The sequence below is a fragment of the Myxine glutinosa genome, chromosome 4, assembly GCF_964187855.1.
Source record: "Myxine glutinosa chromosome 4, kmMyxGlut1.1, whole genome shotgun sequence".
NCBI lineage: Eukaryota > Metazoa > Chordata > Myxini > Myxiniformes > Myxinidae > Myxine > Myxine glutinosa.
Window position 1 is genome coordinate 32,345,076 of NC_136264.1, and position 105,006 is coordinate 32,450,081.

Genomic DNA, 105,006 nt, shown 5'->3' on the forward strand with positions numbered 1-105,006 from the left:
TTCAGCGATCGACCGGGATTCGAACCCAGGATCCTTGGATCCTAAGCCGGCACCCTAGCCGCTAGCCCAACACCAGGGACTATGGGAAACGGGAAATGGGAAATTCAAAAATGTGAAAATTACATAGAAACGAAAAATCTTCTTCTTCAAAAATGGGAAAATTACACAGAAACGAAAAATCTTCTTCTCCTGTATCTTGGTTACAAATAATTCAGTGACAAAAATATGGAAATTTAAAAACCTTACACGAATACATTTGTGAGGCCTCCGAGGCCCAATGGCTGCATAGGTGTAGGATTTTTGACAGTTGTGGACATATACATTCGAAATAAAAGGATCAGTGAATCATATTTTTTGAGCAAATACTCCTCCATGAGCCTCAACATTTTAGAGAAAAACAAGTTGAAAAACCAAGCCTCCGAGGCCCAATGACTGCGTTTATGTAGGATTTTTGACACATACGGCTGGGTTTCTGTGGCCTTGAAGCACATCCTTCAGCCTTCACTTGTGGTCGTAGAACGTACAACTTGTAAGACTCCACAGCATCTGCTCAATTCGTTTGAAGTCTGGGCAATGGCACTTCTGCTCATCATCACCGGCCTGGCAATGCATGGCACTCCGTATGTAGAGAATGGCTGCCAGTACTGGCTTCCTAATGTTATGCAGATTTGTCTTGATCAAGTTCTCCTGAGGAAACACAAGCTCTGTGTCGGCATTGCTAATTGGTAGGCTCATGATGCGGATGGCAAAGGACGAATCGCACACACGCTTTGTGAATTGGAGTGGCATCATGACCGCCATTTAGCTTCAGTTGGTCACATTGCAGCAATTAGCCAATGAGCTATCCGGATATTAGGGTAGAGATCTGTGTTCGCCGTTCGTAAGTCGATAAAAAGAAGTGGTCCACAAAATAGAGATGAAGAAGAAAAGAACCGCCTTTGGAGGCCATTTTTCCCCGCAGAGCAGGGGTTGGCCTTTTTCAGGCACCATGGTCCCCTTTTTGAAGCAATGTTTTATAGTCGGATGCCCTTCCTGCCGCCAACACTGTTAGTCGCCTCTTGCGACACACAGGGAATTACCAGTGAACTGGTCCTCAATTTGCCGACCTCGGAAGGATGACAGGCTGAGTCAACCCTCCTGGTGTTAATTCAGCGATCGACCGGGATTCAAACCCCGGATCCTAGGACCCCAAGCCGGCACCCTAACAGCTAAGCCAACACCAGGGAAAAGGAAGGGAAAGAAGTTTGTAAGAAAATGTAGTAATCAAAGTACAAGGGGAAAATCACTTACGTATGTAGGAGAGATAATTGATGGGACGGGGTCCATAACTGCAATATGCTTGTGTACGTAAAATATAGATAACGATAACGTCACTCGGTGGAGAGCATACGTTTTGTTTTTTTTGAACAGTTTACGTTTTGTATCCACTGGGAGGCCGGATCTGGATTCAGATCTGAACCAAAATCGAATCGACTTGTTCTTGACACTCAACCAATTCATCCACCTAGTTTTGTCATAACTCTTTCACAACTTTTTGAGATACTGTATCGTTCTATACATCGTTTTGGTCCTATCTCTAAATGGTGCCGAATCACTTTAGAAATTTAAAAAAATTCCTTGATCCGGATCCAGATTCGAATCTTCCCCAAAATGGAAATCCATTTTCCTTTCTGACACACCCAACCTGTCCACCAAGCAACCTTTTTGAGGTATCCTGTTCACAAACAGACAAACTCAAACAAACAAGGGTGAAAACATAACCTCTGACCACCTTCGTTGGCGAAGTTATCTATCTATAATTCCACTAATCTGTGTGTGTGTGTGTGTGTGTGTGTGTGTGTGTGTGTGTGTGTGTGTGTGTGTGTGTGTGTGTGTGTGTGTGTGTGTGTGTGTGTGTATGCGACCGCTGTTTCTCGACAACTACCGGTCCGATATACTTTAAACTTGCCAGGTATATTGCTGGGGACCCGAGGATGTGCCTTTTCAAGGTTTCATATTAATCGGACAATTACTTACCGAGCTATGGCGATTTCTTTACCAAACACTGCAAGCCGTTCGCTTTGGACCAAACCATTGCATGTAAATAGAGGGGGGGGTTCTGTGGTCGTTGCGAATGGACCAAACCATTCATGTAAATAGAGGGGGGGGGGGGGTTCTGTGGTCGTTACTGCCACGTGGTTTCAAGGTTTTTTTTTTTGTTGTTGTTGTTTGCACGCATGTTTTTTTGCACCCACGTACGGGCACGCCCTAGGATGTTTACACACACACACCCCTACACAAATTTTTTTTTTTTTTTTTTTTTTGGCAAGGAACGGGCACCCACGTACGGGCACGTCCTAGCTTATATATAGTACGGGCATGCCCTAGTCTAAATAATTCACAGAACACGTTATCCCGCTTCGTGTTCCAGTACGGTATGTTCTTCAATTTTAATAAAACTGACCAAGTTGCCCGTGCCCACACAGGATTCTAAACGTGATATGCATTAAGGAGACAAAAATGCAAATGGCGTCTTCTATCATTGAACCAGCAAGCTGCGAGCAACAATTCACATTTTTTGCCACATCTGATGCAATGCAAATGATCTAATGGTGGTGAGGTGCTCCATTTGAAACTGTTCAAGTCTGTAGTTTTTTGATGCCTAGGTACCGTAATAAAAATGTGTATTCGTGTCGGAGCCAGTGACCAATTACAAATTAGTGGTAGGATGGAGAATAATGATTTTAAAAGATCGTTCCAAAAAAAAATCTGGAAGTTCAGCAAAAACAAATTCGGAAAAATTTGAAGCAGTCTTATGCATCACCCTTATCACCCTATACACAGTAATACAAGACGACGTTGAGTCAGTTTAGGAAACGGAGGCTTTATTGATCACCATATAATGCAGTGTCAATCGGCATGGTACCTGCCATTTCGGCGGCCTCTTCTTCATGAGGAAGAACCCGATACTGTACCCGATACTGTACCCTCACATGCCACGCCCTCTTTTTTTTTTCTTTTTTTTTTTTGTATACAAAGTCGAGGCTCGTGTAAGAGCTAACGCATTAAACACAAAAAAAGACAAACAGACACATAAAACATAAAATGAAGGGAGCGGGAGACAAGAGGGGCAGAGAGAGGGAAACATACAACCACAACAGTAGAGAGCAGGGACATCGGGAGATCTATGGAAGGGAGAGGGCTGGAGGTTGTTGGCGGGGGGGGGGGGGGGGGGGCGAGTGGTACACGGAATATAACAAATGGACATTGCTAGGAGCTAGGAATTTCCAGAATGAAGTCGGAGATTCAAAGAGGTGGATTTGGGATGTATTAACGGGGGTAGAATATTGGCTCATTGGCCAATGATACCATATATTGGCTCATTGGCTCATGCTAATGTTGCGGATATGGGATTTGGCCTCCATCCATATCCATTCCATATTCCACAATTCGGAATGTATACAGCACGATATTCCAATATTCCATTCCATATCCATTCCACATTTGGCATATCCATATCCCGATCCATATCCAAGGCATGGCCTTGTGCGAACACGGCGGCCATTCCACTCGGTCAAGCAACATCTAAGTCGTGTCCGTAACACTATATATCGATATATAGCATGGTTTTTGGAAGTGTTATGAATGTGATTTGTGTTCTACAGTGTTTAAGTTTACAATTAAATTTAAATAAAGGTTTAAAGAGGTTTAAAAGCGTACAAATAAATTAATTCCGGCTTTTACCATGGTTTTCTCCAGGATCTATAGCATCATCCTATCTAACACGTTACATTAGTTCCTCATGCCTGTTGTATGTGTCCATGGTGATGTCCTTAAAACGGTGTGTTTTCTGTTTGGAATTATTTTCAATTTTCTTTGATTGCCAGGCAGGCAGACAGAGTAAAAATATTGTTATGACTTTTGGGGTAGAGTGATATATGGATCAGGTAGATCTGTGTCGGTATCATGCTCCGACTGTCGTGAAGAAGAAGAACCATTTCGATGTACATAAGTAGAAGACCTGTTTAACCCGGATGTCAGATTAAGCTCGTATATTTGTGGTCATACAAGGATGGCCTTGTGTTAACTAGAGTAGGGATTATGTTAATTCCCCGGTCCGTGAGACCTTGTGATTTATCCTTTGTCCCGTATGGCAACGCACTAGACACGTAGAGCAGGAAAGGCCCATTAGCACCACACATGTTAATTAAATTCCCCCCACAATAAAACTCACCGGAAGTGCAGGCAGGAATCGCCCACGCATTGCACCAACATGGCTATAAAACATTGCACAGGCAGGCCGAAAGCCACAACCAGAAGGACACGCTATTGGGCAGGAGTCGACCAATGAAAGGCCAGAGTAAGGAAGGACTTGCAATTGGCCAGGGGCGGAGCAAGGAGCGACCCGCTGATTGGTAGAAGGAAGCGACGGACTGATTGGCCACCGACCGATGGCATGAGGAGGAGAGCGTGAAGCGCTCAGCCAATGGTGAAGGACTAACGTGGGAAGAACATTCTAGAGGTTGAGAGGCGACGGACTGATTGGAAGGGAGGATCGATGATGTCAGACCACGGGTGATAAAAGAACTCCCTGGCCGACATTTTCTCTCTCCCTCGTGCGACGCTCTTCCCTCCTCCTCTTGCTACCTTCCTGACACTGTCCTCTGCCCTCGGCTCGTGTACCTCGTTCCAGACCTCGCGAGAAACGATACCAGGACAGCGGGCTCCAGGCAGCGATTGGAGACGCCACCAGGAGACGTGCCGAGTTTTGCAGACGGAGAGCGGCAGTTTTGCCAGGCAGAAACGACGCGTGGACGAGCTCTACTTGCTGCTGGAGCATGACGAGGCCGAGGTGGGTGAGACGCCGGCGAGGCCTCGCAGCGAGTGGAACCGAGTGGACTGCGGCCTTCTCCCCGTGTGGGAACGGGGGGCCTGAACGATTTTCGGACAAGGTTCAAGCCGCTCACAGCTAAGTGCACGATAATCCCACACCATTATTTTTTCTAGTTTATTTCGTCCTGTGTCTGTGTGCAAGTCTAGTGTGTGGGATCCCAAATTAGGTTTTAATTTTATCGTCGCGTTTCTCTTGTCCCGGAATTCCGTTAGAATAAATCTTTTCATTGTTTTCTTTTTACATTTTAACCCGTTCCTGTTTGAGTTACTTTTGGAAGGGTGAAGACATCATCAAGGCCGTCCAGGTAAGTTGGTACTCTTCTTCCTCCTCGCGTATTGGCCACCATCAATTGGAGTTGAACGCCTTCATTAACGCTCGTTTCCATCCGTGGCTTACTATCGGTCTTAACTGAGAGCAGTCACGGGACAATATTAAGTCACTTCTCTCTGTGCATTTGTGATCAGAACAAACTCATAGACAAAGTACCGTGAAACGGTAAATTTGTTTTCCGATTCATGTTTCCATTCATATTCAAAATATAACATTCAATTGAAATTAAGTTGTTCCTCAATCATAAACTGACATTTGTAGACTGAGAGAGACGGACAGACACAAACCAGTTGCTTTTCACTTCGCGTGCGTGGGTTCATCACACTATTTTGGCTACATTTGCAATCTGGAGAGGATCAATACCATAGTCCCTGAGAAGGTCTGCTCCATCGTTATCAAACAGGAAAAACAAACTCGTACCCCAACGATGTTTACTGGTGTGTGCGGAGAGGTCAGGTACTTGTGCGTCTGCGGAGATCAGGCAGTTGTGATATAATTTCATCCTCAAGTCTTGTTGCTGCACATTTTCATCACCTGTACCTCGTGTCCTCAATCAGTTATTGTGCAACTGGACCAGATATGCCAACCTCAACATTGGTCTGTCTTCCTCACACCAAGATTCATCAATATGTGCAATCAGCTTGCAAGTACAACCAGCTCTCTTGACTTTAGTTTTTCCTTTACAAGAGTGAGGCTCATGAAAGAGCTAGGTGTAGCAGACAGTGCGGTAGTGGGGCAAAAATTTGGCACAACTACCAAGGGGATAAATGAACAGGAAAGGGAGAGAGGGAAGAGGGTTGGGGATAGACACTGGAATCAGGAAGTAAAAGAGTTTGGTTGAAAGGGCTCATTGGGAGAGGGAGAGGGGTGCAATAAAGATCATGTGTCAACATGGAGGCTGACGTGAGGTGGCAGAGCAATGTCTACTTGAAGGCCTGGAGGAAAGATTGGGAAAGAATGGCCTCTGAAAGGTGGTTCCATAGATGGGAGAAGTGAGGAAGAAAGGAGTTGACGTGTGCAGTTAGCCTGGATTTTAATTTCCACAAGAATTCCGCTGTAACTTTTCCTAGATTTTCAGTGTTCAAACTAGTGTACAAACACGGCCCTTTTGTAAGTGAAGCCACGGGACTATGATCCGTGAATTGTTACTGTTTTTCAGGTGTTGCTCTCAATACCATTTTTCATCGGGTCTTCTCCACTCTACAGATTTATTTTTTTTAAATCAGGCCTTGTCCACTCCATGGTTGGAAGGATGGCCTAGAGGTATGCACACTTGCTTCTAAGCTTTCTAACCTGAGTTTGAATCCCGAGCCAACTATATACTGTCATCCTGGTGTTACGCAGGCCGTCCCTTGGATGGACGCTAAACGAACATGTCTGCCAGAATTCGTTGGTGGATGCTAAAGACCCTACATTGTCCTTTGTGAAGAGTTGGCAAACCTATCCAGCACCATGGCCAAATTCCAAATTCCTGCCCCAACTATTGCTGGGAAGGCAATGGCAAACACCCTAGTATAACCCAGCGAGCTCAGTAAGTCGCTCGGCACTGACGCTTTGTAACACAATATGGTACATCAGACCCAGATGAATGTTGTGCGAACTTTTTATATTATACAGAAATGTAAATCTGTCCCTCATCATTTCATAATCGATGTTTTTATTGTTAAAGTAATCACATTGAAGTGTAACTGTTTGTTGGGCTAATTGGTGTTTTTGCATTCCTCTTCATTTCCCTTGACTTCCTTTCCTGGTCCATCTTCTGTGGAAACAAAATTGTGCAATTAGAAAAATGTTATTAATTCAATACAAGTCAGGAGACGACGATGGTTCACGAGCGAGCGGTATTCAATGACAAAGGACGGACTATAACCGAAACGGGCCCGGACTGGGGGGGTCGGGGGCCCACGTGGCAGGTGTCTGCCCCCGACATACGGTGTACATACCTATATACAAAGGGCCCCAATGCACTGCGTGCGCAGGCCTTTAAGAGCCAAACGAAGGTTACTGACCTTGAAATGAGATAGAAAATAATGTATAATCAGTTATGAGGTTAGTTAGCTGCACAATACCGAAAATGCGGTTCAATTCCGACAACTTTGAAAATTTGACCTTTGTGACCTTTAAAGGTCGAATATTCTGAAATTTGTTGGAAAACTTGTATTTCATGATGTATGTGATAATATAGGATCATGTACGACATTTCGCCCGATCAGGAAGCGAACAATGTAATAAAACCATCAAAAATCGACTTTTCTAAATTTCGTGACCTTGTGACCTTGACCTTGGGGCGAAAATGAAAAATCGAGCTCCGTGGGGCTAGACACATGACATTGGCCTAACCAAATACCGAAACCCCTGTCAGATTCCACCAAACCCCTCGGAGAAGATGTAGCTTGAACTCGATTACCCCCTAAAAAGACATCTTTTTTTGGGCGTCGCTCCGCCCACAATGGGTGCAATACGCCCACTCTAGGCAGGACACAACTAGATCATGATATCAACCTCCCACCCAAGTTTCATCAAGATCGGATGATATAATCGGGTAGTTATGCTGCGGACAGACAGACACAGACACACAGACACACAGACAGACACACACCCATGACGAATATAGTGGTCACTCTGTTTGATAACTCGTGAACCAATATGTAAGTGTATATATACTGTATACACACACACACACACACACACACACACACACACACACACACACACACACACACACACACACACACACACACACACACACACACACACACACACGCTATAAACCTCATATTTCATTACAGATGGCTTTACAAACTTAGATTTAAGTGAAGCAGCACATGGCAAACAACAACCAAAGAACCTGCAGGGGAAATGATCATGGAGGTCTTGTTTGTTGGAAGAGTCCATCTCCCCAAATCCATCTGTTGTCATTACAAGTGTGTACACACAGACACGGACACAATTCTTCTCAAGATCATTCTGCTGAACTGCATCTACATGAGTGTTCAGTGTGGTAACCTCGACACCCTGAGACACAGCGGCAACCTGTTTCATTCAAGGTTGGTTCTCTGTTATGGAAATATTCACAAAAACAACAACAACAACATGCATTTTAAAAGGCCATTTTCCCTGCTAGAGCGGGGGTTAGCCTTGCGGTCCCCATGACAATCTTCTCCATTTTGCCCTATTTTCTGCATCTCTCCTTGTTAACCCCCTTGCCCGCATTTCTTCTTCCACCATCTTCAGCCAAGTCTTTCTCGGTCTTCCCCGTCTTCTACTTCCTTCTACATTCATTTCCATCACTCTTCTCAACCAGTCACTTTCATCCTTCCTCAACACATGACCAAACCATCTCAACCTGTTCCTCTTCACAGCATCAATCACAGGCTCTATTCCCATCATCTTTCGCAATTCATCATTTGTCTTCCTCTCTCTCAACGATACTCCGCACATCCGTCGAACCATTCGCATTTCCACCCTTTCCATCCTTCGTTGCTGCTCGACGTTCATTACCCATGTCTCGCTCCCATAAATCATAACACTTCTCACACATGCAGCATACACCTTTCCCTTCAGCTTCAACGACACTCCCCTCATCATCAGCACACCACTCAATTCCCGAAACTTCTTCCATGCACATCTCACTCGAGCAACCGTTGCCGAGTCTGATCCACCTTCTCCATTCAGCATGTCTCCGAGGTAGCAAAATGTTTTCACACCTTCCAGTTTCACGCTGTCTCCAAGATCCAACTCAACATTTCCTCCATCTGCAGCTCCCTCTGTGCACACCTTACATTTGAATGTAGCTGCCACACTGGTTAATGACCCTCTCAGACCACTACATTTTTGATGAACCCACTCAGCACACATTGTACACTGAATGGAGTTCACTCCGACACCCTTCCTACACACAGCACAGGGCCACTTCCCAGTTCTTTCCACCTCACCACATGCTTTACCACTTGCCATCACCTTCATCTTTCCGATATTCACCTTCAGACCTTTTGTCTCCATACATTCCTTCCACGTGTTCATCTTTTCCTTCAGTCCATCCATACTTTCCGCAATCAACACCAGATCATCTGCATACAACAACTCACACGGTAAACCCTCCTTTACGTTCTGAGCCAGCACCTCCATCACAGCTACAAATAGTAGTGGACTTAGTACCAACCCCTGATGCACTCCCACCTTCATCCCAAACTCACCACTGTTCCCGTCCTTCGTCCTTACAGCTGTGCGCGCTCTTTTGTACATTGCCATCACTACTCTGATCAACCATTCCTCCACTCCTAACTTCCTCAATGCCCATGTCAATACTTTGCGTGGAACCCGATCGAATGCTTTCTCCAGATCAACAAACCCAAGAAACAACCTCCTCCTCTTCTCCATGTCCTTCTCCTGCAACTGCCTCACAATGAAAAGCGCGTCTGTCGTTCCTCTTCCTGGCATGAATCCAAACTGCATTTCGTCGATCTTCACTTTCTTCCTTATCCTCCTCTCCAACACCCTTTCCAATACCTTCATTCCATGCTCCAATAACTTTATCGCTCGGTACAAGCCACACTCCAGAGGGTCACCTTTCCCCTTGTATAGAGGGACGAGGGTACTCAGTTCCCAATCCACTGGAATGTGGCCTTCTTTCACCACCAGATTACAGATCTCTGTCATTCTCTTCACACCCCAACTTCCTGCTGCCTTCAACATATCTCCCACAACTCCCGTCAGCCCTCCCGCTTTTCTACCCTTCATTGCTTTTATCGCTTCCTCAACTTCCTTCTCAGTTATCTTCTCTGCCGGTCCTAAAACTGGGTTACTCTCTATGTTGCCATCCCATTCATTCTCTGTATTCAACAGCATTTCCATATATCTTTTCCATCTTCCTTTAATTCCATCTGGGTCGACAACGATTTGTCCCACTTCATCCTTCAAGCAACTCACCCCCATCACATCACACCTCTCTTTCGCTATCTGCTTTGCAATCCTGAATACTGCTTTCTGACCCTCTTCCGAATCCAAGCGTTCTCCGAACATTTTCCTACATGCCTCCTGCGCCTTTGCTACCTCTTTCTTTGCAGCCTTCCTGGCTGCCTTATAACTTTCATGCTCTGCTGTTTCTGCTCCCGTACCCTTCGCCTTCTGCCACTCCTTGAACTTCTTCCTCTTCTCGTCAATCCTCTTTCCAACTTCATCATCCCACCACCACGTTTCCGAGTGCCTCGGTGGTCCTTTTGTCCATCCACATACCTCACCAACGGCTCCCAACAGACTAGCTTTCATTGACATCCAACCACTTTCAAGCTCAACCACAGCATCCTCGACCCTACTCAGCCTCTCTTTTAATGCCTCCCTTACTAGTCAGGCAGATAGGTGTAACAATTGTGGGTTTATACGTACAAGCATGAAATTTGGCACAGTCATAGATAATAGTCTAATGAATAATTCCAGATATGGACCCACCGCGAAAACGTCCTATGGTAGCCGTGGCGGCCATTTTACAAAATGGCCGCTTTTAGTCTAGTGGCTAGATAGGGGTCTCGTGCACCCCCCCGAAATATACTTCTCATTGGTGTCTATAGATAGGAAAAAATGTGTAGAAAATGATTTGCTATGTTAAATAGTTGAAAAAATGTCCCACGTATCATTTTTATGCAAATTAGTGCAAATTAGCAAATTAAGTAAAGTGCAAATTAGCAAATTAAATAAAGTTTTTATTTATTTATTGCAACTTGTTATCGTATCTTATCTTTTTTTTCAGTTGGTGTTTCGAACAGCGAAATGTCTAAGAGTTATCAGCTAGTGGATCCACTGCAACCTGGACAATCAAAGGCGCAGGTACAGACGGATTGGAACAAGTGCGTTTTGTGCCAAAAAATCACACGAGAAAGTTTGCAATGCCCAGCAGAATCAAAACGGCACGATGTTGGAGTTGGTTATTCTACCATTGCCTTCAACATCAGACGTTTCAATGAACTTCACGAATTACCGATGCCACTAGAATTAGGACGCCTTGATGACGGGAATGGCATTGAAGCTACGTTTCTGGAGAACAATGCCAAGTGGCACAAATCTTGCCATACAAAATTCAATAATATAAAACTACAACGAGCAGAAAAAAGGAAATGCACACAGGGTTGCGACCCTGATGCTACTCCATCCAAGAAATACACTCGTCAAGTCGCTCATCATGAAGTGGCAGCATCGGATGTCTGTTTTTTATGCGAAGATGTGTCAACTTCCGAACCACTCCGTGAGGCATCAACTTTTCGTCTAGACTCACGCGTACGAAGATGTGCCTTAGACCTGCAGGACGAGAGGCTACTTGCAAAATTGAGTGCTGGGGACATGGTCGCAAAAGATGCAAAATATCATCCAAGGTGTCTTGTTTCACTTTACAACAAAACTAAATCATTACAAGATAAACAGAAGATGGACACAACTGATAAAGTCAACCATGGGATTGCACTAGCCGAGTTGCTGTCATTTATCGATGAAACAAGAATAGATGAAGAGCATGCCCCTGTCTTTAAACTTGCAGATCTCGTCAAACTTTATTCTAATCGTCTAGAACAACTTGGAGTGGAGCAGCTTGTCAGACAACATAGCACAGAGTTAAAAAATCGTATCCTGGCCCAAATCCCAGACCTTACGGCTCATAAGGAAGGGCGTGATATACTACTTGCATTTGATAAAGATGTAGGACCTGCCCTCCGTAAAGTCTGCAAAGAAGACTACGATGACGAAGCCATATGTCTTGCAAGGGCAGCGGAGATACTACGTAGAGAAATGTTCCAAACTGCAGCTACATTCACAGGTTCATTTGATGAGGACTGCCAAGTAAAATCAGTACCTCAGTCACTGTTGACTTTGGTGTCCATGATCCTCGACGGCCCCAACATCAAGTCTCAATCAGGTGATGGTGTAACCCAAGCAACCCTCAGCACAGCTCAGTTGTTGCAGTACAATAGCTCCATCCGTCGCAGAGTGGGAAGTACTACTGTGCGTCACAACAAAGACAGAGAAACCCCATTGCCCATCTACGTGGGACTCACAGTCCATGCAAGAACTCGGAAACGTGACCTCATGGAGATGCTGTTTGATCTCGGACTGTCCATCTCCTATGACCGAGTGATGGCAATCTCCACATCCATGGGAAACAGAGTGTGTGAGCAGTATCACCGAGATGAGGTAGTGTGTCCACCCAATCTACGCGAGGGCTTATTCACAACGGCAGCGGTTGATAATATCGACCACAATCCGAGCTCCACAACGTCGACAGATTCCTTTCACGGTACTGGGATATCACTTTTCCAGCACCCCAGTCTGCAAAATAATGGGACGGACCGCAGGGAACACAGCATCCTCGAACAGCCATCTATTACCACTACACTGTCAGAGCTCCCAGAGTCCTACACCTGTGTTCGTCCGCTGGTGTTACCTCGGAAGGATCCTCCACTCCCAAAGGCTGATGGTCCATTGAAGAGTGATGGGCAGGAGATCACCCAGGCATTGCACCAAGAGTATGGGTGAGTACTTGTAACATTCTAACATAATACCATGCCATAAGAACGTGATGCAATAACATTATTGTTATACCATGAGTAAATGTTTGCTTGTTTTCTGACAATTCTAATGTACTTTGCTTAATTTACAGATGGCTGGATACTGTGAAACAGAGGTATCAAGAAATCCCACAAAGTGACAGTAACTTATCATGGGCAACCTACCATGCCAGTAAGGAGTCAGGACAAGATAATCTGCCGGCGATCACAGCACTACTTCCCCTCTTTCCGGACAACTCCAAGTCTGTTGGTATGATACGGCACTCCATGGACGTGATTTAAAAAGCTGTGATGGAAGTCAACCAAGGACAGAAACCAGTGATCACTGTGGATCAACCACTCTACACCATCTCCAAGCAGATACAGTGGACTTGGCCATCAATGTACGGGGAAGATCATTTCGTCATCATCTTGGGAGGGCTGCATATAGAGATGGCTGGACTAAAAGTGATCGGAGACTGGCTGGAAGATGCTGGATGGGTGGAAGCCCTGGTTCAGGCCAAAGTTGCTTCTCCTGGAACTGCAGATTCATTTCTGCATGCATCTCATGTTACAAGAACCAGACATGCGCATCAAGTGACAGCAAGCAGCTTATATATCCTACTGACAAAATCTTACGCCCATTACACAGAGTCTCTGGAGTCTGAAAGCCATCCTGAATCCTTTGATGACTGGTGTGGTCAACGAATTCGAGATGTGCCACAGTTCCAATTCTGGCACATCACTCTTCAACTGGAAGTCCTCCTCTTAACGTTTGTCAAGTCACTGAGGACAGCAAACTTCCCCCTGTACATGGACAGCCTCACACAGCTTGCACCATGATTTTTCAGCATGGACCACACCAACTATGCACGATGGGTGCCTGTCCACATTCGAGACATTATGAGTCTTAGCAAGTCACACCCAGATATTGCTACTGAATTCACCAATGGCAAATTCACAGTTCACAAGACAAAACGCGTTTTCTCATCTATGGCCATTGACCAGGCTCATGAGCAAAATAATGCTGCTGTGAAGAGTGACGGTGGTGCTGTTGGACTCACTCAAAATCCAAATGCTCTTAGAAGATGGATGGTGGCTGGGCCGGAACTGGTTAGAATGACTACCGAGTTTGAAGCATCCATGGAGGGAAGGAAAATAAGGATTAATCAAGACACACGCCACCATGAGCAAACATATTGTTACTGATCGCGGTTTAGATGTTACTTTGCCGAGCGAAGGCTCCGCGACCGAACAGTTGTTCCCCGACTCACCCGATTCACCCAGAACTTTGGCCGTATCGCACCGCAGCTGCCCAATCTGGAAAACTCTAAAACGACGAAATGCAAAGAGGAAAAGGAATAAAACGAGAAGACGGACAGAAGAGTAATTGGATTTATTGTACACACAAGCAAAAAGAGAGCAGTCACGTTTATTTACAACACATAAGACGCAGGTGACACAGTGCAAATACTAGCTTATACAGACTTAATTAACCCAGGGACAGAACAAACAAAACAAACTCACGTACACAAGAAGGGTGGAAAGGCAGGAGGTGGATGGCTGGAGGGAGAGGAAGGTCCAAGGGGGTCCTGCAGCACGATCGGCGCGTTTAGCAGCCGCCGTTCCGTCACGGCCTTGCTCAAAACCGCCGTCCAGGCCCCAAGTGGCTGTTGGGTGTTGTTGCTGCTGTGGCCTCCGCTGCTTTCCCAGGACTTGTCTGACTCGTCTGGTCCAAACCCTCAACTCTTTCTTGGTCCACTCACTCCTCACCACCGACTCCTCACCGCAACCAACGCAACCAACTGACCACCACCACCGACTCCTCACCGCAACCAACGCAACCAACTAACCACCAACTGACCACACAACGCTTCTTGCGCGCGCGCCTTTATAGCGCCTCCAGCGATCAAGCCGCCGGCCTTCAGGACACGCCCATCGGTGTGCTCACCTCGGCCCTGGTTGGTCATGCGACCCTCTGGCTCCGCCCTTGATGACGACGGGCGGGCACGCCCCTCTTCCCCGACCCGAGCACTTGTTCAATGGTGGTTTTGGAGGGGAGGTAATTGGCAATCGAGGCTCGGCAATGACGAAAGGGGATGTGAAAGGAAACGGAGATTTTGGGGATGGGAATGAAAGGGGATCTATTCTCTTTCACTGGTGCAATGGAGTACTTCAATTAATGGGAGACACAGCCTTACTCTAAAACACAGAATAAGATATAACTATCGAACAGGGGTATTCTATTATTGGCTGACGTGTATGCTTGTGGACTAATTATGGGATGCCCTTTCACCTTTACACAGCTCCGGAGGCAGGGGGCGCAGAATAAACAATAATAATAATAATAAAGCACACAATCAAAAAAAATATACAGTCCTCATATCCGCAACAATATAGTTCACAGGTAATCTTTACTCAACATGTCAAACGTCTGGTTGAAGTAATAGAGGAAATGGGAAACCCCTTCCTAGAAGAGAGTACAGACTTGCTGCGGCTGGACACGAGAGACATTGCTGACCCAACTGTTGTTTCTACTGTTCAACAGGCTGAGGAGATAGGTAAGCAACAGTACAAGACCTTCGTAGCAGACCGTCTACTGGAGCGAACCGTACCTCTTACTGAGCCAATAAAGAAGAATAAACTCCCATTGTTTAGTCGATCGTCTCCAAGAGAGAAATCCAAGACAAGTTTGCAAGTAACTTCGCTAAAGAGTGACTGCTCTTTATTCTCAAGACTCTACATTGCGTCTCAAACACGAGATGGTGATCTTGCAGAATTTTTCCGCCATGAAAACCAAGCATGTCCCCCGTCTTTATCTCAGCTTGGGAAGTTACGACTGGGAACCAAATCAGATCTATTGGTGTGTCTAGAGAGTTGCGCAGAGGTCAGAGGTGATGCTCCAAAACCAGATACTGACGTCACTATCCTTGACGGGGCAGTGTTGGTGAACGTTCTGAAACCAGTTGCTGCCAAAACCTTTGATGATTATGCGCTGAAAGTATTCTTGCCACACATACAAGGTCACTTGCAAAGAGCCTGTCGTGTGGATATAGTCTGGGACCAGTACCGTGACAACAGCCTGAAATCTCAAGCCAGGGACAAACGTGGGAAAGGCATTCGAAGGAGAGTTGACGGATCCACTGTTATTCCAGGAAATTGGCAGCAGTTCCTGAGAATTGATGCAAACAAAACAGAACTGTTTGCCTTCTTGACAAAACACATCACACATCTTGTATCAGATAAGCAGATAGTCACCACGGATGGTTCAGATGTGACGTGCATTCCCGCACGCGACACCAGTCATCTTGCCCCATGTGACCATGAGGAGGCTGATACACGAATGATGATACATCTCGCGGATGCAGTCCGTGATGGATTTCAGAAAATTCTTCTGCGTACGGTGGATACAGATATAGTGGTATTGGCTGTGGCAGCAACAACCAAGCTCAAAATCCAGGAGCTTTGGGTGGCCTTTGGGACAGGCCAGCACTTCAGGTATATTCCAGCACATGAAATTGCAGCATTCCTCAGACCAGATAAGTCACAGGCCCTCCCGATGTTCCATGCATACACAGGGTGTGACACAGTCTCGTCATTTAATACACGGGGCAAGAATACAGCCTGGGATACCTGGAAAGTATTTGACGAATTGACGCCAGCATTAGTTCATCTCTCCACGGGGACAGCAGACATCTCTGATGACGTTGTGGCAGTGCTCGAGCGGTTCACCATTCTTCTCTACGATCGCACCAGCAATCTCGTCAACATAGACGAAGCTCGACAGGCACTCTTCACGAAGAAAGGACGAGCCATGCAAGCTATTCCCCCTACCAGAGGAGCCCTGGTACAACAAATCAAGAGGGCTGTGTACACTGGTGGCCACTGCTGGGGAAACATGCTCAAGGTTGTTATGGATCTGCCTTCACCTAGGGATTGGGGATGGATCGATCCCCACAACTGGAAACCCCTGTGGTCCATGCTTCCTGAAGCCAGCATTTCATCAAGGGAGCCGATTTGTTGTAAATGCAAAAAGGGTTGCAAGGGACGATGCAAGTGCAAACAAGCTAGTTTGAAATGTACCGCTTTGTGCCAGTGTGGTGGAGAAAATTGTGACGTATAAACAAGATCAAACTGGAACTATCTAGTAATATAAGTTACCGTTACAGTGCTTGGTGGGTTAATTGACATTGCTGGCAACACGAATGCAAATTGTGGTCATTTGGAGAATACAATTATGGCATATATGTGTATCTAGAGTCATTTCATTAGAACATAAAGAAGCATTTGTGTCGTCCGGTAAAAAATAATCGCGGTCAAAACGGCCATTTTGTAAAATGGCCGCCATGGCTACCATAGGACGTTTTCGCGGTGGATCCATATCTGGAATTATTCATTAGATTATTATCTATGACTGTGCCAAATTTCATGCTTGTACGTCTAAACCCACAATTCTTATGATGGATACACCTATCTGCCTGACTATACTGTCACCTCTTTCAACCTCCACACCTTCATTCTCGGTTGGTACTTCACCCACCGAGCTCTCCTCGCACCTTTCACCCTTACGTCGCAGACAACCAAGTGGTGCTGTGAAACAGCCTCCTCCCCCGGGATCACCTTTGTGTCCCGGAGGTGCCCCCTATCTCGCCTACGCACCATCAGGTAGTCAACGGTTGTCGTCGACCCACCTGACGTGTATGTAACAAGCTTATTATCCTCTTTCTGGAACTGAGTATTACAAATCAACAAATCAGCTCCATCAGCAAACTCCAAAATCCTTTCACCTTCTCCATTCCTCACACCATATCCGTAACCCCCATGAACTCCGTCAAAACCATCCATACTCCTTCCCACATGTCCATTTAGGTCTCCTCCTACCACAACAACTTCCTCATCTTTCACGTTTTCCATCAGCTTCTCTATCGCACACCATAACTTGTCCTTCTCTTCATCGCTTCGACCAACCTGCGGAGCATATCCCGAGATGACGTTCACCAAGAGCTTTCCAATCATCATTTTCACCATCATCAACCTATCACTCACTCTAGTCACACTCACCACACTGTCTACAAACTCCTCAGAAAACAGGACACCAACACCATTCACGCCCTCCAGGCACCCTTGCCACACAAACTTGTATTTCTGTCCCTGCCTACCCTTCACCATTCTCACACCACTTCCCTTCCATCTCGTCTCTTGCACACAACATATGTCCACTCTTCTTCTGACCAATACTTCCACCACTTCTCCTGATCTCCTTGTCATTGTCCCTACATTCCATGTCCCAAACCTCAGAAACCGATCTCCACTTCGGGCTGTACCCTGCCCACATGTAGTTGTAATTGTCATGGTTCTCTTTTTGAGGCAATGTTTTTATGGCCGGATGCCCTTCCTGACGCCAACCCTCTTAGTCGCCTCTTACGACACGCAGGGATACGGCGTACCTATTCTTATCCAGGGTACACACTGGGGGAAATATTCATAACTGGTTGTAATTACCCTGATGCTCCACGACCACCACCACCAGGACCACCAAGACCACCATGAGGAGGAAATTTCCATAGGTATCAAACTTGTGTCCGAAATTGGGTGTTTATCTTTGAATGTCCATCGAAGGATGCAATTCATGTACCGTACATCTTCCTTTGAAGCACATGTAAGCTTGCTATTCCATCTTCTTGCACTCCCTTGTTTCATATTGTTACGGATCTCTCCGTCAGCCTTCTCCCCTTAAGAATGGGGAGGGGGGGTCAATCCCCTTGTCCACGACTGACCGACGTGAGTCCTGGGGGTCCCAACGCTCCTCCCGGTCGGGAGCAGCCAGGGTATTTGGTCTACAAAAAGTCCCAAGGACCTGAGTGCCACTCCTGCCCGCGAGCTAGGGAGGGACTCCCGCTCGAACCCCGGTTTTAGATGTTATAATTGCCGAGCGGTGTTAGCAACCCGACGTTCGAGCCATTAGCAGAGACTAACCCGATCCTGAACGTTGGCCAAATCGTGCCACAGGTATTCAATTGGGAAAAGACAAAGACGAACGATGTGAAGAAGAAGAAGACAAAAGGTTGGAAATACAAATATAATTTATTACTACTATTATGTACAATCAAAAGAAACCAAGGAAGGAGGAAGGATAATAAAATAAAGGCAGAAACAGAGACGGACCAGAAGGACACAGTGCAACGCTAGCTTACCGATGGCAGTCTTACTTACAACCCCAGGACAGAACAAACAAAACAAACTCACGTACACAAGAGGATGGAATGGCAGGAATGGTTTGGAGGGATGAGCAGGTGGAATCACAGGGCACAGCGAGCAGGTCCACTCCGGGCGGGACGCGAGGAGCCGGCACCTCCAAGTATTTGGCTGTACACCGCGCACCGGCAGGTTGGTTCACAGCAGCGCGTCAGGGCTCCGTGCGGTAGGTTGAAACGGGGCTGGTTGAAGTGGCTCTCTGCAGAATTATCGCTTGTGCAGAACTCAGCTGGGTCACGCATCTCCCTCAAAAGGCTTGCGCGCGCGCTTTTATAACGCCTCGGGCGATCAAGCCACCGGCCTCCAGGACACGCCCATCGGTGAGCTCACCTCGGCCTTGATTGGTCGCGAGGGCTCACCGATCCCGCCCCTAGAGGAGGCGTTGGCAAGGCCACGCCTTGTTCCCGGCGCTGGGCCGACTCCTCCCACCTTCTGCTCCGAGATGACCTCGTGGCTAATGGAGTCTTGCGGCGATGGAAAACCACTCGCACCGCTGGGATGAAAACGAAAGGGGACCTAGCTTATTTGACTTCGGTGCAATGCAGTGTCAATTCATGGAAGACGAGGCCTTAATCTAATACACATAATAAGGAGATAACTACTGAACAAGGAGTTCTATGATTGGCTACGTGATTGTATATGGAATAACTACGGGCACAACCTTTGACCTTTATACACCAAATGGAGGAAGGAGGGTGATATTTACAACACACAAAAAAAACACAATTCTCAAATCCATAACACTGCACCCTCCTCCTCTTAGGCACGTCCCGGGCCTATTAACTTTTACCTTGAGTGTGGCACGTAGGTGTAGTTCCCTCTACATTTAACCTGACCCTGAGTGCGACAATTTTAAAACACAAATAAGTATGTCCCGCTGCTGCATTGCACCCTGCCTAACAGATTTACGCCCACAGCTAACCGAATTGCGGAATTGTTTTCAAACTAAACACTTACGGTGGGGGCGCATTATTTACAATGACGCTACTTGTATTTACATAACGCAACCCAGGACCTGCGATTGTTCTTTTGGGGGGGGGGGCGGGGGGGGGGGGGGGGAGACAACCTGTGCTGCATCGACGCACCAAAGCACCATAAAGCACCAATCAGTGCACAGTCACCACAGTTCATAATAAACAGTAAACCCAACAGTGGGTCTTGCTCTTCGGCTCCCTCTGCTGGCTAATGCTCTTTTTTTTTTCTTTCTTTTTTTGTATACAAGATCGAGGCTCGTGAAAGAGCGAACATTAATCACACAGAAAGACAAACAGACACACAAAACAAATAACATCGGGAGCGGTAGACAAGATGGGGAGAGAGGGGGAAGGACACAAACACAACATTTGAGAGCAGGGACCGAGAGACATGGAGACATCGAAAGAACTGTGGGAGGGAGAGGGCTTTGGGGGGAAGGCATGGGAAGGGGGGGGGGGTGGGAGAGGTATAAAACATATGGACACTGCCAAGACTTCCAGGAAAGAAGTTGGAATTTCAAACAAGGTGGATCTGGGGTGAATTAGTGGGGGTAGAAAAGATCAAGGTTTTGGATGGGGGAAGATAAGAGATGGTGGTGAACAGCTGTTTTGAAGACCTGGAGGGAGGAGTGTGATTGAAGTGAGTGTGGGAGTTTGTTCCAGAGGCGGGAGAAAAGAGGAATGAAAGAGTGAAGGTGAGCAGAGAGCCGAGATTTCGGCAGTTTAACCATCAGAGGGTGGCTGGCAGATCTTGTGCGACCTGTAGGAATATTTGGGGGACAGAGCACAGAGAGAGCTGGGGGAGCAAGGCCGGAGAGGAGTCGGTAGAAGACAGAAAGACCACCTACCTGCCTGCGGTGAGTGAGTGAAAGGCCCTCAGAGATAGCTTCATCGCGGGAGATTCCAATGATTCTGAAAGCTTTGGATTCAACAGCGTGAAGCCGAGCCAGGTGTGAGGCAGGAGCACCAGCCCATAGGGGAGAACAGTATTCCATTGAGCTGCGGATGAAAGCCTTGTATGTGGTGAGGAGCTCAGGTGTGCCTAGGAAGGACTTCGCACGACGGAGGATGCCCAGTCGGCGACTGGCTTTGGAGGCTAGCTTGGAAATGTGGTTTTCCCAAGAAAGATCATGGCAGATGGTGAGACCCAAAAGCTTGAGCGACAGAACTTCTTGGAGAGGATTGTTGAGAAAGTAGATGGGAGGGTTGTCCAGTCGATCTTTTCGGAGAGACATAGTAAGAGTGTGAGATTTGTCAGGATTGAAAGACATGTTCCACATGTTTGACCAGTCTGTGATTTTGTCCAGGTCTTCAGAGAGTGAGGAGGCTGCAGACTGCCGATCTGAGGGAAGAGGAATGGAGCGGCAGAGAGTGGAGTCATCAGCAAAGAGATACAGAGGATTTTCCAGAGAGTCGGAGAGATCATTGATAAAGACCAGAAAAAGCACAGGGCCCAGCACACTGCCTTGGGGAACTCCAGCCTGAACGGGAAGGGGAGATGAGAGAAATCCATTCAGGGCCACACGTTGACTACGACCAGAGAGGAAGTCCGCAAGCCATGCATGGAGATTTCCATGGATACCATAGGAGGAGAGTTTGGTGAGCAGAGCTGGGTGCCAGACCGTATCGAAGGCACGTGATATGTCAAGGGAGACAGCTCTGATTTCCTGTTTGGCATTGAGGACCTCCATCCATTGTTGAGACAGCAGAAGCAGCATGTCCAGAGTAGAGTGACCTGGTCTGAAACCAAATTGATTATCAGAGATCAAGCCATTGGAGAAGAGGAAAGATTTCATATCCGAAGCAATGATGGATTCCATGACTTTGCTGATAATTGGGAGCAGGCTGATTGGTCTGTAGTTGCAAGGATCTGTTTTTGCACCTTTTTTGTGTAAAGCGGTAATGTTTGCTGATTTCCAGGATGCTGGCAGATGACCTTGAGCAAAAGATAGGGTGAAAAGAACAGAGAGAGGGTGAGATAGAGTGGCAGAGCAGGATTTTAGGACCCGTGGGCTGATGCCATCTGCTCTTCCAGATGTTGTCAACTTGCTCTTCTTACTGGCGGCCTATTTGGACTAATAAAAGTGCACAACCATGTCCATTGTTCTTTTTATTTATGGCCCACAGGGCCGACTAAGTGTGGTTCACCTGTATGGCATAGGTGCCATGTTACCAAGGTCCGCCAGCAAGATCTCGGGCCATCATGGCCGGTTCCAGCAGAGGGGCCATGCCCCAACCCGTGGGGTCCATAAGTGGTGCTCAGCCACAGACATGTGGTCCATACGTGGTGCATCGATGCAGACAGCTGGTTGCGGGAGTTTCGGGCACACAATGGCGGACTCCCGCACGCTCACCTCGGCGCCCAGTGGCGCACAGTCCTCAGGTGGGAGACAAGGGGGGGGGGGGAAGACAGGTGAGCGAGGGGTAAGGTCACAAGGGTACACATCAACATGGCAATGCAAGACGAGGTGCGTACGGAGAGCGAAGTGAGAAAGCTCATCCCTACCGTACGTCACCCCCCCCCCCCCCCCCCGTTACCTACTCTACCCTTGCCCTTACCCCATATGTACAAAAATCTACACATTTATAAATTCGTCACTACTGTCACATCTTCCCCATATTTCCCCTAATACCAAATTCGTCCCCACAATCCCTCTAATTCAAAATTTGCCATCACCAACTCATCATCAATCCTCATAAGGAGGGAGAGATGGAATACAAAGCACAATGTCACGCCCACGTCATGATGCATCTCACAATCCAAACATCTGCACAACAAAATAATAAAAACATGGCATGGTGTGAAGTTCTGTCACCCCAGGTGAGTGGATGTAGATGGTGCGAGGAGATTCCTAATCCTAACTATCTTCTAAATGACATTAACTCACTTACACTACCCGGGGTCTTTCCCTGCCAATCCATTGGCCAACTTACTCTATGCGGTTTTAAGAACCAAATTCCCATTGACCAAACTGTGGTGCTTCATCAATTTTGGGTCTCACTCCCCCGGTTCAACTCCCTGTGCCCTTGCACAATTTCCGGGCTGTCTCGTGTAGCTCTCCCAGCAGGTCTACCCACCTGCACACCTCCACCACTGCAGTTGCCTCCGAGCTTACCTGCTCCTTAACCTAACCTATCTAACTGGGGAAGGCCCTCCTTGGCGCTTACCCCACTCGGTGCCCTCTCTGGCACTGGGTGACCCGGGTCCGTCCTCCGGATCCTCGGGCCCCATCCACAACAACTCTACCGGCTCCCAGAGCCCACCTGCGGCCTCACCTGGCCGACATCCTAACAGTGGCGGAGTGCTCAACCAACTACACACACTAACAGGCTACACGCCCAGCCATTTCCACAACACTAATGCACCCATCCAAGCACCATTCTTCCACCACGCACCACAGATGCCAATATCCAACCACAATTTACCTGTACCCTCTACCTAACACTTAAACTACCCTCCCCGGGTATTCGTGATAGGGGTCCACTCTTCCCCCATCCACCTTCGCACCATCCACTCCACTCCACAGTTTTCACCATACTCACTCCACGACCATCCATTCCATACTCCATCTATTCCACACCATTTATTCCATACAAACATTCTCCATTCACCTGTAGTTGCACACCTGTGCAATCACTCCTACTGGTGTTTCCTGCACCCTCCTTCCTCCCTGGACCATTTGGTCAACACAATACACATCACCATCACTCACTCATACACTGCTCCACACACCTGTTCAGTTGCACACCTGTGCAATCACAATTATTCCTCAGTCACTTTTCACAATACACTTCCGATTCTCAAACACACAGCATCATCTGTTCTACCTGGTTTCCCTGCTAAAACTCGCGCTTCCCCGTCGCCCCTTACATTATTGCGCTTCCTCGTCATTATCATCCAACTACCCTCTCTATGTCCCCGACTACCTGTCCAAAGTTGCTACCTAACCTTACCGTTACCTATGGTCATTTCTAGGTCCCTATACATTATATCCTAACCCTCCCGGGCTAGTTTTCACTGCCAAACCCCATAAACTATAGCTCCTTTGCCCCCTTGTGTGGGATGGCAGAGTTGCCATCCCCCCACATCGGGCATCTCCCACTATCACTATCAATTTTGTCATCAAATTTCAATCACAAATTCCCTATCCCAATTTCGGGTCCAAAACACTATCATCATCACAGTCTACTCACTGGAGCCTCTCGGTGCGCCAATTCATCTCCAAAGCTCGGCTTCGCAAAGCCGCGCAATGAATGTGGGTTGTTCGGTGCCGGCGGTTGGATCCGTCCGGCATTCGGTGCAGGGAAGGAGGTTTACTCGGGCCGAGATCCCAAGGTCCACCTCGGCGCGGAACCTTCCGGTCTCCCGCCTGATGACCAGATCTCGCCCTGCCGGAACGCCGCAACCAAAAGGGGTCGCCGTCCCAACCCTTCGTACCGGGCCGCCCATTCCGCCTAGCGGAGAACGGACGCGGCCGTTCAGCACGCGGCCCAGCGTGGATCGCGTACGGCGGTTCTTTCGAAACCGCCGTGGTTACGATCCCCGCTGGTCCCCGCGGCACACGAAGCCCGACACGAACCGAGGGCTCGCTTCAGCTACAAGTCGAACTAACCGCTATCCCGTTTAGCGTCGATGCTCCACTTGCATGCTCACACCCCGCGTTCTGTTCCTTGCTCACACATCCAGCTGTCTCCATGCTCCTCATCATTGCACCTTCTCTTACACCCCCAGGTGTAAACACACTCATTCCGCTCACAGACTTTGTCACACACCTGACCACCGCACACCTTAGCACACACTCGTCGTTCACACACCTCACCAACACACCTCTTCGCGCCCCCTTCTCGGTCACATCCCCGGTGACAACCACGGGTGTGCACTCACTTGCACACCCAATCACGTGCTTTACTACTACCTCGAGTGTGCATTCCCACACGCCCTCGACCATTCCAGGTGTGCATCCTTCCATTCCAGGTGTACATTCTCTTTCACCTGCCACAACCAACTCACGCTCCGTGTCACTCTCACTACTCTCACCACCACACTCGGTCGCGCATTCACCCTTACTCTTGACAGCGCACTCTGTACTCACGCACTCCTCTGTTACACACCTCTTTCGTGCACACTCTCCCGTTACGTCCTCCGTAACACTCACCACAGGTGTGCACTCCTTCGTTACATCCCCTGTAACACTCCCCATCACGCGCTTCCATGTGCCCCCCCGCACCTGCGCTACGACCAACTCACTCTCGACAGCACACTCACTCCTCGGCGCGCCTTTTTCCTCACACACCCCATAGTCGGACATCCTCGCACACCTCCTCCTTCACACTCTGTACCTGTCGCACACCTTACCAGCGGCCTCTCACGAACACCCGGGTCTACATCAACACCCAAGCCGACTGAATCTCCCCTCACACCATATACATTTCCGAGTATATCGCCACTCACCTTGACACCTCTTCTTCGCTCCTCCTTCGCCACCTGCAAACTCTTTATTTGGTCAGTAAGCACATCATCACGATTTGAGCACCGACCTTGTACATATTTCATCACCTCCTTCCTTATCTCCCTCTGAGTTTCCCTCCGTCTCTTCTTAATTTCACTCACCCCCTCTTCCACATCCTCTAACTTTTGCTGCACCTCTTTTATTTCCCGGTGCATCTCCTGAATTTCGTCCTCTAAGGCCACCTTGACCGTCTCTATGTGCGCCCTCACCTCCCGGTCCTTCATCTCCATCGCTTCCATTACCTCGTCCAACTTCTTTGTCAGCCCCTCATGTACCATCCGACATTCCCTCTTCGTCGCTATTAATTCATTTTTGATTTCATTTTGTGTCGCTTTCAACCCTCCTAGTACCGCAGTGTTCTTTTCCACCTGCTCCACTAGTTCCTTTTGTCCCACAGTCAGCTGCTCTACTCCCCGTGTCAGGTCTTCTATGCCCTCCTGTAACCTAGCCGTACTACTTCTCACCTCTTTCTCCATACGCTTCTCACCTCGCTTTACCTCCTCGCGTACCCCCGAGACATCATCGCTTACACCTCGTCTTATCTCCTCCCCCATCTCCCCCATTTCTCCCATCTCTCTGGTAGATGTCGCCCTCATCTGTTCCAATTCATTACTTTGAGCATCCAATTTAGTTTCTAACCCGATTTTCACCTCCTCTATCTGGTTCCCCATCTGTTTGATTTCCCGGGCGGATTGCTCCCCTATTTCTCGCAATTTGTCTTCCATCCTGTCTTCTAGCCCCGTTAACCCATTCTTCACCCCTTTTATCCCGTTGTCTAACCCCTCAAATTTATTGTCCAACCCCTTAAACTTATTGTCTAACCCCTTAAAATTATTGTCTAACCCCTCCAATTTATTGTCTAACCCCTCCAATTTATTGTCTAACCCCTCCAATTTATTGTCTAAACCCTCAAATTTATTGTCTAAACCCTCAAATTTAGCTTCTAGCCCCCCGATTTGGTTCCCCATATTATTTTCCATTCATTCCATTTAGCCTCCCAGCCCCCTGTTCTCTTCCATGAGGGCCCGCATTTGCAGCATGAATAGGCCCCAGTCCATTGGCGGCGCTGCTACGGTCACGGGCGCGGCGAAATTTGGTGCCGCTGTAACCACGTGCGCGAGGGCGCCATTTTGCGTCCCCCCCAACCACGTGCGCGAGAGCGCCATCTTGTGCACCTGATACCCCTTCAACCACCTCCTCATTGTTCTCCTCCTCCATTTCTCCCACATACATTTCCCCGAGGTCCTGGGTCGACTCTACACCCTCTAATTCCCCCACCGGCATCCCGTCGCCTTGACCATCCATGGCACGATTTTAAAATTTAAGATGTTAAAATTAAATGAAATTTTGGCCGCTCGAAATTTGAGCGCGCTATTTGCGCTTCAGGTCCGAATCCGACACTCCTGACACCAATTGTACGGATCTCTCCGTCGGCCTTCTCCCCTTAAGAAGGGGGGGTCAATCCCCTTGTCCGCGACTGACCGACGTGAGTCCTGGTGGTCCCAACGCTCCTCCCGGTCGGGAGCAGCCAGGGTATTTGGTCTACAAAAAGTCCCAAGGACCTGAGTGCCACTCCTGACCGCGAGCAAGGGAGGGACTCCCGCTCGAACCCCGGTTTTAGATGTTATAATGGCCGAGCGGTGTTAGCAACCCGACGTTCGAGCCATTAGTAGAGACTAACCCGATCCTGAACGTTGGCCAAATCGTGCCACAGGTATTCAATTGGGAAAAGACAATGACGAAGGATGTGAAGAAGAAGAAGACAAAAGGTTGGAAATACAAATATAATTTATTACTACTATTATGTACAATCAAAAGAAACCAAGGAAGGAGGAAGGATAATAAAATAAAGGCAGAAAGAGGGACGGACCAGAAGGACACAGTGCAACGCTAGCTTACCTATGGCAGTCTTACAACCCCAGGACAGAACAAACAAAACAAACTCACGTACACAAGAGGATGGAATGGCAGGAATGGTTTGGAGGGATGAGCAGGTGGAATCACAGGGCACAGCGAGCAGGTCCACTCCGGGCGGGACGCGAGGAGCCGGCAGCTCCAAGTATTTGGCTGTACACTGCGCACCGGCAGGTTGGTTCACAGCAGCGCGTCAGGGCTCTGTGCGGTAGGTTGAAACGGGGCTGGTTGAAGCAGCTCTCTGCAGAATTATCGCTTGTGCAGAACTCAGCTGGGTCACGCATCTCCCTCAAAAGGCTTGCGCGCGCGCTTTTATAACGCCTCGGGCGATCAAGCCGCCGGCCTCCAGGACACGCCCATCGGTGAGCTCGCCTCGGCCTTGATTGGTCGCGAGGGCTCACCGATCCCGCCCCTAGAGGAGGCGTTGGCAAGGCCACGCCTTGTTCCCGGCGCTGGGCCGACTCCTCCCACCTTCTGCTCCGAGATGACCTCGTGGCTAATGGAGTCTTGCGGCGATGGAAAACCACTCGCACCGCTGGGATGAAAACGAAAGGGGACCTAGCTTATTTGACTTCGGTGCAATGCAGTGTCAATTAATGGAAGACGAGGCCTTAATCTAATACACATAATAAGGAGATAACTACTGAACAAGGAGTTCTATGATTGGCTACGTGATTGTATATGGAATAACTACAGGCACGACCTTTGACCTTTATACACCAAATGGAGGAAGGAGGGTGATATTTACAACACACAAAAAAAACACAATTCTCAAATCCATAACAATATTCATGATTTCTAAGTATTCTTTAGAAAGAGCAAACTTCAGAGTGCTTCTTATGTTTCTATCATCCTGAATCAAACGGAACCATCCCTGTTTATTAACAACCTTGAACCCGAAAGTGAGTTAACCAAACTGCGGAAGATGTACGATAGACTCTTTGCTTGTATCAACTGAGGTTTCAGTTTTGAAACATAAACATGGGGAACCTTGATATCCTTGTACATGAAAGTCAGTGCCCTATGGACCTTGCACAATGAATGTTCGCCTGGTCTGCCTGGAGTTCCAGATCGCCTGGCATTGTTTGCCACAACTGATTTATCCCAGACTGCAAGATATCCATGTTTCCAGCAACTTCGGCCTGTTTAACCTCCATATAAAACACACCGACTGTACATTTTGTGTCAAATTCTGTTCTCTGAGCTTCAGGCTTCAAAACACTACAGCCGTGCACATAAAACACAACCCTTCTGTATTCTTGTACTCCCGAGTATCTGTTTGAGATGAATGACAACATAACATCCTAGTTGAGGCCTTGGAGAGTGACAAGCTATGATGGTGACCACCTCTGTGTGTCGGAAACGCTCTATAAAATTTGGGTTTAATGCCGTCGTCTGGCTTCTAAAGTCTGTGCCTTCCTTTCAGTCTGTGCCTTCCTTTCAGTCTGTTTGCTGATCAAATTCTCACAGCACATTTTTGATGACTTTTTTTTTTTTTTTTTTTGCTCCCCCAGCTCTCTCTCTGTGCTCTGTCCCCCAGATATTCCTACAGGTCGCACAAGATCTGCCAGCAAACCCTCTTATGGTTAAACTGCCAAAATCAAGACTCTCTGCTCACCTTCACTCCTTCATTCCTCTTTTCTCCCGCCTCTGGAACAAACTCCCTCACTCTCTTCAATCCCACTCCTCCCTCCAGGTCTTTAAAACATCTGTTCACCACCATCTCTTATCTTCCCCCGTCCAAAACCTTGATCTTTTCTACCCCCGCTAATTCACCCCAGATCCACTTTTTTGAAATACCGACTTCTTTCATGGAAGTCCTAGCAGTGCCCATGTGTTTTTTTGTTTTTTTACTCTCTCACCCCCTCCCCCACCCCCTCCCCTTCCCATGCCTCCTCCCCACAAGCCCTCTCCCTCCCACAGATCTCCCGATGTCCCCGCTCTCCATCTTGTCTCCCGCTCCCTTTATTATATGTTTTGTGTGTCATTTTGTCTTTTTGCCTTGATCTTGTATCCAAAAAAAACAAAAACATGTTCTCTAAAAATTCTCAGACAAAGCGAATGCTGTATGACACCTGCAAGAAAGACCAGACAGCAATGGGGGGAAAAAAGGAAGAGGAAATCAATTACGTACACAAAACTCCGCAACGGTTTGAACAAGCCCTCCTTACCCCGACCCCATCGTCTGTTTCCAAAAGACCTCTTTTGCTTTGATTCATGGATAACTCTCAAAACAGCAACCATAACTCGTTTCCCGTGGTAAGAGGCATATTCAATGTTAAATTGAAATAAATCCATTCTTTATCTTCACTACCAACACGGGCCTTCACAGGGCCAATTATTCCATTGTAATTTGGACTTGAGGGAAAGTAGGTCTGTGCCAACTTTTATGAACTTGTCTTTTTATCCTCAAAAAAAAGGTCCAACTAAGGAAGTATTTTTAAACAACTGTCAAGTCCAGGAGGAAATGGACACTTTGGCAAAGTCACATGATCACTGTGACTGTGCCCTGCCTTTTGTACGGAGAATTAGAGATTTATGTTTGTTTCCAGACCATTCCACCATATTGCACCTGGCAACTGTCCTCACTGGATGCATTATGTTCCATCCCTCATTGCTTGCTTCCCACTCACCTGAAGCGCTTCCCTCCGTAGGAACTCGAGGCGCGCGAGCCTTTCTACAAGCCAGTAAGGCACATCGGGAATGGCCACGTGAATTACGTACTTGAGTAGCAGAGCAAAGTGCTGGGGAAGGGAAGGGATGGTGTCGACCGAGTTACATGAAACACTATTATCCAATATGGTTATTCCAAAATATTTTGCTGATATAAAAACAAGAAGACGTCATGCAGAGCACGACACTTGCAAAATCGCCCCCCCCCCCCCCACCTCCCCAAGAAACAAAATTCCCATTGATACAGCAAATTGTCCATTTCATCAAGATTAAAATTGACAATCTTGATCACAGCTCGGGTCAATAGGAAGAAAAGTGACGATTTTTCAGATGAAAATGATGATTTTGGAAGGTTGAGCTTTGACCTTTTGACCTCAAAAATAGTATGTTTCCCAATTTAGTGACTCGATATGCAAATGCTGTTCAATTTTCAACTCAATTGGTTGAAAATTGATGGCTTCTTAGATGAAAATTGATGATTTTTAACATTTGACCTTGAGTTGACCTTTTGACCTCAAAAATAGTTCATTTCCCAATTTAGTGACAATATACAAATGCTATTCAATTTTCAAGTCAATCGGATTTAAAATGGCGATTTTAGAAATTTGACCTCCAGATGACCTTTGACCTCAAAATCGATAGACTTCTCAATTGGGACGACCTATACAACTTGGTAACGTTTCGTGACGATCGGTTTAGAATTGTGACCTGTAGGCCGGTGACAAACAGACAAACAAGAAGACGTCATGCGGAGCACGATACTTGCAAAATCCTCACCCCTCCCCCCCCCCCCCCCAAAAGTTTTCCAGTGATACAGCAAATTGTCCATTTCATGAAGATTAAAATTTACAATCTTGATCAAAGCTCGGGTCAACAGGATGAAAAGGGACGATTTTTCAGATGAAAAATGATGATTTTGGAAGGTTGACCTTTGACCTTTTGACCCCAAAAATAGTTAGTTCCCCTATTTAGTGACTCAATGTGCAAATGCTGTTCAATTTTCAAGTCAATCGGATGAAAATTGAGGATATTAAAAATTTGACCTATGTTGACCTTTTGGCCTATGTTGACCTCAAAAATAGATGATGGTTGAATTCAGTGACCACATATATAAATCCTCTTAGAAGTTCAAGTCAATCAAATTAAAATTGGTGATTTTAAAAATTTGGCCTATGTTGACCTTTTGGCCCATGTTGACCTCAAGTATACTTGGTGGTTGAATTCGGTGACCAGATATGCAAGTCCTCTTCAAATTTAAGTCAATTGGATGAAAATTGAGGATTTTAGAAATTTGGCCTATGTTGTCCTTTTGGCCTATGTTGACCTTTTGGCCTATGTTCACCTAAAATATAATTTGTGGTTGAATTCAGTGACCAGATATGCAAGTCCTCTTCAAATTTCAAGTCAATTGGATGAAAATTGAGGATTTTAGAAATTTGGCCTATGTTGACCATTTGGCCAATGTTGACCTCAAAAATACTTGGAATTCAGTGACCAGATATGCAAGTCCTCTTCAAATTTCAAGTCAATCGGATGAAAATTGAGGATTTTAGAAATTTAGCAAAGTTGGTGACCTTTGGCCTATGTTAACCTTTTGACCTATTGCCCCCAAAAACAATAGGCTTCTTGCTTTTGACCAACTCTACCGTTTGGTGAAGTTTCGTGAAGATCGGTTGAAAATTGTGACCTGTAGGCTGGTGACAAACAGACAAACAAGAAGACGTCATGCGTAGCACGATACTTGCAAAAGCCGCCCCCCCCTCCCCCCCCCCCCCCAAAAAAGTTTTCCATTGATACAGCAAATTGGCCATTTCATGAAGATTAAAATTTACCATCTTGATCAAAGCTCGGGTCAACAGGATGAAAAGTGACGATTTTTCAGATGAAAAATGATGATTTTAGAAGTTTGACCTTGAGTTGACCTTTGACCTTTTGACCTCATAAATAGTTGGTTTCCCAATTCAGTGTGGCAATACACAAATGCTGTTCTATTTTCAAGTCAATCGGATGAAAATTGATGGGTTTTCAGATGAAAATTGATGATTTTGGAACTTTGACCTTCAGTTGACCTTTGACCTTTTGACCTCAAAAATAGTTGGTTTCCTAATTCAGTGAGGCAATATGCAAATGCTGTTCAATTTTCAAGTCAATCGGATGAGGATTGACGGTTTTTCAGATGAAAAGTGATGATTTTGGAAGTTTGACCTTGAATTGACCTTTGACCTATTGACCTCAAAAATAGTATGTTTCCCAATTTAGTGACTCGATATGCAAATGCTGTTCAATTTTCAAGTCAATTGGTTGAGATTTGATGGCTTTTTAGATGAAAATTGATGACTTTTAAAATTTGACCTTTGACCTTTTGACCTCAAAAATAGTTAATTTCCCAATTTATTGACTCGATATACAAATGTTATTCAATTTTCAAGTCAATCGGATTTAAAATGGCGATTTTAGGAATTTGACCTCCAGATGACCTTTGACCTCAAAATCAATAGGTTTCTCAATTGGGATGACCTAGACAACTTGGTGAAGTTTCGTGATGATCGGTTTAGAATTGTGACCTGTAGGCCGGTGACAAACAGACAAACAAACAGACAGACAGACAGACAGACATAACCACAAACACAACCGACCAATTTAAATATACTTGATAAATCTTCGATTTTGCAAGTAATAAACAAACAGACAGAACCACAAACACAACCGACCAATATACTTGAAAAATCTTCATCCTGGTGTCACCTTCGATTTTGCAAGTAATAATGCCAAAGTTATTGATTTGGAGTTGACTGCTGATGCCTGTCATGCTCACCTCCAAAAACACGACAAGGAGCAAGGTGACATGTCGAGACTGCTCTGGAAAGAGGCGAGTCAGCTGACCACCCTGGCCAATCAGCGCACAGTTTACGATGATAGCGACAACTCCCATTGCTTCCATGACATCCTGTGAAAATACACATATTGTATTCCATGTCAGCATTTTAAAGGAATCACAAATAGAAACATATCAAAAGACGTTCCTGAGCATACATTGCCAATTGCCATTGATAATGTCCAGCATAGCACTTTGATTAAACAAGCATGAAGCAAGCAATAACATTGGGGTTCCAGCACTATTGAAGCAAATAAAAAGGTTTCTTGAAATGAAAATGCTGCAATATTGACAAATACGGGTCCTGAACCTAAAGCTAATGATCAAGATTACTCTGGATTATCAAATGCATTTAACAATGTAATAATCATTGCATACTCTGGTTAATAAGGCATCAATCATCAAATAATCATGTGGGCCGAGGAGAAGTGTTTGGCTCTAAAAATGAATCACATTAAGGATGGCTCAAAAAAGGTCATCAACCATAGGATTTTACACCAAGTCATCTTCTGAACCAAAACCAAAACGTCAAAAGGTGCCGTTGGATCTAATTTGGCAAATAACCTGCTGGTATCTCTCAAAGATTTTAAATGCAGTACAAGCTTCAATATTATCGTCGAGTTACCTGCCACGGGCCAATGCCACGTGCATACTCAGCAAAGGGACGCTGGAGAGCGGCACACAGCTTGATGGTGTCAGCACGAGCCTCCAACAGGTTGTTTAATAGTGCGAGAAAGGCAGCAGGTGGAAATATACAGGCGAAGAATGCAACATGTCCAAACTGCAGCATCATGTCCAGATGATCCTGCAGAATATCCTGTTCATTTACCAGGGGGTAGAAAATGGAGCATTCATTTGGTCACCTACGTATGTTGCATTGGTATTTTGCATGTGAAAGGTAAAAACAGATCACCAACAAGAAAGAGCAATGAGAGATTGCAGACCCCCACCAGGATGTGTTTTCAGTGGTTTTTAAGGCATTTGTGTTAAAAACAAATATGGCGACTGAACCACGTGACTGATGATGACGTCATCATTTTTTTCTCCACCAATTTATCCCTAGATGATGCTCAAGAAATTTCATCTTGATCGGATGTAGTTTTGTACTTGTCCAATTATGATGTCATAATGGAGGCACATATGACATCATCATTAACATATTTTATTCCCCATGGAGAGTTCTTTACAATGAGCCATGTCTCAATTTTTTCTAGGCGGCTCTTTCCGAGATAGAGGTGCAAAGTTTTTCGGTTTTTCCAAGATGGCGGCCGAACCACGTGATCTATGACGTCATTTTTTCCTACACCAATTTATCCCAAGATGATGCTCAAGAAATTTCATCTTGATCGGATGAAGTTTTGTACTTGTCGAATTATGACGTCATAATGGAGGCACCTATGACATCATCATTAACATATTTTATTCCCCATGGAGAGTTCTTTTCAATGAGCAATGTCTCCATTTTTTCTGTGCAGCTCTTTCCGAGATATAGAGGTGCATAGTTTTTCGGTTTTTCCAAGATGGCGCCCATACCACTTGACCTATGACGTCATAATTATCATTAAAAAAATTATATAGGTGGAGTTGCACCTGTGGTGGAAATTTCCTGTCAATCGGACCAATGGTTGCCGATAAAATCATATTTATTCTGTGCGGACAAACAAACAGACATACGGACCCAAATGCAATACGCTCTCCTCCAGCGAAGGTAATAAGGGACTTTTCAATGACGTACGAACACATGTGAAGCCTTTCGCGCATGCGCTGTGTGCATTTGCAGCGACTCACTTCCGCTGGTTGGAGCACTTTTAACCTGCCGTTGCTTGTGCGAAATCTGTCAAATAGTCCTTTAGACATACTTTTTAGCATTTAAAGGAAAGAGTGGCAATTTCAAAATGGTTAAATCAGTTGCTCTGTTCCTGGATTCAAAATCGGACGCACGAAAATTTACGAAATACAAGAAATATCCGCACGTGATCATTGTGAGTCGAGTTCCTACCATTTCCTGTTAATACAAGCAAGCGACAAACACACACTCACAAATGCCAAGATGGCAGCGAGAGGGAGGTGGCCCACCTCGCCGCCTCCCTCACGCCTGCGTAAGTAAGGGCCGAGGGCGACGTCAAATACAACGGTTTTGAGAGCAGCTGAGGCCAAGCCGAAAGCAGATTTGATGGGAACGAGGACTGTGCACGAGGTGCCTGTTATCATACCGTTTGACATGCTTTTGCGACACAGCTTGGAGGGAATTGTCGACCCCATCATGCTGAGAACGAAGGCCCGAGCTTTACACAGCTCCTTGTTATAGAATTCCATCCGGGGAGGAGGACAGTGAGAGAGGCTGAGTTTCATACACCAAGTGGGTTCAAGGACTGTGCCGAGTACAGCAACTTTGATGGGAGCGAGAATCGAGCTGAGGGCAGCGGTTTTGGTGGGGCCGAGGGTTGCACAAGTGGTGCCGATCGACATGCGTTTGGGACGCAACCTGGCATTATGGCTTGTTGGGGTTCTCTGACTCCATACCGTCAAGGAAGGATGAGATCGAGAGGGAGGGGACCGAGACTGAAGAACGGTGGGACCGCATGAGAGGATAACGGCTAGTTGTGGTAGGACGCCATGTCCGGGTGGGCAAGGGTGTCTTTAGATGGGATCGGGAATATCCGGGTATTCCCCCAGAGGTCATACGTAAGGTCATGCGGATCTACATTGTCGCCTTTTTGGGGACGGAGCCGGAAATGGAGCACGGATAAGGAGACGGCTTGGTCCATTCGTCGTGGTTCCTTACTGGGGTGAAGATGGATACTTCGGGACCAGGGAAAGCTCCGTTCAGTCTTAGAGATGCGTTTAGAGAGACTCACGAGTGGAGGCGGCGGCAGCACGTACACACACACACACACACACACACACACACACACACACACACACACACACACACCGTAATTCTACATACACATTACACATTCATGGATAGTTGTGATTGTACATGCACATGAATCGTGATTATACACATACTCGGGGAAAAAGGCCGTCATGATGGGTGCACAAAACTCAACGCAACACAGAGGATAATACAGTGAATACAAAGTTATGATTATGTCTGATGAATTGTTTGCAATTTATAATACAGTCCAAGAAATCAGACTTTTCCTGGGGATTATTAGCGGTAGGGGGAAAAATTTGTCAACAAATTTGTCAAAGCATTGCATGTTGGTATGAGAGCGTTGTAACTTTACTATGCACAACAGGAGGGTATGGTGATCAACAAGAGGGTAAGGCACACACACACACACACACACACACACACACACACACACACACGTTTGCTGCATTTAGCAATAGATGCAAAAATATAGTATAATTCATTATTCCTTTTGTGGCCCTGGAACCAAGGAAAATAAACATTTGTAACAGCCCTTCCAGCTCCCACTCACCCCTCCTCCCCCAGAATTTGATTATTAGTAAATGTGGTAATTTTAAAAGTTGATTTACTCTGTGCATTCGCAAGCCCTAGATATGTCCTTCCAATCGCTGTAAAGAAGCACCCAAATCAGATCTAGTCTCCCTCAGGAAAGTCTGCCTGAGTCATCTGACTCTCACGTAAATAATAACAGGCACAATTTTTTTGTCTTTTCACATCGCGAAGATGTCCTTTGTCGAAAAGTTGGTAACCATTCCTTTCTGGGTAATGACGCAAAATACCGTCTTTGCAATGACAGGCATCCATTAAATAAACCACTGTAGCGACCCATGGGTCCCCCAAGCGAGACCTGCATCAGAATCTCCTTGCTCCAGCCGGTGACGTCACCGGCGGGGAACCACGGCGCCAGAGTGGCTGGTCACGTGACCACCAAAGCGTGCCGCGCGTGCGGGTATAATCAGCTACACCTGTTGATCACGTGACCACCGAAGCACGCCTCGCCTGAGAGGCGTGGGTTTCGGTTTCGGGTTGTGCTTTATAATGCAGCCCGATAAACGAGAGTTTACAGTGTTCCCGAGTTGGTTTTACGAATAAATATCTTCTCGGACGAGTTTGTGCCTTGCCATCCTTTTGTCCGTATTCTGCTGGAGCCCAGACTCCTTCACCACCACACTTAGGCTGGTATTGGCTGACTGGTACCGTGGGTATCAGTGTACATGCTAACACATTGCTTTGCTCGCAGTACACAGTTCTGTATCTTTCACAGACTGCAACTAGGAGCCTTTTTTTTTTTTTTTTTTTTTGTATACTGAATCGAGGCTCGTGAAAGAGCTAACATTTATTTCACAAACAAATCAACCAGTCAAACAAAATATACAAAAAGAGGGAGCGGAAGACAAGATGGGGAGAGAAGGGGAAGCGCACAAACACAACATTTGAGAGCAGGGAGAAGTGTGGGAGGGAGAGGGCTTGGGGGCAGGAGGCGTGGGAAGGGGGGGGGGGGGGAGTGGGAGAAGTATAAAACACAAGGGGACCGAAATTAGCGGGGGTAGAAAAGATCAAGGTTTTGGATGGGGGAGGATAAGAGATGGTGGTGAACAGATGTCTTAAAGACCTGGAGGGTGGAGTGGAATTGAAGAGAGTGAGGGAGTTTGTTCCAGAGGCGGGAGAAAAGAGGAATGAAGGAGTGAAGGTGAGCAGAAAGTCTTGATTTTGGCAGTTTAACCATAAGAGGGTTGCAGGCAGATCTTGTGTGACCTGTAGGAATATTTGGGGGACAGAGCCCAGAGAGGGCTGGGGGGGCAAGGCCAGAGAGGAGTCGGTAGAAGGCGGAAAGACCACCAACCTGCCTGCGGTGAGTGAGTGAAAGGCCCTTGGAGTTAGCTTCATCGCGGGAGATTCCAATGATTCTGAACGCTTTGGTTTCAACAGCGTGAAGATGGGCTAGGTGTGAGGCAGGAGCACCAGACCAGAGGGGAGAGCAGTATTCCATAGAGCTGCGGATGAAAGCCTTGTATGTGGTGAGGAGCTCAGGTGTGCCAAGGAAGGACTTCGCACGACGGAGGATGCCCAGTCGGTGACTGGCTTTGGAGGCCAGATTTGAAATGTGGTTTTCCCAGGAAAGATCATGGCAGATAGTGAGACCCAAAAGCTTGAGTGACAGAACTTCTTGGAGAGGATTATTCAGAAAGTGGATGGGAGGGTTTTCCAGTCGGTCTTTTCGGAGAGACGTCGTAAGAGTGTGAGATTTATCAGGATTGAAAGACATGTTCCATTTGTTTGCCCAGTCTGTGATTTTGTCCAGGTCTGCAGAGAGTGAGGAGGCTGCAGACTGCCGATCTGAGGGATGAGGAATGGAGCGACAGAGAGTAGAGTCGTCAGCAAAGAGATAGAGAGGATTTTCAAGAGAGTCAGAGAGATCATTGATGAAGACCAGAAAAAGCAGTAATGAAGCAAAAAGCTTGAAGCAAAATGAAGATGAAGAAGACAAAAAGCAAAAAACAAAAAGCTAATGAAGATGAAGACCAAAAGCAAAAAGAAGACCTTCTCAACTGTAATAACAATAATAATAGTTACATTGATTTTAAGGCCATCAGGCCAAAGGGGTTTGATTCAAAATTCTGGTGAAAATACCTCGTATTTCTTCATGCAGCCTTCTACCTCTGCTTGGAAAAAGAAAGCACCTTCAAGCTTAGATTTCCACCACTGGTCATCTTCTTCATCAGCGATGTCTCCGTCACCACTATCAGCCATGTTCCGGAGGCCAATCTCCAGTTTATCTCCTTTATTCCAGGAAATAACATCAACGTTACTGTTTTGCCTCTTCAATTCTTTTTCAGAATGTTCAGACGAGATACTTTTAAAGCGATGAGAAAGTTCCTCTTGGTTAAAACCTTCATGAAATTTTTCTGTGTTATTTGTTTCTTCTTCATGTGCCGTACATTTCCGATCTTCTTCGAAGATTCCTTCAGTCAATCCACTTGTTTGAGCTGTTTCACTGTCGTCCTCAAGGGTGGACAATTCTTTTCCAGGTTCTGCAATTGTTTTTGTGGTTTCAGTTGCAGTATCTTGACCCTGCTCTTCCTTTTCCAAATCTTCTTCTTCAATGCATTTATCGACCATGGTTTCGACATCGTTCTCTGCATTGTTATCCACGTGATCATCTGCACCACTGGAGGGGTTAAAATAAAAGAGACAGTTAAAAACAAATTAATTAATAAAAACAGCACAGCAGCCTTGAGATATGCTTCCTTGAGAATTACAGAAAATGGCAGACAAGTGAGACAACCACTGAATTGAAAATATATAGAACGCTCATACTCCGTGAAAAGTGTAGCCGCCGTGTCGCCATCTTGGTTAGCACGACTCGACCGACTCGCTTCGCGGATCTCGTTTGTTTTGAACGTGTCCCAGATTTTAAAAGCCAGAATTTAAAACTTAAAACTCCCAGAATTTAAATTTAAAATTTTAAAATTTATTAATTAAAATTTAAAATTTAAAATTTAAATAATTTAAATTTAATATTTAAACCAAAAAAAAAAATTAAAATAAATTTAATTTATAATATAATAAATTTAAAATTAATTAAAATAAAATTAATTTAACATTTAAAACTCCTAGAATTTAAAGGATTTTAAAAGATACAAAAGGTGATACATCAAATGGTCAGGTGGAGTGGTGGACTCACTCCTATGGAGGAGGGGTCCAATTGTATGACCATGCATTGTGGCCCTTCGGGGTCAGGATGCATGCGTTTTGAATGACCATGTGCTTCAGCCTTTGGGTTGAGGTGCATGTGTATGCTAATGGGGCAGCCTTGATGGACGGTGTGCCTTGGCCGTGGGTCAAGGTGCACGTCCAAGGCTGTTAAATGTTTTATTTTTTTACCTTTTTTTATTATAAAAAAGGCAGGCCTTAATGCTGGCCTTAAAAGCATTACCATCGCCCAGCATCGAGTGCCAACCAAGATGGCGCCCGGTAGCTACATCTCCACCTGTGTGGTGTGAATGGCAATGGTCATTCTATATATTTTCAGTTCAGTGGAGACAACCATAAGGTCGGTCCGGGAGGAGACATTTTAACTTTGAATGAAACTTTAAGGGCCGAATGAATGGTTTATAATTGGAAGTTTCCATGGGACGGTGAATATGGATGCATTAGGAATGCTTGAATAAGCCCAAGAGGGAGCAGAAGAGGATAGGAATATTGTAGTTCACCAACGTGCATTGAGAATATCCGAGGAAAGATGCAATCCTCCAGAGAAGTAATGATAATATCAAACGTGTCTGGCTTTACAGACTGTCGAAGTAATCATTTCATTGGCTATCCCACCTCGTGTAACACGACCTGGATCTACCTACGATGAGGAGCAATGTGCTGAATCCCCTCCAATAATTATCTGTGGTGCCGCAATTCTATGCAGGTGCATCATTCCAATTGGATGTTGCAGATATGGGCGTGGTTTCACAGGCTAATCAGCTGTTCAGACGCGCACAATTAAATGTCTTTTTATGTCCCTTCATAAATAGCTATTTAGATGGACGTTTACCTGTGCACGTATAAATATGTTTTTGTCAGCGTTTAAGGGTTAGGTGTGTGTCAGCAATACGCTCACTAAACGCCATTCGTAAATTTAGCCTTAAGTCTCAGCAGTTCATGTTCCTCGTCACCAATGACCTTTGCATTAATGCAAATGACAATTCAAGATGTAAGCGCAACATTTCTTTTGATTTATTGCGGCGTAGCCCATCGGGCAGAGCCGTCTGGAACAGTGTTTGTCCATCTGTATGTATATATGTACGTCCCCTCAAACGTATACCAATCAGAGCTGAGAATCTGGTCACATGACAGGGTGCTGTGATTACGTCTGATGTCATTACGGCGGTGCTGCGGCTGACTCTCCACACACCGCCATGTTGATTTATATGTCGTTCATGCTGAATTTATAGTCGAACCTGTCATATATCACAATCGCCATGCTCTACCTTCACGTTTTTCATTCTGTGTAAAACACAAACAAACCGATTGTTAAAATGACCATGAAATATCGAAAACATCGGTGTTACGTCTCTTCTAACAATACGGTAAGGTACGTATAGGCCTGAGGCGTTAAGCTTCTCCTTCGGACCGCTTCAGGCAAATTAAGCCCAGGTTTCTTAATACAGTCGTATATCGTTTCAGTAGTATCGTTTTCTTCTTAATAATAATAATAATATTGCAAATATGACCATAACACTTTAATCCCAATGTCGTGAATGGAAGGTTAATGGATTGAAGCGGTGTATGGTTCATGATCAATGATGAGTGATGTTCGGCACTAATCTATCTATAATTCCATTAATCTCTGTGTGTATGTGTGTATGTGTGTATGTGTGTATGTGTGTATGTGTGTATGTTTGTCTGTGACCGCTGTTTCTCGACAACTACCGGTCCGATATACTTGAAACTTGCCAGGTATATTGCTGGGGACCCGAGGATGTGCCTTTTCAAGGTTTGAAATTAATCGGACAAGTAGTTACCGAGCTATGGCGATTTAGCCGTTCGCCGTTCGCTTTGGCGTTGCGAATGGACCAAACCATTTCATGTAAATAGAGGGGGGGGGGGGGGGGTTCTGTGGTCGTTGCGAATGGACCAAACCATTTCATGTAAATAGAGGGGGGGGATTGTCACTGTACTCGCAAGCCGTTCGCCGTTCGCTTTGGCGTTGCGAATGAACCAAAACATTTCATGAACCAAACCATTTCATGTAAATAGAGGGGGGGGGGGATTGTCACCGTACTCGCACCCACGTACCCACGTACCCACGTACGGGCATTGCACCCACGTACGGGCATGCCCTAGTATTAATAACCGAGGAAGTAAGGAATTAGCCTCGGCTTTTAAAGTAATATCATTTTCGAAATAATGATAACGTAATGTTAATGTTATAGTAAATCTAATCATAACACTAATCCCTTCGTAATGACTGCAAACTTACTGGAAGTTAAAATATATCATATTCTACATATTAAAGAGGCGGCAGTTTTGTGTCCATCACGTCTCTGATGTCATTACGACGGCTGACTCCACCGACCGACATTTGAATCTACTAGTAGGCCTACACCCGCTCACTGCGGGAGGGGCAGGAAGGGTCATTCCTCTTTGGGGTATATAGATTACAGTCGATCTATGGTCGGGTCTCAAGAACATTGGGTGTGTGTTCATTTACCAAGTTTATTGTGGAGAGATCGCCAAGTGGTTTAACCATTCGAGCAAGCACTCCATTGAAAACCGTTAAGGAACAGCTGGCTTGGCAAGCGCTAGCTAGCTGCTTGGTAAATGAGCACACCAAACCTTGTGGGGTACATAGATTGCAGTAGATCTTCGCTCAGTTCTTTAAGTAAAACTTACCTCATGGATGTCTGGATTCCTCCAAATTTCTTTGTTTAATGTTATAAGCAGCATTAGCGTGTAGCGGTTGCCGCTGAGCATACACAATCGCCTTACACCTGCCGAAGACGCAACCAGGGAGCGATCACTGTACCGGGCTCGCCCAGGCCGCCCGGGCATGTCCAGGCTCGCCTTTCCTGGGCATGTCCAGACTCGCCTTTCCCGGGCTCGCCCAGGCCGCCCGGGCATGCCCAGTCTCGCCTTTCCCGGGCAAACGCTCCGGCATGACGTGTTTGATTGCATATATATTGTTACGGAACCCAACGTCGGCCTCTGTTCCCCTTACCGAGGGGGGATTAATCCCCTCGTCTCTGACTGACCGATGGGGTCCCTGACGCTGCCCAGCTACCTCCGGAAAGGCAGGTGCACAGCCCCGTTCGTACCGCGGACAGATTTTAATTGCCGAGCGGTTTTAGCAACCGCGGCACGAACTATTAACAGAAACTAGACCCGATCCTTGAACGTTGGCCAAATCGTGCCACAGGTTTTCAATGGGGAAAAGACAAAGACAAAGGATGTGAAGAAGAGAAGGCAGAGTAAGGAGGAACAAATATAATTTATTACTAACTAATTATGTACAAGTCAAAAGTAACCAAGGAGAAGGAAGGATACTAAAATAAAGATAGAAAGAGGGACGGACCAGAAGGACACAGTGCAATTTTTAGCTTAACTACTGCAGTCTTACTTAAACCCAGGGACGAGACAAAAGACAGACTACAAGCACACTTACACGGGGGATGATGACAGGAATGGCAGGAGGTGGATGGCTGGAGGGAGAGGAAGGTTCAGCTGGACGCTGGCTGGGGCTTGATCCCGCACGGGATGTCGGCTTGGACCTCGACGGCCACCGATGCCACCGCAAACTGGTTCCCGCGTAGCAGCGAGTCGAAGCTGCGTGGTGGAGTCAAAGCTGCTTGGTGGAGTCAACGCTGCCTGGTGGAGTCAAAGCTGCGTGGTACTGCTCGTGGGGCTCTGTCACTTCCTTCCTCTGGACTCATCTGCCGCATCTCTCTCTCCCTCTCCCTCAAAGGCTTCCGCGCGCGCTTTTATAGCGCGCCTCCAGATCAACCCGCGCCACACCCGAGCTGGTCTCTCACCGGTCCTGATTGGCGGGTCGGGGCTCGCTGGCTCCACCTTGTGACGACGATCGGCGGCCAACGCCCTGGATTCGGCGCTCCTCCCCCTTCTTCTCCGATCTGACCACGTGTTCAATGGTGGTGTTTTGCAGCGAAAACCACAAAGCAGCAGCGGCGAATGCAGAAAACCGCCCAATGCAGTTGGCAATTGATGACAAAAGGGGATTGCGTTTGGAAGTGGAGGCTTTGGGGAATTTGAAAAGGGATTCTACCTTGTTCCAATTTGGTGCAATGCAGTGTCAACTAGTGGGAAGACAGAACCTTAACCTAATACACATAATAAGGAGATAACTACTGAACAAAGGAAATCTATGATTTGCTACGTGATTGTATATGGAATAACTACTGGAACGACCTTTGACCTTTATACACAACAAATGGAGGAAGGAGTGTGATATTTTACAACAATTTCATTACACTTACAACGATAATAAAAAACTACAACACCATTCTCAAATCCACAACAATATATTGCTACCCGATAAACGGGCTTTTGAGAGTACCCGAGTTTTTTTTGATCAATAAAGAAGCTCGGACGAATTCCCGTCTTTTGTCGCGTCAATCCTTTCGACTCGCGTAGGAGCACAGCTCCTCACTGGTGACCCCTGACATGGACACGGCAGTTACCCTTAAACTGCCTACCTTCTGGGAGGCTCACGCGGCGGTTTGGTTCGCCCAGGCGGACTCCCAGTTTGCCCTGCAAGGCATTACCGCAGACGACACCCGCTTCCACCATGTGGTAGCGGCACTCGACTCCGCCACCGCGGCCCGCGCCCTGAGCCTCCTCCAGCACCCGCCAGCCGCTGACAAATATGGCGCGATCAAGACGCTCCTCCTCGACGCATTCGCCCTCTCACCGGCAGGACGCGCACGACGCCTGCTCGACCTGCCCGAGCTCGGCGACACGCGCCCGTCCGAGCGGATGGACTACATGCTCTCGCTGCTCGGTGAGCACTCCCCCGATTTTCTTTTCCGGGAGCTGTTCCTCCGTCAGCTGCCTAGCCAGGTACGCTTTGCCCTGGCAGGCACGCAGATCACGGATCCCCGCGCCCTCGCCAGGGAAGCCGACAAGATCTCCTCGGCAGGCCAGCACATCGGGGCGGCTACCTGGAGCCCGCCGCCGTCCGAGGCGACGCCCGTGGCGCCCGAGCGCCGGGTGCGGTTGGAGGCCGAACTGCCAGTGCGACTGGCGGCCACCACACCGTGCCGCCCGCTTCCAACACGACGGCCGGGGCCTCCACCTGACCAGGCGTGGTGTTATTACCACGCTAGGTTCGGACAAAAGGCTCGGACATGCCGACCCCTGTGCACTTTCGGCGAGTCGGGAAACGGCCGGGCTGGCGTTCATTACCAGCCATGAGCGCCGGCCACTCGGGCAACTTGCTTTTCATCAAAGACAAAGCGTCCGGGCGGCGTTTTCTTTGTGACACCGGTGCCCAACTGAGCGTCATACCCGCCTCCGAGCAGGACAGGCAGACCGCCGTTTGCGGCCCCTCCTTGGTCGCTGCCAACGGATCGGCCATCCACACCTTCGGCCCGCACAACGTCACCCTCTGCTTCGGCAGCCAGCGCTTTAATTGGACCTTTGTGACGGCAAGCGTGCCCATGGCTTTGCTAGGCGCCGACTTCCTCTGCGCGCACGGGCTGCTGGTCGACGTAAAACGGCGTCGCCTCGTCAACGCCGAGACTTTCAGCTCCCTGGCATGCACAATGAGCAGCTCCGCGCCGACCGAACTATCATGCGCCCTCCCGGCGGCGAACGAGTTCGCTCGCCTGCTGGCAGAGTTCCCGGCCCTCACGCGGCCGACGTTTTCGGCCGTCGCAGTGAGACATGGTATCGAGCACCACATACCAACTACGGGCCTGCCGGTCTACACCAGAGCCCGCCGCCTCGACCCGGCCAAGCTCTCCGTGGCAAAGGCCAAGTTCGACACGTTGGAGCACCTCGGCATCATGCGGCGCTCCGATAGCGCGTGGGCCTCGCCGCTGCACATCGTGCCGAAGCCGGGGGGCGGCTGGCGCCCATGTGGCGACTACCGCCGCCTCAACGACGTTACCACCCCCGACAGGTATCCGGTCCCGCATATCCAGGACTTTTCCGCCCGTTTGGCGGGGCGGGTCATTTTCTCGAAAATTGACTTAATACGGGGATACCACCAGGTACCTGTCAGGCCGGCCGACGTCCCAAAAACGGCCATCATCACACCGTTCGGCCTGTTCGAATTCCTGAGGATGCCGTTTGGCCTCAAGAACGCGGCCCAGGCGTTCCAGCGCTTGATGGACGACGTGCTGCGCGACCTGCCGTTCCTCTTCGTCTACCTGGACGACATCCTCGTCGCCAACACGTCCCGGGCCGAGCACCTCCTCCACCTCCGAACACTGTTCGGACGCCTCAGCGAGCATGGCTTAATCGTCAACCCGGCCAAATGCCACTTCGGCACGGCGGCCGTTGACTTTTTGGGCCACCACATCACCAGGAACGGGGCCGTGCCGCTGCCAACCAAGGTCGAGGCCATCACTGAGTTCCCGCGTCCCCGCTCCATCAAGGCCCTGCAGGAGTTCCTCGGCATGGTGAATTTTTACCACCGTTTCGTGCCCCGCGCTGCTCAGCTCATGCGGCCCCTTTACGAAGCCCTCCGGGGCAAGCCAGCCAAGCATGACGTCGTCTGGTCTGCAGACATGGACGCGGCATTCACAGGCACAAAGCTGGCCCTCGCCGACGCAACACTGCTTGCTCACCCGGTGCTCGACGCTCCCATCGCCCTCACTACGGACGCCTCCGACTATGCGGTGGGCACCGTACATGAACAATGGGTGAACGGGGTTTGGCAGCCACTCGCTTTATTTAGCCGGCAACTACGGCCGAACGAGCTAAAATATAGCACATTTGACCGCGAGCTCCTCGGTCTATACCTGGCCGTTCGCCATTTCCGCCACCTCCTGGAGGGCCGCCCGTTCACGGCTTTCGTCGACCACAAGCCGTTGGTTTACGCAATGGCCAAAGTCACCGAGCCGTGGTCGGCCCGCCAGCAGCGCCACCTCTCCGCCGTGTCGGAGTTTACCACGGACATCCGGCACGTCGCCGGAAAAGACAACGCCGTGGCCGACTGTCTTTCTCGGGCCAGCGCGAACGCGGTCCACCTCGGCGTGGACTTCGCGCTTATGGCGGCCGACCAGACCGCCGACACCACGGTGCAAGCCCTCCGGGCGGCGGACACGGGCCTCCGCCTGGCCGACGTCCCCTTCGCGGGCACTGTCCTGCTCTGCGACGTCTCCCAAGGCCAGCCTCGCCCCGTCGTGCCCGTTACCTGGCAGCGCCGCGTTTTTGCCTCCCTCCACGGCCTTTCTCACCCGGGCCGGAAAGCTTCCCAGAAGCTGGTGTCGGCGCGTTTCGTCTGGCACAGACTTCGACGGGACGTCCGCGATTGGGCCAACGCCTGCACGGCCTGCCAGCGGGCCAAGGTCCACCGCCACACCCAGGCCCCGCTGGCACCTTTCACCGTGCCCGAACGGCGTTTCGACCACGTCAACGTGGACCTGGTGGGCCCCCTTCCCCCATCACGAGGTTTCACACACCTGCTCACCATGGTGGGCAGGACCACCAGGTGGCCGGATGCCGTTCCCCTCGTTTCCACCACCACCGCCGACATGGCGCAGGCTTTCATCACCACCTGGGTCGCCCGTTTCGGCGCACCGGGGGACATCTCTTCGGACCGCGGTCCGCAGTTCACCTCCGAGCTTTGGGGCGCGGTCGCCCGCAACCTGGGGGTCAAGCTCCACCGTACCACGGCCTACCACCCCCAAGCCAATGGGTTGTGCGAGCGTTTTCACCGCTCCATGAAGGCCGCGCTCATGGCCGGCCTTCAGGACGGCGGTTGGGCCGACCGGCTGCCGTGGGTCCTTTTGGGCCTCCGCATGGCCCCCAAGGAGGACCTCCAGGCGTCCACCGCCGAGCTCGTCTACGGCCAGCCGCTACGCGTCCCGGGCGAGTTCGTGCCCGACGCTACCAGTCCCTGATCCGCGGCTCGCCAGCGCTCGGACCTCCAGGAGGCCGCCCGACGGTTTGCCCCCGTGCCAACGTCCCGCCACGGTGGCCCCCAGTCCTACGTCCCCCCAGCGCTTTGCACAGCGGAGTATGTTTTTGTGCGTCATGACGCACACCGTGGTCCACTCCGGCTGCCGTACGACGGGCCTTTCTGGGTCTTGCGATGGGACGACAAGTCTTTCGTCGTCGACGTCGGCGGCAGGTCGGACCGGATTTCGATGGACCGCCTCAAGCCGGTGCACTTGGACGTCGACCAACCACCACGGTTGGCCCTTCCTCCGCAGCGAGGCCCCCCCGTCCACGAATCCCCCCGCTCGACCACCCACCACCACACCAGACCCCCCCACTCCCCCCCCCCCCCACGACCCTCGAGGGGTAGCTTCGGCCGGGTCATCAGGACCCCCCTTAAATTGACCCTGCCGGCGCAAGTCGATTCTGGGGGGGCGCGTGTAGCGGTTGCCGCTGAGCATACACAATCGCCTTACACCTGCCGAAGACGCAACTAGGGAGCGATCACTGTACCAGGCTCGCCCAGGCCGCCCGGGCATGCCCAGACTCGCCTTTCCCAGGCATGCCCAGACTCGCCTTTCCCGAGCTCGCCCAGGCCGCCCGGGCATGTCCAGACTCGCCTTTCCCAGGCTCGCCCAGGCCGCCCGGGCACGCCCAGTCTCGCCTTTCCCGGGCAAACGCTCCGGCATGACGTGTTTGATTGCATATATATATTGCTACCCGATAAACGGGCTTTTGAGAGTACCCGAGTTTTGGTTTGATCAATAAAGAAGCTCGGACGAATTCCCGTCTTTTGTTGCGTCAATCCTTTCGACTCGCTTAGGAGCACAGCTCCTCAAGCGACTGTTTTTTTTTTTTTGTTTGTTTGTTTGTTTTTTTTGTATACTGAATCGAGGCTCGTGAAAGAGCTCACATTTATTTCACAAACAAATCAACCAGACAAACAAAATATATAAAAAGAGGGAGCGGAAGACAAGATGGGGAGAGAAGGGGAAGCACACAAACATAACCTTTGAGAGCAGGGAGATGTGTGGGAGGGAGAGGGCTTGGGGGGGGGGGGAGGAGGCGTGGGAAGGGGAGGAGGCGTGGGAATGGGGGGTGGGGGGGGGGTGGGGGGTGGGAGAAGTATAAAACACAAGGACACCAAGGACTTCCAGGACAGAAGTTGGTATTTCAAAAAAGTGGATTTTGGGTGAAATTAGCGGGGGTAGAAAAGATCAAGGTTTTGGACGGGGGAAGATAAGAGATGGTGGTGAACAGCTGTTTTAAAGACCTGGAGGGTGGAGTGGGATTGAAGAGAGTGAGGGAGTTTGTTCCAGAGGCGGGGGAAAAGGGGAATGAAAGAGTGAAGGTGAGCAGAGAGTCTTGATTTTGGCAGTTTAACCATAAAAGGGTTGCTGGCAGATTGCAGGTTGCCGGCAGTTTAAAAAGCTAATAAAATGTGTTTGTAGTTTATAATATTTCACAAGCCCGGCTATGTCGCTGTGAGACTTTTGGTCTTGTTTAATGGGAAGTAGAAGATAAATGCATGGATTTATTTCCAGGTGGGACATGTTCCAAGCTAGCAGAATAGCCTAGAGGTGCGCACACTCACCTTCGAGCTGTCTACCATGGGTTTGAATCTCATGTCGTTGTTTCGCCGGTAGGGTGGTTCAAGAATGTGTGCACCGTCCCTCAGGTAGACGTTAAACTGGGCGTCTCATCTACTAGCATTAGTTAGTCGATAGTAAAGATCCCACACTGTCCTTCGCGAAGAGTTGGTGAGATATCGCAGCACCCTCAACAAATGCCAAATTCCTGCACGCGCAGTCTATTGACTCGGATTTCATGCCACAGGTGACTGCGTTAACAACAGCGCTATGTTGCTGTTCCTCAGCTTACATACAACACCTGGTATTTTGTGGAGATATGCCATTGAAGTATTGCAATTCATTGCTGAGGGAAACTTTACCTTCCTTCCCACATGTTACCCATGGAACTCAGCCAGGGAGCACCAAGGAGCTGCAGGATGAAAAGGGCAACCCGTCTGCCTCCGGCACTGCACCACAGCAGCAGGTAGTTGTCCTGGGCGAATGGAAGGAAATGTTGATTGGTGTGTTTAGACAGTAGTGGGGAAGTTAAAGGTTTAGTGCTGTATTTACGTTTAATGTATTATGTTTACATTTGAACTTGGTGGCACTCATGTCTATCATTGTGTAGCCTTTAATGTTTAGTACCAAGCACTTTTTATTACCAATTTACTTTAAATATATTTTGTAAATGCTCAATTTTGTTTTTCTGTACTACCTAAGGTTTATGGAGGAGGTGATTCATATTTTACATACAGGACAAGGACATTTGAGACATTGGTACACTTGAACATGAATCACAAAGACATTGTTAGACAGCAGACAACACCACGCAGAACTACTTGTTTCATGGAAATACTTTTGAAACGAGTTCGACAATATTGTTGATGGAAATAAAAGGTAACAAATGGTCAGTTTAGAACTTTAGATGGTGGATCTACAATGATTAAATGTTTGAAGAGTTCAGGTTGAGCAATGTATTCAAGTTATTTTCTGGGATCTAAAGTGCGAATAATGAAATGCCATTTCTCCGGATGTCTACAAAATGCTGCACACAATAGAACGGCGACCAAGTGGTGGACAGAGATGGCGCAGGAAGTGAGATCGGAGGAAGTTCATGAGCAGACGAAGCCTGAACAGGAAGTGCGGAAGAAGCATGGCCTTCAGCTTTCGAGCCACTTCGTTGATGAGGGAGAAGGCCGCAATTTGCTGATAGAGGAAAAGGGTGGTGATGGAAACAGAGGATTTGTGATAGAAAAAAAGAAAAAAAAAAAAAGGGATATATATATATATATATTTCTATATAATAGTATATATACCCGGCATTGCCTGGTAACGCCAGTTCCTTCCTCCCATCCCCAACCCCTTCCCTTCCCTAATCACATCCCTTCCCCTGCCTCCGCCCTCCCTACCCCCCCCCCCACCCCCACTCCATCCAGACACCCACCCCAACTCTTCCCCTCCCTCCTCCCATCCCACCTCATTGCCTCCCTCCTCCCACATCCTCACTTCCCTTCATTCAGACTCCCACACCTTCCCCTCCCTCACCTACCCCACCCCCTGCATCCTCCCACCTCATCCCCATCCCTCCCGACTTCCACCCACCCCGTCCCTCTTCCCACCTTCTCCTACCCCACCCTACTCCTTCCTCCCACCCCACCCTTTACCCCTCTCCTTCACCCCCTTCCCCTCCCTCCTTCCACCCCTTCCTCTGCCTCCTCCCACCCCAAACCCATCTCTGTTAAAAAACAGGCAGAAGAGCAGAAGATTGATCCCATGGAAGGTGTTAAAATTACAATGGACTTCTTTTTAGCCAATAATATATCTAATTTGGCAATTGTAGATGATGAAGGGTCGAATGACCAATTTCATGAAGCTTCATTGATTAGATTAGATTCTCACAATCTCCTTATTAAGTGCAAGTGGCACAAACCTCTTTGAGTCGTTGCAAGTCTCCCAGGTAGAAAGCAATGTAGAACAAACTGGAATACGAATTCACAAACTGGAACTGTGGGGTCGTGGAGATTGCGGCAAAAGGATTTTGGACACATTTCATATTATTAAAATAAGAAGTCAAGTGGTATGCTTACATATACATTTTAACAATACAATATCTTCTGTTTATTTCTACAATTGACCAAATTGTGATGAAGATTTATCCAAAGTTTAACCTCCTGAATAAGGGAGAAGGCCGCAATGAGATCGGAGTATTGTACCAAATAGGTACTGTACAAAATGACAAAGTTGAGGTCATGAACCTCAGCCAAAAGGTCAAAGTACATAGTCTAACAGAGCTTGTCAAACTAGTGGCGTCATTTACTTTGGCTCGAAGGCTCAATGTTACGGATTCGTCACTTCCGTTGTTGTGGTTTTCATCCACTGTAAACATTTTTGATTCCATGTACTATTATTGTTGTCGTTTAAGGGAGATAGAGGTTACTATTTTCAAAAGGTAAAAAAGTTAATGTTTTAAATGAAACCGGAACCAGACGACGATGAAGAGGAAGAGGAGGAGAAGAAGGCGGAGCAAGTGAGTCGGGGAAGAAGCCTAGCTGCTTCGAGGTCTAAAGCAAACGTTGACGAACGGAGGTCACTAGCGAACTTCGGGTTTCCCGGAAAGGGATTCTTGCGACAGAGTTGTTATCGCTGTGACAGATCAACCTGCGTGTCAGGTTTTGGCGGTTGATTCCGAGGAGAATCATCGTCATGCCGTTATGCCTCGAGAATGGGCCGTCGGCCATCTAGACTCACGCACTTTGCGCATCGCGCAAGGTTTTTCGCTTCGCTTCAACCATTTTCACCGCATCCAGACGTTTATCTGGTGTGTGTGTGTGTGTCACGTGGATTTTGAAGGTAAATCTGCGGTTCGCCGGTTTGGAGCCGTGAAACGTCCATATCCGAGGGTGTGATTTCCCAGTCGCCTGGAGGGCGCCTTTGGATTTCCCCGTCGCCTGGAGGGCACCTTTGGATTTCCCCGTCGCCTTGAGGGCACCTTTGCGCAGCTTTGGCCGCGTGACTGTGACTGTCATCCGAACGGGATTCTGGTCTCGATTGGACATCGTTCTGACGATCGCTGGAGCGGATCGACTTGGGCTTGATGCCGGAATAGAGACATTGGGGAATGTTCTTCTTTTCGCTCACTTGGAGCACAGTGAGTTATATTGTACGAACTTGATGGTACCATCATAGGAAACATATATTGGTTGTACAATTGATTACTATTGTTGTTGTACTGTTATTCTTGTGTGATCTTAATACAATATTTGTTTGTTGGTAACAATTGGTGTGGCTTCACCATTGATCTTTGACATACAGAATAACACATTTTTCTGCCGTGACTCCTCTCGGGGCTCGGAGGTACACCGTGACCAGGGGTTTGGGGAGGAGCGAGGAGCACGTACCAAATAGGTACTGTACAAAATGACAAAGTTGAGGTCATGAACCTCAGCCCAAAGGTCAAAGTACATAGTCTCACAGAGCTTGTCAAACTAGTGGCGTCATTTACTTTGGCTCGAAGGCTCAAACACATGGTCAAACAAATACATGCATCCAAACCCAAAGGGCCAAATTGTATGGTCATACAATAACTTTGAGGTCTGCGAGACATCTTAAGACAGCATCTTTTCGTAAGAAAAATTGTAACAAAGCTAGAACCGTGCACCTTGTCCCTATGGCCAAATAGACCGTGGACGAATGCTCTACAAAAGCTTATTTTACGTGTTTCTTTCACTACCTCAAAGGCACTACGCAATACATAGCCAATAATGTTATCCAATATATAAAGCTCTTTCCCAATTTATAAAGCTCTTTCTAACCATTGACTCACTGACTAATATTAATGTTTGGTACCTTCTGGGTGTCGAAGAAAGCTGAAATTTGGTATAAAAAATATATATATACAGTCACGTGAAAAAGTAAGTACACCCCATGTAAAGTTTTGACTTTTTCAACATATTTCAACATACAGCCATTTGATCTTCATTTCAACAATATTGATAAAGGTGATATAATATAACAAATATCATGAAACATTTACATTTTGTAGTCCATTGTATAATTTAAATAAACATAAATGCAAATTTCGCATGTGGAAAAAGTAAGTACACCCCTACATTTATCACTACTTCAAATACCTAAAATTAGAATCAGGTGCACTAGCTCAGGTGAAAATTATTAGAATATCGTTAGAGAGGATCTCAGAGGAACCTGTCTTATTTAAACCTCAGACATTTAGTTTGGTTTGCTCTTTGTTGTTGAAGTGTGTGGCATCACCATGCCTAAATCAAAAGAGCTTTCTGAGGCCTTCAGAAAGAAGGTTATAGATACCTACGAGTCTGGGAAGGGATTTTAAAAGATCTCCAAATAATTTGAAATCAATCATTCGACTGTCCGGAAAATCATCTACAAGTGGAGAAAATTCCAAACAACTGCCAAATTGTTCAGGCCAGGCCGCCCCAGCAAGTTCAGCCTGAGAGCAGACCGCAAGATGCTGAAAGAAGTCTCTAAGAACCCCAGAATGTCATCACAGGACCTGCAGGTAGCGCTTGCCACTGTTGATGTCAAAGTGCACGAGTCTACCATTAGAAAGAGGCTGCACAAATTTGATCTACATAGGAGGTGTGCCAGGAGGAAACCTTTGCTGTCCAGAAAGAACATCAGGGCAAGACTAAAGTTTGCCAATGAACACCTCGGCAAAGACCAGCACTTCTGGAACAATGTGCTCTGGACAGATGAGTCAAAGGTTGAGCTATTTGGCCACAGTACCAGAAGACATGTTTGGCGAAAACCAAAGACAGCATTTGACCACAAGAACCTGATACCAACTGTAAAGCATGGTGGTGGAAATATTATGGTTTGGGGCAGCTTTGCTGCATCAGGGCCTGGGCAGCTCACTATCATATAATCCACTATGAATTCTTCATTGTACCAGAGGGTGCTTGAGGATAATGTGAGGCCATCTGTCGGAAAGTTGAAGCTCAACCGAAGGTGGACCTTGCGACATGACAATGACCCTAAACATACCAGTAAATCCACCAAGGAATGGCTGAAATGAAAGAAATGGAGGGTTCTGGAATGGCCAAGTCAAAGCCCGGATCTGAATCCCATCGAGATGTTGTGGGGGGATTTGAAACGAGCTGTGCATGCAAGAAACCCCTCAAACATCGCACAGCTGAAAGAATTCTGCATGGAGGAGTGGGCAAAAATTTCTCCCAGTCGATGTCAGAGACTGGTAGACAGTTATAAGAAACGCCTACTTGAGGTTGTTTCTGCCAAACGGGGCAATACCACCTATTAGAGCCAAGTGTGTACTTACTTTTTCCACATGCGAAATTTGCAGTTATGTTTATTTAAATTTTACAATGGTCTACAAAATGTAAATGTTTCATGATATTTGTTATATTATATCACCTTTATCTATCAATATTGTTGAAATGAAGATCAAATAGCTGTATGTTGAAATATGTTGAAAAAGTCAAAACTTTACATGGGGTGTACTAAGTACTTACTTTTTCACGTGACTGTATATACATATAAATATATACACTACATGACCAAAAGTATGCGGATACCCCTTCTAATTAGTGGATTCAGGTGTTTCAGCCACACCCATTGCTGACAGGTACATATAATGAAGCACACATCCATGCAATCTCCATAGACAAACATTGGCAGTAGAATGGGCTGTATTGAAGAACTCAGTGACTTTCAACATGTCACCGTCATAGGATCCCACCTTTCCAACAAGTCAGTTCATGAAATTTCTGCCCTGCTAGAGCTGCCCCGGTCAACTAAGTGCTGTTATTGTGAAGTGGAAACGTCTCGGAGCAACAACAGCTCAGCCGCAGTGTGGTAGGCCACACAAGCTCACAGAACGTGACCGCTGAGTGCTGAAGCGCGTAAAAATCATCTGACCTCGGTTGCAACACTGACTACCATGTTCCAAACTGCCTTTGGAAGCAACGTCAGCACAACAACTGTTCGTCGGGAGCTTCATGAAATGGGTTTCCATGGCCGAGCAGCCACATACAAGCCCAATATTACAATGCCAAGCGTCAGTTGGAGTGATGTAAAGCTCGCTGCCATTGGACTCTGGAACAGTGGAAACGCGTTCTCTGGAGTAATGAATCACGCTTCACCATCTGGCAGTCCGACGGACTAATCTGGGTTTGGCAGATGCCAGGAGAACTCTACCTGCCAGAATGCATAGTGCCAACTGTAAAGTCTAGTGGAGGAGCTATAATGGTCTGGGGCTGTTTTTCATGGTCTGGCCCTTTAGTTCCAGTGAAGGGAAATCTTAACGCTACAGTGTACAATGACATTTTAGAGGATTGTGTGCTTCCAACTTTCTGGCAACAGTTTGGGGAAGGCCCTTTCCTGTTTCAGCATGACAATGCCCCCGTGCACAAAGTGAGGTCCATATAGAAATGGTTTGTCGAGATCGGTATGGACAAACTTGACTGGCCTGCACAGAGCCCTGACCTCAACCCCATCGAACACATTTGGGATGAATTGGAACAACGACTGCAAGCCAGGCCTAATCGCCCAACATCAGTGCCCGACCTCACCAATGCTCTTTTGGCTGAATGGAAGCAAAATCCCCACAGCAATGTTCCAACATCTAGTCGAAAATCTTCCCAGAAGAGTGGAGGCTGTTATAGCAGTAAAGGTGGGGACCAACTCCATATTAATGCCCATGATTTTGGAATGAGATGTGTGATGTTCAGGTGTCCACATACTTTTGGTCATGTCGTGTGTGTGTATATATATATATATATATATATATATATATATATATATATATATATATATATATATATATATATATATATATATATATATATATTACACAATGTGGTTCTCATATTAAAATATTTTTATTACCTCCGATTTGTTTGCTTTACCGCTTATTTGCGCTCTCAGTTTGAATGAACTCCCGTATTCGACCCCAAAGATCCATCCTCACCAACCCAAATTGGCCAATAAGATTGCATGGCCAGATTATGCTGATACGTCACGTGACTCATGTCCCATGTGTATCGCACAACAAATTTCAAAATTTTCTTCAATGGTCGAGATTAACCCTGATCAATAATTCAAGATTTCTATTTTGCTATTGTGTTGCGTACAACTAATCTGCTATAAATGGACGAGGTGTGTGTGTGTGTGTGTGTGTGTGTGTGTGTGTGTGTGTGTGTGTGTGTGTGTGTGTGTGTGTGTGTACGTACGTACGTACGTATGTGCGAGGCATGTTTTTTTTGTGGCGTTGTACTGGAGCTTTCTGATATGGAATGTAATACACAAAAATGATGATCGTTATGATCTCCTGCGTTGATTAGGATAATTAACGACAAGGAATCCGGAAGAATTCCTTTGTTTTAAACACACGCAATGTTAATGTGTAGAGAGCAGCTTCATTGGTCCTTCCACGGCATGGAATTCTAATTACAAAATAAATAACCAAAACAATGATAACATTGTGACAAAGCATATATGAATTAATACCAATAATATTAACACCAATAATAATAGCAGTATCATTTGGCAATGACATAACGAACGTATAATCCCACTAACGCCAACCCCGCCCTGGCCCAAGCACATCTGTGTTTGGTGAAAGGTAACTTAATTAAACCGATGTTTGGTACTACAGAACTTTAATATACAGGAAACTTAATTCATAGGTATGACCACAGAATGTGATCTGAGGGTCTCTCACAGGTTGTTCCACCTGAGCACACTTCCAGTCGCTCTACATGTTTGGCAGTTTCCTTCCATCCATACATTGTATTTGTCCCAAGGAGTAAGACTATGAGGTTTTTTTTCTGTTTGGTTTTTTTTTCCCGCACGGCATCACTCTGGAACAGTTTACCTGCATCCTACTTCCCCTCTATCCCAACCTACCTCAAAAAAAGAGGCATGTCAATAGATTCTTCCTTTCTGTCTAATATCGACACTTTCCTTTGTGTAAAAACCACCGCGAGTGGCCTTAAAGGCTTTGTGGTGGGTGATATCTCATTAAACTAGATGGTATTCATCGAATACTTACCCTGCGCAGTCAAATTGGTGCGAGCAAACTCTTCTGTTTTTGAAGTTATTTTTTTCTTTGATCCAATATGGCTGCCAGACCACGTGAGCGATGACATCATAAGTTTATATTCTCTAATATAATTGCTGTGTAGATCAAGCTCAATAAATTTCAAACTGATCAGACTAAGCGTTGTCCCTGTCCAATTATAATGTCATAATTAAGGCTCCAATGATGTCATGGTTTTTTTTGTCCAATCAAGTATACCGTGAAAAAAAAATTCGACAGGTTTTACATAATTTATTAGTTGTTCAGTTTTTCGATGATTTCCAAAAATATGCAACTTTTGACAAAAATATCAAGAATATTTGACATTCTAATCTATTTATACATCTTTTGATGCAAAATTTGTATAATGCCTCAGAGGTAGTTAACCAAATTTAGAGAAAAAGGAGTTGTCCATCTCACGGCCTTCGATGATTTCAAAAAAATATGCAACTTTTGACAAAAATAACAAGAATATTTGACATTCTAATCTATTTATACATCTTTTGATGCAAAATTTGTATAATGCCTCAGAGGTAGTTAACCAAATTTAGAGAAAAAGGAGTTGTCCATCTCACGGCCTTCGATGATTTCAAAAAAATATGCAACTTTTGACAAAAATATCAAGAATATTTGACATTCTAATCTATTTATACATCTTTTGATGCAAAATTTGTATAATGCCTCAGAGGTAGTTAACCAAATTTAGAGAAAAAGGAGTTGTCCATCTCACGGCCTTCGATGATTTCAAAAAAATATGCAACTTTTGACAAAAATAACAAGAATATTTGACATTCTAATCTGTTTATACATCTTTTGATGCAAAATTTATATAATGCCTCAGAGGTAGTTAACAAAATTTAGAGAAAAAGGAGTTGTCCATCTCACGGCCTTGGATGGTTTCAAAACAATATGCAACTTTTGACAAAAATAAGAATATTTGTCATTCTAATCTGCTTACACATCTTTTGATGCAAAATTTGTATAATGCCTCAGAGGTAGTTAACAAATTTAGAGAAAAAGGAGTTGTCCATCTCACGGCCTAGGATGATTTCAAAAAAATATGCAACTTTTGACAAAAATAACAAGAATATTTGACATTGTAATCTATTTACACATCTTTTGATGCAAAATTTCTGTAGTGCCTCAGAAGTAGTTAACAAATTTAGAGAAAAAGGAGTTGTCCATCTCATGGCCTAGGATGATTTCAAAAAAATATGCAACTTTTGACAAAAATAACAAGAATATTTGACATTGTAATCTATTTATACATATTTTGATGCAAAATTTCTGTAGTGCCTCAGAAGTAGTTAACAAATTTAGAGAAAAAGGAGTTGTCCATCTCATGGCCTAGGATGATTTCAAAAAAATATGCAACTTTTGACAAAAATAACAAGAATATTTGACATTCTAATCCATTTATACATTTTTTGATGCAAAATTTGTATAATGCCTCAGAGGTAGTTAACAAAATTTAGAGAAAAAGGAGTTGTCCATCTCACGGCCTAGGATGATTTCCAAAAAAAATGTAACTTTTCACAAAAATTACAAGAATATTTGACATTGCAATCTATTTATACATCTTTTGATGCAAAATTTGTATAATGCCTCAGAGGTAGTTAACCCAATTTAGAGAAAAAGGAGTTGTCCATCTCACGGCCTAAAAGTACACAGTCCAACAAAGCTTGTCCAACTAGCACACACAAGTACTCCAGCCCGAAGGCTGAAGTACATGGTCAACCGAGCACATGCATCCTTACCCAAAGGGTCAGAATGCATGGTCATGGCCAATAACTGGGGTCCACCAGCCATCAACTTGTAACAGCGCTTTTGATTTTTAGTAAAAAAATAAGGTAAAAAAAAAAATCGAACATTATTACTAAATTAGAGAGATGCACCTTGACCCCATGGGCTAAGTATATAGTCGAACAAAGCTCGCCCAACTTGCACACACGTACTTTAGCCCAACGACTGAAGCACATGATCAACCAACCAGGTAAGTCGAGATTATTTATAATTTCAGGTTCACTCCAAACATCACCCAAAAAACTTACAAGCACAAGTTTCACGATGAGATGCTTTTCATATGCACTCTCCAGGCGGTAATTCTCTGGAAGACAAATCGGATTGTTATTGAACCAGTACATCCCTGCACGCATCTCCTGTACTGTGTCATGGTGCTTCCTTTGAACACATTTCCAGGCACAACAATCACAACAGCAAGTGTTATTCCATCTGTTTTTAGACGTTTGTAGATACATTACCTGTCATCGATGAACACGTGACTGGGTCAACCAAGCTTTCCATTTAAAAAACTAGAACAGCACTCTACATCTGCCAGACTGAACAGTTTATGTTTTGTATCCCACTGACAGGCCGGATCTGGATTCGGACCTGAACCTAAATCGAATCGGCTTGTTCTTGTCACGTACCCAACTCGTCCACATAGTTTTTTCATAACTCTTCCGTACCTTTTTGAGATACCATGCTATATATTGTTTTCAGCCCTATCGCTCAATGTTGAGGAATCGCTTGCAAAATTCTAATATTCCAATCAAGATTCGGATCTTCACCGAAATCTATTTAATTTCTCCTTGTCGCATACCCAACCTGTCCACCACATTTCGTCCGAATCCGTCCACAACTTTTTGACATATCCTGCTCAAAGACAAACAGACACACAGAAAGTAGTGAAAACATAACCTCCATCCACTTTCGGCGATGGAGGTAACAACTAGATATATTAGAAAATGAGCCATTATTGTGAACTTTTCAACAACCTTATCAAATATGTCCCTCATTTGTCCTCCACGGTGGATGAAATGAACAGGACATTGATCGAGAAATGCCAACTGCTGTGGGAAGCAAGGAGAAGTTGATATTTTGGGCGTAAATCTTTTTTTTTTGACATCCACCACAGAAGGTGATGCTGTCACCCCTATCTGTCTGTCTGTCTGTCTGTCTGTTTGTGAGCAGGATATCTCAGAAAGTTAAGGACGGATTCAGATGAAACTTGGTGGACAGGTTGTGTGTGTGACAAAACAAATTGAATGGATTTTGGTTAATATCTGGATGTGGATCCAAAAAAATTTAAAGACATTCTTCACTATTGAGAGATCAGACCAAAAACTATAAATAGCACAGTATCTCAAAAAGTTATGGAAGGATTCAGGTGAAACTTGGTGGACAGGTTGGGTGTGCAAAAGGATGAATTGATTCGATTTTGAAGATCCGGATCCAGATATGAGAGTTTTTTGTTTTTTTCTCGCAGTGATTCTTCAACATTGAGAGATAGCCCCAAAAACGATATATAGCATGGTATTTCAGAGTTATGGACGAGTTACGACAAAACTTGGTGGATGAGTTGGGTCGGTGACAAGAACAAGCCGATTAGATTTTGGTTCAGGCCTGGATTCAGATCTGGCCTATCAGTGGGATACAAAACATAAACTGTTCAGCCTGGGCTGGAGGGTTTACTCCCAAAATGTCAGCTTTTGGTTTTCCTTGCTCCCCGTGGCTGTCAGCATACCTCAATCAATGTCTTGTTGATTTCATCCATTGGTCTACCTGTCCACTAATGCAGATTGGCACTCGTCTTCACTCGCAAGATTAGTTCTTCATTCCCCTTCTCAGTGCCTGACATTGGGAGGAATTTCTATTGTTATCCAAAAACATTCGAATGCAACAGTTTCTATAAATAAATAAATAATATTTAGCATCATAGGTCCCGCTAGAAAACTAAGGACTTTTATGGGATATTAGGGATCTGGAACTATTGCTATGATTTACGCCAGCGACAACGTCTCTCTACTTTAACTGCCTTTGAAATTAGAAGTTAACACAATATTAAAATTATTGCTTTTGAATGAAACAGAATGCATGATATTCATGACAACGATGTGAATGTTACTGTTTGCAAAAGGGATGCTGTAGTGCACAGTACCAAGGTCGTTGAGCCAGTAGGCAACCTTCCTGTAGGCCTCTCCCAGGAGGCCTACCACCAGAGCAAGAAGTACTTTGGGCATAAAACAAAGAGGACCAGGACCTCCGAATGTATGTACGTATTCCTAGGGATCACATATGGATAATGAGAAACAACCTGCAAACCACTTGATACCCCTAAAATGTTTCCGAACAAAATCAAAATGACACACAAAATAACCAAATGTGGAATTGGCAAGATTCCAATGTAGACATCTCTGCATAATATTAAAACTTCACACATCACACTATTGAACAAGAAAAAGAGCAATCAGAGATTGCAAACCCTCACCAGGATGTATTTTCAGTGGTTTTTAAGGCTTTTGTGTTAAAACAAGTATGGCGGCCTAACAACGTGACCGATGACGTCATAATTATTTTTTTTCTCCACCAGTTTATGCCGACATGGCGTTCAAGAAATTTCATCTTGATTGGATGAAGTTTTGTACTTGTCGAATTATGACATCATAATGGAGGCACCTATGACATCATCATTAACATATTTTATTCCCCATGGAGAGTTCTTTACAATGAGCCATGTCTCATTTTTTTCTATTCAGCACTTTCGGAGATACAGAGGTGCAAAGTTTTTCGATTTTTCAAGATGGCGGCCAAACCACGTTACCTATGACGTCATAATTATCATTTAAAAATTCTACAGGTGGAGTTGCACCGATGGTGAAAATTTCCTGTCAATCGGACCAACGGTTGCAGAGAAAATTATATTTATTCTGTGCGGACAAACAGACAAACAAACAAATGAAAAATCGGTCAGAGACCGAGGACTTGCCGGAATGTTCTTTTTTTTTATCGGCCATGTTGGACAAATATGGCGGCCGAACCACATGACCGATGGCATCATCATTATTTGCTTTCTAAACTAATTTATTCCAAGATTATGCTCAAGAAATTTAATCTTGATCGGATGAAGTTTTGTACTTGTCGAATTATGACGTCATAATGGAGGCACCTACGACATCATCATTAAGATATTTTATTCCCCATGGAGAGTTCTTTACAATGAGCCATGTCTCAATTTTTTCTATTCAGCACTTTCAGAGATATAGAGGTGCAAAGTTTTTCGGTTTTTCCAAGATGGCGGCCAAACCACGTGACCAATGACGTCATCATTATTTGTTTTCTAAACTAATTTATTCCTAGGTTATGCTCAATAAATTTCATCTTGATCGGGTGAAGTTTTGTACTTGTCGAATTATGACGTCATAATGGAGGCACCTATGACATCATCATTAACATATTTTATTCCCCATGGAGAGTTCTTTACAATGAGCCATGTATCAATTTTTTCTATTCAACACTTTCGGAGATATAGAGGTGCAAAGTTTTTCGGTTTTTCCAAGATGGCGGCCGTACCACGTGACCGATGACATCATCATTATATTTTTCCTCCACCAGTTTATGCCGACATCGCACTCAAAAAATTGCATCTTCATTGGATGAAGTTTTGTACTTGTCAAATTATCGAATTATGACGTCATAATGGAGGCCTTGGGCCGAGAGAGTTAAAAAAATTGGGTACAGTCTATTCCAGGGCAAGACAAATATGTGTGTAATGTTTGGCGATTATACGTGCAATGGTGTAGACGTAGTACTACGAACAGACAGACAGATTAAAAATCGGTGAGAAACAGAGAACTTGCCGGAATGTTCTTTTTTTATCGGCCATGTTGGACAAATATGGCGGCCGAACCACGTGACCGATGACGTCATCATTATTTGTTTTCTAAACTAATTTATTCCTAGATTATGCTCAACAAATTTCATCTTGATCGATGAAGTTTTGTACATGTTGAATGATGACGTCATAATGGAGGCACCTATGACATCATCATTAACATATTTTATTCCCCATGGAGAGTTCTTTACAATGAGCCATGTCTCAATTTTTTCTTTTCAGCACTTTCGGAGATATAGAGGTTCAAAGTTTTTCTGTTTTTCCAAGATGGCGGCCGAACCACGTGACCGATGACGTCATAATTATTTTTTTTCTCCACCAGTTTATGCCGACATGGCGTTCAAAAAATTGCATCTTGATTGGATGAAGTTTTGTATTTGTCGAATTATGACATCATAATGGAGGCACCTACGACATCATCATTAACATATTTTATTCCCCATGGAGAGTTCTTTACAATGAGCCATGTCTCATTTTTTTCTATTCAGTACTTTCGGAGAGAAAGAGGTGCAAAATTTTTCGGTTTTTCAAAGATGGCGGCCGAACCACGTGACCGATGACGTCATAAATTGGGCACAGTCTATTCCAGGGCAAGACAAATATGTGTGTTAAGTTTGGCGATTCTACGTGCAACGGTGTAGACGTAGTGCTTCGCACAGACAGACAGACACACAGTCAAACCAACCGATCAACATACTTGTCGGAATCTTTTCCGGCAAGTAACAAACAGTCAGACAAACGGACTCAAATGCAATGCCCTCTCCTCTGGCGAGGGTAATTAACACCACGTGGGTTGACTCAACATGTCATCCTTTCGAGGTTGGCAGAATGAGTACCAGCTTACTGGTAACAGTGGCATTGCATCAACGGCACAGCTGCGCTTCCAGAAATTATGCAAACAGCAGCCACAGGCTGCATATTGATGCAACAACAACAACCACCACCTGGGTGGTGCTACACAATACACATTTACTTAGAGAATTGGCGTCTTCTCCCGAACCACCGTGACCACGATCTTTTTAAACACCTAAAACCTTTGCAGACACACCTCAAGTACAAGCACTAAATTTCAACTCATCCCATATAGCGGTTTAGGAGTGCATACAATTCAAGCAAACACATCAGCTGAATTATTTGTAGTATGATGAGTGTGATTAGACATGCTTCTTAAACTTGGATCATCCATCTTTGCTGGGGCTGCACCACGTTAAATTTGGCCTTAACACGGCCTTTCACAAAGGGATCTGCTTCGGCGTTTGTGACGTCACATTCGATTGTAGCGAGGGGCCAAAAAACATGGCAATCTCAAATTATAAACGAACACACCCCATATGTCTTATGACCTGGAGAAACAGTTTGGATCCTAGAAGGGCCTTTGAACAACCAACTCTATTTTACAACGAATAACAATGCACTGGCTGAGGCAGAATAGAGAAGCTTCATTACTAAGTATTTGTGGCAAGGGAAATTTTGTGTTGGAGTCATCTAAATGAAATGGCCTGACCTGCAACTGGAAGCAGGCAAACATGGCAAGTAGAGAAGTGAGCGTTGCCAGCACACAGGCTGGCAAGCTCACCAGGTAGCGGAGGAGACGGCGTCGCCACGGTGGGTAATAGATTTCCACACGTCCTGTAACTGGGCTCATGCGCTTCTTACCCTGCAGGTGACAAACGCTGGTTATTGCTTCTTTATCTAAATTGTTTAAAGATTCTTCGTGACAGGTTTTCTGAAAATGAATGCTACAACTAGAACGGCACTCAGTAGAGAGCATACCTCCGCCTGGTTGGCCATATCACTCAATGGTGAAGAATCACTTAATACTACTAGTTGGATCCGAAACTTCACCAAAATTGAATCAATTCTTACTTGTCACACACACAACCTGTCCAACAAGTTTCGTCCGAATCCGTTTACAACTTTTTGAGATATCCCGCTATGTATCGTTTTTGCCCCTATCTCCCAATAGTGAAGAATCACTTAAAAAATCAAATAATTCTCATATCCGAATCCATATTCAGATCTTCACCAGAATCGAATCGAATTGTCCTTGTCTGACACCCAACCTGTCCACCAAGTTTCGTGCAAATCCGTCCACAACTTTTTGAGATATCCTGCTATGTATCGTTTATGACGCTATCTCCCAATGGTGAAGAATCACTTTTTAAAAATCTCGTAGCCGAATCCGGATCTTCACCAAAATCTAATCATTTCGTCCTTGTCACGTACGCTACATCTCTGCTAAATTTCGTCCAAATCCGTCCACAACTTTTTGAGATATTTTGTTCATAAACGGTCAGACAGACAGGGGTGAAAACATAACCTCCATCCATCTTTGTTGGCGGAGGTAATGATCACTATATATATATATGAGGAAGGCAAACAGATGGGTGTACGTATAAGACCTGGTGCATATTTAGAGGTGCTCTAAGGTTCAGAGTAGTGACCTTGAACTGTGGTCTTGGATCTTTCAACTCATCTGGCGGGGCATCCAGCGTTCCCCAGCGGTAGGACATCTCTGCTCCATGGCGTTTCCAACCCTCCAGAAAAAGCGTGGCCCAGATGACGTTGAACAGTGAAAATGCTACACAACCAATGTCCTGGCTCGTCTAAGTAAGGATGACACCAAAGGTGATTCAGCAGGATTGGAAAAGTCATATTGGAAAAGATATCGACAATAATGAAAATGATTTTTAATGTGCTTAGTCTTGAAAACATGATGTGTTTTGTAATAAACGTGTAATGCATTATTTTATTGGATTGCTTGTGCTTGAAAACCTATGTTTGGATACTTTATTTGCGCCTCTGTCATGTCAGAATGCAAAGATATGTAGAAAATAGAGAATGGCGGCCATCTTGGACGCCATCTTGAATTCCCACTTTAGCACAAGGAGGATTTTCGGGGACTTTTGATATGTTAGTTATCATACTTTTATGCATCTTTCCTGAAAGTTTCAGCTTGTTACCAATTTTTTCAGGGTTAAATCTATTACTCTTGGCCTATATACTCAGCCCCTCCCAAAATGGAGTGTGTGTTACAGAAATCCATTTTAGGTATTTGTGAAGCACCAATCGGACAGTTTATAGTCAGGTCAGGAATTGAACCCAGACTAGAGAAGAGAAAGAAAGGTAAGTGTGTTTTCTCTACACTTTAGCACCATGATTTGCAGAGGAGTAACAGTTTTGCAGTATTCGGACATGTTATATAAGGTGGTGTATAAGTCTGCATCAAAGGCACTGAACTTCCGGAATTTTTTTTTTCCTGGCCTTTGAATTCATTCTTTTATTCCAATTTAATTATATACTTAAAAACAGCGTGGGGGAAGGTGCTGTATGAAAACAGCGTGGGGAAACATACAGACGGGGGATCAAACTTTTCAGCTGAGGTCACAGATAGGCGGCGGTGGAGCCAGTGGAAGAAGAAGAACCTCAAGAAGACAATATATTCCGGCAAGGAAGAGAAGCACAGTACTCGCAAGGATAGAAAAGGTCATAGGTAGGAAGGGGAGGATGGGGTGGAGGAGTGGGGCGTGGGGGGCCAAGTCATACCGAATACTTTTTTAAAATGGGATTGTAATGGTATTACATTAGTTGTGTGGAACCGGAAGTGCTTGCTTGCGTTTTCGAATATGAAGGTGGAGTTCCGGGTAGGGGGAGGCGGTGTGTGTACGGGGTCGTTGTACATCAACATGATTCCGGGTGCTGCAATAAATGATTCTCTTTGACATCGCCTCGTGATCTATTCTACATCAGAACCTTACAGCACGTGCTGCTTCATTGCTTGGTGCTCAGCATTTACACAGGACAGAGCTCGATCAATCATAGGTTGGCAATATTGTGCAGGCTTAAGGGCCTAATGGCCTCCCTCCTGAGTTGAATTTACTTGCAAGGGAATCTCATATTATTATTACTAGGGCGTACCCGTACGTGGGTGCAAAAAAACATGCGTGCAAACAACAACAACAAAAAAAAACTTTGAAACCACGTGGCAGTAACGACCACAGAACCCCCCCCTCTATTTACATGAAATGGTTTGGTCCATTCGCAAAGCCAAAGCGAACGGCTTGCGAGTACGGTAGAACCCCCCCTCTATTTACATGAAATGGTTTGGTCCATTCGCAAAGCCAAAGCGAACGGCTTGCGAGTACGGTAGAACCCCCCCCCCCCTCTATTTACATGAAATGGTTTGGTCCATTCGCAAAGCCAAAGCGAACGGTTGGTAAATAAATCGCCATAGCTCGGTAACTACTTCTCCGATTAATATGAAACCTTGAAAAGGCACATCCTCAGGTCCCCAGCAATATACCTGGCAAGTTTCAAGTATATCGGACCCGTGGTTGTCGAGAAACAGCGGTCACAGACAAACAAACACACAGACACACACACAGAGATTACTGGAATTATAGATAGACTAGGACGTGCCCGTACGTGGGTGCCCGTTCCTTGCCAAAAAAAAAAGCCGCAGCTCGGATGGCGCTGCAGTTAATCGGGCCTGTATCGGCAGAGTTATTATAAACGTGTACTACAATCGATCGTACCTTACAACAATCAACACAGATTGCAACGTCAAATAAATGAATACGCTCTCAAATGTGCCGTCCGAGGCAGCGTCTGCTCGCCACGTTCAGCATCAGTACGTCGTCACTATGACTATCCGTAAGTCCGGAAGTGACGTCCTCATTTGACTGTCCGGAAGGTCGCATATCGCAGTTACGATGAATCGCAAATTAGTTTTAATTAGTTTTAAAACATAGTTTAACGCCAACATAGTTTGCCAACGTGAAATAAATGAATACGCTCTCAAATGTGCCGTCCGAGGCAGAGTCTGTTCGCCACGTTCGGCACACGTGATAGCTCGCTGCTCTCTGATTGGTTGAATCGTTTTTTGGACATAGCTCGGTAACTACTTCTCCGATTAATATGAAACCTTGAAAAGGCACATCCTCAGGTCCCCAGCAATATATCTGGCAAGTTTCAATTAGATCGGACCCGTGGTTGTCGAGAAACAGCGGTCACAGACACACAGACACACAGAGATTACTGGAATTATAGATAGACTAGGGCATGCCCGTACTATATATATATCTAAAATTATATCCCCCCCCCCTCTATTTACATGAAATGGTTTGGTCCAAAGCGAACGGCTTGCGAGTACGGTGACAATCCCCCCCCTCTATTTACATGAAATGGTTTGGTCCAAAGCGAACGGCTTGCGAGTACGGTGACAATCCCACCCCTCTATTTACATGAAATGGTTTGGTCCAAAGCGAACGGCTTGCGAGTACGGTGACAATCCCCCCCCTCTATTTACATGAAATGGTTTGGTCCAAAGCGAACGGCTTGCGGAGTTTGGTAAAGAAATCGCCATAGCTCGGTAACTACTTGTCCGATTAATATGAAACCTTGAAAAGGCACATCCTCAGGTCCCCAGCAATATACCTGGCAAGTTTCAAGTATATCGGACCCGTGGTTGTCGAGAAACAGCGGTCACAGACAAACACACAGACATACACACATACACACACACACACAGAGATTACTGGAATTATAGATAGACTAGGGCATGCCCGTACTATATATATATCTAAAATTATATCCCCCCCCTCTATTTACATGAAATGGTTTGGTCCAAAGCGAACGGCTTGCGAGTACGGTGACAATCCCCCCCCCCCCTCTATTTACATGAAATGGTTTGGTCCAAAGCGAACGGCTTGCGGAGTTTGGTAAAGAAATCGGCATAGCATGCACAAACGCGCAGGAAAGCGAAAGAATCGCAAATTAGTTTTAATTAGTTTTAAAACATTGTTTAACGCCAACATAGCGGCAACATAGTTTGCCAACGTGAAATAAATGAATACGCTCTCAAATGTGCCGTCCGAGGCAGAGTCTGTTCGCCACGTTCGGCACACGTGATAGCTCGCTGCTCTCTGATTGGTTGAATCGTTTTTTGGACATAGCTCGCTAACTACTTGTCCGATTAATATGAAACCTTGAAAAGGCACATCCTCGGGTCCCCAGCAATATACCTGGCAAGTTTAAAGTATATCGGACCCGTGGTTGTCGAGAAACAGCGGTCACAGACATACATACATACATACATACATACATACATACATACACACAGAGATTACTGTAATTATAGATAGACTAGGGCATGCCCGTACGTGGGTGCAATGCCCGTACGTGGGTACGTGGGTACGTGGGTGCGAGTACGGTGACAATCCCCCCCCCCCTCTATTTACATGAAATGGTTTGGTCCATGAAATGGTTTGGTCCATTCGCAACGCCAAAGCGAACGGCGAACGGCTTGCGAGTACGGTGACAATCCCCCCCTCTATTTACATGAAATGGTTTGGTCCATTCGCAACGACCACAGAACCCCCCCCCTCTATTTACATGAAATGGTTTGGTCCATTCGCAACGCCAAAGCGAACGGCGAACGGCTAAATCGCCATAGCTCGGTAACTACTTGTCCGATTAATTTCAAACCTTGAAAAGGCACATCCTCGGGTCCCCAGCAATATACCTGGCAAGTTTCAAGTATATCGGACCGGTAGTTGTCGAGAAACAGCGGTCGCATACAAACATACAAACACACACACAGAGATTAGTGGAATTATAGATAGACTAGGGCATGCCCGTACTATATATATGCCCGTACTATATATATATCTAAAATTATATCCCCCCCCCTCTATTTACATGAAATGGTTTGGTCCATTCGCAACGCCAAAGCGAACGGCGAACGGCTTGCGAGTACGGTGACAATCCCCCCCTCTATTTACATCAAATGGTTTGGTCCATTCGCAACGACCACAGAACCCCCCCCTCTATTTACATGAAATGGTTTGGTCCATTCGCAACGCCAAAGCGAACGGCGAACGGCTAAATCGCCATAGCTCGGTAAGTACTTGTCCGATTAATATGAAACCTTGAAAAGGCACATCCTCGGGTCCCCAGCAATATACCTGGCAAGTTTAAAGTATATCGGACCCGTGGTTGTCGAGAAACAGCGGTCACAGACAAACATACACACATACACACATACACACATACACACATACACACATACACACATACACACAGAGATTAATGGAATTATAGATAGATGAAATGCTATAAGTTTGGGGATGAGAGGACAGACGGTGCATGTTGTTCTGTGCTCTTTTGATGCAGTGCTTCGATGGGTCGAGGAATGTTCGACCAGAGGCCCCATCTTACCTGGTCCGAGTCGACACACAGCCACAGCAGCAATCCAAAGCATGCCGGATAGATGAGGGAGGACTTGAAATATGACATCCAAGCAAAATACATGGCAATCTTCATTCCAAAGTAGCCACATATGTCATCTGGTGGTGAAATGGTTCATTTATAGGGATCTGAGGATTGATCTATGATCATTGGTGTTCTCTCTACATGCATTTAACAAGGAATTAAAACAAATCTGCTTGGGAATGAAGGTCAAATAATACGTACTTAAATTTTAAGTATTAAAAAAATATTCTAAACAAGCAAAAGTACCTGGCATTGCCAGGCAACACTGGGTTCCTTCTCCCACTTCTTCCCCTCCCTCTTCCCACCCTTTCCCCTCCCTCCTCCCACCCTTTCCCCTCCCTCCTCCCACCCTTACCCCTCCCTCCTCCCACCCGTACCCCTCCCTCCTCCCACCCTTACCCCTCCCTCCTCCCACCCTTACCCCTCCTTCCTCCCACCCTTACCCCTCCCACCCTTACCCCTTCCTCCTCCCACCCTTACTCACACCCATCTCACTCCCTCTGGATTGCCACGCCACCCCTTTCCCTCTCCTCCTCTGACCTCCATTGTTCCCCTCCCTCCTCCCACCCTTTCTCCTCCCTCCTCCCACCATTACCCCTCCCTCCTCCCACACTTTCTCCCCCCTCCTCCCACACTTTCTCCTCCCTCCTCCCACCCATCTCACTCCCTCTGGATTGCCATGCCACCCCTTCCCCTCTCCTCCTCTGACATCCATCGTTCCCCTCCCACCTCCACCTTAACGCTTCCCTCCTCCCACACTTTCTCCTCCCTCCTCCCACCCATCTCACTCCCTCTGGATTGCCATGCCACCCCTTCCCCTCTCCTCCTCTGACCTCCACCGTTCTCCTCCCTCCTCCCACCCTTACCCCTCCCTCCTCCCACCCTTTCTCCTCCCTCCTCCCACCATTACCCCTCCCTCCTCCCACACTTTCTCCTCCCTCCTCCCACACTTTCTCCTCCCTCCTCCCACACTTTCCCCTCCCTCCTCCCACCCCTCTCACTCCCTCCTCCCACCCCTCTCACTCCCTCTGGACTGCCACGCCACCCCTTTCCCTCCCCTCCTCTGACCTCCCTCCTCCCACCCTTTCACCTCCCTCCTCCCACCCTTTCACCTCCCTCCTCCCACCCTTTCACCTCCCTCCTCCCACCCTTACCCCTCCCTCCTCCCACACTTTCGCCTCCCTCCTCCCACCCCTCTCACTCCCTCTGGACTGCCATGCCACCCCTTTCCCTCTCCTCCTCTGACCTCCATCGTTCCCCTGCCTCCTCCCACCCTTTCTCCTCCATCCTCCCACACTTTCTCCTCCCTCCTCCCACACTTTCTCCTCCCTCCTCCCACACTATCTCCTCCCTCCTCCCACCCATCTCACTCCCTCTGGACTGCCACGCCACCCCTTCCCCTCGCCCCTCTGACATCCACCGTTCCCCTTCCTCTTCCCACTGCCAGGAAAAATCGCGTCATGTATTAATGCATAAAATCTCTCCAAGCTCCTAATTTGAAAAATATAGCGCTTACAAAAGTGATGTAGACAGCGATTCGTAGGTTTGAAGATCAGGCATTCGATGAGATGAGTGAGGAGAGTTAAGCGATGAATGTTTTATGCTTTATTGTGCAGAAATTGCTGCGGCCTGTTCCAAGTCAAGACATTGTTGAGCAGTGGCTTAAGACCTCTGCAAGGCGACAGCCAGCTGACCAAGATGGTACGCCGCCATCTTGGTAAGCCTTGTTTTATTTTATTTTATGATGAGCACCCCTTAGATGATCTTCAAAAGAGGTGCTTAAACTTACCCAAATACCCAGTTTTATTAATGCACTCACTTTTGCTGTGGTCTGGAGTACTGAAAAGTGATCCCTATCTAGAAAATCAGCTCAACAGATCAGGTAAGCTCTCATATGTGGCATAAGAGACGTTTTAGAGAAGATACTCCAACCTTAGTTTTGTGTATAGCAGGTGGGTCCGACATTTTCTTTTCTGCATCATCCCTGCATAGAGAGTGCTGGCGCACTCTCTGATATCATAATATTAAAGGTCACGTGACACCTTATCCTTATCCAATTGGAATGTAATTGTTTTTGGTAAGAGTACTGTTGCTACTAGTAATTACCTTCGCAAAAGCGGAAGGTTATGTTTTGATCGCTGTGTATTTATTTGTATGTCTGTGTGTGTGTGTGTATGTTATTCGCATAACTCAAAAAGTATTCAACCGAATTGCATGAAATTTGGTGGGATGATTGGTTATTATACGGGACACATTTGATTAGATTTTGGGAGCAATCGGGTCAAAGGTCAAGGTCAAGGTCACGAAAAGGTCAAAATCGTATTTTTGTTGTTCTGTTCCCTACACTCCCATGCCAAGTACAGAACAGTAGCTGCGGCGAAGGTATGCGCTCTACCGAGTGTGCCCGTTCTAGTTACCTTCGCAAAAGCGGAAGGTTATGTTTTGATCGCTGTGTATTTATTTGTATGTCTGTGTGTGTGTGTGTGTATGTTATTCGCATAACTCAAAAAGTATTCAACCGAATTGCATGAAATTTGGTGGGATGATTGGTTATTATACGGGACACATGTGATTAGATTTTGGGAGCAATCGGGTCAAAGGTCAAGGTCAAGGTCACGAAAAGGTCAAAATCGTATTTTTACCAAGTACAGAACAGTAGCTGCGGCGAAGGTATGCGCTCTACCGAGTGCCCGTTCTAGTTCAACATTGCTTTAATCATTGTGTTATAATAGTATAAAATATTCAGACTCTTTGTTTCTCACCCAGGGGCTGACTTTGAGCTATTCCCCAGAGCCATTTACGTGTGAGGCTGCGCAGAGCCGGAGGGTCATGCAGGGGATACACCTGGCTCACCAAACGGCACGCCACAAGTTCAGGTACTGTGTGAATGGGCAGGGGCAATTGGATAAGAAAAAACACAAAAACTCATTCATCCTTATAAACATTCACCACATTATAGTGATTGTGCAGTTCAATTTCATCAAAGTGAACTATGTTGACAGGTAACAGACCGCTGCATGATTAAACTGCGAAATAAGTCTTGGGTACAACCAACAGTCATTACTGTGGCCAATTGTCAAGAGTGTTGAGATTGGCAGGACAGGTCTGAGATTAGTGCACTCTCCTTTGAGCTGTGTAGTCTGGATTTGATTCCTGACCAGACTATAAACTGTCAACCTGTTACTTTCCAGGGAGGTGTTGCCTCACCATATGGTGCCCCTTTTGCGGAACTTTACGCTAGCTGTCCCATCTATTAATATTTGCTTCTCGACGTTAAAAAGCCAAAGTACACAGTAAAACAAGACTGTCCCATGGGCATACACTTGCCCCTAAGCCTGAAGGTTGAAGTACTCGGTCAATCAAGCAGCCACATCCTAACCCCGAAGGGTCAGAATACATGGTCATACATTTGGATAGTATGATATGATTTAGAGCACTTTAGCATTTTTTTCTGCTTCTGTTTGCATCAATTTCAGATAAAAAGTAGTTTTAAAGATTGGCATGGCCATGAAATTTCAGTATGATATCATGTATTGGAAAAAGTATCATGTGTTATGGTTAAATTGCCAAAATCAAGACTTTCTGCTCACCTTCACTCCTTCATTCCTCTTTTCTCCCGCCTCTGGAACAAACTCCCTCACTCTCTTCAATCCCACTCCACCCTCCAGGTCTTTAAAACAGCTGTTCACCACCATCTCTTATCCTCCCCCATCCAAAACCTTGATCTTTTCTACCCCCGCTAATTTCGGTCCCCTTGTGTTTTATACCTCTTCCCCCCCCACCCCCCCTCCCCTTCCCACGCCTCCTGCCCCCAAGCCCTCTCCCTCCCACACTTCTCCCTGCTCTCAAATGTTGTGGTTGTGTGCTTCCCCTTCTCTCCCCATCTTGTCTTCCGCTCCCTCTTTTTGTATATTTTGTTTGGCTGGTTGATTTGTTTGTGAAATAAATGTTTGCTCTTTCACGAGCCTCGATTCAGTATACAAAAAAAGAAAAAGAAAAAAAAAAAGTGACACCTCTCGTGGCAAAAGCCGCTAACAGTGAAAGTCTTCATCATGTGACCGCCAATGGATTAACTTGAGAATTTTGTCAATTGCAGATACACATAATACCCGATTCATGTCAAAGTGGAACTTCTTTATTTGAATTTTTTTACAAAATAATTAAAAAGGAAAAGTTGAAATGTCTTGAGTCAATAAGTATTCAACCCCTTTGCTATGACACTCCAAATTGAGCTCAGGTGCATCCAATTTCCTTTGATCATCCTTGAGATTTCTCTCCAACTTGATTGGAGTCCACCTGTGACCAATTCAATGAATTGGACATGATTTAGAAGAAACAAACCTTTCTATATAAGGTGTCAGAGTTAACAGTGCATGTGAAAGCAGAAACTCGACCATGAAGTCCAAGGAACTGCACGTAGAACTCCGAGATAGAATTGTGAGGAGGCATAGATCTGGGGAAGGGTATAAAACGATTTATATAGAGTGTTGAAAGTTTCCAAGAGCACAGTGAGCTCCATCTTTAGGAAACGGAAAAAATATAGAAGAATATGGAAATACCCAGACTCTTCCTAGAGCTGGCAACTGGGAAAGAAGGACCTTGGTCAGGGAGGTGACCAAGAACCCAATGACCAATCTGACAGAACTACAGAGTTTCTTCGCTGAGATGGAAGAACCTGCCGGAAGGACAATGGTCTCTGCAGCACTTCAGAAATCTTGGCTTTATGGGAGAGTGGCCAGACAGAAGCCATTCCTGAGAAAAAGGCACATGACAGCACGCCTGGAGTTTCCAAAAAGGCACGTGAAATAGTCAAAGCATAAGGTAAAATATTCTGTGGTCTGATGAGATGAAAATTGAACTCTTTGGCCGGAATGCAAAGTGCTACATCTGGTGGAAACCGAGCACATCTCTTCACCTATCTAACACCGTCCCTACCGTGAAGCATGGTGGTGGCAGCATCATGCCATGGGGATGCTCTTCAGTGGCAGGGACTGGGAGACTTGTAAGGAAAGAGGGAACAATGAATGAAGCCAAATATAAGCAAATCCTTGAGGAGAACATGCTTTATAGAGCAAAAGACCTTTGACTGCGGTGAATATTTACGTTCGAACAGGCCAATGACCCCAAGCATACAGCCAAAGCAACACGAGAATGGCTTCAGAACAAGAACGTGATAGTTCTTGAGTGGTCCAGCTGAAGCCCAGACTTGAATCCCATTGATTATCTGTGGAAAAACTTGAAGATTGCTGTTCACAGATGCTCCCCATCTTGACAGAGCTTGAGCAAATCTGCGAGGAAGAATGGAAGAAACTCCCCAAATCCAGCTGTGCAAAGCTGACGCAGACATACCCAAGAAGACTTGAAGCTGTAATCACTGCCAAAGGCATTTCTACGAAGTATTGACTCAGTGGCTTGAATACTTATGTAAATTAGATATTTCTGTGTTTCATTTTTAATTATTTTGTATTTTTTTTTTTTAATCCACTTTTTACATACATTTTAAATCCAGGCTGTAACACAACAAAATGTGAAAAAAGTCAAGGGGTGTGAATACTTTCTGAAGGCACTGTATGTGTTGCAGTCTGGAAGTTACAAATAAATCAAATGCATGAAGTACCTTGATATCAAGATTATGAATTAAACACAGTCAGACACTTCTTTTGCATTTCCATGATCAATTTCTCCTGTTGAAGAAAAAGAGTTGTACTCGCTGTTGTTTGTTCCATTCGGCTACCCTTAAGGTATTGCTTCTACCCAGCACCACAGACTTACTGATGGGCTGGCCCTCGTGGAACTTAATGCCAGCAACTCGCTCTCCATGACATGCACGCAGGTCATTCAGCCAGTGGCGCATGATAGTCTGGCGCTCCTGTACACATGTTTGCAAAAGAGGGTGGAAAGGTTCCCAACATTAAACAATGCTAAGCATGTATTTTCAGATTTTTATTTTTGCAGAAATTGATATGTACAGAGGGTCCCGGATAAGACTTTCTTTAATATGCAGTGACAGACTGCTGGTTGCATCATTTCCAGAGGTGGTGCAGCTATGCTACTGATGCAGTGCCCCTGTAGGTTCGAGCAGCAACTTCGAATTTGGCCAGCTTTCTGGCGAGGGGATAACCTACCTCGAGGTTATCCTGTCAAAGCCGTCCGGCTAAGCTCTAGCGATAGTGTGTGCGTTGTCGATCTCAAGAACAAACTTTCTTGGTCACTTTAATCGAGCTACTGAATAAGTACACTCGACCTAGGTCTTACAATAGTCTTCATTTGTGTATGCATCCGGAAGGCTGGCAGAAAGGTTTTGAAGCCATTGTACGCTCGACGGAACCCAGACATTGGGGGATATTTTCAACAATTTTGCAAATGGCGAGTTCGACCAGGGATGTTCATCGACAACTACCATACGACTCAGGTCAGTCGAGCAAGTCTCCATATATCTAGTACTGGTTCAGTATGTACAAGTGCACAGTACGCAGGTCATTTTCAATGGTATATGGGATGTGTTGGTGGTAGTGGTAGTGTTTGGTCTGATAGACTTCACCATGTGGTGGCCATCTTGGGGAAAAAAACTAAAAAAAAAAAAAAAATCTTGGGAATTTTTTTTCTTGGGAAAATGTGCTTACAGTTTATTAAAAGTGCTTAACCAGCCTAACAATACTGCAACATGAAACTAAAACATAGGGGCAATACCACTGGTGCTCACCTGGTAGAATAAACGGTATACTGCATGACTAAAGGTATTTTAAACCGATTTCAATGATTGCTGGAAGACAGGGTAGCATGTAGAATCATACTATTCATAAGACTTTAATCATAAGACATAATCATAAGACTTTAAACAAACAAACAAAAAAATACCTAATTTGGAGGGCAACTCCCCCCCCCCCCCACCCCCCAATACTCCCCCAAGCAAACCAAACCCCCCAACTCCCACCCCGTGTACATCCTCAGACCGTAATTTTTCCAATGCCTTGAACTTTGAACAAACATTGGTACATCACTGATGATGAAGGTTGTGGTGAAGTTTCATAGAAATTGTGTGTGTAGGTTCTGAGAGAAAAACAAATACCTATTTTGAGGGACAAGCCCCCCCCCTCTGCCCCCCTCAATAGACCACCTTAGACCCCCATTTTTTTAAATGCCAGGAACAAACGTTGGTACAACACGGGTGATTAAGGTTGTAGCCAAGTTTCATCAGAATTGCATGTGTAGTTTCTGAGAAGAAAGCAAATACCTATTTTGGGGGCAACCCTCCCCCCACCCCCACCCCCCGTATACCCCAAAAGGGGCAGATTTTTTAAATGCCGTGAACAAACTTTGGTACATCACGGGTGGTGAAGGTTGTGGTGAAGTTTCATCGAAATCGTGTGTGTAGTTTCTGAGAAGAAAGTAAATATCTATTTTAGGGGGGTCAAACCTGGACCCACTTTGACCCCCCGTAAACGTCCTCAGATTTCGATTTTCTTAGTTCAGTGAACAATCTTCGGTACATCACGGGTGATGAAGGTTGTGATCAAGTTTCATTGAAATAGTGTGTTTAGTTTCAGAGGAAAAGGGCTAACCCCCGCTCTAGCAGGGAAAATGACCTTAAAATGCCTGTTGTGTTGTGTAGTTTCAAAGGAAAAAGCAAAATCCTATTTTGGGGAGTCAAACATGGACCAACTTTGACCCCCTGTAAATCCCCTAAGACACCAATTTTTTTTAATGCCGTGAACAAACTTTAGTCACAACACAACAAATATCATTTATACCAAATTTGGTCACAATCCCATCAGCGGTTTCAGTGAAGAAATTGCAAGTGTTTACGGACGGAAGGATGGACTGACAACGCACCATCACATAAGCTCCCGTGAACTTCATTCCAGGTGAGCTAAAAAAAAAACACAACACCATCATGTTCGCGGCGCGTAGAAGATGTTTTTTTTGCATATGTCCAGCATAGCTGCATATCTGGTAAAAGATGAGTTTATAAATGTGTCAAGCTATCGGCTTGTGAAATTATTATTTTTTGCGTCCCCGGAAAACTGCGAATTTGCGGAACACGGCCGTGAATAGAAAAAAAATCCGCGAATTAGCGGGACACTTTTTCGCAAATAGAGAAACAGGTCGCACTTTATCAACCGCGAATACGTGGAACCCGCGAATAGCGGAACCATGAATAGCGGGGATGTTAAACTATATATTTAACAACCCTCACAGCTTCCACTCCCAGCAGCTGTCCATTAAATAAGTAACCAAGCATCGATTAATACAGTTTCATTTTATTATTTTGCAATTGATGCTGACATTGGCGAGCAAATATGGGACCTGGTCGTGCCTGAGATGAGAACAATGTGTCTCCACAAATGCTGCTGCTGAAGAGGGCACACTCGGCAACAGTGAACGGGCGCAGAGATCCACCCAGGTCTGCACGGATGGGCTTCAAAAGGCCAAGTCGCTCGGCCCCGTTCATCAAGCTGCAAAAGACCCATTTGTATACGTGTTGAGAATAAGGGAAAGAATCCAATTCAGTCCACAATTACTGTGTAGTTGAATTTGAACACTTAATGACAAGATCATTTCAACAGACACAATCACAAATGTCCATTGTTACCCACAATTCAAAGCCACCCATCTGCCGCTACTATTCAGAATAAATCCTTCCTCTTGCCATTCCCTTTTCTTCATTTCTTTATCTTTTAACAAGCAAACTTTTGAAATGATGTAAGAATGCTAATGAGGCCTTTTGCACACACAATGCATGTGTTTACACTGACTCGGTTCTGCTCACTGGGCACTTTTAACCTGCCGTTGTCAGCGTAAAATGTGTAATTTAAAGTTTTTCTATACATCATTTTCAGCATTTAGACGAGAGTGGCAATGTCTAGGTGGTTAGCCATAATTTTTATATTCCTGAATGCAAATCGCACTCATGGAAATATAGGAAATCTGAAAAATATCCGTGGATGAGAGGTGCCGAGTTCATAACATCTCCTGTTAGTACAAGCTAGTAGCGGCAGTAGATATATAATACACACACACACACACACACACACACACACACACACACACACACACACACACACACACACACACACGCACACGCTTCTTTTATCAAAAGTTGCAAAAATCTAGTATAATTTCAATTGTGGCCCTGGATCCAAACAAATATATATATTTATGACGGCCCTCACAGCTCCCACTCCCAGCAGACGTCCATAAAATAAGTAACCAACACTGCCATGTTCAAAGATCCAAATGTTTGGGTAGAACACGCTCAGTTCAAATTCCACTGACTAGCAGCGATGGTTGAAGGTTTGAGTAGAACGCACTCAGTTCAAAGTACACTGCCTAGCAGCGATGGTTGAAGGTTTGGGTAGAACGCACTCAGTTCAAAGTACGCTTACTGGCAGCGATGGTTGAAGGTTTGGGTAGAACGCACTCAGTTCAAAGTATGCTCACTGGCAGCGATGGTTGAAGGTTTGGGTAGAACGTGCTCAGTTCAAAGTACGCTTACTGGCAGCGATGGTTGAAGGTTTGGGTAGAACGCACTCAGTTCAAAGTATGCTCACTGGCAGCGATGGTTGAAGGTTTGGGTAGAACGTGCTCAGTTCAAAGTACGCTTACTGGCAGCGATGGTTGAAGGTTTGGGTAGAACGCACTCAGTTCAAAGTATGCTCACTGGCAGCGATGGTTGAAGGTTTGGGTAGAACGCGCTCAGTTCAAAGTACGCTTACTGGCAGCGATGGTTGAAGGTTTGGGTAGAACGCACTCAGTTCAAAGTATGCTCACTGGCAGCGATGGTTGAAGGTTTGGGTAGAACGTGCTCAGTTCAAAGTACACTGCCTAGCAGCGATGGTTGAAGGTTTGGGTAGAACGCGCTCAGTTCAAAGTACGCTTTCTGGCAGCGATGGTTGAAGGTTTGGGTAGAACACGCTCAGTTCAAAGTACGCTTACTGGCAGCGATGGTTGAAGGTTTGGGTAGAACGCACTCAGTTCAAAGTACGCTCACTGGCAGCGATGGTTGAAGGTTTGGGTAGAACGTGCTCAGTTCAAAGTACACTGACTAGTAGCGATGGTCGAAGGTTTGGGTAGAACACGCTCAGTTCAAAGTACACTGACTAGTAGCGATGGTTGAAGGTTTGGGTAGAACGCGCTCAGTTCAACGTACACTGACTAGTAGCGATGGTTGAAGGTTTGGGTAGAACGCGCTCAGTTCAAAGTACACTGACTAGTAGCGATGGTCGAAGGTTTGGGTAGAACGCGCTCAGTTCAAAGTACACTGACTAGTAGCGATGGTTGAAGGTTTGGGTAGAACACACTCAGTTCAATGTACGCTCACTGGCAGCGATGGTCGAAGGTTGGGGTAGAACGCACTCAGTTCAAAGTCCACTCACTGGCAGCGATGGTTGAAGGTTTGGGTAGAACACACTCAGTTCAAAGAACGCTCACTGGCAGCGATGGTCGAAGGTTTGGGTAGTACGCACTCAGTTCAAAGTCCACTCACTGGCAGCATTATCTTATCGTTATCTTCATTATTTATCTTCAAAAGGGGTGTTTACGTTTACCGAAATACACAGTTTTCATTCATTCACTCCCTTTGAGTTCCCTTAGTACGCATGCAAAGTTTCGGGCGACGAGGTTTCATGGTTTTGAATTTATGGAGGAAACCACTGACACACACACACACACACACACACACACACACACACACACACACACACATATTTATTACTATAGATTTTGAACAAGTTCAGCTTTCCATGCCTTACCTCAAATATTTGTTGTCCTCATGTGCCAGAAATATCCGAGTTATGTTGTCTTGTTACTCTTGTCTATCCATGTGTCTATTTCATGATAATAAACCCTTTTATTATAAGAGACGTTTGCTGTCTTTGGCCTCCTTTGTGTGGCGCCTCCAAGTTCGGCCTCGGATTGGAGCGATCCTTGGGTTTTTGTAGATGTTAAAGGCCAATTAATTGAATGCAGTGTGAATTCGTTAAACTCTGCGATCTTCAGGAGTCGCAAAAGCTTCTGGCGTAACGGGTGATGTTAGTCAGAGCCGTCGGCGCGAGAGTATGTGAGAAAGTGACTGAAATATCAAAGGGCTAAACTTATTGTTTGGACAAGCAAGACTTTTGACTAACATTATTAGATAATATTCCAATGTTATCCAACTTTACTTTTTTTTGTATACAAGATCGAGGCTCGTGTAAGAGCTAACATCAATCACAAAAAAAAATAAAACGGACACACAAAACATACAATAAAGGGAGCGGGTGACAAGATAGGGAGAGAGAGGGAAGCACACACGTACAGCAGCAGAGAACAGGGACATCGGGAGATCTGTGGGAGGGAGAGGGCTTGGGGGGGAGGAGGCATGGGAAGGCAGGAGAGGTATAAAACACATGGACACTACGAGGACTTCCAGGAAAGAAGTTGGTATTTCAAAAAAAGTGGATCTGGGGGTGAATTAATGGGGGTAGAACAGATCAAGGTTTTGGATGGGGGAAGATAAGAGATGGTGGTGAACAGCTGTTTTAAAGACCTGGAGGGAGGAGTGGGATTGAAGAGAGTGAGGGAGTTTGCTCCAGAGGTGGGAGAAAAGGAATGAAGGAGTGAAGGTGAGCAGAGAGTCTTGGCAATTGAATGGAGAAGATAAACCACAAATCACATGATGCAAGCTTTCAGGTCATGGTATAGACTATAGATCTATAGTTTGATCTATCAACAACAGCAATTTCTTGTAGCAAAGCAAAAGAAGTGATTTCATGCCTGCTGTGTGCTGCGGTGAGGCAGAGGTAGGGGTTCAAACCATGATGCACGTTGACCAATATTTGTGGAGCACAAATACGCAGTCGTTCAAGCAGCCAAAGCACAGGCACATCTCCCGCCTCCTCTGTTCAAACATGTGCACGCACACAGTGAAATACACACACCAGGAAATGCCCTCCTGTGGGTTCGGGAAATGCCCTCCTAGCTACCACATATCCTCAGACACCGATTGGCAAACATTCGGTACAAAAGGAAAAATGATTCCTTACCTCAAATGCATATCATTCAAAGTATCTCTCACCTGTGATCAGCAGGTTCAAAATGAGGGACAATGATGATGCATTTACCATTAAATGAGATGACAACATCACACTCCATGGTTTCGACCAAAACGAACAAAGACTGTAAACCTTCTGCACTTTGTTTTGATTCACTGGAAAAAATGGGAAGAATTCCAGACACCGTGCAATTATTAAAACGTATTTGTAAACTCCAAATTGAGCTTTCTTTTTTTGGTCTTGAACTACACTTTTTATATTTATCAGAAAAGTATTCTTTTTTTGATCTGTCCTTTTGTGATATCCTCCAATTGACCTTTCTATTTAAGAATAACCTCTGCCAAACTTCTGCATTCAAGAAAATAATGCTCAAGTAAAGGAAAATTAGTGTTGAGCATGGTAAAGTTGCACAAGATCATAAAACATAGGTTCAACAGCTTCACTGAAAAAAAACAACAAAAACAAACACCTTTAGAGGCCATTTTTCCCCGCAAGCGGGGGTTGGCCTTTTTCGGGGACCGTGGTTGTTGTTGTTTTTCGGTCCCCTTTTTGAAGCAATGTTTTACGGCCGGATGCCCTTCCTGCCGCCAACCCTTTTTGTCGCCTTTTTACGACAAACAGGGAATTACCAGTGAACTGGTACTCAATTTGCCGACCTCGGAAGGATGACAGGCTGAGTCAACCCCCCTGGCGTTAATTCAGCTATCGACCGGGATTCGAACCCAGGATCCTAGGATCCTAAGCTGGCACCCTAGCCGCTAGCCCAACACCAGGCTAGCTTCACTGAAATAGAACAGAGAAAATTAAATAAGAAACAGCAAAAAATATGTATATTCGTTTCCTTGTCTTTTATTTTGTAGACAGTAAAAATGACTTGTTTTACGAGTTTAAATCGGGAGAAACAGTATACAGTGCCTTCAGAAAGTATTCACACCCCTTGACTTTTTCACATTTGGTTGTGTTACAGCCTGAATCTAAAATTGATGAAATTTAGAGTTTTTTTGTCACATCAAAATAATGTCATAATGTCAAAATGGAATTTTCAGAAAATACAAATGAAAAGCTGAAATGTCTCGAGTCAACAAGTATTCATCCCCTTTGCTATGACACTCCAAGTTGAGCTCAGGTGCATCCAATTTCATTTGATCGTCCTTGAGATGTCTCTACAACTTGATTGGAGTCCACCTGCCGCCAATTTAATTGATTGGACATTATTTAGAAAGAAACACACCTTTCTATATAAAGTCCCAGAGTTGGTAGTGCACGTCAGTGCAGAAACTCTACCATGAAGTCCAAGGAACTGTCCGTAAAACTCTGAGCTAGAATTGAGAGGAGGCAAAGATCTGGGGAAGGGTATAACTTAAAACCCAGTGGTGAAAGTTCCCAAGAGCACAGTGAGCTCCATCATTAGGAAATGGAAAAAAAATGGAACTAGCCAGACTCTTCCTAGAGCTGTCCGTCCAACCAAACTGAGCAACCGGGCAAGAAGAACCTTGGTCAGAGGGGTGAATTCCTTGGCTGAGATGAGAGAAAATGCCGGAAGGAGAACAGTCTCTGCAACAGTTCACAAATTTAGGCTTTATGGGAGAGTGGCCAGACAGAAGCCACTCAGAAATAGGTGCATGACAGCAAGACTGGAGTTTGCAAAAAGGCACGTGAAAGACGAAGAGCATGAGGCAAATTATTCTGTGGTCTGATGAGATGAAAATTGACCACTTTGGAAAGTGCTACGACTGGCGAAGCGCTATGTCTGGCCGAAACTGAGCACAGCTCATCACCCATCTAACACCATACCTACCGTGAAGCATAGGGGTGGCAGCATCATGCTATGGGGATGCTTTTCAGCAGCTGGGCCTGGGAGACTTGTAAGGAAAGAGGGAACAATGAATGGAGCCAAATACAGGCAAATCCTTGAGGAGAACCTGCTTCAGAGTGCAAAAGACCTTAGCCTGCAGTGAAGATTTATGTTCCAACAGGACAATGACCCCAAGTATACAGCCAAAGCAACAATGAAATGGCTTCATAACAAGAACGTGAAAGTCCCCGCGTGGCCCAGCCAAAGCACAGACTTGAATCCCATTGAGAATCTGTGGAAGGACCTGAAGATTGCTGTTCACCGACGCTCACCATCCAACTTGACAGAGCTTGAGCAAATCTACAAGGAAGAATGGGAGAAACTCCCCAAATCCAGATGTGCAAAGCTGATACAGACACACCCAAGAAGAAGAATACTTATGTAAATTAGATTTTTCTGTATTCCATCTTTAATTAATTATTTTCTAAAAAATTAGTAGAAATTTCTATTAAAAAAAAAAAATTCCCCACTTTGGCATTATGGGGTATCCTAAATGTAAGACAAAAATCTCAATTCAATCCATTTTCACTTGAGGCTGTGACACAACAAAATGTGAAAAAAGTGAAGGGGTATGAATACTTTCTGAAGGCACTGTACATGTCCTCCGATAAAATCCTGCACAAAGCTATTCTTTCAATGTAACGAGTACAATTTATGGTATGAAATGAAATGAGCAATTTTCAATGTAATGAGCAATTTACAATTGTTTAGATTTTAGAATGATGGTACAGGATGACTGACACCATAGTACAGTACTGTATTTACCTCCATGCTGACTAGTCTGAATTCGATTATAGACTGTTCTATTTGGTGCTTTGTAGGCATGACATTGTATCAGAGTTCGCCACCCCTAGGGTGGAATGTTAAACGTGGTGACCCATCTGCCAGTATTAGTCGGCAGACGTTAAAGATCCCACGGTGTCTTTTGTAAAGAGTTGGTGAGTTATCGCAGGCATCTTGAACAAATTACAAATTTCTGCCATAACTTGGCTTGGAGAGGAGACAGGCCACCACCAGGTATATTTTTCCCATTTAAGTACCAGCAAGACATCGACATGATCTGTGAGGTCAAAGATTTTTCAAGTATATTGGTTGGTCTTGTGCGTCTGTCTGTCTGTCTGTCTGTTTGTTTGTCAATCTCCTATAGGTCACAATTTTAAACCGATCTTCGCCAAACTTTACCAGATGGTAGAGTTTGTCATAGGGAAGAAGTCTATTGATTTTGAGGTGAAAGGTCAACTTGAGGTCAAATTTCAAAAATTGTCATTTTTCATCTGATTGACTTGAACATTGAACAGCTTTGGCATATTGAGTCAATAAATTGGGAAACCAACTATTTTGAGGTCAAAAGGTCAAAGGTCAACTCAAGGTCAAACTTCAAAAATCATCAATTTTCATTTGAAAAATCATCAATTTTCATTTGAAAAATCATCCATTTTCATTTGAAAAATCATCAATTTTCATCTGATTGACTTGAAAATTAAACAGCAATTGCATAGTGCCTCACGGAATTTGAAAACCAGCTATTTTAAGGTTAAAAAAAATAAATCAAACGTCAACCCATGGTCAAACTTCTAAAATCATCCATTTTCACCTGAAAAATCATCACTTTTCATCCTATTAACTTAAAAAGTAAACACCAATTGCTTAGTTCATCATTGAATTGGGAAACCAACTATTTTTGAGGTCAAAAGGTCAAAGGTCAACTCAAGGCCTAACTTCTAATATAAATTTTCATCTGAAAAATCATCAATTTTAATCCGACTGACCTGAGCTTTGATTAGGATCGTCCATTTTAATCTTAATTAAATTGACAATTTGATGTATCCATGGCAACCGTTTTTGGGGTGAGGGGTGTATTTTGCAAGTATCGTGCTCTGCATGACGCCTTCCTGTTTATTTATTCCTATGCAGCCTGGGGCTGGTTGGCTGCATCATTTTTCTGGGCTGAGCCCAGAATGCAATTTCCCCTTACCGGCTAGCTGGTACTCATTTTGTCGACCTGTGGAAGGATGACAAGCTGAGTCACACTTGAAATTCTTTATAAATGAACTATAATAATTTCGGTTTTATTAACAAACACCAAACAATAAGTTCGACGACAAAAATATTTGTATTACAAGGGATAATTAATAAAAAAGATAGATAAAAATTAACATCAGAAATAAAAACTATGAATAGTAGAAAGGTGTGCGGCAGTGCGCATAACTCCGCCAAGCTGAACAGTTTCCATGTTTTATCCACTGATGGGCAGGATCTGCATCCGGACCTTTAAAAAAAAAAAATTTGTATACAAAGTTGAGGCTCATGCTAACATATTAAACACAAAAAACATAAACGGACACATAAAACATATAATAAAGTGAGTGGGAGACAAGAGGGAGAGAGAGAGGAAAGCACACAAGCACAACAACAGTAGAGAACAGGGACGTCGGTAGATCTGTGGAAGGGGGAGGGCTGGGGCAAGGGGGAGGATTACATGGTATAAAACAAATGGACACTACTAGGAATTTCAGGAATTTTGTCGGAGATTGAAAGAGGTGGATTTGGGTGAATTAACGGGGGTAGAAAAGATCAAGGTTTTGGATGGGGGAAGATAAGAGATGGTGGTGAACAGCTGTTTTAAAGACCTGGAGGGAGGAGTGGGATTGAAGAGAGTGAGGATGTTTGTTCCGGAGGCGGGAAAAAAGAGGAATGAAGGAGGGAAGGTGAGCAGAGAGTCTTGATTTTGGCAGTTTCACCGGAAAAGGGTTTCTGGCAGATCTTCTGTGTCCTGAAGGAATATTTGGAGGACAGAGCTGGGGGAGCAAGGCCGGAGAGGAGTCGGTAGAAGACAGAAGGACCACCAACCTGCCTGCGGTGAGTGAGTGAAAGGCCCTCAGAGTTAGCTTCATCACGGGAGATTCCAATGATTCTGAAAGCTTTGGTTTCAACAGCGTGAAGACGAGCTAGGTGTGAGGCAGGAGCACCGGCCCAGAAGGGGGAACAGTATTCCATTGATCTGCGGATGAAAGCCTTGTACAGACTTGGCATTTAATATGGAATATTTTTTTTGTGGGGGTGAACTTACTTTTCAAGATGTCTTAGAACCAAAAGTTCATTGGAATTATGTTGAAACTATTCTAGATTTTGTTAATGTGACCTTTAAAAGAAACAAAAACCACATTTAACATTTTGAAACAAATAAATTGATCCTTGAAAGTGATGTAAACTGATATCGAACTCAATTCATGGACAGTACTGTGTTAAACTTCTGTACGTTTTCCAGAAGTATCTCTTTATTTTGCACATTAGCCCAATTTTTTATTAACAAAAACAAAAGTTAAATTACGACTGGGATTACGGACAGTAAAATTACAGTTCAGTACTTCGTGTAACCCCCACGAGCATTCAGGAGAGCACGTACACGTTGAGGCATGCTGTTCACGAGATTTGCCAAGGTTTGGACAGGAATCTCTTGCCATGCAGTGACAATAGTCTGCTGCAATTCACGCACAGAAGTCGGCTGCTGGTCCAAGTGGTCGATTTGACGCGTTAATTCTGCCTACAAGTTCTCTATCGGATTCATATCCGGGGACATGGCAGGCCACTCCATATGCTCTACACCACGGTCAGCAAGAAAGTGTTGGATCATGCGAGCATGATGAGGCCGTGCATTGTCATCTTGGAAGACAAAGTTTCCTCGAAAGGCTGCACGAGCAAATGGAAGAAATGTTTCTTCCAGAATGGCCCTGTACTTGAACTGGTTCCAGTTTCCATTCAGAACAGCCAGGTCAGTTTTGCCCCGTGCATGAAAAGCAGCCCAAACGGTCACCCCACCACCTCCAGCTTGGACTCTTGGCACTATACAATCGTTGTTGTAGGCTTCATGCACTTGTCTGCGCACTTGGACGCGGCCATCTTGACGATAGACCAGAAATCTGGACTCGTCACTAAAGATCACGTGATTCCAGTGTCCTGGCTGCCATTGACGGTGATCTCTGGCCCACTGCAATCTGGTCAGGCGTGGCTTTCTCAGGTGACGCCTGGCATGATAGCCTGCTTGAACCAGTCGTTGGTTGACTAGCCTTCTGGATACAGGCACATTTGTCAGTTGCTGCCACTCAGCCCTAAGCCGATTAGCTGACTTGGTACGGCCATTGCGGACTAACCGGTGCAGCTGGCGATCATCCCTCCTTGTTGTTCTGCGGGGACGTCCTGGCCTCGGTATTGGAGTAGGGACACCCCTCTGAGCATTTCGTTTCAGGATGTTTGACACATGACCTTGAATGATGCCATACTGCTGAGCAATAGCACGCTGTTTCATGCCGTAATTTCGTATAGCCACCACTCCATGACAAACAGCATTGTCGAGTTGACGGACCATCTCCAGAGGAAGCGGCAATAACTTTTGGAGACGTGCAGCAGTTGTTTTCCACTAATACAGAACGCAACAACCCTTGTATACCCGACTGTGAAGCCAATCATCAAATCCACCTGTCCGTACATTTTGCCACGCCACCTGTGATATCATCCTGTTGTTGACTTCTTGCTGCGACAATGAGTGACATGGTTCTTTTAACAAATAAATCACCAAAGTGTAAAAGAAACTCACCAGATTGATATACTGAGTTAAGAAAGTAAACCCAAGTCAAGAAAAAAAAAATTCCATATTAAATGCCAAGTCTGTATGTGGTGAGGAGCTCAGGTGTGCCAAGGAACGACTTCACACGATGGAGGATGCCCAGTCGGCGACTGGCTTTGGAGGCCAGATTGGAAATGTGGTTTTCCCAGGAAAGATCATGGTAGATAGTGAGCCTTTAACCAAAATCGAGTCGGTTTGGTTTTGTCACTTAACCAACTCATCGTCCAAATTTTCTCCAAATTTGTCCACAACTTTTTGAGATATCGTTCTATATTTCGTTTCTGGTCCAATATCTCAATGGTGAAGAATCACTTTTAAAAATTCCAGTATCCGAACCGTATCTTCACCAAAATCGAATCAATTCGTCCTTGTGTATTACGCACTTCCTCGAGGCACCGAAGCGAGTGCACCAGTTACCCAGAGGGTTTCTCAGTTACCCAGAGAACATAATTTCGGACAATAACACGTCCTGTCTGTCATTATAAAGGTGAAATAAAGGTATGACACGAGGCAGAATGTGATTTAATAACTAATATTTATTAATCCCTACCTTTACAATCGTTATATATATATATATACACTAATTAATGCTGATTAAAAGAAACATTCATTGAATAAAAATCCCCAGATTATAAAGCACACGTCATAGATATCAATGCAGCTACACATTATCTCACGACTTTCAGGGTGGTAACTTATCTCAGGTAACCAGTTCTTAAAACATAGACTTCAGCAGGTTACAAATGATCGTGGTTGGTGCTTCACACGTTCAAATGATCTTGTCCAGATGGGTTGTACAGGTTGAAGTCCGACCTGCCGGTCGCGTTGCAAATCGTCCAGGTGAGGTTGGCATCACCGAAGCAAGCAGGTGAATCCGGTGCAGCTGGTTCTTTCATCAGGGCCTGGAGTGTAGAACCAGTCTCGGTTCGCAAGCAGCACTCAAGTCCCTCGTTACCAGATGTTGCTTTTAAAATGGAATGTCCCTCAGCACACAGCAGTTCCATCTGCTTTCCCTTCCCTCCCTGTCCTAATGCTCCTTCGCACTCTGGCTAATTTATGGTCGTTTTCAATGCGGACGACCAGTCCGAGCGCCTGTCCAGCCAAGATGTCTGCATTCCAAGATCCAGTGAAGAGGTAAAAGAGGCAAATGACCAGTCCGAGCCCTGGTCTAGCCAAGATGTCTGCATTCCAAGATCCAGTGAAAAGGTAAAAGAGGCCGATGACTAGTCCGAGCCCCTGTCTAGCCAAGATGTCTGCATTCCAAGATCCAGTGAAGAGGTAAAAGAGGCCAATGACCAGTCCGAGCCCCTGTCTAGCCAAGATGTCTGCATTCCAAGATCAAGTGAAAAGGTAAAAGAGACCGATGACCAGTCCGAGCCCCTGTCTAGCCAATATGTCTGCATTCCACGATCAAGTGAAGAGGTAAAAGAGACCGATGACCAGTCCGAGCCCCTGTCTCGCCAATATGTCTGCATTCCAAGATCAAGTGAAGAGGTAAAAGAGGCCGATGACCAGTCCGAGCCCCTGTCTAGCCAAGATGTCTGCATTCCAAGATCCAGTGAAGAGGTAAAAGAGGCCAATGACCAGTCTGAGCCCCTGTCTAGCCAAGATGTCTGCATTCCAAGATCAAGTGAAGAGGTAAAAGAGACCGATGACCAGTCCGAGCCCCTGTCTAGCCAATATGTCTGCATTCCACGATCAAGTGAAGAGGTAAAAGAGACCGATGACCAGCCCGAGCCCCTGTCTCGCCAATATGTCTGCATTCCAAGATCAAGTGAAGAGGTAAAAGAGGCCGATGACCAGTCCGATCCCCTGTCTAGCCAAGATGTCTGCATTCCAAGATCCAGTGAAGAGGTAAAAGAGGCCGATGACCAGTCCGAGCCCCTGTCTAGCCAAGATGTCTGCATTCCAAGATCCAGTGAAGAGGTAAAAGAGGCCGATGACCAGTCTGAGCCCCTGTCTAGCCAAGATGTCTGCATTCCAAGATCAACTGAAAAGGTAAAAGAGGCCAATGACCAGTCCGAGCCCCTGTCTCGTCAATATGTCTGCATTCCAAGATCCAATGAAGAGGTAAAAGACGCCATTGACCAGTCCGAGCCCCTTTCTGGCCAATATGTCTGCATTCCAAGATCCAATGAAGAGGTAAAAGAAGCCAATGACCAGTCCGAGCCCCTGTCTAGCCAAGATGTCTGCATTCCAAGATCAAGTGAAGAGGTAAAAGAGACCGATGACCAGTCCGAGCCCCTGTCTAGCCAATATGTCTGCATTCCAAGATCAAGTGAAGAGGTAAAAGAGACCGATGACCAGTCCGAGCCCCTGTCTAGCCAATATGTCTGCATTCCAAGATCAAGTGAAGAGGTAAAAGAGACCGATGACCAGTCCGAGCCCCTGTCTAGCCAATATGTCTGCATTCCAAGATCAAGTGAAGAGGTAAAAGAGGCCAATGACCAGTCCGAGCCCCTGTCTGGCCACGATGTCTGCATTACAAGATCAAGTGAAGAGGTAAAAGAGGCCCAAGACCAGTCCAAGCCCCTGTCGAGCCAAGATGTCTGCATTCCAAGATCCAGTGAAGAGGTAAAAGAGGCCGATGACCAGTCCGAGCCCCTGTCTAGCCAAGATGTCTGCATTCCAAGATCAAGTCAAGAGGTAAAAGAGGCCGATGACCAGTCTGAGCCCCTGTCTAGGCAATATGTCTGCATTACAAGATCCAGTGAAGAGGAAAAAGAGGCCAATGACCAGTCCGAGCCCCTGTCTAGCCAATATGTCTGCATTCCAAGATCCAATGAAGAGGTAAAAGAGGCCAATGACCAGTGCGAGCCCCTGTCTAGCCAATATGTCTGCATTCCAAGATCAAGTGAAGAGGTAAAAGAGGCCGATGACCAGTGCGAGCCCCTGTCTAGCCAAAATGTCTGCATTCCAAGATCCAATGAAGAGGTAAAAGAGGCCAATTACCAGTAAAAACTTTCTTCCGAGTACATTTAACAAGCCATTTGGACATTTTCGCTCCCACCTGCTTTCTTATCAACAGCCTGGAAATTTCCCTCCTCCCCGGAAGACATCTGGACAAAGGCTGCCTGGCTTTGAGGACATTGCATGTTATTTCTTGATCCTCTTGTTACCTCTTCACTTGATCTTGGAATGCAGACATATTGGCTAGACAGGGGCTCGGTTACATGTTACATGTTATTGTTATTGCACAAAGGCAGCCTCATCTCCATCTCATCTGCTCCATCATTTGAACACCTGGCTTTTAAACTCTCTGGTCACACACAGTCAGTCATGGCTGTCGTCTACCGCCCTCCCAAACCACACCCATCATTCCTGTCTGACTTCTCCTACTTTCTGACCCAGCTCTGTTCCCTCTCCCCCTCAATCCTCCTCCTCGGTGATTTCAATATCCACATGGACTCCACTGACTCCACAATAACCACTGACTTCACTGATTTACTCACCTGCTTTAACCTCACTCAACATGTCAACTTTCCTACCCATAACCATGGGCACATTCTGGACCTTGTCTGCTCTACTGGATTAATTTTGCACCATCTCTCTGGCTCCGACCTCACCCTCTCTGACCACTTAGCCATCACTATGACCATCAACATCCCCACCCCAGCACCAAGGCATTATCGCACTATCAACTTCCGTAAGCTAAACGCTCTTTCACCTACCTCATTCTCATCCACCCTCTCTGAAAAAATGTCCACTTCTCCCTTCGTTGACCTCCACACCCCTTCTGACCTCACTGACTACTACAACCACACTCTCTCCTCCTGCCTTGACCAGCTTGCGCCTATAAAAATCAAAACAGTTTCTTTCACCCATTCTGCTCCCTGGTTTACCCCTGAACTCCGCCTGATGAAAACTCGTGCTCGCCAACTTGAAAGACTCCGCAATAAAACAGGTCTCACAATTCACTCCCAAGCCTACAAGGACCACCTACAACACTACAAAGATGCCCTCTCCCGCGCCCGCTCTGCCTACTACTCTCAAATTATCCACTCTGGCTCTGGAAACCCAAAAGCACTCTTCTCTACAATAAACAAACTCCTCAGCCCCCTGGACACCACCACCCAGTCATTCACAGTAGACAACTGCATCTCCTTCCTTTCATTCTTCCAAAGCAAAATTGACAACATCTACAGCAGCTTAACCACCACCGCACCTGCTCCCCCTCAAACCACCTGCCCCCCCCCTTATCCTGCCAACCCCTGTCTCAGTTCTCCCCAGTCTCCCCTACTGACCTCTCTGAACTCCTCATAGGAATGAAAACTGCCACCTGCACTCTTGACCCCATCCCCTCCAGCTTTGTCAAGGCCTCCCTTCCTGCTCTCTCTCCACTTATCACTGCAACAATAAACTCCTCCCTGTCTACAGGCATCGTCCCACCATCCCTCAAAATTGCTGCTGTTACCCCCATTCTGAAAAAACCTGGACTCAACCCTGACACCCTAAACAACTTCAGACCCATCTCCAACCTACCCTTTCTGTCATAAGTTTTGGAACGTGCTGTAGCCACTCAACTTAAACATCACCTCTCTGCCAATAACCTGTATGAAACATTCCAATCCGGATTCCGCTCCAACCACAGTACTGAAACTGCTCTCCTCAAAATCACCAACGACCTTCTCCTCTCCTCTGACGCTGGCAACCTCAACATTCTCATCCTCCTCGACCTCAGCGCCGCCTTTGACACCATCAATCACACCATCCTCCTCACCCGACTTGAAACCACCTTTAACATTACCGGCACTGCCCTCTCTTGGATCAAATCATACCTCTCCGACAGACGCCAGTTCATCTATCTATAATTCCAGTAATCTCTGTGTGTGTGTGTGTGTGTGTGTGTGTGTGTGTGTGTGTGTGTGTGTGTGTGTGTGTGTGTGTGTGTGTGTATGTCTGTGTGTTTGTCTGTGACCGCTGTTTCTCGACAACCACGGGTCCGATATACTTGAAACTTGCCAGGTATATTGCTGGGGACCCGAGGATGTGCCTTTTCAAGGTTTCATATTAATCGGACAAGTAGTTACCGAGCTATGTCCAAAAAACGATTCAACCAATCAGAGAGCAGCGAGTTATCACGTGTGCCGAACGTGGCGAACAGACTCTGCCTCGGACGGCACATTTGAGAGCGTATTCATTTATTTCACGTTGGCAAACTATGTTGCCGCTATGTTGGCGTTAAACTATGTTTTAAAACTAATTAAAACTAATTTGCGATTCTTTCGCTTTCCTGCGCGTTTGTGCACGCTATGGCGATTTCTTTACCAAACTCCGCAAGCCGTTCGCTTTGGACCAAACCATTTCATGTAAATAGAGGGGGGGGATTGTCACCGTACTCGCAAGCCGTTCGCTTTGGACCAAACCATTTCATGTAAATAGAGGGGGGGGGATTGTCACCGTACTCGCAAGCCGTTCGCTTTGGACCAAACCATTTCATGTAAATAGAGGGGGGGGATATAATTTTAGATATATATATAGTACGGGCATGCCCTAGTCTCCATCAATAACTGCAAATCCCCCACTGCTCCCCTCCTCCAAGGTGTCCCCCAAGGTTCAGTTATTGGCCCCCTCCTCTTCATCCTGTACCTGTCCTCCCTTGGTCACTTAATCCGCCGTCATGGTCTCCAATTCCACTGCTTCGCCGATGACATCCAGATTTTCATCTCCACCAAGTCCATCTCCACCGCCACCTACTCTATCCTGACAAACTGCATCACTGAAATAAAATCCTGGCTTCAAATCAACTTCCTCAAACTTAACTATGATAAATCTGAAATAATCATCATTGGCCCAAAAACGCTCACCACATCCACCCATAACTTTGCCCTCAACATCGACGGTTTCCCAGTATCCACCTCCCCTCACATCCGGAATCTTGGCATCATCTTTGACCAAACCCTCTCCTTCGACAAATACACTAAACAGATCACAAAGACAGCCTTCTTTCACCTGAAAAACATCGCCCGTCTCCGTCCATCCCTCTCCTCCATGGCTGCAGAAACCCTCATCCACGCCTTCATCACCTCCCGTCTGGACTACTGCAACAGCCTCCTCTTTGGTTCACCCTCAATAATCATCAATAAACTCCAATACATTCAGAACTCCGCTGCCCATCTACTCACCCATTCCCGGACCTGTGACCACATCACCCCCGTCCTTTACAAGCTTCACTGGCTCCCCATCCCCCAGAGAATCCAGTACAAAATCCTCCTCTTGACCTACAAAGCCCTCCATAACCTGGCCCCATCCTACCTGACTGACCTCCTCTCCAGACACACTCCCACCCGCAACCTCCGCTCTGCTGGTACCAACCTCCTGACCCCCCCCCCCCCCCCATGCGGACCAAATTCAGATCCTGGGGGGACAGGGCCTTCTCCATCGCTGCTCCCACCCTCTGGAACTCACTACCTCACACCATCAGAGACTCCTCCTCACTCACCACATTCAAAACATCACTCAAGACCCACCTGTTCAACACTGCATTCAACATTTAACCCACAGCATTTAACCCCTGACTATCTCTTCTCCTTCTCCTTCCTTTTGCTTTGATTATTTACCTGTTGATTTTTGTCTTTTTGCACTTGTTTTTTTGTACTCTGTCAAAGCGTCTTTGGGCTTCTTGAAAAGCGCTATATAAAATAAATGTATTATTATTATTATTATTATTATTATTATTATTTAATTTCAGTTACCTTTTACCACAGTACATTGCAACTATATGATTTCAAATTCAATGGTATATTATTTCGTAACACACCCGACCTGTCCACCAGGTTTCGTCCACAACATTTTGAGATATCCTGTTCAGAAGCAGAAAAACTCCTGCTCACGAGCAGACAACAAACATATCAGGACAGACAGGGGTGAAAACATAACTTCCATCCATATTTGGTGGCGGAGGTAAAAAAAAATAGACGGCTAAAGTTATAGGAACATGAATAAAGATTGAAATAGTTTGGATATTGATGTTCAACAAATGGACAAGGAAGGGAATGGGGTTCAGGCTTGTATCGTTGCGTGTTCGGGTTTATCAATTTGTTTGAGTTCCTTAGCAAAGTCTGTGACCAGTTTAGTGGAATGATCAGCAAGAGGAGCAATATTGGAAGCAGGTAAACGGTTCGGATAGGGAAGATGATTTGGACAGGTGAGCATTCACACAGCTCTTTTGGATTCGCTCGATATCTGCAACCTGCGATATCGTGAGACTTGAACTTCATACAGGTGCTCCAAATTCTAAGATGGGGCGAACTTCCGAGGTCGGCAAATTGAGGACCAGTTCACTGGTAATTCCCTGTGTGTCGCAAGAGGTGACTAACAGGGTTGGTGGCAGGAAGAGCATCCGGCCATATAACATTGCCTCAGAAAAGGGGACCACGGTGCCCGAAAAAGGCCAACCCCTGCTCTGTGGGGGAAAATGGCCTCTAAAGGTGGTTCTACACTTACTAAATGGTGATGAAAAGGTGTTGCCATCAATAATATCGTATATCTATCCATACAGTAGTTTTTTAAAGGTCTTCAGTAATTTTAACACACCACGTTACTTTTGGAAACTCGAGCGCACCTTCCCAGGTTAAAAAAGCGAATCGTACCTCAATCCACCGTTGCGAAGCTCGTGGCGGGCAGCTCGAGGTTTCCGTAACTCGCTCGTCTGTAACAGGACACAAGGTCCTATTTAAAGCACTGCTCTGTAAACTAGGGTGAAGACACGTTAGGTGCTGAGCACGTCGATCTGTCTTTAGAGCACATCCCAGCTGTGCTTAACAAACATCCTGAACATTGTACACCTATACACACCGGCATCCGTTATACACGGATAGTATTCATCACACTTGAATTGTGTATCAAGTAGAATGTTGTGTGTCACACAAAAGTAGGTAAGAGATAGAAAAAAAAACTGCCAATCGATTATGGAATATAGATACAATACAGCATGTACGAGCCACGTGTAGCTTCTGTTTATACATCCCCTTTGTACAATCCCTGCTAGAACAAGAGGGAGAATTGCTTTGCAAAGCATGTCCCTCTACCATAGACTCCTTTCGAGAAGGACTGGAACGTCACGACCTCGGGGTTTGTAACTTGAGTCTGAGTTCCCATTTTCTATCTCGTTTTCTATGAATGCCTCGTTTTCTATGCAAATACCACAGCACTTTACTATTGGATGGATCGGAATGAAATTGACATATGACATGTAATTTATATAATAAATAAATAAATAAATAAATAAATAAATAAATAAAATATAATAGTCTGTATTATAACAGATTAGTTTCCCTCGAAAAAATGATTTGAATATACATTATTTTTTTCCCATTTGGTAACTTTATTTTTAAACAATTTTGTTTTTAATTTTTTTGATTTGTGTATTAATTATTATTTATTTTAAAATTAATTGTGATATTTCACATTTAATATCGGAAATCAGCAAAATAATATGTTTCTCTTCTCTTTCAGAAACTGTCCAGCTGGTGATCTCACAGGATCTTTGTTTTGTTTCCTGCTTTCATGACAAGATGCCACGTCGTTGCAGCTGCTTTGGCTGTAAAGGAAACTATGATGGGACGCCTTATGTAAAGGTCCTATCCTTCCCAAAAGATCCTGAGGAGAGGGAGAGATGGATATTGGCAATGCCGAATGAGAAAGAAAGCTTGAGGCGCTTGAAGGAGATATATATATTTGTGAGACACATTTCAATTGTAAATGGGTGTCAGTTAAGGGTGGCAAGCGACCCAAAGAACCCCCATCAATATTTCCTGGATTACCGAAATCAGTTTTGAAGCAGGTTACTTCAGCCCCACGCCCAACATCATCTTCTACATCAGAATCAAGAACTAAGAAGGTGCATGCAGCTGCTGAGGCTGCAGACAAGATCCAAGATTTCGACCACTTCTGCGCCAAAATCAGCTCCTATTTTCCTGGCTTTACCATCATAAAAGACCAGAAAAACCTGTACCTATCAATAACTGACGCTACTGGACAAACGGTCAGGCAGTTCTTTCATTTCCAACAAGTCAGCTCACCTTTTGGATTCCTATTCTTGAATAGAGTTCAGAAAGATGGCATTGAGGTGCCCAAACGACCTTTTCCTTTTTGCAAAAGAACAGCTTGCTCTCAAAACGGTCCCAGATTAGATCCATAACTGACCAGGTAAACACCTATGAGTACACAAGCCAGGAAATTCTTCAGCACGTAATAAGCCAGCTCTGCAAGATGACTGAGGCACACGAGCTTCCTCATTTAACCTTCCTTCTGTCGCAGCTGCGGCATGTGTTCATACCTCCTGATGGTCGCCGATTTGATACCGATACTATGATTTTCGCAATGCAGCTTCACAACATATCACCCAGTGCATACAAAATGATTCGTCGATCTGGCTTAATCATTCTACCATCAACAAAAAAGGTAAAACAGGTGCTTTCTAGTAGTCTGCAGGACTCCAACCTCAAAACGTTGTTCGACCGGCTTAAGCCGCAGCAGCGTTTGGTCAATTTAATGTTTGACGAGGTAAAGCTGGTCGAGACATTGCGATTTTCTGGAGGGCATGTTCTAGGATACGCTCAAAATGCTGCAGTGGGGGGTGACCATGAAATGCTTGCTTCACATGCTATGGTTGTTGAAGTTGCCTGCCATTTTGGTGGTCCACGCTATATTCTACGCGTTTTGCCCTGCAAAAAACTAACTGCCGATCAGCTGAAGGAACTCCTCATCGAAGCTGCCTCAGCTGTACTTGGTACTGGCGGTACTGTGATTTATTTGATATGTGACAATTGCAATACCAATCGCAGTGTTTATTCAAAACTTGGAGGACCGGAAAGTTGTCAAGTGCTATCGATTCAAGAGCAATCTATGTTCTTAGTGTACGACGACGTGCACATCTTCAAAAATGTTTGCAACAACTGGATTACTGTTGATGGCCAGACACTCATTTGTCGTACATGGCAATGAGTACAAAGCTTCCTGGAGTGATATTCGGAAGCTTTATGAGATCGACCGAGGTACTCCTATTCGCTTAACCAAGCTGACGCACACCGCTGTTTTCCCCAAGCACCTTCAACGCCAGAGCGTACCCTTGGTATGTCAGGTGTTCAATGACAAGACTGTCGCTGCCTTAAAGACCTTCAAGGATTCACTGGGCATCAGCGAAGGCACCATCATTCTCACCCAGACAATGAGTGAGTGGTTCAAGATGATGAATGTGAAAGACCGTTTCTCAGCTATCCATCTGCGCGACGAATCCAGACAGCCTTGGACAGCAGACTGTACAAGTTTCACTAGGCTGGAGGAGGCCTGCCAAATTATATCTACCTGCGCATGGCAAGGAGGTGGTGGTCGTAAGCTGAAGCTAACTCGGCAAACTGCTGAAGCCTTCACTGTGTCCACACGTAATAATGTGGATGCTGCCAAATTGCTTCTGGCAGAGAAAGACTTTGACTACGTTCTTCCTGCTATATTCGCGGATGAAGCCTTGGAAAAGTTTTTCGGCCAAGCCAGGCAAAGATGCGGTGGAAACTTCTACATTGACGTAGTTGACATTATGGCTGCAGCTAAAATTGCAAATTTGCAGACACTCGTTAAGCATGACATTATGCCAGAATCTAGTTCTCGTGTGCTTGTTTGCGACAAGAATTGTGGTACTTCCATCAATCCAGATGAGCGAAGTGAACTCATTGACGAGATCACTCCTCATGACACTCAGGAACTCTTGAGGTCTGATGATGCCCTTAAGCATAAAGTTGTTTATTTGGCCGGATACCTTGTTCATAAATATGGCGATAGCACCAGTATGGAGGAGATCATGGATGATGAAGATGGTAACGAGGTGTCATCTGAGTTCCTAGATAATTTGAATAGAGTTGGACTGAGTGTGCCGACTATGTCAACCGTCTTCTTTGTACATAATGCCTATAATTTGCATGGCATGACTAAAATGCGTTGCCGCTTTCATTTTGCTGAGCTGTTATCCTTTGTAGATGCACCTTTAGCTAGTAATAATGCAGCATGTACTACTTTAGCTAACATTCTATTGAAAGCTCATGTCCTCAATGTCAGTGACAAAGAAAAGGCTGTGGGATGCCTCAGGAGGCAAGAAAAGCTCTCCAACTAGCGATAGCTCTCCAACTAGTGATAGACATAGACATAGTTGTAATAGACATTTTTTACAAAATATTATTGAAAAACGGTGCATTGTTATTATTCGAATGTGTATTTGCTGTATGTTTGTATGTTTGTGTAATACGATATATGACAATATATATTAAATTTGGACAGCTCTACAAACTTGCCTCTTATTATAATCAGCCATCTCTCACCGTTTATGAGTTAGACACAAAAAACGGGCAAAAATTGCCAAAATTCACTAATTTGACCTTGAAATATGACCTTTTGACCTCGAAGATGACCCCAGGTGGTGTTGAAAATGTCACTATTGAACTCGCCGTCCTCAAAAACCCCTATTTTGACCCCGAGATCGTGTCTCTAGCCCTTCTAGAAGTCATTTTAGCCCAGGACTTAAGTTAATCCTTCAGACTCAAGTTACAAACCCCGAGCATGGGACGTTCCAGTCCTTCTCTAAAGGAGTCTATGCCCTCTACCGATGTACGTGATATTTTCTAAGTCGAAAAATGGCATAACTCTGTGAAAAATTGATGAAATGCCCTGAAACCTGAATTTCTTCTGTAACTTATCATAATAAAGCCATGTACCAAGTTTCAGTAAAATATGCTAAAGGGTAAGGGAAAAAGTCTGGGAAAACCACAGGTGGGACGGACGGACGGATGGACAGGCAGCCAACCTATAGTCCCCTCCGGTGAAACCGGTAATGGACGAATAAAATGAAACTAGAACGGCACTCTTCGACATCACAACGTCGACCAATATACCTCCGCCCACATTATTACATCATTACAATACTTGTACTACGTTTGATTTAAATCCATTTAGCTGTTCTCAAGTTATCAAATTTTTACCTGAGATGACCTCTGACCTCTGACCTCTTGACCCCAAATTTTAATCAATGAATCTATACATCATTATACATACATGTAGCAAGTTTTAATTAAATCACCTCAGCCATTCTCTAGTTATAGACCTATTACAGACTTTGACATTTGACCTCTTGACCCCAAAATTTAAGCAGTTCATGTTTACATAATTATACATACCTGTACTAACTTTTAATTTAAATCCCTTCAGCTGTTCACAAGTTATCACATTTGTACCTGACATGACCTGTGACCGTAGACCTCTTGACCCCAAATTCTAATCAGTTAACCTTTACATCATGATACATACCTGTACCAAGTTTGGATTAGTTCACTTCAGCCGTTCTCAAGTTATAGACCTATTACAGACTTTGACCTCTTGACCCCAAAATCGAATCAGTTCATCTTTACATCATTCTACATAAGTGTACCAAATTTGGTCACGATCCCATCACTGGTTCACAAGTTATCGCGGTAACAGGATTTTTACCTAACATGACCTTTGGCCTTTGACCTCGTGACCCCCAAAATCTAATGAGTTCATGTTAACCTCATTATACATACCTGCACCAAGTTTGATTAAGATCCCTTCAGCCATTTTCAAGTTATGGCGGTAACAAAAACCTATCACGGACTTCGTCGACGGAGGCATAAAGATGACCAAGCCTGATTGTAAACAAACTATTTTAACAATTTGTGATACAAACACAATGCAATGGATGACATACAAGTGCAAGTTGATAAATAAAAGAAATGTTGCTGCCACGAAAGTGCATGTGTGTAATACAATTCTACAAGGTATAATGTGTGTTATCGCAAGAACAAGTCATATTCAATATGTGGCCCTGAATGGGTTTCTCTCATCTCCACTTCCTGTTAAGGCTGGAGTTCCCCAAGGTAGTGTTCTGGGCCCTGTGCTTTTTCTGGTCTTCATCAATGATCTCTCCGACTCTCTGGAAAATCTTCTCTATCTCTTCGCTGATGACTCCACTATCTGCCGCTCCATTCCTCATCCCTCAGCTCGGCAGTCTGCAGCCTCCTCACTCTCTGCAGACCTGGACAAAATCACAGACTGGGCAAACAAGTGGAACATGTCTTTCAATCCTGACAAATCTCACACTCTCACTATGTCTCTCCGAAAATACCGACTGGACAACCCTCCCATCTACTTTCTCAACAATCCTCTCCAAGAAGTTCTGTCGCTCAAGCTTTTGGGTCTCACTATCTGCCATGATCTTTCCTGGGAAAACCACATTTCCAAGCTGGCCTCCAAAGCCAGTCGCCGACTTGGCATCCTCCATCATGCGAAGTCCTTCCTTGGCACACCTGAGCTCCTCACCACATACAAGGCTTTCATCCAAAGCTCAATGGAATACTGCTCTCCCCTATGGGCCGGTGCTCCTGCCTCAAACCTAGCTCGGCTTCACGCTGTTGAAACCAAAGATTTCAGAATCATTGGAATCTCCCGTGATGAAGCTAACTCCGAGGGCCTTTCACTTACTCACCACAGGCAGGTCGGTGGTCTTTCTGTCTTCTACCAACTCCTCTCCTGCCTTGCTCCCCCGGCTCTCTCTGTGCTCTGTCCCCCAAATATTCCTACAGGTCGCACAAGATCTGCCAGCAACCCTTTTCTGGTGAAACTACCAAAATCAAGACTCTCTGCTCACCTTCACTCTTTCATTTCTCATTTTTTCCACCTCTGGATCAAACTCCCTCACCCTCTTCAAACCCACTCCTCCCTCCAGGTCTTCAAAACATCTGTTCACCACCATCTCTTATCTTCCCCCATCCAAAACCTTTATCTTTTCTACCCCCGTAATCCACCCCAAATCCACCTTTTTCAAATTCCGTTTTCTTTCCTGAAAGTCCTAGTCGTGTCCATTTTGTTTTATACCGTTCCTGGTAGAGGTTGTTCTGGATGGGTGTCTGGAATTTTATTAAGAAGACGTAAAATAAATGTCGTTTAGAACCAGGAATGTTCATTTTATTCTGACATGGCCCTGGATGTTTCGATGAATAATTATAGGGTTTAGTCGAATAATCATGAAGATAATTAGGATGTATTAGTCTCAAGACTTTCGCTTCCGGCCTTGCCGGCGATGTTACGTTTTTTCGAAGCTGTCCACGCTCTCCACGCTATCGAAGTTAAGTAATTGTTCCCATTTGTATTTTCGTCAAAACTGTATATATTTTATGGTGTGTGTACCTACAGTGGGTCCCAAGGAAATTTCTCGGTGTAAATCTTTCATACCTGTATGAAAAAATCGTGATAATTCGTGTCGTGTCTTTTGAGGCCTTGTACCATGTCCTACCTTGAGGCGTTGTTTTTCTCTCAGCGGTCCGTCGATTGTGCTCCAATTACTTTCGTTCTCTGTTTTTCCCAGTCTCTTCACCCCATACTTCCTTGTTTAAAATCTCAATTAAACAAAAAAACAAACAAAAAAAAACATTTCCTTCTCTGTTCTTATTCGTTGTTCTTATTTGTTTATTCGTTGTTCTTATTCGTTCGTTCGTTCTTCGACCACGTGTTTCACCCCCATTTCCCCAGATAGTTTTCACTGTTAAACTTTAAAATGTTTAAACTTTCGCCTGAAGTACTGTATTCTGTCGTATATTATAACACCTTTTTCTTCTTCTTCTTTAAAAGGTTGCTTTCGACTTGCTCACCAAATCTATTCATTCCAAAAAAAAATTCCATCTCTTACATTTCCTCTTTCCTACATTCCCTAAACTCACCTGCACTCCATCCCCAATCCAGCGTCCTCAAACGTATTTTTGACTCGAAGGTCACAAGAAACTCATTTTGCAATAAATGTTCGTTTCCCATTAATCGTACACTTTCCAAAATCCAATCTCACCCCTCCCCTCCTAATCTTCCCCATCACCTCTCCCCTCCAAAACTTCCCCATCACCCCTCCCCTCCAAATCTTCCCCATCACCCATCCCTTTCAAATCTTCCCCATTGCTCTTCCCCTCCAAAGCCTCCCCATCACCCCGCCCCTCCTAGACACCCCCTCGACCCTCCCCTCCTAGACTCCCCCCTCACCCCTCCCCTCCAAATCTCCCATCCCTTTCAAATCCCTCCCCTTGTCCCTTCCCTCCTAAACTCCCCCCTAACCCCTCCCCTCATTAACTACCCCCTCACCCCTCCCCTTCAAATCTCCCCACCCTCATTTCTTCTCCATTTCCCCCCTCTCACCCCTCCTCCTCAAAGCGTCCTCCCCGCTTCTTCCCCCTTCCAATTCTCACCTCCATCTCCCCCAACCTTCTGCCTCGCTCTTCCCCCGCCTCAAATAACACCTCACTGTGCCTCACCCAATCACCATCAAACCATTTGTCCGCCCCATCCTTCCCTTTCTCCGAACTATTCTGAAATCACTGACACACCTTCAACAGCTCTCCCTACCTGTTCCTCCTCTTCCACATCTTACCCTACCCCTCCCTCTTCCTGTTCTGTATCCGATGCTCCCCCTTCCTCTTCATCAACGGTATGGACCTCAAACATCCGGGGCCTTCGTTCAAACTTAACTGATCCCTCCATACAGGTTGCTTCTGACAAACCAGACGGGATCTGCTGAACAGAAACTTTCCTCCTTCATGATGTCTCTGATTCCTTAGTATCTCTCCCGGGTTACTCCCTCCTCCGGTATGATAGACCTGAGCCTCGTCCTGGAGGTGGGGTTGCTATCTTTATCAAAAACTCTCTTTCTCACTCGCCCTGCACTGCCCTCTCTCCACCTCACCCCCAGGAATACCTCTGGCTATGGCTTCCCCTTCGCTCCCACCTCTTGTTCATATGTGTGTTGTACCATCAACGAAACAGTGATGACTCCATCTACATCTCGCTGTCTGATAATACGGACCAACTTCTATCTACTCATCCCAACTCTCTCTTCCTCATATGTGGTGATTTCAATTGTCATCATGCCAGTTGGCTGGGTGTGGGTTCCTCTCTCACCAGCCATGGCTCCTCAGCAAAGGACTTCTGTGACTCACTGGGACTGACACAATCGGTCAATTTCCCGACCCGGATCTCAGTCAACGGAGCATCTTCTCTTCTGGACTTGGTCATGACTAACTTCCCTGAAAATGTCTGCTGCTCTTCTTCTGCTCCAATCGGCTCATCTGATCATGTGCTTGTTAAAGTGGACATCTCTCTGGCCATTCTCAGAGAGCCTCCTCAGCGCCGACGAGTCTGGCATTTCACTGAGGCTGACTGGCACGGTCTTCAAGCAGCCATCAATCATCTGGACTGGTCTCCCATCTCTACGGCCTCTGACATCAACTCATCCTGGGAATTCTTCCAAAGTGAATTGCTCTCTCTCATGCACAGATTTATCCCATCTCGTCTTCAGTTGTCATACCCTTCCTCCCGTCCATGGTACACGGAATCTTGTGGTGAGGCTGTTGCCCAGAAACAACTTGCCTTCGTCTCCTGGAAAGCAAATCCAACG

The 105,006-nt window shown here is 45.6% G+C and overlaps 2 protein-coding genes across 2 annotated transcripts; one reads left to right on the forward strand and one right to left on the reverse strand.

The window, feature by feature from the left end:
• Positions 1-5,365: 5,365 nt before the first annotated feature.
• ANO8 (anoctamin 8) lies at positions 5,366-96,235 on the reverse strand. The gene is made up of 20 exons (XM_078775623.1): positions 96,161-96,235; positions 82,159-82,244; positions 81,812-81,935; positions 78,375-78,513; positions 75,830-75,926; positions 72,820-72,936; positions 70,004-70,131; positions 65,230-65,391; positions 64,290-64,442; positions 61,052-61,175; positions 59,163-59,218; positions 50,971-51,045; positions 50,094-50,246; positions 49,421-49,533; positions 38,485-39,022; positions 33,559-33,750; positions 32,874-33,005; positions 30,019-30,129; positions 7,147-7,212; positions 5,366-6,962 (listed from the first exon to the last, which is right to left on the reverse strand). The coding sequence occupies exons 2-19, from the start codon at positions 82,187-82,189 to the stop codon at positions 7,147-7,149; spliced, it is 2,511 nt and encodes an 836-aa protein (XP_078631749.1). The 5' UTR covers positions 82,190-82,244; positions 96,161-96,235; the 3' UTR covers positions 5,366-6,962.
• Positions 82,357-99,845, forward strand: LOC144891696 (uncharacterized). Its single transcript, XM_078775624.1, has 2 exons — positions 82,357-82,866; positions 97,219-99,845. Exon 2 carries the CDS (start codon positions 98,455-98,457, stop codon positions 99,673-99,675), a length of 1,221 nt encoding a protein of 406 aa, XP_078631750.1. The 5' UTR covers positions 82,357-82,866; positions 97,219-98,454; the 3' UTR covers positions 99,676-99,845.
• Positions 99,846-105,006: the final 5,161 nt, after the last annotated feature.

What these genes read in the sequence shown, in the direction of transcription:
- LOC144891696 (XM_078775624.1), top strand. Translation starts at nt 98,455, where the DNA reads ATGTTTGCAACAACTGGATTACTGTTGATGGCCAGACACTCATTTGTC.
- ANO8 (XM_078775623.1), bottom strand. Translation starts at nt 82,189, where the DNA reads ATGGAGTGTGATGTTGTCATCTCATTTAATG. An exon ending in TCATCGTGAAACTTGTGCTT is followed by an intron (nt 51,046 to 59,162) that starts GTAAGTTTTTTG and finishes ACGACCCCACAG; the next exon opens with TTCCAGTTTGTGAATTCGTA. An exon ending in CACTTGGTCGCCGTTCTATT is followed by an intron (nt 49,534 to 50,093) that starts GTGTGCAGCATT and finishes CCATTCGCCCAG; the next exon opens with GACAACTACCTGCTGCTGTG.